This window comes from Gigantopelta aegis, chromosome 15, assembly GCF_016097555.1.
Source record: "Gigantopelta aegis isolate Gae_Host chromosome 15, Gae_host_genome, whole genome shotgun sequence".
NCBI lineage: Eukaryota > Metazoa > Mollusca > Gastropoda > Neomphalida > Peltospiridae > Gigantopelta > Gigantopelta aegis.
The window spans coordinates 31,277,697-31,421,875 of record NC_054713.1 but is presented as its reverse complement, the minus strand read 5'-3'; the positions used below and the strand labels follow the sequence as shown (position 1 = coordinate 31,421,875).

The 144,179-nt window shown below is 37.0% G+C and overlaps 2 protein-coding genes across 3 annotated transcripts in view; both read left to right on the top strand.

The window, feature by feature from the left end:
* Positions 1-46,637, top strand: part of LOC121390152 (anoctamin-7-like) — a 139,274-nt gene extending 92,637 nt beyond the window's left edge. Inside the window, exons 3-22 of the mRNA XM_041521898.1 lie at positions 3,326-3,407; positions 5,175-5,302; positions 9,108-9,215; positions 16,133-16,269; positions 17,251-17,419; positions 19,802-19,967; positions 22,688-22,778; positions 23,263-23,429; positions 26,773-26,855; positions 28,222-28,359; positions 29,500-29,695; positions 31,720-31,831; positions 32,526-32,580; positions 34,218-34,315; positions 37,407-37,531; positions 38,119-38,324; positions 40,141-40,274; positions 41,734-41,824; positions 43,086-43,217; positions 44,108-46,637. Coding sequence (XP_041377832.1) covers positions 3,326-3,407; positions 5,175-5,302; positions 9,108-9,215; positions 16,133-16,269; positions 17,251-17,419; positions 19,802-19,967; positions 22,688-22,778; positions 23,263-23,429; positions 26,773-26,855; positions 28,222-28,359; positions 29,500-29,695; positions 31,720-31,831; positions 32,526-32,580; positions 34,218-34,315; positions 37,407-37,531; positions 38,119-38,324; positions 40,141-40,274; positions 41,734-41,824; positions 43,086-43,217; positions 44,108-44,203 — 2,514 coding nt within the window. The 3' untranslated portion in view covers positions 44,204-46,637. The remainder of the gene's footprint in view (positions 1-3,325; positions 3,408-5,174; positions 5,303-9,107; positions 9,216-16,132; positions 16,270-17,250; positions 17,420-19,801; positions 19,968-22,687; positions 22,779-23,262; positions 23,430-26,772; positions 26,856-28,221; positions 28,360-29,499; positions 29,696-31,719; positions 31,832-32,525; positions 32,581-34,217; positions 34,316-37,406; positions 37,532-38,118; positions 38,325-40,140; positions 40,275-41,733; positions 41,825-43,085; positions 43,218-44,107) is intronic.
* A 31,941-nt stretch (positions 46,638-78,578) lies between these two features.
* Positions 78,579-141,191, top strand: LOC121390510 (protein Wnt-4-like). 2 transcript variants are annotated; one of them, XM_041522341.1, is made up of 4 exons: positions 78,579-79,248; positions 97,049-97,287; positions 104,790-105,067; positions 136,392-141,191. In XM_041522341.1, the coding sequence occupies exons 1-4, from the start codon at positions 79,163-79,165 to the stop codon at positions 136,857-136,859; spliced, it is 1,071 nt and encodes a 356-aa protein (XP_041378275.1). In that variant the 5' UTR covers positions 78,579-79,162; the 3' UTR covers positions 136,860-141,191. The 2 variants fall into 2 exon arrangements, with proteins under 2 accessions (XP_041378275.1, XP_041378276.1); XM_041522342.1 differs by lacking the exon at positions 78,579-79,248 and adding an exon at positions 93,046-93,143.
* The last annotated feature ends 2,988 nt before the right edge of the window (positions 141,192-144,179 follow it).

The window sequence follows — 144,179 nt, the reverse complement described above, 5'->3', positions numbered from 1 at the left end:
ACAAGCAACAACTTATTAGTGGACTGTTGGGCTGTTTAATGATATCATGACTAATTAACGGATGTCAGTGGATACTGCTAGGGCTTGACAGACTTGCCTCCAGCAAACATACCAGCTGTTGCATATTAACGGACCGCCACATGTGAGACAATTAATAGGGAAACCACTGAATTGCATACATGCTGTTTGAAAACTACATTCATCGTGATAATAGTGATAACAGTATTGGTATGAAAGTGTCAGTGGGGTGTGCAGTTATCTGTTATAATTGGTGCTAAACAGCAACTAGGTGTAAAAGAATAATGCAGGATGTTTTGAAAGTAAGGACCAGGATGCTGTATGTCCATGTCTGCAAAGAAGAGTACTGATAATGCATGAAGGAAGGAAATGTTTTATTTAATGACACTCAACACATTTTATTTACGGTTATATAAAGTTTGTTTTATTTAACAACGCCACTAGAGCACATTGATTTTTTTATCTTATCATCGGCTATTGGATGTCAAACATATGGTCATTCTGACACTGTTTTTTAGAGAAAACCCGCTGTCGCCACATAGGCTACTCTTTTACGACAGGCAGCAAGGGATCTTTTATTTGCGCTTCCCACAGGCAGGATAGCACAAACCATGGCCTTTGTTAAACCAGTTATGGATCACTGGTTGGTGCAAGTAGTTTACACCTACCCATTGAGCCTTGTGGAGCACTCACTCAGGGTTTGGAGTCGGTACCTGGATTAAAATACCATGCCTCGACTGGGATCTGAACCCAGTACCTACCAGCCTGTAGACCGATGGCCTAACCATGATGCCACCGAGGCCGGTTTACGGTTATATGGCGTCGGCCATATGGTTAAGTACCACACAGATATTGAGAGAGGAAGCCCGCTGTCGCCACTGCATAGGCTACTCTTTTCGATTAGCAGCAAGGGATCTTTTATATGCACTATCCCACAGATAGGATATTACATACCACGGCCTTTGTTACACCAGTTGTGGAGCACTGGCTGGTGCAGGAAATAGCCCAATGGGTCCACCGACAGGGATCGATCCCACAGCGACTGCGCATCGAGCGAATGCTTTACCAGTGGGCTAAAAGTCCCATGCCTTGACTGGGATCTGAACCCAGTACCTACCAGCCTGTAGACCAATGGCCTAACCACGACACCACCGAAGCCGGTCGCCCCCTGATAATGCGTGATGTCAATCACAGAAAACATTTGAAATATCACATGTCCATGTGGAGCAGTTTTAATTTTTAAATAAAAACAAAACACCCACGGCTTCCTTTCCTTTCTCTACTTTTAATTCCATCTTGTTTCTTCCTCATCTGACAGCTCCTCCTATGTTTTTTATGCCCATCTATAATGGGTCGTATTATGGTATGGCGTTGTCCATCTGTACGTCCGTCACTGTCCACCTCCACATGAAATGATGTTTCACTATTTTAATTGCCTGAAAATTCTACAATTAACCTCTTTACACAAAGCCTCTTTTGAAAATGCAGACAACTCTCAACGTATTTACAGACAGGGCAGCACATACCAATATGTTTAATATACCAATCACCCATTGCACCTACCAAGCACTCTACCACTGAGCTATATGTTACCCCTAGTGGAGGTTGAGAGAGAGATGGAGGGACAGAGATAGAGACAAAGAGAGGGAGACACACACACACACAGAGAGAGAAAGAGCGAGATAGAGAGAGAATGAGATATATAGAGAGAATGAGATGTAGAGAGAGAATGAGAGAGAATAAAAGAATGAGAGAATGAGAAAGAGAAGAGAGAGAATGAGAGAGAGAAAGAGAATGAGAGGGGAGAGAATGGGAAGGAGAGAGAGAGAGAGAGAGAGAGAGAGAGAGAGAGAGAGAGAGAGAGAGAGAGAGAGAGAGAGAGAGAGAGAGAGAGAGAGAGAGAGAGAATGAGATGTAGAGAGAATAAAAGAATGAGAGAATGAGAAAGAAGAGAGAATGAGAGAAAGAGAGAATGGGAAGGAGAGAGAGAGAGAGAGAGAGAGAGAGAGAGAGAGAGAGAGAGAGAGACAGAGAGAGACAGAGACAGACAGAGACAGACAGAGACAGAGAGACAGAGCAGGCACTAGAACATCAGGTGAAACATAACACTTCGATGTCATTGATTGGCACATTACAACCTTACTGGAACGGCAAACAAACGAGATCAGTGATACAAATTAAAATGAATTATGAGTATCATGTTTCATGTCCCTTAAGAGTGAGATCATTTTTAATTTCACTCCCTGAACCTTGTGATAAATGAAAATTATTTCACTCAGTACATAAACATGATATGAAATGGAAGCTTGTTTAATATCCTATAAATGTGCACTTTCCCACAATCTAATATACAGTTTTATTTTCGATGAAAAGGTGAAGTAGAATAATTCAAATGACACAGCATACACCTTTAGCTTTTGTATCCCACTGTAGTGGACAATATCTAGAGAAACGATCTGTCGGATTTCTCGTTTACCTTGAAACATCCACGGAGCGCATCTGAATATATTGATTTTCTAAAACTGATAGGTCTTTTGATGTCTGTTTCATGAGTATAAAATGTCAAAGTACACATAAAGCGTAATTAATTCTGTCTGCTGTGAAAATCAATTCTGTCAGTTATTTCAAAGTGGTCTCGAATGACTTTGTTGTCGTACACATTTTCAAGTTAAGGTTTATTGAATTTTTGAAACAAGATACTATAAAAGATGACAACAAGTGAAATTAGGAAACATTTACAGTTTGTTTTGTTTAACGACACCACTAGAGCACATTGATTTATTAATCAGCCAACAGCTATAGGATGTGAAACGTTTGGTAATTCTAACATAAAGTATAAGCAACCATTTTTCCATTTACAGTTTGTTTTGTTTAACGACACCACTAGAGCACATTGATTTATTAATCAGCCAGCAGCTATAGGATGTGAAACGTTTGGTAATTCTAACATAAAGTATAAGCAACCATTTTTCCATTAGCAGTAAGGGATCTTTTATATGCCGTTTCCCCACAGAGTTACAGGGCAACACATACCACGGCCTTTGATATATCAGTCATAGGGCACTGGTTGGGAACGGGTGAGAAACCCAGGCAGAGAATAGATTTGATGAGGTGTTTAGATTGCATGACTCAGGCAGATGGGGGGGGGGGGAGGTGAGAGAGAGAGAGGGAGAGAGAAGGAGAGAGGGAGGGAGGGAGGGAGGGAGAAAGGAAGGAATTGTAGTTCTCTATTATCTAGATTGTATCAATATTTTCTCAGGAGTTGCTGTTTAATATATTTAATTTTTTTTTTAATTTGTCTTTGCAGGGATTCACAGAGGACGATGGATTGACCATGAAAAATTTGTCCGAAAAGGAGTGCTATTTCAAAGATGGCGTCAGAAAAATAGGTACATGTATAGTGGAAAACCATTGTCAGGGCTTTAGGGTGTATACTACCAAATCAAATCCCATAGACGACAATAGTAACATATGCGGCTAAAACTCCTACCTGCAACGTATCAACCGACATAAACGCCACGGATATAAATACTACCACCCCTTACACTTAAAGTGAATCAGAAAAAAATGGGGGTCAAGCTGCTCGTTTCTGAGATAACGGGTAGCGTCTATGACTACCCTAGTTTTGCACAAAATTTGAGTACTTTTTTTTACAGGTACCCCATACATGTTTCAAGCACAAGGCCACTTGACACATTGGTACTAGATGAAATAAAATTGCACATTTATTTTACCAAGATGAAACTATTATTTTTTACAACCAACACACTCACATTTATAACCAATCACAGGACTTGTGGTATTCACTTCTCTATCAAAAGTTCGGTGCACCTCGAACTTTGACCCAGCCGGAAGTTATTTGGTATAGTACTACCTTTAGATTGCATCACAGTTGAGTTGATAAACACTGTGCCCAAATTACCTTAAATGCATTTCTAAACCCTCCTGCCCTAGAAACAGCCACTGGCGATGTCAGAGACTGGATCTGGGGTTGGCGTGCCTGAACCTTTAAGGATACGGGCATGTTAATAGAATTCCCAATCCCAATCCCATTTCTGAATATTGGCAACTCTCCAGCAGCTGTTAATGACAGTACTGAACTAAAACCGACCTTCCTGCACTCAAAAAACGAAAAGTCCCTGTTGTGCCCAAATTAGTGAGATCTAAACCCCTGATTGTCATTTTTTAAATTTTTTTAAAGATATATAAATTTGTCACTTAAGAATTGTTTGTTATTTATCGGGTACGATTTTTTTTTTTTTTTATGAAAACTCAGTAAGTTTGCCGATGATTTTTTTTTGTTCATACCTAGATGAATGTAAAAGAAATAACAGACAATTTATTTGAAACATATTTATTAATAATAACACTAACATTTCATATTTTAGTTTGAAATATTTTTCAGTTCTTAAACAATAACACTTAGTAAGACAAAGTACCATTATAAAGTAATGTCCCTAAAAAAAATTTATGTTCATCCAGAAATGAACAAATTCACATTGAATGGGATGACGTTAAATTGTAATGAAATTTTATTATTAAGTAATGTTAAAAGTCAAAAGGTTGCTGGTTGAAATGGGAAATAATGCATTATGTTCACAATTTGGGTACTTAAAAAAAACAGAAGATAAAAGTTTGTTTTGTATAACGACACCACTAGAGAACATTGATTTATTAATCATCGGCTATTGGATGTCAAACAGACAGGATAGCACATACCATAGCCTTTGATATATCAGTTGTGTAGCACAAGCTAGAACGAGGACGAGTACTTTGCCACATGAACAGAAATGTCTATGGTAACTCAGTCTGTTGTGATATTTGCACACCTCAGATATTAATGACTTAGGCTGTTAAGCATTTTTGCTCTATGCCCTCTAATCACCCAATTTGTAACCCGCCATCTCTACACCCTGATGCTTCAGTGTTCACAGACACAAAATTCCATATGAAGTCTGGTAGGTATTGGGTTCACACCCCAGTACCGGCTCCCACCCAGATCGAGTTTTAACAGCTCATTGGACAGAGGTAACCATTACTAACCATCAACCCACTACCTTGGACAGAACACCATATAGCTGACACCCCAGCACAAAAATACACATCGGTTATTGGGTGATGAAATAAGACATGATAATTCTGTTTTGAATTTCTAGACTATATTCTGGTGTACGAGGATCTATTGGACAAGAAGGTCGGAGTTAAGCCCCCTGATGAGAAACATGCCCAGCATCGTAAGAAGTTCCTGCAGAGCCTCATTAAAACTGGCCTGGAATTAGAGGAGGTTTGTAAACTCTTTACATTACTACACTCAAACAGTTATCCTCTGTCGCAGATCAGTTTGCTATTTATAAGACATTTTCATTAAAGGGACATTCCTGAGTTTGCTGTACTTTTTAAGATGTTATCGACTAACAAAGACTTTTTAACGATTGTAATTACATATCAAATATATATTTATGCATAAAATATTAGTGGCTGTATATTAGACGTGTTTCTGATTGTTCTAATATTTGTACTAGGTGAAATTTCATTTTATTTAAAAAATATAATTTTTTCGTACGTACGAAATTATTTGAAGACAAAATCCAGTTTGGGCTTCTTACAAATATTAAGACGACCAGAAACACATTGAATATACAGACACTGATATTCTAAACCAGAAAATATATTTAATTTGTAAGTTAAATCGTAGAAATATTTTATTAGTCGGAAACATCTTACAATGCAGCAAACGCAGGAATGTCTCTTTAAAGGTACTTACTCTAGTAATTAGGTAGGGACAGTTGTTCTGGGCCTCGTTTAACGAAGCCATTTTAGTGCTAAGATCACCTTAAGTATTGAGCTACCTTATGCACTTAAGGTGATCTTAGCGCTAAGATCACTGTGATGGCATAACTACCTTATCTTAGCACTAAGCCTTTTACCTGCACTAAGATCACCATTAATCTTAGTATTGAGCATAACTACCTTATGCACTAAGATCACTGATGGCATAACTACCTTATCTTAGCACTAAGATCACTGTGATGGCATAACTACCTTATCTTAGCACTAAGATCACTGTGATGGCATAACTACCTTATCTTAGCACTAAGATCACTGTGATGGCATAACTACCTTATCTTAGCACTAAGATCACTGTGATGGCATAACTACCTTATCTTAGCACTAAGATCACTGTGATGGCATAACTACCTTATCTTAGCACTAAGATGACTGTGAATAACTTTATCTTAGCACTAAGATAAATAACTACCTTATTTTTTGTGATGGCAAATCCTTAATAAGTGGCCCTTCTTTTTTTTTTAACCAGTAAATTACACATTGCTTATAACTTCTTGCTAAAATTAATTTTTTTACAAATCTAATGTGTTTTTGGTCATTCTGTTTGTAGAAGCTCAAAGTGCATTTTATTTGAAAAAAAAGAGAAAAATGTATTATATAACATTAAGTGAAATATCTTAAAATATCGATGAAATAAAAGTTTTATCAGGCAGTCAGTGACGATAACACATTTTAGAGTGAAAATTTCACCATTTCATTCTAAAATGTGTTATCGGCACTGTAGAAAGTGTTATCTTCACTGTAAGAAAGCCGGAACTATTTTGCTGCTGGCATTTTAAAAATAAAGGTAAATTGCCAAAAGTTATATAATAGCACGACTCATGAGATATGATTGCAAACTTCACTCGATGAGATATAAATCATATTTGACAAAAAACATGAAATATCCTCTATGTATTTACCTCGGGAACTAGTAATGGCAGCTTTATATTTTGGGGGACTTATTAAGTGAAGAAAAAGATCTTGAAAATCTCGGTTTTAGGATTTAAAAAAAATAAAAAAATTCACAAGTTTCATCATATATTACTGGTGTTTATTACATAGCTATTCAATCTTACTATAGTGATAAAGACATTTTGAAACCGTGTAATAAATTTATTTTGTATCGCACATGTGCGATCTGGACTGGAACTTTTACATGGGGAATTCCCTTTTTTTCTAACTGCAGTTAGCACCTTTTATTTACTGATGTCATATATGATTTACAAATTATGTCACATAGAATTTGAAACATTACACAAAGCTGCCACAGAGCATGATTCTGAATGTTAAGCACATCCATGAAAGGAGTTTTGCTCATAGATTTAACAAAGTGTTGTTATGACGTCAAATTAAAAAACATTTGTGTCAAACATAAAAGTAGGTATGTAATAAATACAGAACTTCACATATGTTGTTTTCGCTTCCTATTTATTGCACTCATTTATTTTGACCGGCCTTGGTGGCGTCGTGGCAGGCCATCGGTCTACAGGCTGGTAGGTACTGGGTTCGGATCCCAGTCGAGGCATGGGATTTTTAATCCAGATACCGACTCCAAACCCTGAGTGAGTGCTCCGCAAGGCTCAATAGGTAGGTGTAAACCACTTGCACTGACCAGAGATCCATAACTGGTTCAACAAAGGCCATGGTTTGTGCAATCCTGCCTGTGGGAAGCGCAAATAAAAGATCCCTTGCTGTTAATCAGAAGAGTAGCCCATGTAGTGGCAACAGCGGGTTTCCTCTCCAAATCTGTGTGGTCCTTAACCATATGTCTGACGCCATATAACCGTAAATAAAATGTGTTGAGTGCATCGTTAAATAAAACACTTCTTTCATTTATTTTGCGAACGAACATACCACTAGACTGCTACGCGGTCTTGTGGTATATATTCTTGCACAAAATAAACTTGTGCAATAAATAGGAAGCGAACACAACGTATGTGAAGTTTTGTATATTTATTATCCACACGGTTCAACATAACTGAATTAATAAAACCATATGAAACACACATGTACCGGTAATAACAAGTAATCATGTGACCAATCAATGGCATAATTTTGTGAAGCGATGTCATAACATGATGTGGCTTCCCCAGTCTCAGCTCGGTGTATGTGAAATCTTGTAATTACATTGCATAAATAAAAATTAATAATAATATGATGTGGCTTCCCCAGTCTCAGCTCGGTGTATGTGAAATCTTGTAATTACATTGCATAAATAAAAATTAATAATAATATGATGTGGCTTCCCCAGTCTCAGCTCGGTGTATGTGAAATCTTGTAATTACATTGCATAAATAAAAATTAATAATAATATGATGTGGCTTCCCCAGTCTCAGCTCGGTGTATGTGAAATCTTGTAATTACATTGCATAAATAAAAATTAATAATAATATGGATAATAAAGAGATTACACTCATGTGAGAATTGTACTGATTTCATGAAACTGTCAGGATTCATTTGTTTTTCTCGCTCCAGCCAGTGCACCATGACTGGTACATCAAAGACCTTGGTATGTGCTGTCCTGTCTATGGGATGGTGTATATAAAAGATCCCTTGCTGCTAACTGAAAAGAGTAGCCCATGAAGTGGCGACAGCGGGTTTCCTCCCTAAATATCTGTGTGGTCCTTAATCATATGTTTGACGCCATATAACTGTAAATAAAATGTGTTCAGTGTGTCATTAAATAAAACATTTCCTTCCTTCCCTCGCTCTCGCTCAAGCAATACAAGAATACTGTCAATAGTTTCATAAAGTCAGTACGACACACAAGCTCATATAATAATCGCTCTTTATTATCCATATGGTTCAACATAACCGAGTTAATAATAATCATACGAAGCACACGTGTAATAACAAGGGCAATAATGTAATTTTGGGAAGCGATGTCATAATCATGACGTTGCTTCTCCAGTCCTAGTTTGGACTGTGCATTTGAAATATGACGTCATTTCATCGTCTCCTTCTAGTTGTGGCTGAAACATTTTGAGTTGAGTCTTGTTATTTATAAAGAAAACAACACTAATAAATAAATAATAAAGAAATTATTACACTCGCGTTTGAGTCGTACTGATTTTACGAAACTTATGTCAGGATTCATGTATTACCCTTGCTCTTGCTTGAGCAATACAAGAATACTTTCACTCGTTTCGTAAAATCAGTATGACACACAAGCTCGTATAATAATTTCTCTGTATCCAATTTAATTAACTTTTAATACTGCAGGTTTCTTTTTCGTTCTTTCTTCTTATTTCTTCCCATAGGAGTCATTGCAGAGTGAGAAGAAGTTGATAAACTTTGTGAAAATCCACGCCCCATGGGAGGTTTGTTGCCTGTACGCTGAGGAACTGAGTCTACGAGCTCCACTACAGGTATAATTAAAATCAAACTCTTGATTATTATTTTACAGTGTTTGTGTGTGATTTGTGTTCTTAAACAGTCTGCCTGTTAAATACAATTTACTGTTTGAGAAACAGAGATGATAGATAGATAGATAGATAGATAGATAGATAGACAGACAGACAGACAGACAGACAGACAGACAGACAGACAGACAGACAGACAGATAGATAGAATGGCTGTTTAAAGGGACATACCCTAGTTTTTAAACACAAAGGCATATTTTTTACTACATGTATTAGAGCCGTTTTTGATAACTGAAATCATACTTTACTTAGATTCTGTTGTTTAGATTATCCATTTCCGTACATTCGAAGTGTTTTTGATCATCCTGGGGTGTTTAATATCACACAATGCATTTCTCATATTTTAAAAAATGCACATGCGTCTGAGAAGTAACAGTTATGGAGTCGAGTTTTGGTTTATTTTTTTATTTTTAGAGGGTATTTCACCATTTCAAAGTCACAGACTCATGTTTCACTCAATTGTAACTTTATCGAAATGTGTTACAGGTTTGTAGACTAACTAAACTTAGTGATATTTTTCATGGGTTGAAACTGGAGTCTGTCCCTTTAACAACACCCCAGCATGAAAAATACATCGGCTATTGGGTGTCAAACTATGGCAAATGAGAAACAGAGATGAATGCAGGGTTTGGACTTGAGAAAGGGCACTTACAGGTTTGTAGGAATAATATCTGAAGTATAGCCACAATCTCTAATGTAGGGGCATCAGAAGGAATTTGACATTGGGGCAGCAGAAAGGGTGGGTATGGGAGGGGTATCCCCCTCTTGCAGATTGTGCTGCAGAGGTGTTCCCACTTGAAACATTTTCAAAGATATCTGTTTCAGGTAATATTGTCAGAATATTAAACAGAAAGAACATTAAAATATGTACAAATATGTACTGTTCCAAAAACAATAGCTAAAGTATTGGGGTGGTGGCTGCTGCTTCTGGCGCCCCAACTCCGACGCCCCTGTAATGGGGAAGGGGAGCACAAGTTAAAACTTTTTTTTTTTTTAGGATTTGGATTTGAACCTGGTATCATATTTGTAATATGAAATAAAATTAAAGAGTTATCTTTTTAAATATAAATTGTTCAAATGTAGAAATTTATTTTCAACTAATTTGGGTACATTTTATACAAGAATTAGTATGGTAAATAATATCAATTTTGCTGAAGATTTACTGGTAGGCCTTTCTTTTATTGATAAATTCACAAAATAAAACAGTAATACAACACAGACGATAAAACCACCATATATTATTGTTAATGCATTATTAAATAACTCTTGAATGAAATATTTAGTAAACTAAACTAGAATTGTCAGAAAAAATTTCTAATTTTGAATATAATTTATTATCAGCACTTGACTGCATGCATGCTATGTCACATATATTTAGGTTTTTTTGTTATGCAATGTATCTTGAAAACAAACAGCCCATCATCTACAGATATAATATTATGTCTTGAAAACAAACAGTCTATCATCTACAGATATAATATTATGTCTTGAAAACAAACAGCTATTGCCGTAAATACCAACCATCGTGACCTTAATTCTTTTCTACTATCGCCAGCCCACTCCACAATGTGGAATAGCTTACTATTGTGCAGGAGGGTCTAGCCTGTGACAAGTGAATTTTTTAGGTGGGGGGGGGGGGGGGGGGTTGTGTGTGTCAAATCAGGATCCTGTGAAAAATACATTAAAGAACAGAAAATGTTCTTGGAGCATGGATGTTATTGGACTCAACCCCACCCCACCCCACCCCCCACCCCCCACCCCCTGCACACACCTGTAATTGAATATATAAGTATGAACATCAAGTTCAAATGAAATGCATATGTGTCATTAATGATTAATGTTGATAATGGAAGGTTGCAATCTGCTTATTGGAGTTGAAGACATGTTTCCTTGCTAGCAGGGTGCAAAATTAGCATTGATCCTAGCCGCCCCACACACATATATATATATATGTATATAAACCCATTGTAGCATAAAGACAGTAGTAATTTTAGCTTGTTGATGTCTTGTATTTGTGTTGAATGTGCTTTTCACTGGTTTTATTATTATCATCATCATCATCATCATCATCATCATCATCATCATCATCATCATCATTTGCAGTTTGTTTTCATTTTCTTATTAATACATTGATTCAGTTTGCTAGACTTTTTGTTTTAGGCACATTGTAATAATAATGTAAGTAGTTAGTTGCCATGAGAACTGGAGCATCCAATGAATGCTGTATGTATGCCTCATGTTATTTCTTCATTACGAGCATGTGACACATCAGTGAAAAATTATCCATGATCATCACATAAGTCAATTCCATGTTGAAGTAAAATGTCAGACACCATGATGTCGGTGGTCAATAGTGGCCAATTCCATGTTGGAGTAAGATCTCAGATAGCATGATGTTAGTCGTCAATGGTGACCAATTCCATGTTGAAGTAAGATATCAGACATCATTATGGTGGCCAATTCCATGTTGAAGTAAGATATCAGACATCATGATGTTGGTGGTCAATGGTGGCCAATTCCTTGTTAAAGTTAGATCTCAGACATCATGATGTTGGTGGACAATGGTGGACATTTCCTTGTTAAAGTAAGATCTCAGACATCATGATGTCAATGGGTCAGTGGTGGCCAATTCCATGTTGAAGTAAGATCTCAGACATCATGATGTCATTGGGTCAGTGGTGGCCAATTCCATGTTGAATTAAGATCTTTAGTAAGATCTCAGACAGCATGATGTTGGTGGTCAATGGTGGCCAATTCCATGTTGAAGTAAGATCTCAGACATCATGATGTTAATGGGTCAGTGGTGGCCAATTCCATGATGTAGTAAGATCTCAGACATCTTGATGTCAATGGGTCAGTGGTGACCAATTCCATGTTGAAGTAAGATCTCAGACAGCATGATGTTGGTGGTCAATGGTGACCAATTCTATGTTGAAGTAAGATCTCAGACATCATGATGTTGTGAGTCAATGGTGACCAATTCCATGTTGAAGTAAGATCTCAGACATCTTGATGTTGGTGGTCAATGGTGACCAATTCTATGTGAAGTAAGATCTCAGACAGCATGATGTTGGCGGTCAATGGTGACCAATTCTATGTTGAAGTAAGATCTCAGACATCATGATGTTGTGGGTCAATGGTGACCAATTCCATGTTGAAGTAAGATCTCAGACATCTTGATGTTGGTAAACAGTGGTGACCAATTCTATGTTGAAGTAAGATCTCAGACATCTTGATGTTGGTGGTCAATGGTGACCAATTCCTTGTTAAAGTAAGATCTCAGACATATTGATGTTGGTAAACAGTGGTGACCAATTCCTTGTTAAAGTAAGATCTCAGACATATTGATGTTGGTAAACAGTGGTGACCAATTCCTTGTTAAAGTAAGATCTCAGACATATTGATGTTGGTAAACAGTGGTGACCAATTCCTTGTTAAAGTAAGATCTCAGACATATTGATGTTGGTAAACAGTGGTGACCAATTCTATGTTGAAGTAAGATCTCAGACATCTTGATGTTGGTGGTCAATGGTGACCAATTCCTTGTTAAAGTAAGATCTCAGACATATTGATGTTGGTAAACAGTGGTGACCAATTCCTTGTTAAAGTAAGATCTCAGACATATTGATGTTGGTAAACAGTGGTGACCAATTCTATGTTGAAGTAAGATCTCAGATAGCATGATGTTGATGGTCAGTGGTGACCAATTCCACTTTGGAATAAGATCTCAGACACGTGTTAAAGTAAGATCTCAGACACCATGATGTTGGTGGTCAACGGTGGCCAAATCAATGTTGGAGTAAGATCTCGGATAGGATGATGTCAATGGGTCAGTGGTGGCCAATTCCATGTTGAAGTTAAATTGCAGCCAGCATGATACCAATGGGTCAATGGTGGACCATTAGTGACCAGCAGGGAGTTCTAGATTGTGATGACTGAGGATTATAGAAAATAATACATTGAGAAAAAATAACATTTGCTTGAGCAGGGAGGGTCTCGACCAATAAAACCTCCTCCTGTACATGCTTGGAGTGACTTCATCCTTGGCCTCCATCATTTTGGCCGGACAACCCACATTGGCTCCTCCAAATGTGGCAGGATACAGCTCATTTAGTAGAGCATTCATCTGAGGTGTTTGAGTTGTGGGATCAAACCCTCTTGGTGGACTGACTGTCTTTTTGCCCTATCCCAACCAGTACCTCATGCCTGGTAAAGCAAGGACATGGCATGTGTTGTCATTTATGTAGGAAAACCAATGAAAATTGTCATACCGGGTATACTTATGTTGTGTCTGTGAGAAAGTGTTATAAAAGATAATTTGCTGATTATGGAAAAATGTAGTGCGTTTGCTCTAAGACTATATGTCAGAATTACCAAATGTTTGACATTAAATTGCCAATGATGAGTCAAATTGATGTGTGTTAGTGGTATTGTTGTACATTATGAATTTTAAACCATGTGATCAATTTTGGAACAGCTCTTACATATATGCAATGTGTATGAAGGCCAAGGCAAAATTTAAAGATATTTATTAAAGCAGCATGCATTAAAGCATGCTTTTCATAGCTTCAAATTCTGATCATATGTCAAAGTTTGTTTAACAACACCACTAGAGCACATTGATTTATTAATCATTCACTGGATGTCAGACATTTGGTAATTTTGACATTTAGTCTGAGAGAGGAAACCTGCAACATTTTTCACATACTACTATCATTTCTTGTGGATCCTTTGCTGCTAATAGAAAAGGGTGATGACAGCAGGTCTCCTCTCTCATTATCTGTGTGAACCTTAACCTATGTGTCATGCCATATAACCATAATTAAAATGTGTTAAGTGCATTGTCAAATAAAAACATTCCTTTCTTTTAATGCCTGATGTGAATGTATGTAGGAATCATTGAACATGTGCATTATATTGCATGGAGTTTGCTTGAGATGTCAGTTTTTGACTAGATGTGTTTGTGAAACTATGTATCTTTATTAATCAGCTTGGAACTTGAAACATTTTGCTTTTCAGCATGTAAGCAACTATTCCACTTTGTAAAGTATACACTTTCTATTATGCATGGTTAACATTACCTATGGGCTTTTCTCAATAAACTGTTTTGCTTCTAGGTTTTCCCTATACGAAGTACATAATGATGTAATATTATATTTAGATGCTGTCTATGTATATTATATTTAGTTTCCTTCTGTGTATATTATATTTAGATGCTTTCTATATATATTCACCCTACAGGATTGGAAAGGATATTTATTAGTCCCCTACAAGTCCAACTGTAGGGGATTATAGGTTTTGTCTCTATCCTTCTGTCTGTCTGTCTGTCTTTTCCACATATATTATTATTGTTTTCCAGACTTTTTTTTCACAATACCTCAAGATATTGAGCTGAAATTTTGTGTATAGCTTTATCATGTAATGTTAGAGAACAAGTTTGACTTTCTTGGTGATTTACCCATTGTTGACAGAGTTATGGCCCTTGAACTTAGGAGATACAGAAATTCAATTTTTTTATTTTTTTTTTTTTTTTTACAATACCTCAAGATTTGTGCTGAAATTTTGTGTATAGCTTTATCATGTACTGTTACAGATCAAGTTTGACTTCCATAGTGATTTACTTATAGCCCTTGAAATTAAAATGAAAAAAAAGACACGTTAGGGGACATGCATTAATTGATTTAGCAGTACTGTTAGAATGCTTGCTTCTAGTGCAATCAACTGGTAGACAGGTGCTAGAAAAACCATCTAACACGTCCTAAGTGGCAATTCTGAATAGTTTGTTTCTGTTTGGTGATATTACAACAAGAGTATAGTAATAATCTGTTAACACTATTTTAAAACTGTTTTGTATTTAACAGTAACAAAGGTTTACTCTGTAATCTGCTTTTATATAAGATAATTTACTATTTATTAGCTTTACTATAACATTCTTCAGCAGGGTTTTTCTGAAAACAATGTATCCATCAAACAATGTTTCTAGATATCTGTCTTATCTTCTATAGTATTGATCGGATGGTTCTGAAACTTCAGACAGTAATTTTCTGAGACATTCTCCACATACTAATTAATAGACATTTTAAAAAATTACAAAGTTAAAATTGTTATAAGTTTTGAAAGTTTAGACTGTCTGTGCCTAGTGTTTGATTGGATAGTTCTGAAAGTTGATGCTTTGGAACCGTCGACATACAAACTGAGAGAGAGAGATGAGAGAGGAGAGAGAGAGAGAGAGAGAGAGAGAGAGAGACGAACATATGGACAGAGTGAGGGATTTTAGGGAGGGAAGGGAAAAAAGAGAGATATTTAAATTTAATTGAAAATAGTTAATGTAGTGTTCACATATTGTCAGTCATGAAATGTACTTGACCGTGAAATTTTGTGTAGATCACATCATTGATATATAGAGAATAATACATGAGTGGCCGTTAGATACCATTTATCTTACAACGAGTTGTTTTAAAATGTATCTAACAAGCGAAAGCGACTTTGATATGTTTTTAAACAACGAGTTGTAAGATAAAATGATATCTAACAGGCACGAATGGGTCTAATGTTATGTCTATTTCTTACATATCCTCAAAAACAAAGTTTTAAGCAAATTTTTACATCTTTTTTGACTGAAAGTTATTTACAGCCCTTGCACTTGAAGCTACATTTGTAACAATACGTCACAATGTAATTGATTTTGATTGTGCTGTTTTTTCATTGGATGTATGGCATTGGTGATTTGGTCATCACCTAAGAGCAGCCAGTCATTAGTCTTCAAATTGTTAACACGTACTGTGTAAACAAGTATATGTTGGATAAAAATTATACTGCTGTCGGTAAATAATTTGAAATGAAATGATGTTGTCTTTGTTCAGGCTCACCCGAACCCGAGCGACAACTGGTCGGAGAAGCTGTTCCGCACCCTGCACATCCCCAACTTGATGAGTCAGAATGTCCCCAACAAACCACTCGACTACTACACCTGTGACTTCAAAATATCAAAGCTACACAGGTACAGTGTAAAACGTCTTTACAGTGCAAAAGTAATTAGTGTATGCTTCAAGTCCACCTTGATATACATAAGCATATGAGAGAGGGGGGCAACTGCCCCCCTAGACCGGGAACAAAACCTCAAATTTGGGCAAACATGATGCAGATATTCGGGCAAAATGTGTTAACCTGAGATCTTTTTACCATGTATTTCCATCATTCCACCCTCAAAATTAGTTGTATAATCCATGTAAAAATGGGGCGAGACTTAGCCCAGTGGTAAAGTGCTCGCTTGATGTACGGTTGGTTTGGGATTCATCCTCATCAGTGGGTCCATTTGGGCTATTTCTCACTCCAGCCAGTGCACCACGACTTGTACATTCAAGATTTATTAAAAGGATGTAATTCAGAACTTTGTCTAAAACAAGGAGTGCGGGTTATATACCAGGGCGTGTAATAGGTAAAATACGGTATTCAGGGTTGGTCTAATGTTATGTCTTTATCAGGTTTATATACCAGTGCGTGTAATATGTAAAATACGGTATTCAAGGATGGTCTAATGTTATGTGTTTATCAGGTTTATATACCAGTGAGTGTAATAGGTAAAATACGGTATTCAGGGTTGGTCTAATGTTATGTGTTTATCAGGTTTATATACCAGTGCATGTAATAGGTAAAATACGGTATTCAAGGATGAACTAATGTTATGTCTTTATCAGGTTTATATACCAGTGCGTGTAATAGGTAAAATACGGTATTCAAGGATGGTCCAATGTTATGTCTTTATCAGGTTTATATACCAGTGCGTGTAATAGGTAAAATACAGTATTCAGGGTTGGTCTGATGTTATGTGTTTATCAGGTTTATATACCAGTGCGTGTAATAGGTAAAATACGGTATTCAGGGTTGGTCTAATGTTATGTCTTTATCAGGTTTATATACCAGTGCGTGTAATAGGTAAAATACGGTATTCAGGGTTGGTCTAATGTTATGTCTTTATCAGGTTTTTGGGCAGTGACGATCCTGACAATTTCTTCACATGTACGCAGAGAAACCAGATCGTGTTCGAGATTCTCTCTACGGCTGTGTATGGGAAGAAGAAGAAAGCTGAGATAGGAATCGAGAGACTTCTTGAGGAGAAAACGTATACCGCAGCATTCCCCCTCCATGTCGTAAGCACCCCAGATACTGTTCTATTATTCCCCCTCCACGTCGTAAGCACTGGAGAGAATTTTAAACTGTTAAATTATTATTCTGTAATTGCAAGAGAGAATTTTAAACTTTTAAATGTACTGTTCTATCATTTCCCCTGCACATTGTAAGCACTGGAGAGAGAATTTTAAACTTTTAAATTATCATTCTATCATTATTGCCCCTGCACGTTGTAAACACTGGAGAGAATTTTAAACTGTTAAATTATCATTGTATCATTCCCCCTGCACATTGTAAACACTGGAGAGAATTTTAAACTGTTAAATTATCATTCTATCATTCCCCCTGCACGTTGTAAACACTGGAGATAATTTTAAACTGTTAAAGTATTGTTTTATCATTCCCCCTGCATGTCGTAAACACTGTAGAAAATTTTAAAATGTTAAATTATCGTTCTATCATTCCCCCTGCACATCATAAACAATGGAGAGAATTTTAAACTGTTAAATTATCGTTCTATCATTCCCCCTGCACATTGTAAACACTGGAGAGAATTTTAAACTGTTAAATTATTGTTCTATCATGTCGTAAGCAGTGAAGAGAATTTTAAACTGATAAATTATTGTAGGCCTACTGTCATGTCGTAAGCAGTGGAGAGAATTTTACAAGGGATGAGATGTAGATTAATGGTGGACTGCTTGCCTCTGGTGCAAGTGCTTGCAAAAATTAACACCCTCAGTTAATTTGTTTTAATTTTGTTTTAGAGTTTAAAGCTTAATGACCCAAGAAACAAATATGGTAGTGCCATGGTTAGGGCCCTTATATCACTGTATCATTGTACATATGTGAATAATATGGGTAATTATATATTTAATATAATAAACAGCAAAATAAAATAGAGTTGTATGACATATGAGATTAACAGCGATATTGGAAATAAAAAGACAAAAGGTTTTAATGAATCTGTGCTGTATTTTAGACCACTGAGCAACCCTAACCCTAGGGCCAATATCATTAATTGCATGCCAGTATTAAAATTTCCAGGTTTTTTTTTCATAACTCCTTTTTATCACTGTTTCATAGATAAAAAAAAATAATATATATATTTGTTTTATTAGAGTTCTCGTGAGTTACCTAAAAAATGTCAGTAATTCACTGCCAGTATTAAAATTTCCAGATATTTTTTCATAACTCCATTTCATCACTGTTTCATAGAAATAAATATATATTTATAAGAGTTACCTAAATACTCTGTGGCCCCAGAACACCTGAATGCACATGAGATAATGTACAAGTACTGGGCAAGGTGGGGGGGGGGGGGGGGGGTGTGGTACAAATGATTACAATGGACTCTTTCTAAACCGGACTCACTTCGTACTGTCGAAATAGTCCGGTTTACATAGAGGACCGGTTTAGACAGAGTTCACCCAGAGTTATGGTTCTTGAATGATCGACAATGACATATGATCCCATGGATGGTTGAGTTTGCTGCAATTTTTCCACGACATCAGCCAACCCTCTGATGCTCGGCGAACTGAAGAGCCTTTTCTTTTAAAATTGGGCTGGAAATTGGTACAGTTTTAGATCTTGCCTGATTAAACCAATGGTGCAACAATCCATTTAGATTTTCAAACTTTCCATTTGTTATTCGTTTTGACTGTGGATTTGAACCAAATTCTTGTATTAATTAGACTTTAGTTTTTAATGAAAGTTCGATATGTTGCCGTTTTTTGGGTCGTTCCGCCATTATAAATGAAATAAGATAACACAAAATATACAATCTACTCGCACCTATTTATACATGCTTTAGGTTGACAAGTATAACTCGCCGAATTCATAAGAGTGAAATCAGTTAGGTATCAACACACACACTGATATTAATCCTATTGATCTAACGGCCTACCGCAATAAGAGTAAACTTCACACGAGTGTGATTACATTTTGTATTTGATCTTGCGACGGCGTCCTGATTACTTGGCAATTGACGATCATTGTTCAACTAATTAAGCAGCCTGTCGTTCAGTCAAATCCCAATCCGGTGTAGACAGAGGTAATTAATACATGAATGGTTCTTTCGTTCTTGATTTTTGATCCGGAGTCCGGAGTAGACAGAGTACGGATTAGGCAGAGATTTATACCTAAGAGATAAACGGTAGCTGGACGGGACTTTAGAAATGGACCAGTTTACGCAGAGATCCGGATTACACAGAATCCGGTTTAGTCAGAGTCCACTGTATATATATTTGTTTTATTTATTAGGGTTCTCATGAGTTACTTAAGCACTCAGTGGCCCCAGAACACCTGAATACGTATCAGATTCTGTACAGGTACTGGACGTGGTGGAAGGGAGGGAGGTGTGTGGTACAAATTAACATATATATTAATTTTGTTTTATTTATTAGGGTTCTCACGAGTTACCTAAGCACCCAGTGGCTCCGGAACACCTGAATATGCGTCAGATTCTGTACAAGTACTGGGCGCGGTGGGGTGTGTGGTACAAGTACCAGCCCCTCGACCACATCCGAGAATACTTCGGAGAGAAGATCGCCATCTACTTCGCCTGGTTAGGTGAGTTCAGGTTTATAATCCTAGCTAGGTGAGTTCAGGTTTATAATCCTGGCTGGGTGAGTTCAGGTTTATAATCCTAGCTGTGTGAGTTCAGGTTTATAATCCTAGCTGTGTGAGTTCAGGTTTATAATCATAGCTGTGTGAGTTCAGGTTTATAATCCTAGCTAGGTGAGTTCAGGTTTATAATCCTGGCTGGGTGAGTTCAGGTTTATAATCCTAGCTGTGTGAGTTCAGGTTTATAATCCTAGCTAGGTGAGTTCAGGTATATAATCCTGGCTGGGTGAGTTCAGGTTTATAATCCTAGCTGTGTGAGTTCAGGTTTATAATCCTAGCTGGGTGAGTTCAGGTTTATAATCCTAGCTGTGTGAGTTCAGGTTTATAATCCTAGCTGTGAGTTCAGGTTTATAATCCTAGGGTTTCATAATCCTGGCTGGGTGAGTTCAGGTTTATAATCCTAGCTGGGTGAGTTCAGGTTTATAATCCTAGCTGGGTGAGTTCAGGTTTATAATCCTAGCTGTGTGAGTTCAGGTTTATAATCCTAGCTAGGTGAGTTCAGGTATATAATCCTGGCTGGGTGAGTTCAGGTTTATAATCCTAGCTGTGTGAGTTCAGGTTTATAATCCTAGCTGGGTGAGTTCAGGTTTATAATCCTAGCTGTGTGAGTTCAGGTTTATGATCCAGGTTTATAATCCTAGCTGTGTGAGTTCAGGTTTATGATCCTAGCTGGGTGAGTTCAGGTTTATAATCCTAGCTGGGTGAGTTCAGTTTTAACTTTAACTTTAACATTTTACTTATAATAGACTTCAAAAGTTACTGATCCAAGTTATGAAAATTAAATTATACTGAGTTGTACCAGTATATCTTACAGCTTGTATTTTGTAGCTGTTGATTAAACAGTATGTTGAGGTGTTATTAAACAAACATTCCTAGTTTAACCCTTATCCTGTTATGTTCTTTTTGCAAAATTTAAAGAATTTTCACTTATTGTACATTTCCAAAAATATTATCAAAATATGTTGATATTTTAACATGAATTCACACACACATATACCATGACGATCGATCCACCAACGATATGATAACATTTTGTAGTCAGTTATATTATTTACGTTACCATGGCAACAGCTGCAAATTTCAATAGACAATGTTTTCAAGAATAATTAATTAATATCCACTGATTACTTAGTGAATGATGTAGATACTAATTAATGTGGTTGGGCGTTACTGATTAAACCATGTGCTGGGGCGTTACTGATTAAACCATGTGCTGGGGTGTTACTAATTAAATCATGTGCTGAGGTATTACTGATTATACCAAGTGCTGGAATTTTACTGATTACACCATGTGCTGGGGTGTTACTGCTGGGATTACTTATTAAACCATGTGCTGACTGATGTTACTGTGCTGGGATGTTAAACCATGTGTAAACCATGTGCTGGGGTGTTACTGATTACACCATGTGCTGGGGTGTTACTTATTAAACCATGTGCTGAGGTGTTACTGATTAAACCATGTGCTGGGGTGTTACTGATTAAACCATGTGCTGGGACTTACTGAGGTTACTGATTAAACCATGTGCTGGGGTGTTACTTATTAAACCATGTGCTGAGGTGTTACTAATTAAACCATGTGCTGAGGTGTTACTGATTAAACCATGTGCTGGGGTGTTACTGATTAAACCATGTGCTGAGGTGTTACTGATTACACCATGTGCTGGGGTGTTACTGATTAAACCATGTGCTGAGGTGTTACTGATTACACCATGTGCTGGGGTGTTACTTATTAAACCATGTGCTGGGGTGTTACTGATTAAACCATGTGCTGAGGTGTTACTGATTAAACCATGTGCTGGGGTGTTACTGATTAAACCATGTGCTGAGGTGTTACTGATTACACCATGTGCTGGGGTGTTACTGATTAAACCATGTGCTGGGGTGTTACTGATTAAACCATGTGCTGGGGTGTTATTAATTAAACCATGTGCTGAGGTGTTACTGATTAAACCATGTGCTGGGGTGTTACTGATTAAACCATGTGCTGAGGTGTTACTGATTACACCATGTGCTGGGGTGTTACTTATTAAACCATGTGCTGGGGTGTTACTGATTAAACCATGTGCTGGGGTGTTACTGATTAAACCATGTGCTGGGTGTTACTGATTAAACCATGTGCTGGGGTGTTACTGATTAAACCATGTGCTGGGGTGTTACTGATTAAACCATGTGCTGGGGTGTTACTGATTACACCATGTGCTGGGGTGTTACTTATTAAACCATGTGCTGAGGTGTTACTAATTAAACCATGTGCTGAGGTGTTACTGATTAAACCATGTGCTGGGGTGTTACTGATTAAACCATGTGCTGGGGTGTTACTGATTAAACCATGTGCTGAGGTGTTACTGATTACACCATGTGCTGGGGTGTTACTTATTAAACCATGTGCTGGGGTGTTACTGATTAAACCATGTGCTGGGGTGTTACTGATTAAACCATGTGCTGGGGTGTTACTGATTAAACCATGTGCTGAGGTGTTACTGATTAAACCATGTGCTGGGGTGTTACTGATTAAACCATGTGCTGAGGTGTTACTGATTACACCATGTGCTGGGGTGTTACTGATTAAACCATGTGCTGGGGTGTTACTGATTAAACCATGTGCTGGGGTGTTATTAACAAACCTTATTGACCTAGTGATATAAATGGTGTACTTTACATTTCAGGTTTTTACACTGCCTGGCTTCTGCCTGCCTCTGTGATCGGGACCCTGGTGTTTATGTATGGAATCTTTTCCATGAGCTCCAACATTCCAGCGTAAGTAACAATTACGTTTCGGGCCCAGTGGTAAAGCGCTTACTTGATGTATGGTTGGTTTTGGATCGATCTGCATTGATGGACCCATTGATACGGATTATCATAAATAACAAACAATATTATCTCTAATGGCTGTTGACATCCAATAGCCGATGATTAATAAATCAATGTGCTCTACTGGTGTCGTTAAACAAAACAGACTTTAAACTCTAATGGGCGAGTAAGAATATGATGTCTTTCAATCAATAAAGCATGTATGTGTGTTATTGGTATATGTTATCATAAATTAAAAACATGATGTTCTCTCCAATGGATGAGTAAGAACATAATGTTATTTGTTTTCCCCAGTAATGAGGTGTGTCAGAGTAACAAGATGTGTTCACTATGTGATGAGGAAGTCGGGTGTCAGTACTGGTATCTGTCTGATGTCAACAGGACAACACATACCATGACCTTTAATAATACTGTTATTTGTTGTTCACAGCATTGAGGTGTGCCTGAGTAACAAGAGTTACAAGATGTGCCCGCTGTGTGATGAGGAAGTCGGGTGTCAGTACTGGTATCTGTCTGACGTCTGTCTGTTCGTGAAAATCGCGTACCTGTTTGATCACCCGGGAACAGTCTTCTATGCCATCTTTATGTCATTTTGGGGTAGGTACAGTGAGTTTGATGTCTTGGGGTAGGTACGGTGAATTTGATGTCTTCGGCCCAATTTATCATGGATGGTTCATTATCAGGGTCCCGTTCCACGAAACGATCTTAGCCCTAAGATTACGTTAAGCGCATAGCTACCCTATGCACTTAAGTTGATCTTAAGGCTAAGATCGCTTCGTGGAACGGGGCCCAGAGGCTTAAAGTGCTGTGCCAGACCATACACTAAAATTTCAAATTCCACAATTAAATGCTTTCTTAATTCATTGCAATAATATTTTACACCGATATGTAAGTCAATAATTACGAAAATGCCTCATAAAAGTATTAAAACATCACTTCCGTAGAACACTGCCGGAAACGACCGAGTAAAATTCTCGGTAAAAACATTTGCCTGTAAATAGCCGTGACGTCACGAAGGGAACGCGCTTCACAGAAACCTACCACGAGATGACTTTCAGCGTAAGTGAAAGTGGGACCGACAGCGACTGCCAAGCTTGATCATGCGATTCTTCTTTCGATGATGAATAGTGTAGTAATGACGACTGGACTAATATTTGTGCAACACAACAAATAATGCCTTATCAGTTTGAACCTGGAACATCTTCCGATGAACCACCGGCCTGACAGATGACGATGAAAATGGTCGTGGAGACAGCTTACCACTAATTTACAACTTTTATTCTTGTTTTGTTCTTTAGCTTTTCGTGCGAATTATTTTGCTACACTGTGTGTTCTAATACTTGTGATGTAGTAGAAAAGACGATAAATAACTATTGAATTCTACGAGTCAAGTGGAACCGATATCGGTAATTTTAAGAAATAAACAAAAACGACTTTTAGTCCATCCCATCCATGAAGATGTTTTTTTTGTGTGAATAATTTCATTTTAGTTTGATGTAAAAAAACAACAACGTAAAAGTGTTTTGGAAATAACAAAACAATACAATTTTTTTGTGTGCAGTTGTGAAAACAGTCTGCTCTGAAATAAATAACTTATAGCACATTCCATAGTATAAAAAAAGGTTTTCTCTGTGGGAGGTATAGTAAAATTAATTTAATGTATTTATAGTCTGTTTTACAGGGAACGCCTTTTTTCATACTATGGAATTTACAAGTCATTTATTTCTGAGCCGATTGTTTTCTAAGATGCATTCAAAATTAGCTTCTTTTTTTTTCTCTTTTTTTTTAATAAAAAACCCCTACATTTTTGTAGGATGGGACGGACTAGGCTATAGATACTTACTTGTCTGTACTTTATTGTTTTAATATTCTCGAATTATAAAGAAAAATCTCACAAATGAACGAGATGCAAATGACAACAAATCGGATCTCGATGATTGCACGAACCGTGCATGAGAAAACAAACTGACCGGAGTTGAAAGCATAACGCAATTTGGGACATTGACGATATGCACCCTAAGGTCGTTTCGGTGTGGATGGCGTCGGCTTGTTGTCATTTGTTTTGTGTCGCAGAAAAATTGTTGGTACAGCATCTTTTTTAAAAGCCATAACACATGGTATTCGCATATCTCGCTAAAGCCGATAAGCCAGTTTGGACGAATCGAAACTAAAGTGTCTGCTGTTGCAACGGTCTCCAGCATTTTCTTCCTGTCCAGTATTTCCACGTTGTTTTAATCAAATTCACACACAGCTTTCTCACAGCAACATTACTAGGAAATGCGTGAAGACTAAATTTATCGGCTTTTGTATTGCTACAGCCGCCAACAACACGCCGTTTAACCATAATAAACACAAAAGAAGCAATGAACAATGGCGCTGACTATCGAAAGGAGTTCCCTTCGTGATGTCACGGATCAAATCTTACGGAAATTCCCGAAACGAATTCAGCTGGTTCTGTTTTTCAGGGGAATATTTTTAAATGGAAAATATACCGGTATATAAATTTTTTACATTTTTTTTTTTAATTTTCTAATCATATTAAATAATATCTTGATTGATATAGCTCAATACATCATACATCTGGCACAGCACTTTAAACCTAGCTCAGGACGACCTTGCGATTGCACTTTCCTAAAGCCAGATTGTGATTGTGGCATGATCGTGTAGAAAAATATATATCGCCAATCCAGTGTAAAACCTTTACATATCGATTTCCCTGATTTGTGATCTGAGCATAAATTGTAATTTTTATCTTGAAAGTTGGAGTCTGATCAATGTAGTTGACCTGAGCTAGCCTTTAATTTATAAAACTTGAACAACGGTCATATAAATTTGGTTTACAATGTAATAAACCATTAATGATCTTATCTGGAAAAAACATTTTGTGCAAAATTATGCCGTTCATGATTTTGAGGAGAAGTCATAGAGATTATGATACGAGCTTGTGTGTTGTACTGATTTTATGAAACGAGACCCTAATTTCAGTCCTCTTTCTAGTGTAGAATAAAATATAAGATACTGAATTGAAACTGTTACTTCCGGTATTGTTATAAACACTGACAATATCCCATGCAACTGTGTTGCCAAAATCTTGGTTAATTTTTCAGTTGTTTTATTACATCTTACAGGATGCTATTATCATTAGGGGTTAACTGTGTTGTATTTGACCATTTGCAGACGTTCATGCTGGTTATACAGTCGCAAATTGAGTTTTACCGGCGACGCAGAGTGAAGACGGTAAAACGGATATTTGCGACTGTATATCCAGCATGAACATCCGCAAATGGTAAAATACAACATGGTTATCCCCCATTCAAATTCAATAAATGCATTTTCTTTTTAAAAATCGTTTAAATAATAATTTTTCGGAATCAAGGCAGCGTTAACAAAAAGCTGGTCATTACTATCGTGTTTCAAGTCATCTGGCTTGTACAATCATTAGAGCGCAAGCAGACTAAAAATAATATGTTTCTACATGTAATACAACTGCTGCTCCTGATATCGTGTTTATATTTTATTGTTTTATTAACAATGATACCAACCATTATTACCAATTTCACTTATTCTGAATACTCATCACGACAACTGGTGCTTGATAATGAAAATTCATAATTTGGCATAGTTGCCATTACTTATTTCCACATTCCTGTCAGCGTCACGCACATGATGTCACACAAACGTTTATAAACAGCATTTACGTCATAAAGTTTAGAGGAACATGCATTTTGATTCAGAAGAAGATTCAATGTTGGTATTTTAAAAGTACCGGTAAGTACTTCTAACTAAACAGCAAGAAGTATGAAAATAGGCTCTTGGGGAATCCCCCAAATTTCTGACAGGTACTTGCTTGTTATAATGTCACAAATAGATTTGATTAGCCAATCAAATTTTTCCTTATATGTAGAGTGAATTAGATATAAAATGATTTGCTTTGTTTCAGCTGTGACGTTCCTGGAATACTGGAAGAGGAAAAACGCCAGTTTGGCTCATCACTGGGATGTTCTCGGTTTTGAAGAGGAAGGGGTAAACATAATGCATTCAAACTAGACAGATAGTTCACTCTTCTTTATCAGCTGTAAAATATCTGTACATTACTCCGAGGCCAATGACTTTAATGAGACCTTTTGGTAAAGAAGGTTTGATAAACGTAGTTAATGTGAAAACTGGTGCTGCATGATTCCAAAATAGCAGTCTTATTGACCCCACATGAGACAGAATTGCCATTTTGACCATTTTGTTTACCAAATTTGGCCAAAATAAGCTGTATATGAACAGTCTAGTATAATAACTTAAAGGGACGTACCCTAGTTTTTACACACTAAGGCACATTTTTTACTATTAAGAACCGTTTTTGATAACAGAAATCATACTTCACTTAGATTTTATTGTTTAGATTATCAATTTCCATACATTCGAAGTGTTTTTGGTCATCCTGGGGTTTTTAATATCGTTAAATGCATTTCTCTTATTTTAAAAACGCATGTGCGTCTGAGAAGTAACAGTTATGGAGTCAAGTTTTACTCTATTTTTAGAGGCTATTTCACCAATTCAAAGTCACGGACTCATGTTTCTCTCAATTGTAACTTTATCCAAATGTGTTACAGGTTTGTAGATTAACTAAACTTAGTGTTAATTTTCACAGGTTAAAACTAGGGTATGTCTCTTTAAGACAAAATTGCCATTTTGACAACTTTTTGGCCAAATTTGGCCAAAATAAACTGTATATGAACAGTCTAGTATGATACACTTAAGCTCACAGATCAGATTAGATGTGTATGCAGGAATTTTAGTAGGGGAGGTATAGACAATGGCATGCAAAGTTTATAGGGGGAGGGTGTTCAAGTCATATGGAAAATATATTGAAAAAAAGAAGCAAATTTGCTTTAGCAGAGGGTTTCAAACCCCTGCACACTCATCTACAGATAGATCTTTTTCTTATAGGAATAAATATGTATATACATTATGAAATACTCATACTTTAGTATAAATATTTTATTATAATTTAATATAATAACCCCTGAGATTTCACAGAAATTATCACATGGTGATTTGTAAAAAATATATACAGTGAAACCCCTCTAAACCAGACACCCACAGAACCAATTAAATAGTCAGGTTTTATGGGGAAATCTGGTTTAGAGAGGTTTTGTTTTGTACTGATATTTAAAAAAGGACGGTGAAAAAAATCTGGTTTTGAGGGAATTCTGATTTATTGAGGGTCCAGTTTTGAGGGAATTCTGGTTTATTGAGGGTCTGGTTTTGAGGGAATTCTGGTTTACTGAGGGTCCGGTTTTGAGAGGTTTCACTTTAATTATATATACTTTAGAAAAAAAATCTTTGCTCTTTATAAAATATATTTTTAGCTAAATTGTTCCTGTTTCTATTTCAGGAGCGACCAAGGCCAGACTTCTGTGCCAGAGCCCCAGAGTTAAAGGAGAACCCTATAACTGGAATTAAGGAACCCTATTTTTCCCCTAGGGACCGGCTTCCCAGGATTCTGTCTGGCATGGCTGCTATTATTATTATGGTATGACATGGTTGTGTATGGTATTAAAACACTAGGGGCTGTTCCAGAATTGAACACATAGGGCAGGAGGCAATTTGTTTTGTATATCCACAACCCCCTCAATTTTTTTTTATTTAAACTTAAGTAACAGACCCCATCATTGACATTGTCACATTGATCTGGGGCAATAAAAAAAAGAAAAAGTAACAGACCCAGCAAGCATACGGTAATAATTATGATGTTCCCCACTTCCCCAGTTATTATCCCCCTACCGGTCCAGCTGGAGGGGACTATACATTTCATCTCCATCTGTCTGTCCATCCGTCCATCCGTCCATCTATCTCACCTGTAGTTTTCTGGACTTTTTCCCAATGGCAATATAGTTTTATCTTGTACTGATACAGATCAACTTTAACTCTCTTGGTGATTTACCCACTTTTCACAGAGTTATTGCCCTTGAACATAGGAGATACAAATATTTGTTGGGCCTAATAGGGGACATGTATTGCTTCAGCAGTATTCTCAGAACTTTTGTTAATTCTAGAATATTGATTATGGCTGTGATTATGTATCGAGTTCTCATCAGCCATGTTTGTTGTGTAATTGTTGATACATAGTGTTTCTGTTACAGATAGTGGCGGGATTTAGCTCAGTCATTTGAGTGCTTGCTTGAGGTGCTTATGTCGCAGGATCGAACCACCTTGGTGGCGATCCATTCAACTGATTGGGGAGTTTTTTTTACGTTCCAACCAATGCACCACAACTGGTCAAAGGCTGTGGTATGTGCTTTCCTGTCTGTGGGAAAGTGCATATAAAAGATCCCTTTTTGCATTAGGAAAATCCTTTCCTATCCTGGATGGAGGAGCTGGCTGAGGCTGACACCTGTGCCCAGGACAGGCGTGCATTACAACAGCTTGCTCTGAATGTGCACGTTAAACACACTGATCTGACCTGATTAGGAAATATTTAGAGGGTTGCCTCTGATGACTGTGTCAGAATTACCAAATGTTTGACATCCAATAACCCATGATTAATTAATCAATGTGATCTAGTAGTGTCGTTAAACAGAACAAACTTGTTCTGTTACAGGTGTGTGTGGTGATAATATTTATCATGGCTGTGATCATGTACAGAGTTGATACATTGTGTTTCTGTTTACAGGTGTTTGTGGTGATAATATTTATTATGGCTGTGATCATGTATCGGGTTCTCGTGAGTATCCCGTTGTTTGAGAACAAGGCTCTACGGTCGAAGGCGTCCTTGATTGCCAGCATGACGTCCGCCGTCGTAAACTTGATTATCATCATGGCGCTCGGGCGGGTTTACGAAAAACTTGCTTTGAAGTTTACGCAGTGGGGTAAGCTACAGGGCCGACTTTACAAAGCCTGTTTATGTGTTACACACGTGTAACTACATACATTTACAATGCTTAAACACCTGTTTGTCTTACATGCATGTAACTACATACATTTACAATGCTTAAACACCTGTTTATCTCTTACACGCGTGTAACTACATACATTTACAATGCTTAAACACCTGTTTATCTCTTACACGCGTGTAACTACATACATTTACAATGCTTAAACACCTGTTTATCTCTTACACGCGTGTAACTACATACATTTACAATGCTTAAACAACTGTTTATCTCTTACACACGTGTAACTACATACATTTACAATGCTTAAACACCTGTTTATGTCTTATATGTGTGTAACTACATACACTGTCAATGCTTAAACAACTGTTTATCTCTTACACACGTGTAACTACATACATTTACAATGCTTAAACACCTGTTTATCTCTTACACGCGTGTAACTACATACACTTACAGTGCTTAAACAACTGTTTATCTCTTACACGCGTGTAACTACATACACTTACAGTGCTTAAACACCTGTTTATCTCTTACACGCGTGTAACTACATACACTTACAGTGCTTAAACACCTGTTTATCTCTTACACGCGTGTAACTACATACATTTACAGTGCTTAAACACCTGTTTATCTCTTACACGCGTGTAACTACATACATTTACAGTGCTGAAACACCTGTTTATGTCTTACACGCGTGTAACTACATACATTTACAGTGCTGAAACACCTGTTTATCTCTTACACGCGTGTAACTACATACATTTACAATGCTGAAACACCTGTTTATCTCTTACACGCGTGTAACTACATACATTTACAATGCTGAAACACCTGTTTATCTCTTACACGCGTGTAACTACATACACTGACAATGCTTAAACACCTGTTTGTCTTACACGCGTGTAACTACATACATTTACAATGCTTAAACACCTGTTTGTCTTACATGCGTATAACTACATACATTTACAATGCTTAAACACCTGTTTGTCTGACACGTGTGTGACTACATACATTGACAATGCTTAAACACCTGCTTATGTCTTACACGCGTGTGACTACATACATTTACAATGCTTAAACACCTGTTTATGTCTTATACGTGTGTAACTACATACATTTACAATGCTTAAACACCTGTTTGTCTTACACGCGTGTAACTACATACATTGACCTGTTTAAGAAAAACAGGCTTCATAAATTCGGCCCTTAGAGTTTAAGCCAGACATATAAAACATATGGCTGACTATATTTGCTAGATTTTGATTTATAAAATATCGGTGTGGATTCAGGGTGAAGGTGATGGGAGTGTGCACCCCTTGCCCTGAACTTCAAAGAACCAAGAACCATCTAAATTATCTCTATATTATTGTATCTTAGTGTACTTTGAAATGCCGTAGGTGCCCTTTTTGGGTGTTGCACCTCTCCCTAGAAAGGGGCGGGATGTAGCCCAGTGGTAAAAGTGCTCCAGTGGTGTCGGTAAACAAAACAAACATTAACTTTCTCCTTAGAAAAATCACACAACTACTCCTGAAAAGTGTGTGAATTCAGTTTGTTTCAGTAATATCTTCATAGGTTTATAGTAGAATAAGTTAGACAATAATTAAGTATATATTGTGTTGATGTATTATTAATATTTTAATAGCTTTATAATAGAATAAGTTAAGACAGTATTTTTTAAAAACATTTTCTCTCTCTACTTTCGTTTTTCTCCTTTAAATTCCATCTCATTTCTTCCCAATCTGTATCTTTCAACTTCTTTATTTCCTTGAAATTTAAATTCAAAGTTTTTTTAAAAATGGTAAAATTTTATTTCTTATATTATATTTTCATTTCAGAACATTGAAATTGATGCATATCGAGTAATAAAAAAAAAAAATTGGCCTTTAAAAAAATGAGTCTGGTCTTTATCCTCGAGGTGGGCAGGGATGAAAATCAAGTACATCTATTTATTTTATAATAGTCTGATGTGTGTCTTCCTGTTTTATTTATTTCAGAGATGCACCGGACCCAGACAGAGTTTGAGGACCAGCTGACTTTCAAAGTGTTTATATTTCAGTTTGTCAACTTCTATTCTTCTATCTTCTACGTAGCTTTTTTCAAAGGGAGGTAAGTCCAGAAACAAAATTAAGAGTTAAAAATATCATAAAACATTGTTTAACAACATGCAGTTATTAGTGAACAATGAAACACTTAATGAATTGTATCAGAAAACATGGTTTAACTACATGCATTTATTAGTGAACAATGAAACACTTAATGAATTGTATCAGAAAACATTGTTTAACTACATGCATTTATTAGTGAACAATGAAACACTTCAATGTATTTTATCCCCACTTCAACTGGCTGACTTTTAAAAAAAACCCATTTATTCAAGTTCAAACTGAAAAATAAATTGGAGGACATAATGGGTACTCAAATTATTTTTAAAAACTCTCGGATGTTTTAAATTATCTTTTAAATATATTTTAACAATAATTTAAAGATGTTTTAAATATATTTAATGTTTCCATCAGTCCCACTACATTGTGTACTGGTCACAGATTTCCATATAAAAACAGTAGAGAATACTTTTTTTTCTATGAAATCTTCTTTTTTTTCCAATTACAAACCGATTCATATTACTGTATCAACAATTTTCTATTAAAACTGATTTGTATGACCTACAATGCATGATCTCTTTTACTCCTAAATTTGAATATTCAGTAAGTACACAATGTTTTTGTTGTCATACCTATTTACATTTGTCAAATTATGAAATTCACAAAACCAATTTCTAATTTATGTTGTTTTTTTCTAGGTTTGTTGGTTATCCGGGACATTATGTGAGATTTTTTGGTTTGAGAGCAGAAGAGGTAAGAAGTATTTATAAACCATAGAAACTATTCAATATTAATTGATATTTTTCATTGTGGCAAATAGTTTATTCAGTTAAATAAATAACACCCACTCATTTGTTTCATTTGTCTAGGTTGTGTGTATATATATATATATATATATATATATACAAAGTATATATATACATAAATTTAACTTTGATGAATGGTTTTACAAAGAGTGCTCATCTTTTCAGGAGCAGTAATATTAAATAATATTAAATAATTCCAGACTTCAGTAGTTCTTCATCGTTTTATTGCTACAGCTCTGTTTCGTTACTATTGCCTGAAGAGTGTGGTCATTATTTGACAGTATTCGTTACTATTGCCTGAAGAGTGTGGTCATTATTTGACAGTATTCGTTACTATTGCCTGAAGAGTGTGGTCATTATTTGACAGTATTCGTTACTATTGCCTGAAGAGTGTGGTCATTATTACAGTATTCGTTACTATTGCCTGAAGAGTGTGGTCATTATTTGACAGTATTCGTTACTATTGCCTGAAGAGTGTGGTCTTATTTGACAGTATTCGTTACTATTGCCTGAAGAGTGTGGTCATTATTTGACAGTATTCGTTACTATTGCCTGAAGAGTGTGGTCATTATTTGACAGTATTCGTTACTATTGCCTGAAGAGTGTGGTCATTATTTGACAGTATTCGTTACTATTGCCTGAAGAGTGTGGTCATTATTTGACAGTATTCGTTACTATTGCCTGAAGAGTGTGGTCATTATTTGACAGTATTCGTTACTATTGCCTAAAGAGTGTGGTCATTATTTGACAGTATTCGTTACTATTGCCTGAAGAGTGTGGTCATTATTTGACAGTATTCGTTACTATTGCCTGAAGAGTGTGGTCATTATTTGACCATACGAAACAGAGCTGTAGCAATAAAATGATGAAGAACTACTGAAGTCTGGAATTATTTAATATTATTTAATATATATATATATATATATATATATATATATATATGAATATGAATATGAAGAGTTTCATTGCAAAACGTGATAAATGCCATATTAAAGACCATTGTGCGGACACCACTCAGACACTGTTCACACGTAGACAAACACAAGTTCAAATTCAGTTTTCAGCAAAACGTGATACGATTGTCTGAGGATATATTGCAGATTGCAGAGAAACTGGTGTAGTGTTTATTGTGGTTTGGAATAAAACATTTTTAGAACTGGGTGTGTATAGTGGTGTTTATCGCATTTTGTGATTAAACTCTCCATATATATATATATATATATATATATATATATATATATATATATAAGAAACTGGCCTTGGTGGTGTTGTGGGTAAGCCATCAGACATAAGGCTGATAGGTTGGGTTGTGGGTTCACATGCCGGTACCGGCTCCCACCAAGAGCCATTTTAACAATTCATTGGCCACTGCACTGACTTCTCTCTTCTCTCTTCTCTCTTACTAACAACTAACCCACTATCCAGATAGCTGAGGTGTGACCCCAGGATAGCGTTCTTTAACATTATTTGGATAAAAGAAAGAAGTATAAACAAGAATCATAGACTTATAATTATAACAATATATTTATCAGTTCATTGGACTACAAAGCATGGTTTAGCAATCATGTATGTCTCTTCTTTCAGTGCAATAATGGAGGCTGTCTAATAGAGCTTGCTCAACAACTGGGGGTCATCATGATTGGTAAACAGATCATCAGCAATATCCAAGAAATGGTCATTCCGTGAGTAGATAATGCTGTTATAGATTAACAAATACGTGCGACCTCAAAACTGAATAAATATTTTGTCTTGTATTGTCTTATTTTGTCAATGCTTGCTGAAACACAGGACTTGAACTTAACGGCAGCACCGACAGCAATTGCCGTCGTTGAGATATAAATTGCCATAGGTATAGAGCATCACCGGTGGCACTTTTGTGCCGTCGATAAAGCTCCTCAACAATGGCGAAATGTATACACCTGGTGTACATTATCTTCCAATATTTAACATTTGCACATTTAAAAGATGTCTACATATAACAAGATAGCCTTTCAGTGAGGTTTATTTGCTGCCAATGTTACTTTTTAAAATAAATTGCCATAGGCAGGCTCAAAATTGCCGTCGGTGGACTGTTTCACCCATTGCAATTCTTTTAAAAATTGCTGTGGGAGACAAATTCTTAAGTTCGAGCCCAGAAATTGTATCCTACATGGTGAGGTTTTTCTCCGATGCTCTAGACCAAGTGCTACAAATGACCTTGAGCTGAATTTACGAAAAAGTACACACTCCCTGTCCAACTGGTATTGTAGGTTTCGACACTGTTGGCCATCCATCTGTTCCATATATATTTTTCCTAACTTTTTTCTGCAATGCCTCAAGTTATTGAACTGAAATTTTGTGTATAATTAGAGTTTGAAATCAAATATGACTTTCATATGGATTTGCTCTTCTTTTTTTTTTACAGAGTTATAGCCCTTGAACTTAGAAAAATTGAAAATTTGTTGGATCTAGTAGAGGACATTTATTTCTTTGGCAGAACTCTCAGAATACTTGTTTTAGATATTTTGGTCTGTAATGTGGACTAAATATGATGTGTTCTAACCACTGATAAAACAATTAAAAATTCAATAGTCAATCTTTGCTAAACATTATAAATGTTTGTTAAAGCTTGTAAATAATCTAATGATTCACTTACCAGGCATGTATACAGGAATTTATGCAGTGGGGGGATCTAGATTCTGGAGAATGCTGTTCATAGAGGGGGTCGAATCCTGATACCCCAGAAAATTTATTTTAAAAACATTTTTGCTTGATAGGGGTGGGGTAAATTGCATGTTGGTTCTCAATACTTTGCTAATAGAGCAATGAAGTTGATATTATTCCATGAAAAACACGAAATAATGTTTTGTGTGTTGTAGGAAGCTCATAGATATTATTTTGTGTTACAGGAAGTTGAAGACATACTGGCACCAGCTCACATATATTATTTTGTGTTGTAGGAAGTTGAAGATGTACTGGCACCAGCTCACATATATTATTTTGTGTTGTAGGAAGTTGAAGACATACTGGCACCAGCTCACAGATATTATTTTGTGTTGTAGGAAGTTGAAGATGTACTGGCACCAGCTCACAGATATTATTTTGTGTTGTAGGAAGTTGAAGACATACTGGCACCAGCTCACAGATATTATTTTGTGTTGTAGGAAGTTGAAGACATACTGGCACCAGCTCACATATATTATTTTGTGTTGTAGGAAGTTGAAGACATACTGGCACCAGCTCACATATATTATTTTGTGTTGTAGGAAGTTGAAGACATACTGGCACCAGCTCACATATATTATTTTGTGTTGTAGGAAGTTGAAGACATACTGGCACCAGCTCACAGATATTATTTTGTGTTGTAGGAAGTTGAAGACATACTGGCACCAGCTCACATATATTATTTTGTGTTGTAGGAAGTTGAAGATGTACTGGCACCAGCTCACAGATATTATTTTGTGTTGTAGGAAGTTGAAGACATACTGGCACCAGCTCACATATATTATTTTGTGTTGTAGGAAGTTGAAGATGTACTGGCACCAGCTCACAGATATTATTTTGTGTTGTAGGAAGTTGAAGACATACTGGCACCAGCTCATAGATATTATTTTGTGTTGTAGGAAGTTGAAGACATACTGGCACCAACTCACATATATTATTTTGTGTTGTAGGAAGTTGAAGATGTACTGGCACCAGCTCACATATATTATTTTGTGTTGTAGGAAGTTGAAGATGTACTGGCACCAGCTCATAGATATTATTTTGTGTTGTAGGAAGTTGAAGACATACTGGCACCAGCTCATAGATATTATTTTGTGTTGTAGGAAGTTGAAGACATACTGGCACCAACTCACATATATTATTTTGTGTTGTAGGAAGTTGAAGACATACTGGCACCAACTCATAGATATTATTTTGTGTTACAGGAAGTTGAAGACATACTGGCACTTGCTCATAGATATTATTTTGTGTTGTAGGAAGTTGAAGACATACTGGCACCAGCTCACATATATTATATTGTGTTGTAGGAAGTTGAAGACATACTGGCACCAGCTCATAGATATTATTTTATGTTGTAGGAGGTTGAAGACATACTGGCACCAGCTCACATATATTATTTTGTGTTGTAGGAAGTTGAAGATGTACTGGCACCAGCTCACAGATATTATTTTGTGTTGTAGGAAGTTGAAGACATACTGGCACCAGCTCACATATATTATTTTGTGTTGTAGGAAGTTGAAGATGTACTGGCACCAGCTCATAGATATTATTTTGTGTTGTAGGAAGTTGAAGACATACTGGCACCAACTCATAGATATTATTTTGTGTTGTAGGAAGTTGAAGACATACTGACACCAGCTCAGATATTATTTTGTGTTGTAGGAAGTTGAAGACATACTGGCACCAGTTCATAGATATTATTTTATGTTGTAGGAGGTTGAAGACATACTGGCACCAGCTCATAGATATTATTTTATGTTGTAGGAGGTTGAAGACATACTGGCACTTGCTCATAGATATTATTTTGTGTTGTAGGAAAATGAAGACATACTGGCACTTGCTCATAGATATTATTTTGTGTTGTAGGAAGTTGAAGACGTACTGGCACCAGCTCATAGATATTATTTTGTATTGTATGAAGTTGAAGACATACTGGCACCAGTTCATAGATATTATTTTGTGTTGTAGGAAGTTGAAGACGTACTGGCACCAGCTCATAGATATTATTTTGTATTGTATGAAGTTGAAGACGTACTGGCACCAGTTCATAGATATTATTTTATGTTGTAGGAAGTTGAAGACATACTGGCACCAGTTCAATGTGAAGGTGAAAAAGAACTTGGTGCTGACGAGGTGGGAGGATGACTATCAGCTCATAGAGAATGAAGGATTGTTCCAGGAGTACCTCGAAATGAGTAAGAACAAATCACTGATACAGTGGTTTAAATAATGATTTGTATCAGGATTTACTCATTTTCTCTCACCTGTGTCATATGTTGAAAATCTGATCTTAGGTCCCCATAAAGAACCAAAACAAACAAAACAAAGAAACAAAAACAAAAAATTAAATAAAACAAAACTACACCCCTCAAAAAATATTCTCACCATTTGTTCAAGAGATAACCATTTGAAATTTGAGATTTGCTGGTGTTAATCTCTATTTGATGCCTGCAGATGTCTTTTTTTTTTAACCAAAGGTGTTAGCCTGAGGCATCAAATAGACGTATCTCATACCTCAACTGTTTTGTACAGTTTAAATAATACATTATGTTTTATATTTCAGTTCTTCAATTTCATGTGTACATTACAGTGAAACCCCTCTAAACCGGACACCCTTGGGTCCAAGACAAATGTCCAGTTTTATGAGGGATCCAGTTTAGAGAGGTTATGTTCTGTCCTGGTTTTTAAAAAGGGACTGGGTAAAATGTCCGGTTTTGAGGGAATTCCGGTTTACAGAGGGTCCGGTCTTGAGAGGTTTCACTGTATATGTTTTGTATTTCAGTTCTTCAGTTTGGATTCATCACTATCTTCGTGGCTGCGTTTCCGCTCGCCCCTCTGTTTGCTCTGTTGAACAACTGGGTGGAGATTCGCCTCGACGCCAACAAGTTTGTCAGTGAGACGCGCAGACCCGTGGCCGAGAGAGCGGAGGATATCGGAGTCTGGTTCCAGATCCTCGACTGTCTCGCCCAGTTGGCCGTCATCAGCAATGTGAGTTATGGTCCAGAGACCGGACCTGGTATAAACATGTCTGAATCTTTCGTGGAATATGGGCATGTTAATAGAGTTCTGTCTGTCTGTCTCTCTCTCTGTCTCTCTGTCTCTTTCTTTCTTTCTTTCTCTCTCTCTCTCTCTCTCTCTCTCTCTCTCTCTCTCTCTCTCTCTCTCTCTCTCTCTCTCTCTCTCTCTCGCGCTGTCTCACTCCTTCACTTTCTCTCTCTCTCTCTCTCTCTGTGTCCTCTCTCTCTCTCTCTCTCTCTCTCTCCTTCTTTCTCTCTCTCTCTCTCTCTCTCTCTCTCTGTCTCTCTCTCTGTCAATCTCTCTCTCTCTCTCTCTCTCTCTCTCTCTCTCTCTCTCTCTCTCTCTCTCTCTCTCTCTCTCTCTCTCTCTCTCTCTCTCTCTCTCTCTGTCTCCTTCATATCCAATTACGGTTTAAGCACATTGTCCTGGGCTACCACCAGTCTGGCACTTAAGATCCCTGGGTTGTAAGATTAAATTGCCTCGGTCGACCCATTCTCTGATTAGGTTTCTTTCTTTCTGTACCAATCAGTGGCCCACCACTGGTATATTAAAAGCCCTGGTATGTTTTGTCCTGTCTGTTGAAAGTACATATAAAAGATCCCTTGCTGCTAATGGAAAAAAATGAAATGGGTTTCCTTTGAAGACTGTGCGTCAGAATTATTAAATGTTTGATATCCAATAGCCAGTAAATGATAAATCAATCTTTCCTAGTGGTGTCATTAAACAAAACAAACTTTACATACTGTTTGTATATAGCAGACTTCCTCTGAAGACTTTGTCAGAAATACCAAATGTCTGACATCCAGAGGCCAATGATTAATAAATCAATGTGCTCCAGTGGAGTCATCAAACAAATCCATCTCTAATGTTATAATTTGGTACCACCATCCAGTCCTGAACTTTACAGGACTCGAACCTTAAGCTACGTCTGAAGGGTGTATACTACCAAATCAAATCCCATAGACAACAATAGTAACATGTGGCTAAAACTCCTACCTGCGGTGTATCAATCGACATAACACCACAGATATAAATACTACCACCCTCACCCTTAAAGTGATTCAGAAAAAATTAGGGGTGAAGCTGCTCATTTCAGAGATAACGGGTAACGTCTGTGACTACCCTAGATCCGCACAAAATTGGAGTACTTTTTTTTTTACAGGTACACCATACATGTTTCAAGCACAAGGCTACTTAACACAGTGGTACTAGATGAAATAAAATTGCATACATGTTTTGCCTCGATGAAACTGTCATTACTTGTAGCTGCTTAATATAGTCCGGTTTAGGAAATAGTTCTTTATAAAAAAATACCACAAAATTCTGATATGCTTTTTGAAATCTTTCTTTGATGATTACACATTTGTTGACCTGTAGTATTTAAATAACCCATTGGTTTGACGTTACTTGTTATATATATATATATATATATATATATATATATATATATATATATATATATATATATATATATAGTACTAACTGATAACAACTGTGCAAGTGGTATGTTCACACTTGTATAACAGCAACACAAGGTGATGCTCAGGCATGATGGCTGTTAATTAACTGAAATTTTTTATTGCATGCGCGACCTATGTTGATTTTTTACACGGTACTTGTCAGTTGAGAGCACTCCCTAAAATTAGTAGTCACATGACCCTCTCCATAGCATTGTATGTTTCACAGAATATATTCTGACATAGAAATTGTATTAAAATGTGTATTGTGTATAAACTTTAAAATTTTATAATGGTATGTTAATTTTAGCAATCTTATTTAATTGCAGGCTTTCCTGATAGCTTTTACATCTGAATTCCTTCCAAAAATCCTGTATCGATACGAGTACAACTGGAGTTTACATGGCTACACCAACTTCACACTGTCCTGGTCGCCCAATGGGACTCTCACACAGCAGTGCAGGTATAAGACTAGACTTAAAGGGACAGACCCTAGTTTTTAAACACTACAGCATATTTGTCACTATTAGAGCTATTTATGATCACTGAAATCAAGCATTACTTATATTTTATTGTTTAGATTATCCATTTCTGTAGAACCGAAGTGTTTCTGGTCATCCTGTTGTTTCTAATATCAAAAAAATGCACATATTTTTAAAAATGCACGTGCGTCTGAAAAGTAGCGGTTATTGAGTTCTAGTCTAATTTTTAAGAATATTTACCGGTTTTAATGTCACAGACTCTGGTTTTACTCTATTATAACTTTATCCAAGTGTGTTACAGGTTTATAGATTAACTAAACTTAGTGTCCATTTTGGATGTGAAACATTTGGTAATTTTGACATATAGTCTCAGAGAGGAAACACGCTACATTTTTTCCATTAGTAGCAAGGGATCTTTTATATGCACCATCCCACAGATAGGATAGCACATACCACAGCCTTTGATATACCAGTCATGGTTCACTGGCTGGAACGACCATTAAAAAGGACACTCCTCTGGATCTGACGATGTTCCAAATACATTGAAGCCAATTTGTGTATAAAGGAAATGTTTTATTTAACGACACACTCAGTACATTTTATTTACGGTTAGATGGCGTCAGACATATGGTTAAGGACTACACAGATATTCCGCTGTCGCCACTTCATGGGCTACTCTTTTCGATTAGCAGCAAGGGATCTTTTATATGCACCATCCCATAGACAGGATAGCACATACAATGGCCTTTGATGTACCAGTCGTGGTGCACTGGCTGGAGCGAGAAATAGCGCAATGAGCCCACTGACGGGGATCGATCCCAAACCTACCGCACATCAAGCGAGTGCTTTACCACTGGGCTACATTGTGTATAATGATTCCATCCACAACAGTAATTAATATTGCTATAGTATAAACTGATTTATTTCTGTTAAAATGAGACATAATAGTGATTTTAATTTATATCTGTGTAAATGAGATATAATTATCATGATAATTTAATTTATCATCCATTAACGGCTTTTGTAGGAGATATCGCTGGCACTATAATTTGCGATATCTCCTGCTTGGTCAAATTTTAATCACAAGACAATGTTTTGTTACGTCACTGTGTTTGTTTCAGTGCTAAACCTACCATTAGTGACGTCACGCCACTGCCGTTTTGCTACTTAACGAGTCTACCGCTGACATTCAACCCACATTACTGACATTGTTTACAACTGTCGCAAATGAAAAGAATGATAATGGATGTAAAAAAGAATACCCCCATCCTGTCTTGTGATATCATAATTTATCAGCACTCGTTGATAAAAGTATAAAATCCTCGTCAAGCCTCGGATTTCATACTTTTGTCAACTCATGCTGATAAATTATGATATCACAAGACACTTGGGGAGTATCCTCTATTTATATCTATATATAATCGTGATTTTTATTTCTAGGTATAGAGATTTCCGAGATGAGCAGGGTCATTATACGTTGTTTTACTGGCGACTTTTAGCGCTGCGTCTAGGATTCGTCATTTTATTTGAGGTAAGTTGAGCGGTGAATATCCGTATGTAGCTTTGGATTACATCATGGAATAAAATAATAATAGTAATTTTTCTCCTGAAGATGTCAACATTAAGTTGACGAAACGTTGAGATTTTAAACTTGTGGTTTTAAACAGAGACATTATTTTTATTAATAAAATAATAACGCAATTCTCATATATAGGGAATAACTGTTTACTGTCTTGAGAAATCGGCTTTATCCTGTGAAGGTTAGAATGGCGAATGCAGCAAGGCTCTGCCGAGCTGCATTCGCTGTTCGGCCTGAGAAGGATAAAGCCGATATTTTAAGACTAACCAGTTATTTCTTTTGTCCTGCAATCCTACTGAATAGTTGGAAAACCATTATTTATTTCATTTTTGTGTAAGCAAATTGAGTATCATCAACCTAGCAAGGCTTTTGCCGTATGATGTCATACAAGATACATGATGTCATTTTTTCTTAGAATGCTAGCTACATTCTGTCACATTCAAAAAGCATTTCTAAACTCTAATTCATAATAAATATACAAGTTTTGTATTGTTATCGCAAAACTAAAAGTTATTTGTATTTACTCTACTTAAACAAATGATTTAAAGAGTAAGTTTATTGAAAATCTAGTCTGAAACACTCGGTCAAGTTGGGCTTATGTCACGTGACCTATATTTTTGGTCAGTGACTGAAAATATAGAGATTTATCTAGTCATCATAACTTGACAATGTATACAGTGATTGTGGGATAAATAGAGAATAACTGGTTACTGTCTTGAGGTATCAGCTTTATCCTGTGAAGGTTAGAATGGAGAATGTTGTGATGCTTTGCTTTTGCTTTGTTTTTAATTGGAAGCTTATTTTATTTTTGAAATTTTTTAAATGCATCCCGATTTTTTATTATTAGAAATAAAGAGTCAAGACTCCTTTTTTGAAAATAACATATTGTGTTAAGAATCTGCCATAAGACTTTTGTGTGTGTGTTTTTTTTTTCAATTTGAACACTGTTTGATTGATTGAAACATATTTTATTGCTTTTTAGAAAGAACAAATGGATTAGGCACAAGATACACAACTTACTAGGCCTTCTCCATAATTAAAGAAAATAAAAAGTTCATCATCTTGTTGTTTAATTTGTAAATGTGTATACTATTTTCCATACAGCATGTTGTGTTTGGAATCTGTCGTCTAGGCCTTCTCCATAATTAAAGAAAATAAAAAGTTCATCATCTTGTTGTTTAATTTGTAAATGTGTATACTATTTTCCATACAGCATGTTGTGTTTGGAATCTGTCGTCTGATTGACATACTGGTGCCGGATGTACCCGAGGCAGTGCAGCTCAAGATCAAGCGAGAACATTACCTCGCCAAACAGGCACTGGCTGATACAGACCAGATATTACAGGTGATACTTTCTATACAGTAGGTCTCACTAGCACTCACGAAACAGGCACTGGCTGACACAGACCAGATATTACAGGTGATACTTTTAATACAGTACATCTCACTAGGCAGCAACTTTCGGACATTAAAATGCATATTAAATGATATGACTTAAATAACTAGGACAGTTTTTACAAAGCCTGTTTATGTCTTACATGCGTGTAACTACATAATATTTGCAGTGCATAAACACCTGTTTATGTCTTGCATGCGTGTAACTACATAATATTTGTAGTGCTTAAACACCTGTTTATGTCTTACATGCGTGTAACTACATAATATTTGTAGTGCTTAAACACCTGTTTATGTCTTACATGCGTGTAACTACATAATATTTGTAGTGCTTAAACACCTGTTTATGTCTTACATGCGTGTAACTACATAATATTTGCAGTGCTTAAACACCTGCATTTAAGAAAAACAGGCTTCTTATATTTGGTCCTATATAGTGTTCAAGTTGACAATATAATGATCACTCAATAAATGAATGAATGATTGAATGAATAAATAAATGAATCATCAGCAAATCACAAAACTTGTAATACTCACCTTATTAAGAATTCCCACTGTATTATTGAAAAACTAGAGGAATTTGATTACACTTGAGAAATTTATGGTAATATGCAAGGCTAGCTCTGAGTGAGCAAAACATTTCACCAAAATTATCTTTAAAAATGCAAAACCACAGTTATTTTCCAACAAAATAACAATTATTGCTTGCAATTTGTTTGCCAAATCAAAATAAAATTCACCATTTGTTCTGAAAATTCGCAACTGGCGAAATTTGGCAAGTGTCAGAGCTAGCCCTGATATGGTAGTTTTATTCAGTTTCTACCTTCCTTTCTTCTGCAGATGACTGTACGTGACGATGATGACGCTGATGCTGAAGCCATCACGTTGAAGGTTCCACTGGAGGCCGATGAGCAGCCGTCTCAGTCCAAAGTCTAGTGGTGTTGTAGTTCATTGAATCCGTCGAGTATTGATCGATTAAACCATATTAATAGAGTACAAGTTTCATGATAGAGGACAGCCAAGAACAATGCAGAATTACTGACCAATTAAATGAATAAAATTACTACATGTTTCATGATAAAATAAAACCACATACAATACATTTACTGACCAATTAATTGAATACAAGTGTCATGATAGTCAGGTGTGGGAATTCTCCTCGGATCAGCTGTTTTCTTCTCATGGAACATTGCATTTCCTCGAATTTTAATTGTCCTTTCCTCCAAAATGTGTCAGATGGCACAGATTTTAACCTAGGATATCAAGAATTTTCGGGACCTCTCTAGATTTCCTCTTTTTTTTACAGTTCACCAATTCCCAATAGAGTACAACCACATACAATACAGAGTTACTGACCAAGTAATTGAATACAAGTTTTATGATAAAATAAAACCACATCCAATACAGAGTTACTGACCAATTAATTGAATACAGGTTTCATGATAGTGTACAACCACATACAATACAGAGTTACTGACCAATTAATTCAATACAAGTTTCATGATAGTGTACAACCACATACAATACAGAGTTACTGACCAATTAATTCAATACAAGTTTCATGATAAAATAAAACCATATACAATACAGAGTTACTGACCAATTAATTGAATACAAGTTTCATGATATAGTACAGCCACATACAATACAGAGTTATTGATCAATTAATTGAATACAAGTTTCATGATAAAATAAAACCACATCCAATATAGAGTTACTGACCAATTAATTCAATACAAGTTTCATGATCTAGTACAGCCACATACAATACAGAGTTATTGATCAATTAATTGAATACAAATTTCATGACAGAGTACAACCACATACAATACAGAGTTACTGACCAATTAATTGAATACAAGTTTCATGACAGAGTACAACCACATACAATACAGAGTTACTGACCAACTAATTGAATACAAGTGTCATGATAAAGTACAGCCACATACAATACAGAGTTACTGACCAATTAATTGAAGAAAGGAAATGTTTTATTTAATGACGCACTCAACACATTTTATTTACAGTTATATGACATCAGAAACCAATTAACTGAATACAAGTTCGATGATAGAGTACAGCCAAGAACAATACAGAGTTACTTCCCTTATAATTCTGTGGTTCTTGGTTTTCTAAAGATACACCAAGAAGTTGAATACTGTTGGAAATGTATAAACATTTGAATTGTTTTCCAACAAAAGACATTTAAATATTTTAATATAGATTTTAAGAAATCACCACCAGCCTGTTTGGCATTAAGTAGCACATTTAATATCCCCAAAAGCACAATGAATATTTTAATTGATTATTAATCAATTATTGACTAATTTAACCAACCTTTTTATTTCATGATGCACACAACACATTTTAATTACGGTTGTATGGCTTCAGCAAACTGATGATAAGTTACAAATGTTGATCCAATTCTCAACACTGAGATTCATGTGCAGTACACTGATGAATTTCATCACTCTACAGAATTTTGCTAAATTCATTATTGGACAAATTCTTGCATAAACTGTGTCAAATTGTTGTTAGTAAGTGAATAGATTCCAAGGTTTATTGTCTGAAGATATTTATAAATAAGATTTGTGAATCATCATCTGTTGCCTTGTAGTTAGACCACAGTTGTGTTTGTTATGTCACCAATACCTTTGCTAATACAGTAACAGTAACGATGTGTTTGTTATGTCGCCAATGCTCTTGCTAATACAGTAACAGTAACGATGTGTTTGTTATGTCACCAATGCCCTTGCTAATAGAGTAACAGTAATGATGTGTTTGTTATGTCACCAATGCCCTTGCTAATACAGTAACAGTAACGATGTGTTTGTTATGTCACCAATGCCCTTGCTAATACAGTAACAGTAACGATGTGTTTGTTATGTCACCAATGCTCTTGCTAATACAGTAACAGTAATGATGTGTTTGTTATGTCACCAATGCCCTTGCTAATACAGTAACAGTAACGATGTGTTTGTTATGTCACCAATGCTCTTGCTAATACAGTAACAGTAAAGTGTTTGCTTACAGTTTGATCCTGTGCAATATTTACCTGTTTTTTTTCCATTTGTATCTTAATCTTCAAACTACCTGATTAATTTTGACAAAATATGGTTTTTAATGATACGACTGTTAAATAATGATATAAAATTAATCGTAAATTGAAAATTGTTAGTTCAATCATACCTCTCAAAACCAGACCCTTAGTAAAGCATAAATCCCCCAAATCCATATCTTTTTCATGATCCCTTTTTAAATATCACTATAGAACAGAACCTGTCTAAACCAGACCCTTAGTAAAGCATAAATCCCCCAAATCCATATCTTTTTCATGATCCCTTTTTAAATATCACTATAGAACAGAACCTGTCTAAACCAGACCCTTAGTAAAGCATAAATCCCCCAAATCCATATCTTTTTCATGATCCCTTTTTAAATATCACTATAGAACAGAACCTGTCTAAACCAGACCCTTAGTAAAGCATAAATCCCCCAAATCCATATCTTTTTCATGATCCCTTTTTAAATATCACTATAGAACAGAACCTGTCTAAACCAGACCCTTAGTAAAGCATAAATCCCCCAAATCCATATCTTTTTCATGATCCCTTTTTAAATATCACTATAGAACAGAACCTGTCAAAACCAGACCCTTAGTAAACCATATCCCCCAAATCCATATCTTTTTCATGATCCCTTTTTAAATATCACTATAGAACAGAACCTGTCTAAACCAGACCCTTAGTAAAGCATAAATCCCCCCAAATCCATATCTTTTCTCATGATCCATTTTTTTCAAATATCACTATAGAACAGAACCTGTCTAAACCAGACCCTTAGTAAAGCATAAATCCCCCAAATCCATATCTTTTTCATGATCCCTTTTTAAATATCACTATAGAACAGAACCTGTCTAAACCAGACCCTTAGTAAAGCATAAATCCCCCAAATCCATATCTTTTTCATGATCCCTTTTTAAATATCACTATAGAACAGAACCTGTCTAAACCAGACCCTTAGTAAACCATAAATCCCCCAAATCCATATCTTTTTCATGATCCCTTTTTAAATATCACTATAGAACAGAACCTGTCTAAACCAGACCCTTAGTAAACCATAAATCCCCCAAATCCATATCTTTTTCATGATCCCTTTTTAAATATCACTATAGAACAGAACCTGTCTAAACCAGACCCTTAGTAAACCATAAATCCCCCAAATCCATATCTTTTTCATGATCCCTTTTTAAATATCACTATAGAACAGAACCTGTCTAAACCAGACCCTTAGTAAAGCATAAATCCCCCAAATCCATATCTTTTTCATGATCCCTTTTTAAATATCACTATAGAACAGAACCTGTCTAAACCAGACCCTTAGTAAAGCATAAATCCCCCAAATCCATATCTTTTTCATGATCCCTTTTTAAATATCACTATAGAACAGAACCTGTCTAAACCAGACCCTTAGTAAAGCATAAATCCCCCAAATCCATATCTTTTTCATGATCCCTTTTTAAATATCACTATAGAACAGAACCTGTCTAAACCAGACCCTTAGTAAAGCATAAATCCCCCAAATCCATATCTTTTTCATGATCCCTTTTTAAATATCACTATAGAACAGAACCTCTAAACCAGACCCTTAGTAAAGCATAAATCCCCCAAATCCATATCTTTTTCATGATCCCTTTTTAAATATCACTATAGAACAGAACCTGTCTAAACCAGACCCTTAGTAAAGCATAAATCCCCCAAATCCATATCTTTTTCATGATCCCTTTTTAAATATCACTATAGAACAGAACCTGTCTAAACCAGACCCTTAGTAAAGCATAAATCCCCCAAATCCATATCTTTTTCATGATCCCTTTTTAAATATCACTATAGAACAGAACCTGTCTAAACCAGACCCTTAGTAAAGCATAAATCCCCCAAATCCATATCTTTTTCATGATCCCTTTTTAAATATCACTATAGAACAGAACCTGTCTAAACCAGACCCTTAGTAAACCATAAATCCCCCAAATCCATATCTTTTTCATGATCCCTTTTTAAATATCACTATAGAACAGAACCTGTCTAAACCAGATACTGCTTAAAACCTGACATTTTACTTGGTCCAATGGGTTTTCATTTTAGAGGGGTTTTACTGTATTAATGTTTGTGATTGGAGGGATCAGATTCTGTATAATTGTATCTTTCTTTCATGTGTAGCTGATGCATGGTATTGTGGTATATTAGAGTGCGTCGTGCGGCCCAATACCTCTGGTCAGCACTTGAGGTTTCTGTTAGGGTTACCTCACCCTTATTCCACATCAATCTAGCCTCTACCCGTTGACCTGTCCAGCTTGGGTGTCCCTAACAGAAGCTCTCTGGGACACTGATACATACAAGCCCCCTCACCACGTCAAGGAATGGACTATGTAGGGGAAAACCACTAGATTAATTTTGATGTTTGAGTTGAGTTGATTTGACTATTAAACATTTAAATAAAACTAATCATAAACTTGAAATTGTAGTGCTCTAGGTAACATGCGTTTGCATGGGGTTACAGATCAGCTAATTCTTTCTCAGTACTGTCTATCATGTCCTCAAAAATGACACATTATGCTATATTCTGTTATTAATGCAGTACACAAAAATAATACAGAAAACAAATCTTGGATTTATGTATATATAATAAATTAACCAAATGATGTATATAATTATGTACATTTAATATGATTAAAATGGTTCCTTTTGAAGAGAGTAATATGCTGAAATTGTTTTAAATTTAATTTAGTTGTTTTGTTGTCTCACTTTTTAACCTACCAAAGATGGTAGCAAACACTTTGCTGCATTGTATAAAATGTGTATCCACAGAATGTACTATTATCTTATCTCTCAAACCTACATATTTTGGTGCAATAATTTGTCTACTACAGTATTTCGAAATTTTACTATTTTTGCTTTTTTTTTATCTACAATTTACATTCAGTAGTAATCTTATCAATCTTGCTTGTTAGTATTTGTTTAGAGTCTTGAATGATTGTACAAACAATAATCATTTAGCTAAATGTATATGTGGAAAAAGGTAATGAACAAGTTTATTTTTCATTTCAACTTATATCCAATTAAAGTTCAAGCATGCTGTCCTGGGCACACACCTCAGCTATCTGGGCTGTCTGTCCAGGAGGAGTGGGTTAATTGGTTAGTGAGAGAGAAGACGGTGTAGTGACCTTACACCTACCCATTGAGCCCTTTAGAACTTACTCTGGGTTGGAGCCGGTACCGGGCTGCGAACCCTGTATCTACCAGCCTGTAGTCCGATGGGTTAAACACTGTGTCACCGAGGCCGGTGAACAAGTTTAATAGTTGTTACTGCAAGTGTGTAGTCGGGGGAGATAGCCCGTATATTACTTACAGCCTACATTAATTATCTCCAAGAGCTCCGTTTTACGAAGCAGTCTTAGCATTAAGGTCACCTATGGTGATCTTAGTGCTAAGATTGCTTCGTAAACTGAGACCCTGTAGTATTAATGCATTGGATTGGATTGGATAACATATTAACATGCCTATATCATATTAAGGTTCAAGCACGTCTCTCCTGAGCACAGTCTCTGACTTAGCCAGTGACTGGGTCTGGGACAGAAGGGGGGGAGGGGGTGGGGTGAATTGGAAATTGACCGAATTTTGGAACAGCAATTAGGAAAAAAAGATATATATATATATTAATACATTAAGTGTCACCAAGGATGCACAGTAATGTTGTGGTTATGTCCCCTGACTACTTTTTATAAACTTGTCATTAGGAGATAACAACTGCATATTACGTTTGGTATTTTTTTTTTTATGGTTTAGTGCAATAGCTTATTCTTCTCTAGGAACAAGACCTGTTGCTTCTGTCTGTTTTCTTATATCACCCTACTCGGCTATTAATTTAGATTTTTCAAATGCTGGCTTCTGATAATTGAAATTGGCATAAGCTATTTATGGGTTATGCTAAAACAAACTGAGGCAACCCTTTATGCTTTGTTGTAACCATCATAACTATTTAAATGATGTCTTAAATTTTATATGTTAACGAAAAATGGGTTTTACAAAACTAAGACTTGCATGAGCAATTGGCAAGTGAAACTATCATTTCGTAACTTTCAGAGACCTGCAAATATTTTGTCCTCTGCACCTCATGGCACCTTATACAATCCTTGTACAATCCTTGTACAATCCTTATACAATCATTGTACAATCATTGTACAATCATTGTACAATCCTTATAAATCTTGGTACAATCTGTATACAATCATTATACAATCATTGTACAATCCGTATACAATCATTGTACAATCATTGTACAATCATTGTACAATCCTTATAAATCGTTGTACAATCTGTATACAATCATTGTATAATCCTTATACAATCATTGTATAATCCTTATATAATATTTATACAATCCTTATACAATATTTGTACAATCGTTATACAATCCTTGTACAATCCCATTATGCTTGGTCCTGTTATGAACTAACATACCCATAATAACAAATTAAAAAAATATAATTTTAAAACACACAAGACAGTTAATCTTCAATTACAACGTGTTTAATGGAAATACTCACTATCAGTATATAATTTTAAAACACACAAGGCAGTTAATCTTCAATTACAACATGTTTAATGGGAAATACTCACTGTCAATATATAAGTTTAAAACACACAAGACAGTTAATCTTCAATTACAACATGTTTAATGGGAAATACTGTCAATATATAATTTTAAAACACACAAGGCAGTTAATCTTCAATTACAACATGTTTACGGAAATACTCGCTGTCAAGATGGGTATTCTCAGATTTTCCATCAGTATTTGGAACAATTTGGATCCATGAACCAGTGAGAATTTGACTTAAATGTAATTAACCACTTAGAATTTAGCTTATATAAAGTCAGAAACCAGTTTAAAACATTACAAAAAAAACAACAACATAAAAACAACTTGTTGGTGTCACTAAAAATTATTTCATTTTTTAAAACAATCCGATGAATTTGGAATTACTGAAGTTTGCCGAATAATATTCTGTCACATCTGGAATATTATGTTTTACATATTTTACTTTTGGTTTTCTTTTCTTTTGTTATTTTAATTATTTTGATTACAATTTTATTTTTACTTTCCTTTGTGTAGATATTATTATTAGTTCTATGTGTTGCTATAATATGTAACAAATTGACAATCATTGTTTCTCATGTCTGTGTTATTTTTTCCAATTTAGTTCCATTTCTCAAATCATAAGTGGTAATTGAATTGAGTGATTTTAATTTTAACATGTTTGGTATACCTCCCTTGGCAGGTTAAAGGGACACACCCTAGTTTTTAAACACTAAGGCATATTTTTCACTATTATAGTCGTTTATGATCACTGAGATCAAACATTACTTATATTTTATTGTTAGATTATCCATTTATGTACAACTGAAGTGTTTCTGGTCATCCTGGTGTTTGTAATACCACAAAATGTATTTTCATATTTTTTAAAAACGCATGTGCATCTAAGAAGTAATGATTATGGAATTGCGTTTTAGTCTATTTTTAAGGGTATTTCAACGTCACAGACTTTTGTTTTACTCTGCTGTATCCAAATTCGTTACAAATTTGTAAATTATCCAAACTTAGTGTCCATTTTTTACGCATTGAAACTAGGGTCTAGGTAAAAAATATAACTTAGTGTTTAAAAACTAGAGTCTCCAAACTTAGTGTCCATTTTTTACGCATTGAAACTAGGGTCTAGGTAAAAAATATAACTTAGTGTTTAAAAACTAGAGTCTCCAAATTTAGTGTCCATTTTTTACGCATTGAAACTAGGGTCTAGGTAAAAAATATAACTTAGTGTTTAAAAACTAGAGTCTCCAAATTTAGTGTCCATTTTTTACGCATTGAAACTAGGGTCTAGGTAAAAAATATAACTTAATGTTTAAAAACTAGAGTCTCCAAATTTAGTGTCAATTTTTTACGCATTGAAACTAGGGTCTAGGTAAAAAATATAACTTAGTGTTTAAAAACTAGAGTCTGTCCCTTTAAGAGATTTGTTTTTCATCCTTTTTTAGTTTTTGAAAACCTAAGGTCTGAAATACATTGTCTCTTTGTTGCCATACCTTTTCCAAAACACGAAGTACTTAAACCATTTTGTAGATACTGTGACAGTCATAGTTTTCTTCATCAAGACTTTCAGTGTTTTTATCATTTAGAATGTCATTGATATTCATATATTTACAGCTGTTGACAAAATGAATGAAGAGTTCATTTTCAAAATGTGTCATATCGATTTATGTGATTTTGATAAAAAAACCCCAAAAAAAACCCCACAAGCTTTTGGTGCAACATGACATAGCATATAAACAGGGTTCTTACATGTCCTGGAAATAATGGAATGTCCTTGAATTTTGTGATTTTAAAATCCAGGCCTGGAAAAGATATTACATTTTATTGTGTCCTGGAAATTTAGACCAAACATTTGGTGGTTTATTTTTTTTCTCAACTTTACTTTTTATTGTCCTCATAACCTGTCTAAATTCAGACAACAATTTGTTATAAAAACATTAATTGATTGAACATTTTACGTCCTGGAAAAATAAAAAAATATCCTGGAAAAGTCGTGGAAATGTCATTGAAGTTGCTGTTTTTTTCAAGTGTAAGAACCCATTTAACACATACAGCACATCTTTAACATCCTGTTTCATGGATGACATTTTAACGTAAACTTTGGATCATATTTTAATGTAAACTTCATTGTTGTATTGTTGAATTATACTAAACACAGAATACCTTCATGGATAACTCCAAATTTGGAAATTGGTTTATATCATGTTTTGGAAATGAAGTCTTCATATGTACATCATTCTCTGTCAGTAATATCAGTATTAAAAATGTACCACCATTAAGACATTAAAAAAAATTGTCAGTTGAGGGTATTTGAATCTCCTGCATTGATTTGCATAACATTTTAGTCCATGACATTAACCATGTGTTCAATTAACTTTATAAACGTGTCATTTAAAATTAATTTTCTACATTTATAAACAAAGATTTGGCTTTAATTGTCATTAATGTCTTGCTTTGTGGTTTCAAGTGGTGTTCTGTAGACTGAAAGTGGTATTTTAGCAATTATATATATGTCGTCTTTCACCATTAAGAATAACCTTGATACTTTAATATAAAACCATGTTAAATGTGGGTCTGGTATATAAAACTTATCTTTACCTGATTAAAAATGATATTTTCCTTACATGGCAAAGATATATGCAGGCATGCCCCCCCCCCCCCCCCCCCACCCCCTGTTATTTTGGTGAAGTGATTAATTTTGTGTTTTACATTACATTAATGTTTTGCCCCTCCCCCCCCCCCCCCCCCCCCTGAAAGATTCTAGATCTGCACTGGATATAGTAAGGCAAGCAGTCCATATAAAATATGAAATATATATAAGTAGTTGTGAATTCTGATCTCTTAAATAATAGTTTTTACATGTTAAAATATTTTGAGTAAATGGTTGTGATTTTCCTTGTTGAAATTTTCCCCCTAATGTTGTATATGATCTTAAAGGTCTTAATTTGCGCTCAAAAATTTGTTTCAATATTGTCGGTATCTGTGATAACTGGGTTTTATTCAGTGTTGATATTGAAGTTTATACAAATGTTAAAGTATATATATATACTGAAGAGGAAATTACGTTGTGTATGTTAATAGAAATGTATGACGTTCTTTCACAGCATTGTTATACACATGTATTGTTATTTGATATTTAATATCGATGAATACAATGTTAACGACTGTGTAAAGACTAAATAGACTGTGTGTTTCAGGGAACTTGCTAGAATCTTTTTAAGGTAGGGTCACTTGAGTTTCCTCTGAGGGTACTTTTTTTTTTTTGTCCCCTACCGGTCCATGTACTGTTAATGATCAAGTCTGACTTTGATGGGGATTTATCCATTTTTAACGGAGATATATATGGCCAGATCAAGTTTGACTCTCATGAGAATTTATTCAAGGGCTACAAGTCTGTCAAAATTTAAATTTATGCATGTTCGACTGAGTTATAGCCCTTGAATTTAGGGTCAGGTGGAGAACATGTACTTCAGCAGTACTGTTAGAATGCTTGTTTGTTCAGGTTTTTTGTTGTTAAACTACATTTACCCCTACAGGTGCAAATAAAATCCTTTTACCTACATGTTATTAAAAATATATATATATATATAATTTACAAAATTTGGATTGGCCTTTTTTTCTAAGTAGAATCAGGTTCCCGGAAGCACACACTATATTGTTTTTCGTTTAGGCCTGAAGTACGTTACTTATGTAAACATGTTTATTTTATATATATATATATATATATATATATATATATATATATATATATATATATGAAATGTGTATATAACAAGTATATATATATATATATATATATATATATATATGAAATGTGTATATAACAAGTATATTAAACATCTTTAGAGTGAAAGAACAAAATAAATATGTACTGGTAGATAGGTTAGTGAAAACAAAGTTAAACTAGATTTCTTAAAAAGATTTTGTTTCAAGTGTTCTGAGGCTTTTTTTTAGTAAATTTCATATAGCATGGATGCTATGTAATAAACTCCATATACATCAAAACCTTTCTGAAATGACTAGATAAAGTAAAATACTTAACTTAGTAAATTAAATGTTTTTTTGAAGAGTTTAATGACTAGATAAAGTAAAATACTTAACTTAGTAAATTAAATGTTTTGTTTGAAGAGTTTAATGAGTTGTTATTGTCTTCTGGTTTTGATCATCAAAGACTTCACTATAAACATATTTATTACCCATATTGTTAAAAATATCTTAGTTCATATCAGTAAACGCCAAGTGAGATGTAACACTTCAGCGTCATATGATGACATCATCAATTGGTGCTCTATGACCTTACTAGAACATCAACCAATTGAGATCAGTGATATAAATTAAAATGGATATTGGGTAATAAATAGGATATTAAATTCGCTACCATTTCGCATTAAACATTTTTAATCGATTATGGGTAATAAATAGGATATAAAACTCATGTTTATGTCCCTCCTGAAATCATTTTTATTGTCACTCGCTAAAGCTCATGACAATTGAAAATTATTTCACTTAGAACAAACTTGATATGAAATGGAAGCTTATTTAATATCGTATAATTATGTACATAAGTATGCAACCTTGTATCGTCTTTCTTGGTGCTTCAATTTCCTGTTTTGCCACTGAACATATTACCACACATCAGCATATGTGCTTCAATTTCCTGTTTTGCCACTGAACATATTACCACACATCAGCATATGTGCTTCAATTTCCTGTCTTGCCACTGAACATGTTACCACACATCAGCATATGTGCTTCAATTTCCTGTCTTGCCACTGAACATGTTACCACACATCAGCATATGTGCTTCAATTTCCTGTCTTGCCACTGAACATGTTACCACACATCAGCATATGTGCTTCAATTTCCTGTCTTGCCACTGAACATGTTACCACACATTAGCATATGTGCTTTAAGATATGTCTTAGTTGTAGAAAATCATGTTCATATATTTTGACTTGTATCATATTATATACTGATACATATGTATTTAGTTAATCGGCATGGCGATAACAGATGAATATTGATGACTATATTCTTCTTCGTGTCACTTTCTATCTCAAATGACTTGGTGCTGTGCATGTTTACTGTTTTAGTTTTTTTTTTGTCCTCAATCATATTTTTTATTTAATTATAGTACAATGTAACTTCTTGTTTCATAAATACCTGTATATCTACTGTGCGGGATTCTGCTATATACCTCTCTGAAAAGCACAATTTTTTTATTTATATTTTTGATTTACAAAGCAAAGTGAAGTCTACTTTGGCAGGGAAGAGAAAATGAATATACAGTAAAACCTGTCTAAACCGGACTCTGAACAAACCGGAATCTTGTCAAAACCGACCAAATTCCATAGTCCCGAATTTTTAAAATTCTAAATCACAACCCTCTAAACAGCAGAACCTGTCTAAGTCAGATAAATATTAAGTTCCCGACATGATCCGGTTTAGACCGGTTTCACTGTGTTATTATCTTTAATGACACCTCAGCCCATTTTAAACTAAGCCTGTGTGGTATCCAACATATTCTTATTTCAACACTTCGGTCTAGATGGTGAGAAAAAAATATGGGCTGAATATACGATGGCTGCTTTTGACTTACATGCTTACAACTACACATATTTGCAATGCTTAAACAGCTACATGTATTTGCAGTGCTTAAACAGCTACACATATTTGCAGTGCTTAAACAGCTACACGTATTTGCAGTGCTTAAACAGCTACACGTATTTGCAGTGCTTAAACAGCTACACGTATTTGCAGTGCTTAAACAGCTACACGTATTTGCAGTGCTTAAACAGCTACACGTATTTGCAGTGCTTAAACAGCTACACGTATTTGCAATGCTTAAACAGCTACACGTATTTGCAATGCTTAAACAGCTACGTCTAAGGAAAACAGGCTTTGTACATTCTGCACTATTTGTTTAACATCACCTCGGTGTTAATTAAACTATTACTATTTGGAATGAATGAATGTGCTCTAGTGGTGTCGTTAAACAAAAAACTAAATTTGTGTGTGTGTATACATGGACCTGGTATGTGCAATACAAAACATTAAAACTCGCTTATTATCAGTTGCCAGTAGTTTCTAAATTTCATTCTTCATACAAATCTATTTATATCCTGTCAAATGCTTCACTGTAATTTATATGGCTTTATTGGGCACATTTACATATTTTCTGTCTTCACTAATAAATTTTAATATAGTTTATCTCTATTTTTGCATTTTCTATTACTATATAAACAGACTTTTGTCTTTTTGATCCATACATGTTCTTTGTTTCTACATACTTGTTGCATTTTCTTTATAAACATACATGTATATTGTAATGTTATATAATTACATGGTACAAATGTTAATCTCATGACATGTTACGTATACTTATTTTATTTGTTTTATTTAATGTACTATACAATGTAGTAGTGGTATGTTGATTGTTGAATCTGTAGTTTGTTTTTATGTCTTGTTGTTTTCTTGTTTGCACACTTCAGATCTTTGGTGCTGGTTATATTTAATTATTGAGCACATTAAACTTAAATTTATTCTTGATGGTGTTTCTCGTTTTTAAATTATAAAATATTTAATATAAAAATAAAATAGTAAAAAAAAAAAAAAACTGTATGGGGCCCTGTACTGGTATGTACTATCTTTTCTGTTAGTGCATATAAAATATCCCTTGCTGCATATAAATATCCCTTGCTGCATAAAATATCCCTTGCTGCATATAAATATTCCTTGCTGCATATAAACATCCCTTGCTGCTATTTAAAAAGAGTAGTACATGGAGTGGTGGGAGTGTATGTGTTTCATCTAATTATGTGTGTGGTCCTTAAACATAATGCCCGATACCATATAATCATAAATGAAAATGTGCTACGTGTATTGTTAAATAAAACACTTCCTTCCTTTCTTCCCAATCTGCATGAGAACTTGTACCAGGTTGTGAACTCTATACCTACTAGCCTTAAGGATCGAGATGTACCTCAGTGGTAAAGTGTTCGCGTGATATGCAGTCAGTCTGAGATCAATCCCCGTCGATGGGCCTTTTGGGCTATTTCTCATTCCAGCCAGTGCACAAGGACTGGTATCTCAAAAGTGATGGTATGTGCTATCCTGTCTGTGGGATGGTGCATATAAAACATCCCTTGCTACTAATGGAAAATGGTTTCCTCTCTAATACTATATGTCACAAATTACCAAATGTTTGACATCCAATAGCCAATGATTAAGAAATCAATGCAGGCCCATAGGAACCGGGGGGTGGGGTGGGGGTGGGTGGGTGGGGACGTGCATCCCACTTGTGAGCCTTTTTTCTTTTTTTACATATTAATGTTGCCATTGTAACCAAACTCTGATATGGAGTTTGTACTCGATCCAACAGTGCCCCCCTCTCCCCTCCCCCCACTCCCAAAGTCGTTCCTACTGGCTTGCAATGTGCTGTAGTGCTGTCATGAAACATAACCAACTTTTACTAGCCTTAAGACCAGTAGCATAACCAACACATAACGAAGGCCGGTAGTGGGATTGTGGGGCCAGAATTATTAATGGGGGACAATTATATCATTTAGTTTTTATTTAGTAAATTAGTCTGGGAGTGGCAGTCCTCTGAGCAGTGCAGGAAGAATGCATTGTCTAGTACAGCATCTCCTGGTGAGTGGCTGTCCTATAAACGAGGCACTAGACAGAGCTTAATGGAATGAACCATTATTTTGCTATATGCACATTCGACTCTGCATTGTGCAGAGATACGGTTTTGTCATCCAGATTTACAAAGTATCACGTGAGACTGAGTCGCCATGCCAAAATCATTTCAGACTGAGTCGCCATGCCAAAATCATTTCAGACTGAGTTGCCATTAATTTCATTTCAAACTGAGTCGCCATGCCAAAATCATTTCAGACTGAGTCGCCATGAAAATCATTTCAAGCTGAGTCGCCATGAATATCAAACATTCGCCATACAATTATCATATTAATTATTATGGCGAAGAAGAAAGGTTTTTTAACGACACCACTAGAGCACAGTGATTTAATAATCATTGTCTATTGGATGTCAAACATTTGTTAATTTTGACCTATAATCTTAGAGAGGAAATCCGCTACAACAGTAGCAAGAGATCTTTTATATGCACCATCCCATAGACAGGACAGCACATACCACGGCCTTTGATATACCAGCTGTGGCGTACTGGCGGGAACGAGAAATAGCCCAATGGGTATTATGGCGAATGCAACAAGGATATAGACTCTTGCAACTTTGCGATCTCACAATAATGATAAAAAAAGCTCCTATTTTAAAAAAATACTAAAATAAAATGTTTCCTGCTGTCCATTACAAGTCTTTCTTACACACCCGTTGCTAAGAACATCATGTGTTATTAATGATTACACATACTCGTTAACACATATACGTTAACTGGCTGGACCCATATTCACAAAAAGGTGTAAATTTACGTCTACGACTAGCACTTACGTCTGCCGTAGATTTAAGTTTACGTGCAAGAAGCACCTTATTCTCAAAGACGGTCGTAAATGTAAACGTAACTTAGTTGGACGGAAATCTACGATTTAACACTCACCGGAGAAACAAAATAAAAAAACACATTAAAAACGATGGCTACCGGGTAAATAACAAATGCGCAAAACTCAATTTCGTTTGTCGTCTACTAACAATAACATCGCGAACGGCGAACCATGACATTTTGGTATTGGTGAGGATCCGCGTTTTGGTACGAACTTGAGGATATTTCTTAAAAAGGAAAAGATAACTCAGGAGAAATTGGCCGAGTCGAAAACATCCGTTCGATCACCAACAAAAATATGTTCAATCCGTGGGCGTTCGCCATAGCAAACTGCTTCATTTACTGGAAATGCTGCTAGTTTCCGTAAATAATAGTAAATAACGGCGATCGTTTTTGATTTATTATATGTACACAACTTACGTGCAGCGTTAGTTGCAACCTGGGGCACTCTTATATTTACGTCCAACTTTACACGTAACTTACGTTTTCGTTGTTTCGTGAATGGCTCTTCAGTCGTAGATTTACGTTTACGTGTAAAACTAGGCTTACGATATTTTGTGAATATGGGTCCTGGTCTCTTAGGCTCTGCTAGACAACAAAACATCCTCTTTGCACGTCTTTTAGCATTGCACTGCGAGATCGCAAAGTTGGGACAACTTAGTGAATTAGGCCCCAGGTCACTAATGCCATGCGTTCAATAAAAAACCAGCGCGATGGAAATCGATTAGACTGTGACGTATAGTTAGCCTGGCAATCATGTGTCTGTAATGTGTAAGTTAGCTACTAGTGCAACGGCTGTAAATAACTGTTAGTCGAAAAAGATGTTAAAATTTGCTTAAAACCTGGCTTTTGAGGATATGTAAGAAATAGAATAATACATTTGTGTCCGTTAGATACCACTTACTTCACAACTCGTTGTTTAAAAACGTATCAAACTGGCTTTCGCTCGTTAGATACATTTTAAAGGGACATTCCCAAGTTTGCTGCATTGTAAGATGTTTCCGACTAATAAAATAGTTCTTCGATTAAACTTACATATTAAATATATTTTCTTGTTTAGTATATCAGTGTATTTATATTTAATGTGTTTCTGGTCGTCTTAATATTTGTAAGAAGCCCAAACTGGATTTCGTCTTCAAATAATTTCGTACGTACGAAAAAAATATATTTTCGGAAATAAAACGAAATTTATCCCAGTACAAATATTAGAACGATCAGAAACATGTTTAATACACAGCCATTAATATTTTATGCAGAAAAATACATTTAATATTTAATTACAATCGTTAAAAAGTCTCGGTTAGTCGATAACATCTTAAACATTACAGCAAACTCAGGAATATCCCTTTAAAACAACTCGTAAGATAAACGGCCACTCATGTATTATTCTCTATGTAACCAGCTTGGATCAAGAGGTTGATCACAATGTTTACTTTTGTATTATAACTTAGGCAAATTCAGGTCACTATAAGTTTATTTTAACATTTCAAAGCCTTTTACGCTGCATCTCGTCCCAACCAATGCGAGCATTCATTCATTTCAACTTATTTTCGTGCTTATATCCAATTAAGGTTCAAGCACGCTGTCCTGGACACACACCTCAGCTATCTGGGCTGTGGGTCCAGGACAGTGGGTTAGCTGTTAGTTGTCAGTGGTTAATGAGAGATAAGAGGGTGTAGTGGTCTTACACCTACCCATTGAGTCGTTAAAACTCGCTCTGGGTAGGAGCCGGTACCGGGCTACGAACCCTGTACCTACAAGCCTTATGTCCGATGACTTAGCAACAACATCACCGAGGCCGGTAATGCAAGCAGTTAATCTGTTTTATTTATATGTAGGAGCTGGACACTGCTCCATGGTTAAGCGCTTGCTGGATCAAAACAACTCGACCGATGGGGTGAGTCGACCCATTGACTATGGGCCTGCACTACGAAGGAGGCGTATAATATTGACCAGCGTACACCTACTAAGCTATTATTTAAAAAAACAAACAAAAAAAACAGTTGGTCCGCCGAGGGTGTTCGATCCTACTACCCTTGCAGGTAAGCGCTGACATTTTACATACTCCATGCACAGGCTTTTATAGTGTAGTAGAGTTATGATATAATACAGTTTGTTTTGTTTAATGACACCACTAGAGCACATTGGTTTATTAATCATCGACTATTGGATGCCAAACATTTAGTAATTTTGACATATAGTCTTTATATATATATATATATATATATATATATATATATATATATATATATATATATATATATATATATATATACGTCCCGCGGTAAAGAGCTTGCTAACGGAAAAATGTAGCGGGTTTCCTCTCTAAGACTCTGTGTAAAAATTACCAAATGTCTGACATCCAACAGCCGATGACTAATAACTCGACCGATGGGGTGAGTCGACCCATTGACTATGGGCCTGCAATACGAAGGAGGCGTATAATATTGACCAGCGTACACCTACTAAGCTATTATTAAAAAAACAAAAAAACAAACAACAACAACAACAACAAAAACAGTGGGTCCGCCGAGGGTGTTCGATCCTACTACCCTTGCAGGTAAGCGCTGACATTTTACATACTCCATGCATAGGCTTTTATAGTGTAACAGATCCTACTACCCTTGCAGAATAAAAGGTGATGTTTTAAAGTTGCATGTAATGGCGACTTTCCGCCAAAACTGTTCATTAACTTTTTTTTTTTAAATGTAAACCTTCAACTATATGACCAATTAAAAATTAAAACCAAATAATTAAATTTTAGTAGTAGAATTTAAAAACAATTATTGAAAATATTTAGTGGAAAAAAAGTGTTTTTGTTTTATTTAACAATACCACTAGATCACATTGAATTATTAATCATTGACTATTGGATGTCAAACATTTGGTAATTTTGGCATATACAGAGGAAACCCGCTACAAAGGGATTTTGTACATGTACCATCCCACAGACAGAATAGCACGTACCACGTCCTTTGATATATCAGTCGTGGTGATAGTGAAGGACCAATGGAATTGGGCACATTCCCGTAGCCCAGTGGTAAAGCGTTCGCTTGATGAGCGGTCATTCTGGGATCAATCCCCGTTGGTGGGCCCATTGGGCTATTTCTCGCTCCAACCAGTGCACCACGACTAGTATATCAAATGCCGTGGTATGTGTTATCCTGCCTGGGATGGTGCATATAAAAGATCCCTTGCTGCTAATCGAAAAGAGTAGCCCAAGAAGTGGCGACAGCGGGTTTCCTTTCTCAATATCTGTGTGGTCCTTAATCATATGTCCGACAGAATAACACATACCATGGCCTTTGATATACCAGTTGTGGTGCATTGGCTGGAGTGAGAAATAGCCCAATAGGCCCACCGACAGGGAACGATCCCAGACCGACCGCGCATCAAGCGAACGCTTTATTACTGGGCTACGTCCCGCCCCTTACGTGTCAAAATTTCCAAATGTTTGACATCCAATTTAGCCTATGATTAATAAATAAATAAATGTGTTCTACTGGTGTCGTTAAACAAAACAAAGTTTAACTTTTCATACAACACATCTGTTTATGAGGCTTGATATAGCTGCCAACAGTCAATTTGTGGAATTGTCGCGGTTATTTACACGGTATGCAAGCACATAACAATTTTAACATTCTCGAGTTATCTGACACCCAATCAGGGCCGTAGCTAGGATTTTTAATTTTTTAAATTTTTATTATTATTTTTCTTCTTTTTTTTTGGGGGGGGGGGGGGCAACTGAGTAGTTAATAGTCTAAAAGTCCTTAAAAGGTTAAGAAGAGAATTTTCTTTAAGTTTCTATAATTTTTCCGGATTTGCCCCCCCCCCCCCCCCACACACACACACACTTCCCCGCTAGCTACGACCCTGCCAATAGCCGATGCATATTTCGTGATGCGGTGTCGTTAAACATCTATTCTATTCTATTATGTTCTATTCTCGAGTTATAGACTTATAGGTCTATACAAAAATTATGTTGGTAATCGAATCGATTAATAATGTAATTATTTATAAGAAATAAATATAAAATAGAAACTGAGTATTGTACTTGTTACCATGATAGCACATTTAAGATTTCATGGAGAAAATACGTTTTCTTGTTTTCGCATTTTCAAGAATTTATACTCTGGCTCTCGTTTAGGGGTAAAAGGTACAACGTGCCGCTCCTGTTGTGTAGAGGTGTGCCTGAACCTTAATTGGATATAGGCACGTTTATATGGTATCCTATCCTATCCCGTGTAACGGTTCTGGTGTGGTGGCTATAATGAAAACTGATTTCTGTTAAGCTACAGTGCATAATATTATATAGTATGTCACACACGTTTCAACATGTGCGTAACATAACAGGATCTGACGCACATGATTTAAAACTCAGATAAACACCATAAATTTGATGGATTATTTCAACAGTAGGCTACATGGGATACATTAAAGACCAGAGGATGGTTACATTTATTGGCCAACAAACATGTTTGTGTTCACTGCAAACAGAAAACATATGTTTTCGTTGGGTAGCCACGTCGTGTTGCAACATACCGATTAACACATTTCCGATATAAAATTTTATGAAGTGGAACCACGTGACCAATAAGTGCCGTAAAAAAAAAAAAAAAAAAAAAAAAGCCGCGGAAATGACTTTCACACATACTCGCGAGCGTATGCTGCAAATTGACATGTGCGTCAAACGCTATCAATTGACAACAGATGGCGTCTGTTTTGACACCGGCAGCCGATTTGTAACATCAAAGGAATTCACAATTACGTCGTAACAACAATATTGTGCCTCTTCGCCGTCTGCGGGGGATCACACAAAGCGCCATTTTGAACTACACTGTACGACGCGACAAACCGCCGATACAATTTTTAGCAATAACTTTACTACTGGATGTAATAATAAAAACACTTCAACGATTTTAATTCAAAATGGATTAAAAGGTTGAATTTGCATATATTTATATGCGAAACATTATTATGATGATGATGATGATGATTATTATTACACACACACACACACACACACACACACACACACACACACACACACACACTCAACAACGAAAGTTTAGCAAACATCTTTTATGACGTCTAAATTTGCCATGGTTGAATAAACTTAAAAGCAAACCAGGTGTGTATATATAAAACCAGGTATTGTAATAAAGTGACTGATCTGTGGCATGCTGTTGTAAACTGGATTTTAAACAAAAAAGGAATTCGAATAAAATGAAATAAAACAATTCTTTTATTTGGACAAATAGGCGATATAAAAGACAACTGGCTGTTAATAAACATTAAATATTATATATACAAGACAAAAATGGAAAAAAATGAAATAAATATAATAGCTGCTCAAAACTTTTTACAAAATAAATACGAAATAGAAAAATATATTCTTTTTAAAAACTGTAAATATGAAGAGTATAATACAATCTGGGCACCATGGAAACGACTCTTCAGGCAAGAAAGTAATTTGATGGAAGATAATAGAAACAATTATCAAGCGAGCGCTTGACGTAAATTTTGACTTTATTACTTATCACTATAATTACCTACTATAACTTCTCTTTTTAACATTCTTTCTTTCTAAACTTATATATTTATTTTATGTCCCCATTACATCAACCAGCCTATTTAAATATATTTCTATTAACTAGTCATTTATAATACTACTATCTACATGAATTAATATTAAATATATCACCATGTACATTATTTGTATAAGTATTACTATTACTATAATCAGCATACTACCACAAAGTGTATGTACTTCCAGTATTTAGCGTGTATAATCTAATTCATATTCTGTGAGACGATGAATCAGGGCACCCCAACCCTGGCATCGTCAAAATGGCCTCCGGAAGTTTCACCGCGCAAGTAGTCTGCTGTTTGACTGTGATTATTTCATGGCAGACAGCTATGAAGTGGCAACTGTTTGACTGAAGTGACAGGGGATAGCATGTAGTTTGTAAACATGTGTAACTTGCTGACATTGAAGACTTGTTTGTGGTAATTCCGGCCCATGCAAAAGTAGTGCTTTTTGTGTAAAATGGGTGTACTCCGGCCTGGTTTAGAGGGTGTGTCTGTTTAAACCAATATGCTGGGAGAAAGAGCTGGACAACAGGGGTTGTCCTTTTCAGGGTATGTGTCCCCCATGCAGGCAAAGGTACATACAAAACTTCACGGGCCTGCTGATATTAATAAAAATGTTATAGCCACTAAGGCTATATAGAAACATATAGGGAAATTAATTGTGGTCTGAGGCCAAATGAGCTGGGGACAATAAAAAAAAAAAAAAAAAAAAAAAAAAAAAAGTCTGTGTATATATATATATATATATAACAACAAATATCCCGTTTAATTTCCAATACGCTAGAACAATTATTACTATAACCGTTTGTCGTGTCGTAAAGTAAAAATTAAAAGTTTTTTTTTTTTAACGACACCAATAGAGCACATTGATTAATTAACCATCGGTTATTGGATGTCAAACATTTGGTAATTATGACATGTAGTCATCAGAGGAAACCCACTACATTTTTCCTAATGCAGCAAGGGATCTTTTATATGTACTTTCCCACACACAGGAAAGCACATACCACGGCCTTTAACCAGTTGTGGTGCACTGTTTGGAACGCTAATGGGTCTACCGAGGCGGTTTGTCGTAAAATAGTAGATCTTATTCGTTCTTAGCATTTGAAACCAATTTTATTACCTGCCTCCTAAACGATTATACTTTAATCATATATATAAGGAAGGAAGGAAATGTTTTATTTAACGACGCACTCAACACATTTTATTTACGGTTATATGGCGCCGGACATATGGTTAAGGACCACACAGATATTGAGGGAGGAAACCCGCTGTCGCCACTTCATGGGCTACTATTTTCGATTAGCAGCAAGGGATTTTTTATATGCACCATCCCACAGACAGGATAGCACATATCACGGCATTTGATGTACCAGTCGTGGTGCACTAGCAGGAGCGAGAAATAGCCTATTGGACCCACTGACGGGGATCGATCCCAAAACGACCGGCCATCATCCGAGAGCTTTACCACTGGGCTACTTCTCGCCCCCTAATCATATAAAGTAGCCTAGAAAACATTTTAATTTAAAACAAATTTATATTAATGTATGGATAAATAAATAAAATGAAGAAAATGTATAAAAGCCAGTGTATTATTATTATTATTATTATTATTATTATTATAATTATTATTATCATTATTTGTTATCTATTTTGTATTTGTTTTGTTTTGTTTTTGTTCAAAAGTATTATTCGGTTGAAAGCTATAATTAAATACTCATGTGCCGATCCTCCTGTAGCGTACTGTAGAAGTCTCCACAGATTTAGTCATCACATGGCAACAACAAGGATTGGCCTTACCTACAGACATATTGGTGTTAACAAGTGACCATTTAATTTTGTAAGCGAAAAACGATGACAGCAAGTTAAAAATCGTCTTTTAACTATACATAATGCCTATCATACATTATGGGTGTAAAAGATAAAAAGACTGTTCGGGAGTGGTGGAGAATTTAGTCTTTGTCATTTCTTTCTCGTTTATTATCCACGCCATCGCCCATCGAGTCACGTGACTCTAGAACAAAAAGATCAAAGAGAAGGACGATCACTGTCATGACACAAATGGCCGCCATTCCCCGTAACGTCCGTAACGCGGGTGATCGGGTGAATTCCAAAACGTGCCTCATTCACAAAGAAAACGTGATAGTCGAGTGGTTAGGTCACTTGTGTGCAAATACCATGACACGTATAGTACACATGTAATATCGGGATTGGCTCTTTAAAACAACGCGTTAGTCTACGGGGCGGATGCACGGTGTTTCTCGCGGAAGGGTACATTGAATACTTCAGTGGTTACAAGTATATATTATATACTCTTCAAAAAAAGTAGGCGAACTAATAAGAATTTACAATTGCCAAAATTGTAAGGTATATTAGCTGTGGGGAATGGTTATATGACAATACTGAATTAACTGGGCAAACATTACAACCGGTAGTTCAGTATTACAGTAGGTTTATGACCACTAAAGATCTTGAAGGACGATTGGGGTCAGAAGTGAAATTTGAAAGTTGACGTTTTTTTATCAGTAAATCGCAAATTCAAACAATAAAAATGACTAAAAACAAAACAATAACAACTGTATGATCAACAGAAATAATGTTCCACAGTGATTAATGGACCTTCCTGGAAATTGTCAAAATCGAGAATAACACCCCATGCACGTGTACGGGGCAACTGCGTGAGGAAACATTTCCGCCCGGTCCCCCCTCCCGTAACCCTAACCCCTAGCCCTACCCTAACCCTCACCCTAACCCTAACTAAAAATAATAAGGGGGGGGGGGGACCGGGCGGATATTATATTGGATGTCTGTGGTCAAAACGTATGTTCGGTCTAATAGTTGATATTAACATTAATATTTCAGGTTCTCCTACCTTTTTTGAAGAGTATATATACAATATGTACATACCTGTCTAGGGCACATCCGCCTGGAAATTCGGAGAATGTGCCCAATACAGACGTGCTTGAACATTCAGTTGAAAGAAGCACGTGTCAAATGGTTGTTTGATTGACTGATTCAATATGTACGTGTATATCGAAAGAGGTCAACAACTTTAAAAGAAAAAAACCCTGGGACCTACGGTACTCAGAAGTACCGGTATATTTAATGTATTACATACAATGGACAAATGTAGTGGATTTCCTCTGAAGACAATGAGTAAAATTACCAAATGTTTGACATCCAATACCAGATGATTAATTAATCACATATGGGGGGAGTTGACCCCTTGCCACCCCCCACCCCCACCCCCGTTTTGTACGCTTACTTACGAGTAATCAATGTGTTGTCTTGTGGTGTTGGTAAACACATTAAACATTAATTTTTAATATGCATATTTGGCACATCATTCATGACAGCACCGTCTCCGCAAACTAAAGTTCCATTTATTCCGTATAGCATACTGCATTACGAGATGCAGTATGCTATACGGAATGGTACCTTGACTTGCGAAGATCAATGGCCATGCCCCCTCAATGAAACTTTAAAAATAATAAATTTTATAAAATCACACACACACACACACACACACACACACACACACACACACACACACACACACACACACACACACACACATACAGACAGACACAGTGTGGGTTGCCCCTTCTCCAATATGGGTTGCCCCCAATATAAAATCATGGCTACACCAGTGGCGAATATGAGACATCGCATACCATGGGTTATGATACTCCAGATAAGGAACACTAGCCGAAACACGAAACACTCAAAGGGTTCACGTCGTGGTTGTCGAACCTCCGACGCATCACACCTAAGGCGAAATCTTTACCATGTAACAGAAAACTATCTTCCAAAATCAGTTTTTAAACGAGTTAATTGCCTTAGCAGGTGACCAATCGGAACCGTTTAAACAAGAGTCCCAATAGACACCACTTGAACTATACACACGTGTACGTATTAACACCGATGTCATAAACTATATCCCCCGCCACCCCTTTCCCCCACCAGCCAACACGTCAACTGGTTCTAAAGTTGCCAACACTATTTTTCTTCCAGCTGCTACGCCTTTTCTTCAGGTGCCAACCTGCCTGTGGGCAGAGCTCGTAAAAGAATTTCAGCGCGTTGAACAAATACGGGAGCTCAATTACACAAATTAACCGGAGTAATCTATCCCCGGACAATAATTGAATAGATCCAAAATGGCAATGAAAAATGTTATTGCCCGCGTAATCCTGTCTCGAATTGTTTGTCGGCCTCTTTGATGTATGCTCACCTGTAATCGAAGTACCTGTGTAGCTTGGTGCGTTCAACAGTCAAGTGGGTTTTCTCTCTATTAGGACATATGTTACAAATTGCCGTTTAAACGCGAATACACCTGTAACTGTTTGGAAAAAAGGTGAACCGACAAGGCCCTGTGGCGATAAAAAGACAGGAGTTAAAGATGTCGACCATGATATACCTGTGGCCAGTCGGTTGTAACGTGTGTATATACGTGTAACAGGTAGCATGATATATAGAGTGGTGAGTGGTAAAGGAAACCGCCAAAAGCCATTGGAGTTAAAGGAAGGAAGGAAATGGTTTATTTAACGACGCACTCAACACATTTTATTTACGGTTATATGGCGTCGAACATATGGTTAAGGACCACACAGATATTGAGGGAGGAAACCCACTGTCGCCACTTCATGGGTTACTCTTTTCGATTAGCAGCAAGGAATCTTTTATATGCACCATCCCACAGACAGGATAGCACATACCACGGCCTTTGATGTACCAGTCGTGGTGCACTGAAGGATGCAGCAAAAGCAAAGGAAATGAACAAGAAAATAAGCCACCAATGAAAAAAAAAAAGAAACACAAAAGAACGCAACCCCGCACACAAAGAACTAAAAAAAATCAACAAAAAGACCCCTCAAGACCCCCCCCCCCCCCAAAAAAAAAAAAAAAAAAAAAAATTAAATAAAAAAACTAAAAAAACTAAAACAAAAGCAAAAAACAACAAAAACAAACAAACAAGCAAACCCAACCACAACAAACACGTATTAAAAGGACTGAAGAGTAGGAAAAAGATCCCACATAAAGAAATAATAACAAAAATCAACAATAACAATCCTATTAAAATAACAAAACAATAACACCATTTTAATACTTTTAATTAAAAACAAAGTTATGTATCATTAGTAAAATTTAATTTGAAAATAACCTAAATATTAGAATTTAAAAATCGAATCTTACTATCCAGGGCCCCGTTCCACGAAACGATCTTAGCACTAAGATCACCTTAGTGCATAAGGTAGCTATGCATCTAAAGTGATCTTAGGGCTAAGGTGGCTTTGTGGAACAGGGGCAGAGCATAATAAATGTTTTATTATTATTTTTTTTTTAATGAAATATTCAAACACATTTTGGGTTAAATATTCAAATTCAGCTTGGTTAAATATTTGGATTTAAAGCTATTATATTTTCTTGTACATGAACCAAAAAATAATTCAAAATAAAATATGAACTATTAATATGTTTAAAATTTAATTATAAGTATTGTCTGTTATTTCTATTCCTATATTTCACATAAAAATGTACGATTGTTTTCAGGAAAATGAAGAACACACCGACCCGCATGCGGACACGGTCTCCACGCGTTAACGGTCTCCACGAGTTAATAAAAAAAAGTAATATTTTTTTCAAACAGTCAATACTCAAGCACTGCGACAATGCGACAATGTGTCATTTCACCACTATTGCGTCATTTCTCAACCACTGCGTCATTTCACCACTACTGCGTCATTTCTCAACCACTGCGTCATTTCACCACTACTGCGTCATTTCTCAACCACTGCGTCATCGCTCAACTGCTGCGTCAATGCGGCTGGTACGTCTATCATTTTTGGGGCGGGACGTAGCCCAGTGGTAAAGCGCTCGCTCGATGCGCGGTCGGTCTAGGATCGATCCCCGTCGTTGAGCTCATTGGGCTATTTCTCATTCCAGCCAGTGCACCACGACTGGTAAATCAAAGGTCGTGGTATGTAACTACCCTGTCTGTGGGATGATGTATATAAAAGATCCCATGAAGTGGCGACAGCGGGTTTTTTCTCTCAATATCTGTGTGGTCCTTAACCGTATGTCTGACGCCATATAACTGTAAATAAAATGTGTTGGGTGCGTCGTTAACTAAAACATTTCCTTCCTCCCTTCCATATAACCGTAAATAAAATGTGTTGGTCGCGTCGTTAACTAAAACATTTCCTTCCTTCCTTCCTTCCATATAACCGTAAATAAAATGTGTTGGTCGCGTCGTTAACTAAAACATTTCCTTCCTTCCTTCCTTCCATATAACCGTAAATAAAATGTGTTGGTCGCGTCGTTAACTAAAACATTTCCTTCCTTCCTTCCTTCCATATAACCGTAAATAAAATGTGTTGGTCGCGTCGTTAACTAAAACATTTCCTTCCTTGCCCATCATTTAATCACTAGGAATTACATCTTTACCTTTTTTGTCAGCTATTTAAAAAAACAAAAAACAACAACAACCCAACAACAACTGAATATATATCCCACTACGTTGAAGAACTAAACTGTTATATTGTCCGCTCCTTGGTATAAACAGAGCATGAAATACAAGTCTGACCTGTGTATATTGTCAATTAACCCTCTTGCTGACGAAGATGTATCCACTGTAATTCCATTACAGCGCCAAGTCCATATAAGGAAGCGTGAATGAAGAGTCGTCGAAAAAGTAAACGAGACTTTGTTTTGTTTAACGACACCACTAGAGCACATTGATTTATTAATCATCGGCTATATGATGTCAAACATATGGTCATTTTGACACAATCATAGAGAAAACCCGCTACATTTTTCCATTAGTAGCAAGGGATCATTTATATGCACCATCCCACAGACAGGATATCACATACCACGGCACTGGCAGGAACGAGAAATAGCTCAATGGGCCCACCGACGGGGATCGATCCTAGACCGACCGCGCATCAGGCGTGTACTTTACCACTGGGCTTCGTCCCGCCTCTTCGACAAAGAAAGTTTGTGTAAGCACCCCAGCACATTGTTTAATCACCAGCTGGGGGTGAGGTCACTGTCACGTTAAATTTGCCTAAAGAACAAGAAAAAGGACCATTGTCACCATATAGATCCTATTCACTACCACTAGCGACGGCAGGACATATCTCAATGTTAGAGCGCTAACCTGAGGTGTCATGTATAACAGGATTGGCAGTGCATATAAAAATAGAAGAAGCTATCAGAACGATCAAAAACTTTTTTTTTTTAAAGGCCTTGCATATTAGATATATTATAGATAACCATAGCATTAACCCTTAGTTTTTATTTGTAGGTACCCACGTTTATGCTTAGTTTCCCACGCATTAGCTCGAGTACTCTGACGGTAAGAGAGCTAGACGGACATTTGGACTGTTATCAACGGTAAGATAGCGTTGACAACTGTCCAAATGTCCGTCTAGCTCTCTTACCGTCAGAGTGCTCGGGCTACCCACACATACATGAGCACCATAACAATACGTCGAGCTCGGTTCGTTCCGTGTTTTATGTGGACCATAACATAATAACACTGGGACAAGAAGGGCACGGCTATACACGGCGGCGTCACAGTCGTTGATGGGTGGCGATGTCACAGTCGTCTTTGTCGTCGCTTATCCTCGGCAGGGGAAGGTCAACATGGCTAATCCACTCGCTGAACCGCCGATCGTCGGCGGCTTAGCGCCAGAATAGCCGGGATTAGCCAGACGCCATTGATCACCGGCAAGCCAAACATTTTGATTCTAGTCTCCGAGTTTTCTCAATAGCACCCATCTTAGCCAGGTTTCTATATTATCTCCTGTCTCGCTTTCTCTTCTTGTGTAGATAGGATGTATATTGTTCACCTTTTTTTTAGTACTTTACTTTTTTTATATATATAATTTGGAGGTTAAAAATAGAGGACGGAAAGTACTTAGCTTTTTGTAGATTTTGGAGGTGCTGTCAAAAATGCAGGGCGAAAATAAGAAGCACTGTGGGTTCTTCCATCAGAGAACTGTTCAAGCACGCCTGTCGTGGTCACAACCTCTAACTTCGCCATAGATTTCTGTCCATAACAGGGACAAGGAACATTAAGTTTTGTTCAGTATATATCAGTGTTGTATACAAATCAAGACTGACAATTCCTGTCAGGGATTATGTATTCAAACCAGTGTGTGTGTGTGTGTGTGTGTGTGTGTGTGTGTACCTTCATGTACACGTGCGTATAGTACGTATATAATACATGTGTTTATTATGCAAACAAATTAAATATTGATAATATAACAACAAATTAAAAGCCTATAGGTGTTAAAACTGAAGACATACAGGATAAAAACAGGAAAGGAAACAATAAAAATCTCTTTCTTCTTCTTGTTTTCTTTCTTTTTCTCTCCTCCTCTCTCTCTCTCTCTCTCTCTCTCTGTCTTTCTCTCTCTCTCTCTCTCTCTCTGTCTTTCTCTGTCTCTGTCTGTCTGTCTGTCTGTCTGTCTCTCTCTCTCTCTCTCTCTCTCTCTCTCTCTCTCTCTCTCTCTCTCTCTCTCTCTCTCTCTCTCTCTCTCTCTCTCTCTCTCTCAATACTTACATTCTTTAAAATATATGGTGCCAAATCGTTACAAAGCCAATCCAAAACATAAGTGAATGTAAAATATATTGTTAATAAACCCATCAGCTGAACAATTAAACTTTTTTTCTTTATTTTTGTTTTTACCTTTAATTTTTTCTTCTTTCTATTCTTTTCTGGAAACTTATTTTTGTATTTTCCATGCATATGTAGCCTACTGTTCTTATAATCGTATTAATTGTGAATTTTGTTTGACATTGTCTGGGTTTAAATGATTTTATTGTTTATTATATATTCTTGGAAAAATAAAATGTATTAAATACATGATTCCACATTTCGTTTTGAGTAATTAAGGCAAGTTAAGGCTAAATTTAATAATTAAATAATAATGTATTATCGTTACATGGGATATATTTATATGAGACGAGTAACTATGATTAACCTAAAAGAATTTGCATGCTGATACTGGATTATGAAATATGTACATTATAATGGTATTTTTGAATGAACCCTAACCTAACCCTAATATTCATGATATAAATGTTAAAATAAAATATATATTTAAAAAATATATTACTTGTGGGAGAATGAGAGGAAATCTTTCCTTGAAAATAATCGAGCCCATTGAGTGATTGATATGATTTATACTCGTTTTAGTGTTTATATATCCCAATAAGGTTCAAGCACGATGTTCTGGACACACACCTCAACTATCTGTTCAGGACTGGTTTGTTTGTTCGTGGTTAGAAAAAAATCAGTATAGTGTCCATACACCTACCAGCTGAGTCGTTAAACTCGCTCTGAATAGGAGCCGGTACAGAGTCCGATGGCTTAACCACTACGCCACAGAGGCCTGTTAATCGCGCCCAGAAAGGAGGTTTTTTTTTTTTAATTGAATTTCGAGTGTTAAAACAATTCATTTCAACTTATTTCCGTGCTTATATTCAATTAAGGTTCAAGTACGCTGGCCTGAGCACACACCTCAACTATCTGGGATGTCTGTCCAGGACAGTGAGTTAGTTGTTAGTGGTTAGTGAGAGAGAAGAGGGTGTAGTGGTCTTACACCTACCCATTGAGTCGTTAAAACCCGCATAGGGCGGGAGCCGGTATCTGGATGCGAACCCAGTAGTTATCAGTTTAAGTACGATGGCTTAACCACTACGCCACGGAGGCCTGTTAATCGCGCCCAGAAAGGAGTTTTCTTTATTGAATTTCGAGTGAAAGGACAAAACCCTCTGACGTTTGTTTGTTTTGTTTTCCACCATAATTAAGCAAGCGATGACCACTCTACGTAGATTAACGGTGCAATCATTGAAAGTGTCAAAGCCAGGTTTTTTCTTTGTTTTCGTGTCACGCGATGAAGATAGTACTTGAGTAGCAACACGAAAAGTGACATTAATAAGTCATTCCTGCATGCCCAGAGAGAGTTTTTCCCCTTCTAAGCTAAAGATTAGGTGTTGTTTTATAGTCTTGTTTACTTAATCTCTATGTTTATTTTTAAGTAGACGTTTTTTCCCCATTTTTTTTTTTTTAGTTTTTGAAGATACTTTTGACAGCCACAGCTTACGTTGTACAACAATTATGATTTTTGTTTGTATGTTTAATAATAAGTATATGTATAATATTATTTTACTTTAAAATTAGGTTTGCAGGTTAATTTTATGCCATGGAGAATTAAAGAAAAGAAGAAAAACATCCAATGTTTTAAGACACACACACACACACACACACACACACACACACACACACACACACACACACACACACACAATTCTTCTTTTTATAATTCAAATCACTTTTTACACTTTGTATAAAATATCTAATACATTAATCTTGTTTATATTTGCCAATTAAATTATAAAAAATATCGAGCTTGCCTCCATTGAAATATGTCTTCAACTAACACAGCTTTTTAACGACTAAACTATCATATTAAATAGTAAATGCAAGATCTTGTTTCGAATATTAGTGTCTGTATGTATTTATAATATTTGCTGTAGCCAAAATTCGATCTAGTTAAAGTTAAAAGTTTATTTTAATTAAGTAATCATCGGCTAGTGGATGTCAAACATTTGGTAATTTTGACACGTAGTCTAAAGAAAACCCGTTACAAACGATGAAAGTATCTTGCAAGTAATTTAGAATAAGCTTGGGTTAAAGTTTGTTTTGTTTAACAACACCACTAGTGCACATTGATTTATTAATCATCAGCTATTGGATGTCAAACCCGCTACGATTTTCCCATTAGTAACAAGGGATCTTTTATATGCACCATCTTATCATGCATCTTTGATATATTTTTAAAAACGCACGTGCGTCTGAGATGTAACAGTTTTGGAGTGGAGTTTTAGTCTATGTTTAAGGATATTTCACCGTTTCCACGTCACAGACTTTATTCAAGTTTGTATATTAAATAATCTTTGTGTCTATTTCCGCGGGTTGAAACTAGGGTCTGTGCCTTTAATATTTGAAATGACAGGATGACAATACGAGTTTTTCGTGAAAATATATACAGTGTGTAGTTAGTCAGTCTTATTTAACGGCGCACTCGACACATTTTATCTACGGTTACAGGCCGTCAGACATATGGTTAAGGACCACACAGATATTGAGACAGGAAACCCGCTGCCGCCACTTCAGGGGCTACTCTTTTTTAATTAGCAGCAAGGGGTCTTTTATATATGCACCATCCCACAGACAGGGTAGTACATACCACGGCCTTTGTTACACTAGTTGTGGAGCACTCCATGGACTACTCTTTTCGACTAACAGCAATGTATCTTTTATATATAGATGAGGGTAGTACATACCACGGCCTTTGTCACGCTGGGACTGGAACGGTAGAAGGAAGGGACAATTTCAGTTACATGGCCTCGGATCACAAAGCTAATCAGAGAGGAAACACGTTTCGGCCAGTCCATGGACTGATCTTTTTGATTGGCAGCAAGATTTCTTTTACATGCAACATCTCACAGACAGGCTAGTACATACCACGGCCTTTGTTACACCAATTGTGGAGCACTGGCTGGAACGAGAAATAGCCTATTGAGGCCACCGACGGGGATTGATCCTAAACCGACCGCGCATCAAGCGAGCGCTTTACCACTGGGCTACGTCCCTCCCCCACTTTTAAAAGGAGACATAGTGTCAATATACGACAAAACATACTCAGAAGATTTTTTATGAATTGCTATAATAAAATGCTGTATATCCAATACAAACCGTTTTACGACTTTTATCAGCAAGAGAAAAATAATAAATCGGATCAATTTTGACTGTCAAGATAAGCTCGTAGATTTAGAACGCAAGAGGCGGGCGGCAAATCCTTACTTACAGAAATGTGTTTGTTGCTATTCCTTCGGTAAATTCCTCTTATTTGCCGGCAACCCGACCTCCACGTATTGGCCATAAAACCGAAAGTATTGCCAGACACAGAAAACGCGTTGTCACATATCTGTTGATGAATGGAAATTAAAACATTCCCCTGACTTAATGCGATGCAGACTGGTGTCAAAGATCGGGTTCTGAAAGGGCAATTCTCCGTGACAATGCATTGAGTGTAGAAGCGTGTTAGTCAGCGCGCCAGAAACATAACATTTAGCAGCGACATGATCTGTGAAAACAATTGCCAGTGTTATACGTTGAAATGAACGGCATCGGTAGTGTCGTGGTTAAGCCATCGGACGGACACAAGGCTGGTAGGTACAGGGTTCGCAGCCCGATACCGGCTCCCACCCAGAGCGAGTAAGACCAGTACACCCTTTTCTCTCTCACTAACCACTAACAACTAAAAACTAACCCTCCGTCTTAGACAGACAGCCCAGATAGCTGTTTGTGTGCCCAGGACAGCGTGCTTAACCTTAACTGGATATAAGCACAAAAATAAGTTGAAATGCTAAAACAAATTACATATAATTCCCCCCTCCCCATTATTTTTAAAAGTTAACTAAAACTAATATATTATTAAACCACCAATAACGTTGACTACAAAACTAATGTCTGCCCAATAGCCTCCTGGTAAGTTTTAACATAATTTTATTCTTTAATGTTAAAATAATTTTTTCCTTTCGGAGTTTTCTTTTTTCATTATTATATTATTTTTTAAAACGAATAGGGAATGTTTGAAGGCAGACGAGCAGATTCTTATCTTTTTCTGTATAACAGTTTATTTAAAAAAATTATATTCTTGGGATGGTGGGGCTTAAAAAAAACCCTTCACAGATCTACCCACCCCTCCCCGTGACAATTTCTGGAACCGCCCAAATCTATATGGACTGTTGACGGTCACAATTTGTTAGAAATAATCTTGCTTGGTTCGACAGCACGCCATAGTACAGTTTCTCTTGTTGACACAAAATGTCGGCTGCTTTCCAAAAGTTCGATTGTGAAATGTGACAGACATTTCTACTGTTGCGATAACTGATGGGTCACAGAATGAAAAATTAACCTTTGATTGAAGCTGTTAAAACGCTGAGTGGTCGGGAATGACAAAAACGTAAACAGAAAAAAAAAAAAAAAAAAAAAAAATATATATATATATATAACTTTAAAAAAAGGTTATAAAAGGTGAACAAAAAGACCCAGAAAAAACCCCCCAACACCCCACACAAAAACAATTACAACAAAAACAAACAAAACAAAACAACAAAAAACATTTTTAAAAAGCAAAAAACAAAAAATAATAATAAAAAAATAAATAAAAATAAAATAATAATAATTAAAATAAATAAATAAATAACAAAACAACAACAACGCTGTGTCTTATTGGGTTTTTTTCTCTCATAACATGAGTAAACCCCGGTTTAACAACTTAGCAAGTTGTTTAAAACATTTTGTCTAGTCAACTTTACTTGAAACAAGCTGACAGTTTTAAAAAAACCGAATCGTGACGTTTTCGTCATCGCTCGACTTTTGTCATGAATGTCTCAAAACCACCACACAATTTTGAGCAAAGGAAGGACATTTTACGAGTTGCCGGACGATCGACGTGGAGTGAAAATTAGAGGCCTGAATTGCCGTGACGTCTGCTAGCCACGCGCTGTCTGCCCACGTGAAGATGCGCGAGCTTGATTGCACGCGGAGGGGCGGGGCTAAGCTAAACGTCGCGATACGATTGATGGAGATCCTTCATCAATGCTCGACTTCGCAAGAGGCGGGACCAGTAGTAAACATTGCTGGAGGCATTTGCCATGGGTGCTAGACTGGTTTTTCTTGTCCGTTCCCCAGGGAGAGAGTCATTGCTGTAGTGTCATTCCTCTGGGAACCCCAGAGTCGCTTTTCATTGGGATACTATAACAGAAAATTAAAAAAAATTATATATAAAAAAAGTTGTGAACGAAAAGGATAACCGATTCCTACATGCTACGTTTGCCGCGACGTAGTGGCGCACGTAAGAGGTTTAATAATGGTGATCGTTCGACATTTGCGATTCTTTCGTATCTATGGGCTCGTTCAGACAGAAAAGGCACAAAATCAGGATATTATTTGTCGAGTTTGGAAGTTCACCAAGGATACTTTCAACAGTTTTTCCTTCTGACGGGGTCTACAGCGACGCGACCTGTGGACCACTGAGCGAGTGTCTGAGACATGCAAAGGGAGGACGCGATCTTCTGTTTTCTTGGATTGGCGGCGCTATACCTCGCTTTAAGACCAGCCGAATGCGTACAGTGGTTGTGAGTATAACATATCTTTATTTGTAAATGATTATGTAATATAAATGTAAGATCTATGGAGAGGATTCGAACTAGAGATTATCTGCGTGATAGTAACCTCTCCAGAGAGGATTCGAATCGGAGACTATATGCTTGAGTGTAACCTCCTCTCAGAGGATTCGAACTAGAGACTTTTTGCGTGAGTGTAACCTCTACTGAGAGGATTCGAACCAGAGACTCTCAGCGTGAATATAACCTCCATTGAGAGGATTCGAACTTGAAACTTTCTGAGTAAGAGTACAACACTTTACCAACAGAGATAATAGGCAAATGTCCACTAGCTACTGCAAGTTCGGTACGTGTATTCGGAAAGTAAAAAGTAAAGTTTGTTTTATTTAACGACACCACTAGAGCACATTGATTTTTTATCTTATCATCGGCTATTGGACGTCAAACATATGGTCATTCTGACACTGTTTTTAGAGGAAACCCGCTGTCGCCACATAGGCTACTCTTTTTACGACAGGCAGCCAGGGATCTTTTATTTGCGCTTCCCACAGGCAGGATAGCACAAACCATGGCCTTTGTTGAACCAGTTATGGATCACTGGTCGGTGCAAGTGGTTTACACCTACCCATTGAGCCTTGCGGAGCACTCACTCAGGGTTTGGAGTCGGTATCTCGATTAAAAATCCCATGCCTCGACTGGGATCCGAACCCAGTACCTACCAGCCTGTAGACCGATGGCTTGCCACGACGCCACCGAGGCCGGTGTATTCGGAAAGAGTTCGACCCATACCTCTCTATATCAAGGCTTTAAAGACTAACTCTAACCCTAAAACTAAAACTAACCTTAACCATTGAAAGAGGGGTACGGGTCGAACTCGTGCCGTGTATTCCATATGTATACATTTGACTAAAACAAGATACTAATAATATGACGTTTTGAAAAAGAAAGAAAGAAGGGGTAGGAGGATACTGAATTAATAAAGAAAACTGGTCCAGAAATTAATATTTAAATACATACTAATAAATAATAATTATTGATACATGTCATAAGATATGTTTGTTAAGGCTAAAATATTTTATCATGTTTTTTTTCTCCCAGTAAGGCACATGTAAACATTTCCATAATCTGCAGCAGTTACTAGTATGGAAGTTATTTGATTGTTTATTTATTTACCCGTCAACCTCGAATACCTGCTTAACAGGTAAAACAAGCGACCCACACATTAATACACAGGTACATGTACAAGTATATATGCAGTTTCATTTTGTTAACACAGACATTTGAGAAGAATATCACATGCAACTCTTTGTCTGTCTCTTTGTCTGTCCTTCCCACCCACCCTCTCAATCTTATGAAATATCAGGCGTATCAGTAGCGTAGGAAGGTGCCAAAAAAGTGTGTGTGTGTGGGGGGGGGGGGGGGGGGGCACACTTTTATATTTAATATCTGAAAAATGGGGGCCACATGCTCCCCTTGCCCGCCCCCCCCCCACTCGCTTCCTACGCCAGTGCGTATCGCCTTCTAGGTTTGTTCACCCCCTCCAAGTTCGCCCAACAAAAATGTCAGTTCGCCCCCATGCATTATTACTATTATCTTATCGGCATTCCCGTCTCGTGTTCAATAATTCTGATACCCTGCGCGCACCGACAATGAAATCACAATAATAAATATTGTTATATTGCGGAATAGGTTATTTTTTGTTTTCTCTATAAACCTTATCACTGTGATAATGGTACTTTCTAATGTTGGCATCGTAAATCAGTTAACACGTTGGAAGTTCACTTGAATCCATAAATATGCTGGCACTGTATCTTCTGACAATGATGAGAAAACCACATGACCGTGTACTGGTGTCAAACGAAACACAAAATAAGTGCTGAACGTCATAGGTGTACGGGCTTCCATTTTTGTAGGGGGGTAGGGGTAGGGGTGTCAGGCTGGCTTTTGGCCGAATTGAAACGAAAATGCCCGAATCTGAATAACAACATTTATTCATATTAGCATTACTACCAAAAACAGCTATATATGGTTGCAAATGAATCACTAATTTTGAGGGTAGGAATGATGGAAATGCATGGTAAAAAAGTCTCAGGTTAACACATTTCCCCCGAATATTTGTATCAATTTTGCCCAAATTTGAGTTGCCCCTTCCTAGTCCCTGTCTCATACGGTTAAGCTTAAAGGTAAAGTTGGGCATACGAACATTATACTCATCATTTGTTTAAATTAGACTTAGTTTTTAAAGACAGAGTAATGTCTAGAGAAATATAGAGTTGTTTTGTATTCAATTAAAATGGACCGTCATGTATAATGCTGTGTTAAAGGCCGGGGTATGTGCTTTCCTGTCTGTGGGAAGGTGCATATAAAAGATCCCTTGCTGCATTAGGAAAAAATGTAGCGGGTTTCCTCTGGTGACTACGTGTCATAATTACCAAATATTGGGACATCCAATAACCGATGATTAAATAATCAATGTGCTCCAGTGGTGTCGTTAAACAAAACACACTCTTATACTTACAACCACTGCAATACCGTGTGAAAAAATATAATATGTTGGGTTTTTGGGGTATTTTTTTTGTAAACTAAATGCAATATTATAAAGAACGTGAACGTGAACTAAATTTCACTACCCTTTTAAAGGGCTCAATTACTCGGAAACATGTTAAAATGACAGCAAAGTCAGAACAATCAATTCAATTCAGTTATTTTATTATCTTTAACAGTGGCGGATCCAGAAAATCCATTAGGGGGGGGGGAGGGGGGAGTGACAAGAGGTGGAATACCAAGGGAACTTTGGGGGAGGTTTGGAGGGGGATCGTAAAAACAAATGAAAATTAATATATAATAAAATTATAACTATCGCAAAATTTAGGGGTGAGGGCGGGCCCCTGTCCCCCCTAGATTCGCCTCTGTTTAATAAGTTATATTCTTTTACGTTTCCATTCAGTTCAACAATGCAATAAAGTTAATAAAAAAGACCCCAAACAAACTATAGACGATTAATTCATTTTAGTTATATTATAACTAACTTTTAACTTATAACGGATTCTTTCTAACGCAGTTATATATACATACACATATATACATATTATACACATATATACATACATATATATATATACTAAAAACAGTTGTGACCTGAGCTGTATATTTAAAAACCAAAATCTAACAAACAAAGTGTGCGTGACTTTTGTTACAGCTGATTATTTGGCAGGTTTTGTCCGTGGAATTAATGGCGTTGGAACGTGTTTTGTACTGGCGTCTGCTCATTAATCGTGGAATCCTGCTTGTCGTTTTAAAAATAACACAATAACCTTACACTACCCGGAAATTGTTTAAATACGCTGGATGTCTTTATATAAACTCCTATAGTGTTTTCGATTTTTTCGTTAATATAAAATTAAAAGTTAAAGTTTGTTTAGCTTAACCACACCACTAGATCACATACATGTAGATTACTTAATCATTACTTAACAGAAAGTTAAAAGTTATTTTGTTTTTGTTTTTGTTAAACGACACCACTAGAGTACATTGCTTAATTAATTATTACTTAACAGAAAGTTAAACGTTAGTTTGTTTTTGTTCGACGACGTCGTGGTTAGCCATCGGTCTACAGGCTGGTAGGTACTGGGTTCGGATCCCAGTCGAGGCATGGGGGTTTTAATCCAGATACCGATTCCAAACCCTGAGTGAGTGCTCCGCAAGGCTCAATGGGTAGGTGTAAACCACTTGCAAACTGGTTCAACAAAGGCCATGGTTTGTGCTATCCTGCCTGTGGAAGCGCAAATAAAAGATCCCTTGCTGCCTGTCGTAAAAGAGTAGCCTATGTGGCGACAGCGAGTTTCCTCTCAAAATCTGTGTGATCCTTAACCATATGTCTGACGCCATATAACCGTAAATAAAATGTGTTGAGTGCGTCGTTAAATAAAACATTTTTTTCTTTCTTTCTTGTTTAACGAAACCACTAAAGCACATTGATTAATTAATAATCGGCTATTGGATGTCAAACATTTGGTAATTCTGATTCGTAGTGATCAGAGAAAAAACACCTACATTTTTCTGTTAAAAGCAAGGGATTTTTTATATGCACTTTCCCACAGACAGGACAACACATACCATCAATTATGATTAAAGGCAAATTGACCCTAGTTATTAGGCAGTGTCAAATAGTTTCAGCTATTGCAAGTTTTTTTGTTGTTGTTTTGTTTGTTTTGTAAAATGAATATACAAATACAAGTTGTTGCTTAATTTATCAATTCCAGTAAAATGCAGTGTTTCTGGTCGTTCTGGTATTTTCAATAGGTCAAAAGCATTTTATGTTAAACAGAAAAACCCCCAACATAACTAGTGAACTAGGGTCAGTAAATAAATTAACTCGTTTAGTTATATAGTTTTTCTTTAGTCAATAAAATAATCATACACAACGATTTCCATCCAATATGAATTTAAATTTATTAATATTAATAATGTTACACCCCCTTAATTATAGTTCGTTTAATAACGAAGACTTAAATAGTGAAAAAGATCATATATATATATATATATATATATATATATATATATATATATATATATATATATATATATATATATGTGTGTGTGTGTGTGTGTGTGTGTATGTGTGTATGTATGTATGTATGTATGTATATATATATATATATATATATATATATATATATATATATATATATACTTACAGAGGGACTTTACTGAAATATGATCTGTATGTGTTACTGTTAGAAAGATGCATACCGTGTTCATAAATACATACCGACAATTTAAGAAACAGAAAACAGATGTAATTTTTTTTTTATCACTTAATTTTACATGCACTTTTATCATTACTGTTACTGTTAGATCTGTAATGTTATGTAGGTATTGTAAATATATTTATATGTGGAACCCGCTGCAAAACAGATACTAGTAAATATTCACATTATTTATATCTCATAAACATATAAAAAAAACCCCCATAAAATTACAAAAGCCATTCGTATGACAGACGAGTAGATGAAATAATACAGGTATGGACAAGAAAAAGAATTGTATCACATAATGAAGTCTTTTCGACGTTGTAAATTGTGAATACAGGTTTTGGATGTTTAAAACCGTGCTTTTATTATGTTTACATAGCTACACTCGTGGCTGTTTTCAATATGAATTTTATATTCAAAAGCGTATTCAGCGAAATATAGTTATAACAAAACAGAGTTTAAAAACTCTCCTAAAATAGCCCTACTCCTTTTATCAGATACTGTACGTCCCATCTTTCCTATATAATATTTTAAATATTTAAAATAAACAACCTACTGATCGATACATTGCTAAAAACTCTCTTTTTTGTGTGTTGTTAAACCATTGCCTGAATGCACTATTTTTAATACATAACATTGTGTAATTTTTAGAATTATTATGTTTCACCGAAACGATATAATACTTTAGATAAAAAAGTACCGTTACGGACGGAAGTAAAGGGGGCTGTTGTACACCAAATATCACAACGTTTTTCTTTCTGCTTTATGTATTGTATATATATGTTTGTAAACACCTCAATGTAACACCGTTTGGTGTTCTGAGTGAATAAAGTTCTGTTCTTCTGCTTTCTTCACTTTTCACGAATACATCTGGACAGTCGTTTTCCTGTTTAGCGAACATGTATTAGAAATAGCATTTAGTTAAATGTAAATACTTCTCTCTTTTTTTCTTTCGGTTCGTTCGTTGTTTTTATTCTTTCATTTTCTTTTATTCTTTCTATTTTTTATTCTTCCTTTGGTTGTTTTTTTGCTTTATTCTTCTTTTTTTTTTACTTATTGATTTTTACTCTTTTGTTTCGTTTTTTTTTTATTCTTCCTTTTGGTTGGTTTTTTGCTTTATTATTCTTTTTTTTTAACTTATTTATTTTTACTTTTTTTCGTATTTTTATTCTATCGTTTGGTTGTTTTTTCCTTTATTACTCTTTTTTTTCCTTATTTATTTATACTTTTCTTCATATTTTCTTTTTTTTGGAATGCGTCTGATTTTTTTTACTACCAACTTCATTCGTTCATTGATTCATCCATTCATTCATTCATTCATTTCTATAATTTTCTTTAATTATTCAAGTATTGTTATATACGTCTTTATTTGTTTATATTTATTTATTTTTATTTATTTATTTATTACAGAGTAGAAAAGTGCATCGTTAGTGTGAATTGAACATTAAAATCTATAGAGATATAGAAATATTTAAACACAGTAAAGCCTGTAATAGTTGGCATTTTATAGTGATAGTAGCAAATATTGTAATGTTCAGTTATCAATACTACATTTATGTTATCATTGTGTGTTTAATTGTTTTTGATCTTACGGTAATTGCTAAATTAGAGGCTTTATTTTAAGATTTCTTTAAGATTATATAGAACACTCTAAAATGTGTTATCGTCACTGTAGAAAGTGTTATCTTCATTGTAGGAAAGCCAGAACTATTTTTCTGCTGGCATTTTAAAAATAAAGGTAAATTGCCAAAAGTTATATAATAAATAGAAAATTTCATGTTTTTTGTCAAATCATATTTGACCAAAAAACCCATGAAATATCCTCTATGTATCAATTCATAAATTTGACTTCAGATAACACAGCCCTTGTGTTTACCAAAGTCAAATGTGAAAGCGCCGCTGTAAAGTTGTTCTACAGCAGTCAAAATATTCACTGCAAACTTTGATTGGTTTAACACCTTGGACGAAGAACAATTCTTCTTTTCTTTTAGGAAAGCTCATCATAAACAGCGTAAGATGTGCGACTTAAAACCAGTCTGCGAAACGCGGAATACCTCGACAGATCGAACTGTCACTATTTATTTACCTGGTATCCGTTGTAAACAACTATTACAGGGTTTACTGTGTTTAAATATTTCTATATCTCTATAGATTTTAATGTTCAATTCACACTAACCATGCACCTTTCTACTCTGTAATAAATAAATAAATAAATAAATAAATAAATATATAAATAAATAAATAAATAAATTAAAAAATATATATATAGACAGACAGACAGACGGACAGACAAATATATAAGATAGATAGATTGACAGACAGATAGATAGATAGATAGATAGACAGACAGACAGATAGATAGATAGATAGATAGATAGATAGATAGATAGATAGATAGATAGATGAACATATCGCTAGATAAATGAATGGATGGATGGATGGATGGATGGATGAATACTTGAATAGATGGATGGATAGGTTTTCGGTGGTGGTTAGGTAGGTGGGCGGATAGATGGATGAATAAATGAATGGATGTGCTTGCGTCTTGGGATCGAAATTCTCTGATTTAGTTTTTTCCAGTCCCAACCAGTGCATGTAACGACTGGTATATCAAAGACAGTTGTATGTGCTGTCATGTGTGTTCAAATGTCGTGGTATGTGCTATCCTGTCTGTGGAATGGTGCATATAAAAGATCCCTTGCTACTAATGGAAAATTGTAGCGGGTTTCCCCTGAAGACTATGTCGCAATTATCAAATGTCTGAAATCCAATAGCTGATGATTAACTAATTAATGTGTCTAGTGGTGTCGTTAAATAAAACACACTTTAAACTTTCTATCTATCCCAGTATCTGCCTCTATGTATCGATGTGTGTATGTATGTCTATGTATGTATGTGTGTTTGTGTGTGTGTGTGTGTGTGTGTGTGTGTGTGTGTGCGCGCGCTCGTTTGTGTGTGTGTGTATGTATGAATATCTTTATAATATATGTCGATGTTTACTATATATATATATATATATATATATATATAGATATATATATAGATATATATAGATATATATCAGTCTGTGTGTTTGCCTGTCTGTTCGTTGTCTGTCTGTCTGTGACGTATCTATCTCTCTTCACCTATGTTTGCCTGTCTGTTCGTTGTCTGTCTGTCTGTGACGTATCTATCTCTCTTCACCTATGTTTGCCTGTCTGTTCGTTGTCTGTCTGTCTGTGACGTATCTATCTCTCTTCACCTATGTTTGCCTGTCTTTCTACATAAGGGGGCGGTACGTAGCCCAGTGGTAAAGCGGTCGGTTTGGGATCAATCCCCGTCAATGGGCTCATTGGGCTATTTCTCGCTCCAAGCAAAGGCCGTGGTATGTGCTATCCTGTCTATGAGATGGTGCATATAAAAGATCACTTGCTGCTAATGAAAAAGAGTAACCCATGAAATAGCGACAGTGAGTTTCCTCCCTCAATATCTGTGTGGTCCTTAATCATATGTCCGACACCATAATTATAGCCGTAAATAAAATGTGTTGAGTGCGTCGTTAAATAAAACATTTCCTTCCTTCTGGTGTTTCTAAATAAAATTATCATTATATTAAATTGGTTCTGAAATCATTTCGCTCAGTCTTCTAGTTCTATACGACAAAAACACTGTAGAATCACTGGGTTTTATTTTTAGCATATTCCTTACCACACATACTATAGTCCGTCCCATCATTCTATGAAAATGTTTTTTTTTTTTTTTTTTTTTTAATAATTTCAGTTTGGTTTGAAGTAAAACGAAAAGTAAACGTGTTTTTGAAATAACATACAAATACTATTTCTGTGTGCAATTTACAAATCAATTGGTTCATAAATAAATACGTTATAGTAAATTCCATAGCATGAAAAAAGGCGTTCTCTGTGGGACGGACTGTAGTGTATTCCACGTGGAAAGTTACGCTCACCGTTTGTTATAGGCTCGAATCGGCCAGGTGGTTTGTGGGGGCTCGCGGTCTTAATACGTTTACTGGCACCGCGAATTAAACTTTCAAAAACAGGTGGTTAGTGGTCGGTGAGTTTTAAACACGACTCACCTGCCGGCAACCCGGTACCAGGTTTATAGACTACACTGTAGTAATAATCAAGGTTATACCACACCATGTTTTTGCTTATTACCATGGCTTCTAGATTATGGTAGCCCTACTCCCATGGTTAGTGATATTCAATGTTGGGCTAGTAAATAAATACAACTGCCATGCCCGACAGGACTTCTAGATTATGGTAGCCCTACTCCCGTGGCTAGTGATATTCAATGTTGGGCTAGTAAATAAATACTATTGCCATGCCCGACGGCTAGTGAAAAAGAAAAAGAAAAGTCAAATGTGGCAGTTAAGTCCATTTTGTAAATATGAATATTCTGCCCACACCACAACCCCCAATGTTTTTAAACTCTATCTCCCCCTTTAGGTGACATATGTCTGATTATTACTATTGTTTAGTAAAATTGTATTAACTTAAATTGACTAGCCGCAATTAAAAATTCACTAGCCCTACTTTGGGCTAGTGGATTTTTAATCGCGGCTAGTCAATTTTAAAAATCACTGATCCCATGGCTAGTGGATTTTATAAAAATTCTAGAAGCCCTGTTATTACACACAATTTATTAAAACCTCTGAAATGAAAACTTTAAAACTGTAATTAGCATTAAGGGACATTCCTGAGTTTGCTGCACTTTTTAAGATGTTACTGACTGACAGAGACATTTTAACGATTGTAATTACACATCAAATATATTTTTCTGCATAAAATATTAGTGGCTGTATATTAAACGTGTTTCTGATCGTTCTACTATTTGTACTAGGTTAAATTTCATTTTATTTCATAAATATTTTTTTTTCGTGCGTACGAAATTATTTAAAGACAAGACGACCAGAAACACATTGAATATACAGACACTGATATTCTAAACCAGAAAATATATTTAATATGTAAGTTTAATCGTAGAAATATTTTATTTTTCGGAAACATCTTACAATGCAGCAAACTCAGGAATGATATGGTGATATGTTACTGTATATAAATAATAGGTATAATAAGCGTTAAAAAGTAGTTTTTTATAGGTGAAAATTACAAAGCGCATCAAAGCACTTGCAAGTATGAAACATACTATATGTGAAATTGATTGGTATTGTCTTCATTATTACACCTGTAATGTTATGTGCATTACAGTTTGTTTTAAAGTATCCGGGTTAATTGTTTGTATATGGATATTACATTGTCATTTGATAATTTTTTACCTGTTCTTTACCTGTTTCAACTTTTTTTGTAATGTTAATTATGCCAATTATTAGTATATATAGTAATAAGTCATCATTATGCCAATACAGTTTTTAGTTTTTGATTCCACAGATTTTTATAAATCATATGTAATAAGTAAACACATAGAGGGGTATAATTTTTATTAGTTCTTTCCCCCAGAATAATATTGGACGTGTGTGTGTGTGTGTGTGTGTGTGTCTGTCTGTCTGTCTGTGTGTGTGTGTGTGTGTGTGTGTGTGTCTGTCTGTGTGTGTGTGTGTATTTATGTGTGTGTATGCGTGTGTGCGCGCGTGCGTGTGTGTGTTTGAGGGGCGGGGGAGGAGGTCTAGACACAGTAAGTCTTTCAGTTCTCTCTTCTTGAACACTAACATTAAAAAAAATTCTGATGTACGGTGAAATATCTGAAAAGTCAATGATTTAAAAAAAAATATATATATACCTTCAATATAACACACGAAAACATAAGCTATGTAGTGACCTTTAAAGGGACTGTCCCGAGTGTGTAGCCATTAAAATAAATACCGTTCACTAATTTACTGACATGTATTACATCTGGGTAATAAACCCTATAAACAGTTTGAAATGAAAAACGTTATATTCGACAAATATCTTCCAGATTTCATTTCAGCCAGTTATTTCACATTTTATTTAGCGGTTGGAAGAACAAAAATTAGTTGTTAAATACGAAATAAATATAGGCAAACATACATGTTAAGCTAATACATACTATTAAGATGACCAGAATTGCATTGACTTTACAAGTATTAATTTTTCTAAGAAAAAATTAAATTCTAATAATGAATAAAAGAAAAAAAGAAAGAAAGAAAGAAAGAATGAAAGAAAAGAAAAAAGAAAGAAAGAAAGAAAGTTAGAAAAGAAAAACCTGATCATAATGGTTTAAAACAGTAGCTACAAATAATGCCTTTAACCCCATTTATATATTTGTAATGCAACGTAATTTAAATGAATGCCAGAACACACTAACATTCTTTTCTTGAAGACAATTCAGAATAGATTGTTTTCCTCTGATTTGTTAATCCTGAAAAGCCAATGCAGAATTAAAAATGAAAGTTTAATGAAAACCATCTGTCATTTTTACCCTGGTTACAACCATCTGTTGCCGACGATGATACGAAACTAACACCTCAATCAACAGAAGACGATAAAACAACAATTATCTACCGACTGGGCGGATTATTGTAATTACGACACTACGGTTGACGCGTAGACAGACGTACAATTTGATGGTTTGTTTTGACAAATCAGATAAAGGGATACATACGTTTTAACCCCATCGGCCAATCAGTCAACACGTCACAGTCTGCCGTCTGATACTATTTTGTTAACGACTACCCACGCTTAATTGCAATTAACCTTAAAATCGCTTTGAAATGACAACGATAATTATTCATGTTGTTTCGCCTTTAAGGTGAATTGTAGGATTGTGGAACATATGTTTCAGTGCCCTGGTGTCAAAAGGAGAAACTGGCATCTTTACAGGTATAATATGGGTTATCGAAAGTGAAACATCTTTTTATTACTGTATGACATCAGGATTCAACATGAACGTGTGGCTGACTTCCCTACGGTTTGTTAATCTCATGTAAGTTAGGCATGTTTCATTTAACGACGCACTCAACACATTTTATTTACGGTTATATGGCGTTAGACATATGGTTAAGACCACATAGATATTGAGAGAGGAAACCCGCTGTCGCCACTTCATGTGCTACTCTTTCCGATTAGCAGCAAGGGATCTTTTATATGCACCATCCAATAGACAAGATAGCACATACCACGGCCTTTGATGTACCAGTCGTGGTGCACTGGCTGGAGCAAGAAATAGCCCGATGGGCCCACTGACGGGGATCGATCCAAAACCGACCGCGCATCAAGCGAGCGCTTTACCACTGGGCTGCGTCTCGCCCCTCTCTCGTGTATGTTAGATACAGTTGTACGGTGTCCAGGCGCGGATCCAAGATTTTTTAAAAGAGGGGGCCCAAAATCCGGTGTTGTGTTTGAAAATATAATTTAACGGTCCTTGACAGGTGGACGGGATAAGTTTGTATATTTTTGTGTATTCTGCAATATATATTGTTTGACCAAAAATAGGTGTGTGTGTGTGTGTGTGTGTGTGTGTGTGTGTGTGTGTGTGTGTGTGTGTTTGTATGTGTGTGTGTGAGAGAGAGAGAGAGAGGGGGAGAGAGAGAACGATAGAGAGAAAGAGGAACTTTGGCATGCTTTCATCAGAGAACTCTTCAAGCACGCCTGTCGTGGGCACAACCTCTGACTTTGCCAGAGAGTTCTGTCCAAGACAGGGAGGGAGAAACAAACTGTAAGTCTCAAGTAGAAGCACTATTTTATGTTTTAAAGGACCATGTCTTGTATTTGAACTGTTTATGTCTCCGTATCCGTCTATCTAGCTACCGACAGTTAACTTGTCACATGTTGCGGATTCTCAGATTTCACAAGATTTTATCATAAAGGAACTTTTTATTATTATTTTTTTTTTTATTTTTTATTTTTATTACTGTCCCAGATCACAAACATAGCAGTGTCAGGGATGGGAGCCCCAAATCACTGCTGGAACTTAATTGTACTGGAAGTGACTCAGTTTATACGGTTTGCAAACGGATTGAAAATATATCGACATTCTCGAGCTATTTATGCAAAAATTATTAGTGAGGTCGCTTTATTTTGTACATGTATAGTTATTTATCAGCATTCAGAAATAAGTGGAAATTGTTTTAGCGAATTATTACACTTTTACTCCGATCCAAACACTATTAACGTGCCCATATTCAATCAAGGTTCAAGAGAGTCCACCCTGGATACTTTCTTCGCCACTGACCGAGTTCAAGACACTTTCAACTTTTCATTCATTCATTTATAGTTATTTTCGTGCTTATATCCAATTAGGTTCAAGCACGCTGTCCCGGGCACACACCTCAGCTGTTTGGACTGTCGGTCCCGTGCAGACGGTTAGCGGTTAGTTCTTAGTGAGAGAGAAAGTCGGCGTAGTGGCCTTACTAGTGACCCATTGTCATGAGTCGTTATAATTTACTCTGTGTTGGAGCCGGTTCCGGGGTGCGAACCCAGTACCTATTAGTCCGATGGCTTAACCACTACGCCACTGAGGCCGGTCACTTTCAACTTTGAGATAGCACCTTTAAGGAACATTTCAGCATATATATATATATATTATATACTATATACTATGTATATATATATATATATATATTATGTATGTATGTATGTATGTATGTATGTATGTATGTATGTATATATATATATATATATATATATATATATATATATATATATATATGTGTATGTGTATGTGTATGTGTATGTGTATGTATATGTATGTATGTATGTATGTATATATATATATATATATATATATATATATCCAACCGTTCTAACAATATATATTGTTTTCATGATAAAATTCACAATACATGTACTAGTATATTATTATGTAATATACTCGTATCTACAAGCATGAGAAATCGCCAAATACTGTACACGTTGTAAGAACCCAGTACACGCACTATCAAACTTACGTTCCAGTGTATGACCATGATAACAGTCGACAAACACCCCTACAATAAGACGGTATGTTTCCGTTATCGCCGTCTCCGAATCGGGCGTCAGGCAGTTTGCGGCAAAGTCAGGTACAAAGGGTGACCGGGCCGTTTTCGTTTTCTCTGTTGACATCCCGCCGGCCACTTTCAGCGCGCCATTAAACGTGTAGTCTCCTTCGGCATGTGTGAAGCTTATGCGAGAATTTGGGGGAGGAGGAATCGTGCGTGCATAGTGGTACGTCATTTACCTGGTGTTTCTGGTAAACAAGGTGAAATTCTGTCATGGCTTTTAGGCTTTGTTTGTAAATATACTATTTTTAACAGGACAAATGAAGGCGGATGTGCGGGGTGGTGGGTGGTGTAGAAGTTGAATCCCCCGCTGAAGCGAAATTTTCTTTAAAAAAATGTTTTCTCTGGTACAGCATATCTCGACCCCTCTTAGAAACTTCGTTCGTCCCCAGTCTAGACCACTCCACCTGCATAAATTCCTGCACTGAAATGTCAGTACCTGTATAAAAAAAAAAGGTTTATTTTGTTTTACAATTACATTTGAGCAGACTGATCATCAGCTATTTTATGTAAAACGTTTAATTTTGTTGACTCTGAAATGCGTAACATCAACCAGTGTTCAACAACTGGTATAAAGACTCCTTGCCGCTGATGGAAAGATGTTGTGGGTTCTCTATAAGAATACATGTATATGTCAGAATTATCAAATGTTTGATACCCAATAGCCAGTGGTTAATGTGTTCGTGTTGTGTCGTTACATAAAAACTTTAAATGCAATTTGTAAGGGTCGAAATGACAATATGTTAGACACAGCCATAGTTTATAATATACTGAGATGTTCTCAAAGAAGAATTCCTTTCATATTTTTTTTTTAAATAGCAAATAAACCAGATAACAGAAAGGGAAGTGTTCGCCTTCCGACCAATACTTGAGGGACGGTACGTAGCCCAGTGGTAAAGCGTTCGCTTGATGCGCGGTCGGTCTAGGATCGATACCCCATCGGTGAACCCATTGGGTTATTTCTCGTGCTCCTGTCTGTGGTATGGTGCATATAAAAGATCCCTTGCTGCTAATCAAAAACAGAAGCCTATGAAGTGGCGACAGCGGGTTTCCTCTCTTAATACCCGTGTGATCCGTAACCATATGTCTGACGCCATATAACGGTAAATAAAATGTGTTGAGTACGTCGTTAAATAAAACATTTCCTTCCTTCCTAAATGTTGCGCACTTGCATTCGCCAAAATTTTTATTTCGAGGTACATAATTGTATTTAAAAAATAATTACGTATGCAGATGGCAGTGATTCATTTTATTTAAATTTATTAAAAAAAAAACGTGTTACTCTAAATAGCACAGCTATAATGTATTAGACGGTTTCACGGGTGTACAGTGCTACCATTCGACATAAATAGTGGATTTCTAAACAAATATTGGATGACATAGAACATTTTTAAAAAGAAGAAAAAAAAAACCCGACAAAAACAAACCTATGTATGTGTCAAAATCTTGTATACGACAGGACAGACAGACAGACAGACAAACAGATAGACACATTATTTATTAAAGGCTCACCTCAGTTTTAAAATATAAAATATCACTAAATACCCATTAGCGTATGGGACAGGGGCGCAGGAGCAAAGCCTCAAATTCGGGCAAAAGTGATACAGATATTCGGAGAAAATGTGTTAGCCTGAGACCTTATCATGCTTTTTTCATCATTCTACCCTCAAAATTAGTTGTAATCTATGTAAACATGCGTATTGATTCCTTTGCTGTTTGGTAGTAATGCTAATATGAATAAATGTAGTTATCCAGATTCTGGCATTTTTCTTTTATTCGGGTAAAAGCCAGCCTGCTACCCTCCCCTATGATAATGGAAGTCTGTACTCCTATGTAAATATCATAAACTCTAAAATAGCATTGGACTACTTCATAAGGAGTTATGAGAGACTATATAAAATAATTGAAAGATAAAATATATAAATTCCCATATTACATTAAAATACACTACCGGTACTAACTCCCTTTCAGTTATAAACAATGTAGATATTCCCACATTACATTAAAATACACTACCGATACTAACTCCCTTTCAGTTATAAACGATGTAGATATTCCCACATTACATTAAAATACACTACCGGTACTAACTCCCTTTCAGTTATAAACGATGTAGATATTCCCACATTACATTGAAATACACTACCGGTACTAACTCCCTTTCAGTTATAAACGATGTAGATATTCCCACATTACATTAAAATACACTACCGATACTAACTCCCTTTCAGTTATAAACGATGTAGATATTCCCACATTACATTAAAATACACTACCGGTACTAACTCCCTTTCAGTTATAAACAATGTACATATTCCCACATTACATTGAAATACACTACCGGTACTAACTCCCTTTCAGTTATAAACGATGTAGATATTCCCACATTACATTGAAATACACTGTATCGTATATATATTAGATATTAATATTATAATATACAATTATATATATATATATATATTATATTTGAATTTTTACAAAACTACAATAAACTTTTCAAACAATATATATATTATACAAGATACACAATTACTTTATTTCAAACTGATACGATATATGGTTTCAATAATAACATAAAATTATTTAAATTCAATTCATCTGCTCGTTGCCATATTAGATAACAACATATTTAAATAACAACAAAAAACCCCACCCCAACATTTGAACATGAACATTAAATCTCTCCTCTCTCTCTTCTCTCTCTCTCTCTCTCTCTCTCTGCATACCTTATCTGTCTCTGTCTCTGTATTGTCTTTCTGACTGTCTCTCTCTCTTTCGTCTCTGTGCGTCTTATCTGTCTCTTTCTAGGTCTCTCGCCTCTGTCTATCTGTCTCTCTCATTCTCTCTCACTCCCCCTCACTCCCTCTCCCCCTCCCTCATTCTCTCTCTCTCATTCTCCCTATCACTCTCTCTCATATTCTCTCCCCCCCTCTCTCTCTCTCCCTCTTTCTCTCTCTCTCTCTCTCTCTCTCTCTCTCTCTCTCTCTCTCTCTCTCTCTCTCTCTCTCTCTCTCTCTCTCTCTCCTGTAGATTATGAATACGTACCGAGTGATTGATGTGTAAATGATGTACAACGTGCGTTGGCAGAAAATCTCATGTTGAACAAGATGTACATATTTTATTTCCGAGGCGTGAAGAGAACATTTGATATATTTCGCTAACTGACGCATAAAACGTGCTGCGCGTCTTTCAGCCGTCTGTTGATGGATATATGTATAGATATAATTGCGGAGGGCTTTACTACTACCATTACCACGGCTTCAATCTTTTGTTAGTCGGTTCTGCTTCTCAAACGGGTGTTAACAGAAGGCAGATCTACGTTTTTAGATACTGGAAGTTCAGTTCAATTCAAGTTGAGTTTCCGTGCTGGTATTCAGTTAATGTTCAAGCATGCTGATCTGGGCATACACACACAGCTTATCTATGTGTGTAGGACAGTTGGTTAGTTGTTAGTGGCTAGTAAGAGAAGTCAGTGTAGCACACACACACACACACACACAGAGAGAGAGAGAGAGAGAGAGAGAGAGAGAGAGAGAGAGAGAGAGAGAGAGAGAGAGAGAGAGAGAGAGAGAGAGAGAGAGAGGAGGAGAGAGAGAGAGAGAGAGAGAGAGAGAGAGAGAGAGAGAGAAAATAACATCCATAAGTACATGTACACATATATACATAAGGGGCAGAGGTAAAACGCTCGATTGGTGCGCGGTCGGTCTGGGATCGATTCCCGTCGGTGGGCCCATTGGGCTATTTCTCATTCCAGCCAGTGTACCACGACTGGTATATCAAAGGCCGTGGTATGTGCTGTTTAATTACCAATGTTTGACATCCAATAGCCGATGATTAACAAATCAGTGTGCTCACTTGTGTTGTTAAACAAAACAAACATCTTCACTGGATCCCCTCTAAACCGGACACCCTTGGGACCAAGTAAAATATCCGGTATTAAGAGGTGTCCGGTTTAGAGAGGTTAAGTTCTGTATCCATTTTTAAAAAAGGACCGTGAAAAATTTCCGGTTTTTAGGGGAATTCCGGTTTACAGAGGGTCTGGTTTTGAGAGGTTTCACTGTACATAATAATACAAATGATTAAATATTCATTTTTGTTTCAGGGCTTTGGCCAAAATGTCATCGCAAGCCAGCATCCAGAGTGCGGATACGTGTGAGGCCCTGACAGGGTTGGTGAAGCGTCAGCGGCGGCTGTGTAAGAAGAACGTGGAGCTGATGGACAGCGTCAAGGTGGGGGCGTTGCGGGCGATAGAGGAGTGCCAGAACCAGTTCGCCAATCGCAGGTGGAACTGCTCCACCTCGGATACCAAAAGACTCTTTGGAAATGTCATATTAAAACAAGGTAAGGGACCCCTTAAAAAATTATTATATATTTTCAATCTGATTAAAATTATCTCTACTAAGTCTACCAGTAGATCTAACAGCATTGCGTGGACTTCCACGTCCAGGTGACATTTCATCTATAAATAACAATTTAAATATCGACCAATTACACTTCGCCTTTCATAGCGTTATTCGGGAGCATAAAAGTTCTAAAAATATCAGACGAGACTATTTATGCAATAGGCGAAGTTGTTTGTCTATTTCAACATTGAAAAAAAAAAAAAACAGGGGGAAAAGTGCAGTAATAAACTCTGCATTGTATACTAGTATAAACAAATTTTATGGCTATACCTACACGGTTTTTTTTCGTCTTGAAACGAATTTTAGATAAAATTTTATATTGCAATTAGTTTCCGGCATACTTCGTAATTCACCCGAATCATTTCGTATACCCTCGGCATAATCCCGAATGTTTTGAAATTCTTTTCAAATCACTGGCATGATTTTGCAAGTAAGGTTTTGATTAGTCGAATAAAAAGTAAACTGGACATGAGCTCCAACGGACTACTGTTAGATCTACATATAATAGTGGAGCTAATTTTAATTAGATTGATATATATTTTTAAAGCTACCTATGCATTTTGAAGGAGGTAAATTAGGTCATGTGACTGCCCCTTTTTCGTCTTTCCTCCATCTTTGATCTAACGTGAGTAGAATTATATTAGAAAAAAGTAAGTCATTAAAAAAAAAAAAAAAATGCCTTTAAATTTTTGAAAGACATCAATATAATAATTAAGAAAATGTATTTAATATGATATGTTCTTCATCAAAAAGACTGTTAGTGTTAGAATGGAAGCAAAGTCGGAACAGTCCCTTTAACATTGACAGGTCACAAAATAAAGGGCATTTGCGAATGACGGCATATATTAGTAATTAAAGTCACTGATCCTTATTTTAAGTTCCCGTGGTATGTACCTTTTTGTATCTCATTCATTACATTAATTCTGAGGCTACTGAAATCAAAGCGATGGCCAGTTACAAACAGGACTTACTAACATCGACACATGTTTAAATTGTAACGATAAAAAGCTGCAATGGTCATAAATATACTGAATAACAAAATTCAAGCGAATTTTAATTTAGTTTTACACGATGCGAGTGTCTCGTACGAGAGAGCCGACTGCATAGTAACCAATGAAATCGTAAGCGACTATTCTCGTAATATTAATTTTTCATTTATTCCGTGTATTTTACACTTTCCCAAAAAACTAGCGTTAATGTCTTTAAAGAGATCCGAGTCTCCATTCAGTAAATTAAATTACGTTACTTCACTACACGTGATTTATTTTGGGTGATCTCTCTTGAAACTGTGGCGCGTAACCGATGACTTCCCTTGGCACAGTGACGTCATCTCCTTTGATGCGAGATTCCACGAGAAAAGTCGTCTTCTCGTTCACACGGAATCGTCGGCGCGGGAGTTCCGTCTTGTTTGTTGATTAATTAGCGTGTCAACAAGTCGAACGGGCGACAAGGCCGGGGATTCCGCGGTTTTTCACACTCTCGTGTTTAGCCTGTGTTTCTGAGACTCCTGTCAACTCGTGTTATATCCGATCTGTTGAAAAACAGATTTCGTTGGTAGAAAGCGCTTAATTTTGCGTTCGTTTGCGCAAGGTCAAAGGTCACGCAATGTCAGACGGGTAAAGAGCTGTCCCTGCAAAAGCACCGCGTGACCTCTTGTCATGTTATCGCTTGCTGATATTTGTTGCTTACCTGGATGAAATAAAATGTATGAACGGAGAAGAATATTTGATGACACTTCAGTATATTTTAAACTATGGCTATTATGGTGTCCAGAATATATATATGGACATTTTGGCACATGGTCGGGATAGAGAGAGGGAGAGAGAGAGAGAGAGAGAGCGAGAGAGAGAGAGAGAGAGAGAGAGAGAGAGAGAGAGAGAGAGAGAGAGAGAGAGACAGAGAGAGACAGAGAGAGAGACAGAGAGAGAGAGAGGGAAGACAGGCTGATAGGTGTAGTAATAACTATAAAGCAACTAAGAAATCAATAGTTCAGTAGACACTGACTATTACATATCCCTTCTGAAGAGGCGGGATAGAGAGTAATATATCTATATATAGATATATATAGATAGACAGAGATGAATGAATGAATGAATACGCGTGTAGGATCCGGGTTGGGGATATGGGCGTATCTCCTTTTTTATTTCACAAGCTCAAGATTTCTAAATTTGCTGAAGAGACAAAATAGGGATATAAATCAGCGTCATACGGCTTAAATATACTTCCGTGTTTAGAATATGAACGGCAAAACCGTATTCCATTATCAAAATAGTATCTCTGCACAAGGCAGAGTTGAAAGGATGTTAGGCAAAGTCGTGGTTGCTTCCATGATCAACTATCAGGTGCCCGTCATTAAGAGGACTGCCACTCCCCTAGGAGATCCGTTACAAGATGTATCATCCAGCCTGTAGAAGGACTGCCACTCCCCTAGGAGATCCGTTACAAGATGTATCATCCAGCCTGTAGAAGGACTGCCACTCCCCTAGGAGATCCGTTACAAGATGCATCATCCAGCCTGTAGAAGGACTGCCACTCCCCCGGGAGATCCGTTACAAGATGTATCATCCAGCCTGTAGAAGGACTGCCACTCCCTCGGGAGATCCGTTACAAGATGTATCATCCAGCCTGTAGAAGGACTGCCACTCCCCCGGGAGATCCGTTACAAGATGTATCATCCAGCCTGTAGAAGGACTGCCACTCCCCTAGGAGATCCGTTACAAGATGTATCATCCAGCCTGTAGAAGGACTGCCACTCCCCCGGGAGATCCGTTACAAGATGTATCATCCAGCCTGTAGAAGGACTGCCACTCTCCCAGGAGATCCGTTACAAGATGTATCATCCAGCCTGCAGAAGGACTGCCACTCCAAGACTTGCTCAGAAACCTCAAACTTGCTCAGAAATCTCAAACTTGCTCAGGATAGTGATCAATAGAGTACATACAGCTTTGATGGCATGCACGCATGAATCACATTAAAAACAGTGATGATATCAGGTGTTCGCGAAAGTTGAGTATATCCTGCCCTACCGGTGGCATCCGTCATGAGTACAAGTTGCTTTCATGTTTTTAGTAGCACAAACTAGACTTTACCTTCCAATAATTTAGTACATATTAATAGATATGCATTAGAAAGTAAACTGAAATTTGAGCCTTAGGCAGATCCAGAGTGGAGGTCACAGCGGTCCTGTGACCCACCCACGCCCGTTTGAATTGTCCTTTTTTTTTTTAAATTAACCATCTACACTGTGCATTTAACTTCCCTGAAAATGCATCTCTGAATATCTTTATATCAAAATAGTTAACAGAGTATGCCCCCTAACCCCCATACGGATCTATTTCCTAGAGTTGGGAGCTCGGTTCATTTGCCTTCGACAAACTAAAACTTCCCCCTTTGGGAATTTTGTGACCTCCCCCCCCCCCCCCCCCCCCCCACACACACACACGTTACAAAATCCTTGATCTGTGCCTGCTTTGATCTACTACAATCATTAAGTTCAGCAGAAACATATTCGATGTTCAGACTGTAAGCAAAAAGAAAAAAAGAAAAAAAAAGTAACTTTAAGTTATAAACGCTGTATATTTATAAAATACTTGTTTAGTCAGAATAGTCCCTTTAATATAAATTTCATACCTTGTCCACCTACCGACTTGCCGACACGCCAGCCTACCCATCAGCAAATTCGTCCGCCATTAATATAAGTTTTATACCTTGTCCACCTGACTTGCAGACACGCCAGCCTACTCATTAGCAAATTCATCTGCCATTAATATGTTTTATAATAATATCTTGTCCACCTACTGACTTGCCGACACGCCAGCCTACCCATCAGCAAATTCGTCGGCCATTATTATGTTTTATTATCTCGCCCACCTGTCAACATGCCAAGCTTCTGGTACTAACCTGTGTTAACTGCGCAGTAATACATTAACTTACTTGGAGTAAAAGACCACAACCCTGTAGGTGCTATTTGAGTCATCATCGGTATCGGTGGAATTAAAGCCATCTCATCCTTAACGCTGGTAGAGACTGTGTTCGCTTTCCCAATACTGGCTCCAAACATAAACGATAAAGTTTGTTTTGTTTAACGACACCACTAGAGCATATTGATTTATTAATCACAAGCTCCTGGACGTCAGATTTATTAATTCTAATACGTCGTTTTCGGATAAAAATTGCTGCATTTTTCATTAGCAGCAAGGAAGCTTTTACAGTACATACCACGGTATTTTATATACCAGTCGTGGGACATTGGTTGGAATGGGAAAAAACGCAATCAGAGAATAGGTCCACCGGGGGTATTCGATTCTCCGACCAAAACACCTCAGATGAGCGCCATACCGACTGAATCAGAGCCCGTACATTGGAGACATGTAAAGGCGACGCCACACGAAACGAGTGTCTCGCACTAGAATTGCCGATTGCATATAGCAACCGATGAAACCGTACTGTTGTTTTGTCACAATAGCCTATTCTCGTGGCTGTTATTGTACGAGACACTCGTTTAGTGTGTCGTCGCCTTAACCACTAACAGTTAATCATTAACCCACTGTTCTTGACAGACAGCCCAGATAGCTGAAATGTGTGCCATGGAAGACGTACTTGGATATTTATTACGCAAACATGTCAGGACCGTTTTCCCTGTGTGCGGTTTTTGGCGAGGTGCAATGCTTACATATGAGCGGCGAATTGCCTGTTAACTGTTTATATACCACAATATCGAAAACTTCTGTCTAAAGCATTTGTTTTTCAAAAGCAATAAAATATATTTTAACCAATAAAAAAACAGATAAGCAAGTATGTCTGAATGGAACTAAATATAGTATTAAACGAAACAACATCCGAGGTGCACGACCCAGTCCTGCCATTGGTGATATAAATGTGACACTGTTTGTTGTGGTCAACAAAATTACTTCTATCTGGGCAATAAATAGATGCAATTTTATTTCATCTTGTACCACTGTGTCAAGTAGCCTTGTACTTGAAACATGTATGGAGTACCTGTAAACTAAGAACCACATTTCATTTCACGTTATTTCCGTGCTTATATCCAATTAAGGTTCAAGCACGCTGTCCTTAGCACACACCTCAGCTATCTGGGCTGTCTGTCCAAGACAGTGTGTTAGTTGTTAGTTGGTTAGTGGTTAGTTAGAGAGAAGAGGATATAGTGGCCTTACACCTACACATTGAGCCTTTAAGAACTCGCTCCGAGTTGGAGCCGGTACCGGGCTGTGAACCCTGTACCTACCAGCTTGTAGTCCGATGGCTTAACCACTGCGCTACCGAGGCCGGTCCTAAGAACCACAAATGTGTGAGAAACTAGAGGTGTTGTAAAAACATCCGGTTATATCGAACATGAGCCGTGAAAGGTTCGAATTTCTTCAGCCAATACTTTTGGGTAAGGGTTGTAGTATTCATATTTATGGGTCATTTTGCATGTAGTGTACAACCTATGTTTACACTCTGGCCATAATTCAATGTCATATAGATATATATAAATGGATGGCAAGATGACATAGTAATAACATAAGATATTCATATATGTTACTGGTTGAATAAAATACTTTCGGAATAAATTAGATGTATATTTTTAGGCATCACTGGGTAAAATCAACTGCGGTTTGACGCAGCCTGTTATAAAAAAAATTCTCTAGAGATTTCCACCAAACTGACAAGAAGACAAAATAACATGACGTGTAGAAGAGTGTGTGATAACCACAAACAAACAATTTATCGACTAGTCGAGACTTCTTTTGACCTCGTAATCTCGGCCTTACGAGATGTCTTAAACGAGATTTTACGAGACGTCTAAATGTCTCGATCAAACAGAATTAACGACGAGTAGCGCGCATATCTTTTGTAGTGGGGGTCAACAAGCAGAAGTGAAACCAGCTATTGCCGCCGTTAATGTCCCCATATTTATCACGACTTGCTTCCGAGTTTCGCAAATTAATTTCAGATGATACGCTTGTTTTATTATAGACTAGATCATGCCAACAATAACCATAGATATTTGACAGCCATGTCTGTTTTTATTGCGGATTGCCATTGGCAGCCGCTACACATGTGTCTACACGTGACCGAAACGCGACGATAAAACGGTAATAAGCCAGAATGTAATTAGTAATTATTTAAATTAATAAATTGTTCAGTATCAAGCCACAAGTAATCAGAGTGCTCTTGTAATACACAGAAAATCATGACAATGTTTAGGACATTAATCATATTATATATTCATTAGCGGATCCGCCCTTTTCAAGTGCCCTTTTAAAAATCCACAGTATACAATATTACATTACATACGGCTGCAGGTCCGTGCGTACCCCAAATGAAAATTGTATATAATATAGAGGGGCTAAAATAATTAACTAATCCTGGTGGAACCCCTGATGTACTGAGGTGGGATACAGTATGTGGGTTGGACATCAACAATTTGAAATCCCCTTGAGAGTTGATGTCCATTGGTATCATCCGGGTGTGCATCCTTAGATTAGTAACTGGTTTAACGTGTCCATATACCACTAGGGTTTCGAATACGCCTATCCCGAGTCCGGCCTCCGATAGTATCGGAGGGTTTGACTCGGGATAGGCATGCAACCAACCATTTGGTTCTGGCGGACCAGGGGTTGGTATAAAATACTTGATGTCATAACTGTTTTTAAAAATGCTGTCTCGGGTATTTTTTATTATCTTATTATTGAAAATAGATCATGTACATGGATTTACTTCCCCTCGAACTTCATTCTTCAAAATCCTTTGGCTATACTTGCTAATCTAGGTCATAAAATGTAATGTATTTATTATTCTCCATTTTAACACCCAGAAGTGGGGTGCTAAATCACTGTTTTGTATTGAATCCATTGTTTTAAACCTATACGTTACAGGTAATAAAACGAAGGTGGTTATAACATTTGATAGCCAAAACAAGTTTATTAAAACTGAAGTTATGTTTTGTTTTGTTTGGTTGGTTTTATGTGGGTTTTGTTTTGTTTTTTTGTTTGTTTGGGTGGGGTTTTCTTTATATATTATAATATACTCTTTACTATAAACTTCCTGTGAATGTATTGCACAAAGCATATATGTAACGGTATTGAAAAAACATTTTTTTTCAATACATTATGATATGATTTTCACAATTATGGCGTGTCGATACGAGTTAAAAATTTCAACCATTTACAAAATTTACAGTTGATTTGAGACCATTTTACATTTTATTTGGTCAACAGGAACTAATTTACGCGAGTATAGAGGATGATGTTTTAATATGGTGAGGTAAGATTATAACTTAAAAGTACAGAGATAAGAAGAACACTTATATAGCGATACAAAAATACAATAAAAGATACCGATTATAAACTGTTACTAACGAATTAAGTAAATTGACTAAATTATTTCATTTTGTCAAATTTCTTTCTTTTCTTTTTCCCTCCATCTTTTCTTCAGGGACGCGGGAAGCAGCTTTCGTGCACGCGATTTCCTCCGCCGGTGTGGCGCACGCAGTTACGCGCGCGTGCAGTAGTGGACAGTTACAAAAGTGTGGGTGTGATCGGACAGTGCGCGGACGAAGTCCAGAAGGATTTGAGTGGTCAGGGTGTTCGGACAATATCGCATATGGAACAGCGTTTTCTAAAGCGTTTGTGGACGCAAGGGAGAAGGGGAAGAAGAGGAGAAACACGGCGCGTTCGTTGATGAACCTACACAACAATGAAGCGGGCAGACGGGTAAGTCAGAAGTCGATTTAATAAAATATTTTTAGTGCAAAGTAATTCCGACCCTCCATTGAAGTTCCATTCCATGTGCCTGGCAGGACGTTTCTTGTTTGACACTAGTCCGTTCATCCAGTGCCTCGGTAAGGTCGTGGTTAAGCCATCGGACGTAAGTAAGGCTGATAGGTACTGAGTTCACAGCCCAGTACTGGCTTTCACCCAGAGCGAGTTTCGACGACTTTTAACGACTCAGTGGGTAGGTGTAAGACCACTACACCCTATTACCTCTCACTACCCACTGACAGCCAGCCCAGATAGCTGAGGTGTGTGTGTGTGTGTTTTTGTGTGTGTGTGTGTGTGTGCCCAGGACAGCGTGCTTGAACCTTAATTGGATATTTAAGCACGAAAATCAGTTTAAATCAATGTTGTACCTCTTGTTGTCAGTGTGAGGCGTCACCATGTTAGTGATGGGTCGATCATTTAAAGTATTGACCTCTGGTTTAGAACAACTGTTTTAAAATATCTCATTAGAAAATAACTTAAGCTGTGTGCCCCCCCCAAAAAAAAACAACAACAAAAAAACAAACCCAACAATCATCCTTAAAGTTTTAAAACACATCCAAAAGCATGAAGTTACATCATCATTTACACCAAAAATCCCCCCAAACCAGACAGGCAAAACATGTCAATAACTTGATTATATTATTTACTGAAGTGCTATTCATAACGACAAAGGGATATGTAATCTGATTATAAGCGCCATCAAAGAAATCGTCCCTGTACTTTCGACATATCATTTGCTATAACTCTACGTTTGATGGTTGATGCCTTGGCGCCGACAGACAACGCGCAACGCTACGGCTTTGGGGTGGGAATGCCCGAATGGCGACAGTTACTTCTTCCGCTGGGTGCTAATGATATTGTCAACAAGACTTGAACAAAAGGTCGCCGAGGTAGTAAAGAATGACCTAAACATGCATCAGAGAGAGAACAACGGTCTAGCGTGCGGGGCCATGCTTGTTTGTTTGTCCTTCACAGAAGCGGCGACCGGCAACCAGTCGAGTCTTAATCTGGCGATTGTTGCGCCGTAATTCTTCGATAAACTCCGGGCGAAACCGAGTCCCATGACACCCATACGCGAACATGTTTAGAGCCCGGCTGTAAAGAGGACCTCACGAGTTAAAATGGCGGCCCAAATCAGCAGACGTAACTCGACGGCACGATGTATGTGAAGCAGGGTCGCAACACTAGTTTGACACTAACCCGGGCCGCCATTTTAATGTCACGGTAACAGACGTGACGTGACGTGACGTACGAACAGCGCTACCGACTCGGTCGTGTAGACAGAACTGAAGGGGGCTGTTCGACATTTACCAACCATCGCTTGTCCTACGATCATTGTTGACTGAAATCATTACTTTTAAGCCATCCAGATATTGTTAAAACCACTGCTAAAAGATCCCAACATATTATATTACGTCGCCAAAGATTTTCATATTTGAAATGCGTGACGGATCTATCTATTGCCTTTGTGTCGTTTACTTTGTAGTTGGTTACCGTCGATTGAACGCAGGTAGATATTTATTCCGGTAAAAATTGTACTTTGTAGTTTTATTAGATCATGTTAAAACTACAACCCTTGATGCCAATTAAAGATAATAAGTGTAGTATTGCGGCAGAGGGTTTCTGCTTTCATTATACACCTTGAATCGCAGTTAGACGTCTAACATGGCAGTGTTTGTAACTACCAGCCATTCCACATTATTCCTTTCTTTAATGTTGTCACCAGTGGTATAATTTAGGTGCATATCTGAAATTATTTCAGAAATAAGCTGATAGTACCCACTAACAACTTGACTATTTCTAACTTAGCGAAACACAAACAAAACAAAAAAACAACAACCCCCCCCCCAACCCCCCAACCCCCCCCCCCCCCCCAACCAACAACCCCTCAACATAACAAAACAAAAAGGAAAAAGAAAGAAGCTACCAAACATTTCGCAACGCCATGGAGCGCTTGCTCAGGTTGAACACGGCACCACTAAAGATTTGACTGGTTCGCGTCCTATCGCATCCATTTAACATTAAGCGCCAAAACCAGTAAACAACAGTTTCGTAACACCACAGAGAACTCGCGTTACCGTCGATTGAACGCAGGTAGATATTTATTCCGGTAAAGCTTTTTTTTTTTTTTTAAATCTGAAAAAAAAAACGAGAGCAACAAAACAAAAAAGAGGAAGAAAACTAATTTGTCGAAGAGTTCCAGTCGACTTGGCGCACAGGCTATAAACGTGATGAGTATCAGACCGGGATTGTTCGAAACGTGTGCTTTTTATTTCGTGTAAATTGTTTTACGACATTACCCGTGACACGTCATGCCGTAAAGAGCGATGAAACGCAGACACGTCACATACTAGTAGGTGCATGATGATGAAGGTTTCCTGGGGAACGGCGGATGAAATTAACAGGAAGCTAGCTACCAAGCGTAGGCGTACGAAGCGATCTACAAAACGCGTGCTCTGTGAATGAATTTTGTGTGTGTGTGTGTGTGCAGTGGTGGCAAAGATACAAAATATATGAAATATAAGCAGGGATGACGTTAGAGATAATTAGTATTACAAACATTAGGACAGTCATAAACACACTGGATATAGAGACAGAGATATTTTAAACAAGAAAATGTATTTAATCAGTAATTTAGTGATTAGAACGTCTCTATAAAGGCCTGTCTACACGATTATACATTTGTCCAAAAACGTTGGTCGACAAGCCGGGACAAATGTCCCCACTTGTTGCACAACAAATGTATGATCGTGTAGACGGGGCTTTAGAAACATCAAACTCAGGTCTGTTTCTTTAAACTTACCGTATGCCTATTGCTGGGCTCAGACTACCAACTGTCACGATAAAGTTGGCCAAATCGCCGATCTCTCGACTTCTACGACTGTCCAGTTGCTGGTCTGAGCGGTCTTACAACTCGATTATTGTCGTATACAACTCCTACGACCGATTAGTTGTGAGTCTGAACGCACCCGTCGTAAGTCAGGAATGGGAGAAATTACAACGCAAGTGTCGAGTTGGGCAACTCAGTCGTGTCAGTTGATAGTCTTAGCCTAGCATAACCCTAACCCTAGCCCTTACCCTAACCGTATAACTAAAAATAAAATAAAAACAAAGACTAGTAATGAATATCTGAATTGAAAACTGTTTAAAAGTCGTATTTCTGAACCCATCACATTTATCACACCCTTTTTCTTTTTAACTGACCAACTTCTGTGACTGACCCAAAAGTCCCGTCTCTCATGGGCCTATTATGCTAGATTGTAACGCCATTTTGTCACGAAACACGGGGAATCTTTATAACTTTCATTATGTTCATTATTCTTTTGTTGAGGATTTTTGTTTATAGGGCTCTTGGTCTGATTTCCGGGTCTGATTTCAATAAAGATACAGCTCTCACCAATACATCATAATTCCACCATCTTTATTTGTCAGCGTTTAAATCTGGCACCTTTGTCTCGAGGTGACGTATGGTTCAATCCGACAGCGACCGAGCAGTGTCCGTGAATTCCGAATACCCACGAATGACCGCCCGAGCAGATGGTGGCCATTATTCGGACAGATTGTATTCCGCCCACAGCAGACGGCGGAGTGGCGTTTGCAAACTAATTTGTCCCAATTTGTCACAGATAAACAAAGAGGTGTAAACCGGGGATGAAAACGATGGCACGTTCTTGCCAGTTCGCGAACGGACGATCATGAACGGTAAAGGATTACTCGTAACTGGGAATCGTAAAGTAATCGAAACGAAGATCGTAAATAACCGCTTTGGCGACAGTCGTCTGCTAGTAACAAATGACCCAACGCTCTCGGGGTATTTTCCAGCAACAAAAGGCAGTTACTGTAGTTGGCCCACCGCATTTCTAGCCGCTTCTTCCAACAACACAGAAAATGTGTTCTTAAAAATTAAATTACGTAGACCAGTCATGAATCAATTTACGATGTAAATCCGTGGTATATTTCGCAGCAACTTGCCAAGTAGATCTATTTCAAAAGACTCTGGTTCTTTTCTTCTATAAACTGTTTTTATTACTTACCCGCGAACAAGTGTATCTTTGTTGTTCTTCGCGGTACTTCGTCAAACAGTTAACTTGTGTAATTCGAAAGCAAACAGCGTGACGTGTGAGTCAACCGATAAAAGAAAACACTTTAATGAAAGTCAAACTTGGACGCATTTACATCATTGGCTTTGCCTATGAAGCACGCTGTACTTCGGCACCCATATTGAATTATTTATTCATTTTGACTCCATTGTGGTACGTATATACCCAATTAAAATCGAGCACGCTATTTCGGGCACACGCCTCAGCTATTTGGGCGGGGCTAGAGTTAATAGACCCACAATTATTTATGCGATATGTTTCTATATACGTACGTACATGTAGCATTTAGTGACTAAGCACTTTTATTAATAGCATTAGACCCGAGGATTGTTAAAGGGACATGCCCTAAGGCATATTTTTTTACTATTAGAGCCGTTTTTGATAATTGAAATAATATTTTACTTAGATTTTATTGGGTAAATTATCCATTTCCGTACATTCGAAGTGTTTTTGGTCATCCTGGTGTTTTTAATATCACAAAATGCATTTCTCATATTTTTAAAAACGCACGTGCGTCTGAGAAGTAACAGTTATGGAGTCGAGTTTTAGTCTATTTTTAGAGAGTATTTCACCATTTCAAAGTCACAGACTCATGTTTCACTCAATTGTAACTTTTTCCAAATGTGTTGCAGGTTTGTAGATTAACTAAACTTAGTGTGCATTTTCATTGGCTGAAACTTGGGTCTGTCCCTTTAATGCACCTTTTACCTGCCTGGGGAAACATATCCTGAAAAGGATAGCCCATGTTATCCAGCTCCTTCTCCTAGGATATCGGTTTAAACAGATACACCTATATTACTAAACGTGTTCGGAGTACACCCATTTTACACTAAAAGTACTAAATTTTCACGAGGTAGAAATACCACAAAGAAGCAGCCACTGTTAACAAGTCACACATCTTTGCAAACTACATGCTCTCCGCAATTAACTTTAGTCTAGAAATGGCCATTACAAAGTTAATCTGCCAAAAAATAATCGTAGTCAAACAGCAGATTACTTGTGTGAATATATTTCCAGATCTGTGATCTGTAGCCATACAAAATCCTGTACTTACCGGTCTTTAAGCAGACCACAAGCGTCTGCCATAGGTTCCGCAGGTCGTTCAATTGATCTTCTTCTTACGTTATTTCCCATTCTAACCAGTGCCCTACGTCTCGCATGTCAAAGGCTGTGATATACGAAGAAATGTTAGTTCTAATTGACAGAACAAGCCTATACCTTGTTCCGTATTTTTAAAAATGTCAATAATTTCAATTTGGCTTGTAGAAAGAAAAAGAAAAATGTTTTGGAAATGACTGGTCAAGATATATATATATATTAGTATTTAAAAAAAAAAAAACTCCGGTAAAACTGATCCACAGTGAAGGACTTAAAAATAAACGTTCTAAATTTTATTATGCATTTACATACATTCGAAACGGATAGTAGAGACAAATTAACAAATTGTTTCGGTTTTTAAATGAAATATAAAGGTCTCTGTCTTTGTCTCTCTATGTCTTTGTCTCTCTGTGTCTGTCTCTCTCTCTTTGTCTGTCTGTCTCTCTGTCTCTGTCTCTCTCCCTCTCTCTCTCTCTCTCTCTCTCTCTCTCTCTCTCTCTCTCTCTCTCTCTCTCTCTCTCTCTCTTCGTTACATAAAAAAGCAGCATTTTGTCTATAAATTTATAAATTAATATCAGTATTATTTTTCATGACAAATGCTATTTAAGATCATATGATATACGATTATACACTCGCCAGTCATTATCAAAATAGTTCGATGGCCGTCATTCCTTCCAAACTTGGTGATGTCATGATTAAGCCATCGGACATAAGGCTGGTAGGTACTGGGTTCGCAATCCGGTACTGGCTCCCACCTAGGGCGAGTTTTAACGACCCAATCGGTTGGTATAAGAGCACTACACACTCTTCTCTCTCTTACTAACCACTAATCCACTCTTCAGCCCAGATAGCGGAGGTGTGTGCCCAGAACAGCGTGTTTGAACCTTAATTGGATATAAGCACGAAAATAAATTGAAATGAATTAATGAATGAATCATTCCTTCGATGTAATAAACAACGCTTTACAAACACGTACATACAGAAAAACGCAGTAAAGTATTCGAAGTTACTAATATGGGGTTTTCAGGATGCTAAAACGGTGTCTCTTAAGTGCATATATTTTCGTTCAGACTGCCTGAGGAGGAATCTGCCTGAAATATTGTATTTTGTATATTCACACACCTAAAAACATCACCCTTCCCAAGCGCATAAACATATATGTTTCAGTGTCTCGAGGCATTGTTTCCTGTACGTGTGTTTTCCTCCATTCTGTTGATGCATCGCTGTAAGATACCTGCATGCGTTATTCTCGCGTTGCAGAAAGGAACGACTGGTACTGTTCATTCCGTATCAGTTTCTTAAATGAACTAGAGCCATTAACCTAAAAGTGTATTTTTGTTTTTAAAGAAAATATTTTTTTAATGTTTAAAGCTGAAATCTTTTCTCCACATCTTGTAAATATCTTTTCCAAATGCAGAACTATTGTTTTAAAGCTACAATATCTCTGTCTGTCTGTCTGTCTCTCTGTCTGTCTCTCTCCCCCTCTCCCCCTCCTCCCCTCCCTCCCTCCCTCCGTCCGTCCGCCCGTCTCTCTCTCTCTCTCTCTCTCTCTCTCTCTCTCTCTCTCTCTCTCTCTCTCTCTCTCTCTCTCTCTCTCTCTCTCTCTCTCTCTCATGATTTAATAATCTAGATTAACTGTGGAACGCATTCTTCAATATCCCTTTGCTATGCTCCTAGTTTTGGTTGGATTATTCTGACAAATGGTGCAATGATCTTCTAGGACAGTCTCCACAAACTAATAGAGGTATATTTAGAAAGTTTCGAAATTTGATTATTATTATTTGTTTTTTTTTTAAATAGAAATATAACATGAAACATTTGGAAGTCTATCTTCTCCTAGATTTTGTATTGAATTGTTCTGAAACTTGGTACAGTGATATTCTGGGACATTCTCTACATATTAATACAGATATATTTAGGAACTTTAGAATTTAGGAATTTAACAATTTTGTTATAGGTTTAAATAGAGATTTAATAGAACATTTAAAAGTCTATATTTTTTTCTAGATTTTGTATTGGATTGTTCTGAAACTTGGTACAGTGATTCTCTGGGACAGTCTCTACAAGCTAATACAGATACATTTTGGAATTTTTAATTTTGGAATTTTACTTTTACTTTTAATTGTAATTTTAAATAGATATTTAACATAGAACATTTAAAAGTCTATCTTCTCCTAGATTTTGTACTGGGTAGTTCTGAAACTTGGTACAGTGATCATCTGGGGCAGTCTCCATAAATTTATAGACAGATATTTTGGAAATGTATAATTTAAAAAAAAGAAAAGAAAAGAAAAAAAGGAAGAAAGAAATTTAACATTAAATGTGAATATCTATTTTATCCTAGAGTTTTGATTGGATAGTTCTGAAACTCTGTACAATGATTTTCAGAGGCAATCTCTACAATTTAATAGAGAGTTTATTGGACATTTTGAATTGCTCGATTTTTATTAAATTAAAACATTTTATATCGAAATTTAACACTGTCGTCTACTTTTCGTCGGACAGTTCTGAAACTTCGTACTATGATTCTCTGGCACAGTCTCCATAAAGCAAGACATATTTTGCAACGTTTGGAACCTTTGACTTTTTATTAAATTAAAAAATAAATTAAATAGACATTTAACACTGAACATTTTAAAAGTCTCTATGAATTATAATCTTCTGACAAAACCGAAAATGAAATAGTCAAACTCTCTAGGCTGATAGGATTCTTGTTTTACTAGAAAACAAATCATTGGCAGACTATGTTCTCAAGCCAAGGTAAGAAAAAAAGAAATGTTTTACTTAACGACGCACTCAACACATTTTATTGACGGTTAAATGGCATCGGACATATGGTCAAAGACCACACATATATTGAGAGAGGGAATCCGCTGTCGCCACTTCATGGGCTACTCTTTTCGATTAGTAGCAAGGGATCTTTTATATGCACCATCCCACAGACAGGGTGGTACATACCACTGCCTTTGATATACCAGTCGTGATACACTGGCTGGAACAAGAAATAGCCCAATTGGTCCACCGACGGGGATCGATCCCACACCGACAGCGCATCGAGCGAGTTCAAGCCAAGGTACCATTCTATATAGTATACTGCATTTCGTAATGCAATATACCATACGGAGTGGTATATTGGCTTGCGAAGATTTTGACAGACACACTCAGTCGATTTTTAGGGCTGATAAAACTTTAAAATATTAATTTCTGAAACTGGCTAAAGTATAATCCCTTCCAGGTGTAATTTGAGAATACCTGTACGAAGCCGATTTTATATTCAACAAAGTTAACTAAGGATCAGTAGACTTTCTTCGTCATTTTGTTTGCTAGTATTTTAATATTTTAGCATGTTTTGATCACAGATAATTTCTAAATGTTTTAGTAACTTTTGAACAGAAATACAGTCTTTCTATGCTTTGTAAAACCAAAGCCAAATGCATTTTGTACCTTTAAAAAAAAGCCCCCAAAATCAGGGCTGTACCCTCCGGGGGGTGGGTTGGGGAGAGGAACCACTAGCCCCCCTCCCGCCCCCCCCCCCCCCCCCCCTCAACCTGTATAATCTCATTTTTACTCCAGAAAATAGCATACACACCTCAGGGTTTAATTTGTATAGTGTTTCATTTGTTTATAAAAAGTAGTGCTCCCCCCACTTGGCTTTTGATCAGGGTACGGCCCTGAAAATATCTACTGGCCCTTATCTACTTTTGTTGAGTATATTAGTTCTGAGTCTAAGACGAACGCTAGAACGCGTGCGTCATGTTTACTTTTATCAATTACATGCAGCGCTGTTTATTTATCTTGAGCGGGATCCCGGTTATCCTGTGTGTTCGAGAAGTGTTCTAGTAATATATCTGCATCTGTAGCTGTTGTAATAAGCTGTTACACTGATAGTATCCATCTGGTTTTGGCGGCCACCTACGTAAAAAGGACAAACGCGAAAATTGAAAGAAAGTAGTTAAGAGTCATGTTTGTGTAAAGGACGTAATGTCAAAGAATAATTTACTTTCAGTGATGATGATAAATATTTATGTATACATTTAATTAAATGATTATGATAATATGATAATACTACAAACAATTATAAATACAATAACAATCTGAAACCACAACTACGTCCATTGGATCTTTGTTGTTGTTGGGGGTTTTTGGTGGGTTTTTTTTTTTTTGGGGGGGGGGGGTTGTGTGTGTGTGGTGGGGGGTAGGGGTTTGAGGGGGGGATTGGGTAAGTGTTTTGTTTTGTTTTTATTTTTATTTTTTGAGCGGGATTGTGGATTTCTTCAATACAATTTGTTTGTTTGCTTTGGGCTTTTTTTAAACATAAAAAGCAGTCAAATATAAATACAATTTTTTTTAATGTTTTTATTTATCGACGCACTCGACACATTTTATTTACGGTTATATGACGTCAGACATAGTTATGAACCACACAGATATTGAGATGAGAAACCCGCTGTCGTCACTTCATGGGCTACTCTTTTCGATTAACAGCAAGGGATCTTTTATATGCACCATCCTACAGACAGGATAGTACATACCACGGCCTTTATTACACCAGTTGTGAAGCACTGGCTGGAATACGAAACGTAAATAAATTAGACCTTTAATCATTATTTAACATAAAAATCACGCCATTATTTCACTGTTACTTCGGATGTATTTCCATGTGCTTCCATCAACAATAATATAATGAAGCGAAACCCCACACGGCGCCAGTCTACGAAAAAAAAGTGCTCAGCGGGTGGAGTGTTCTAAAAGATCGACTTTTCAGCACCATTTGTCAATTGACTGATGGTTTAAAGGCTAAAGAGCTGTTTTCTTCGTTTGTCAGTGTTTGATTTATCCACACAAAAAAACTCAACTCCACACTAAGCTGAGCATTCATTCCTTCTTGGTTTTGTTCTCTAAGGTTGGTTAGTTGGCAAATCGACTTAGTCCCGTGTATGCCACGATAAAAGCGACGCTTCTTCTTGATACATTGTACCCAAGTCAAAGATCCATATTTTGTATTTTTATGCTTATTTGTGGTAAATAACTAAAAACTGATAAATATTTTCAGTAATATTGCCATAATTAATCAGTGATATATATATATAGTTTTTCCAGAATCTTTGGTTTAAAATGGAGAACACAATAACAATAACAAAAAGGAGAGCGGTTAGGGGACGTAACTCTGCCTAATTTCCCCGCCAATTTCTAATGGAGCCTGCGTCAAGTTTTCAGACTCAATCTGTTTTCAATCAACCTGAGGTAATTTGGCCTCCTGTTTTACTTATTTTAATTGACGGCAAAGAATTATAATTCATTTGTTTAGACAACAAAAGACAACTATTTATATAATATGAATATGGTACAGTATACACGCCAGCTGTACGGCCTAAGACAATCGTGTGTTACTGGGAACCCGACCCTACCTAGAAAAAAGGGCCAACCCTAATATTTTTGCGATGCATTTTTTTGACGAGTTTTTAAAGGCGCAGACCCTGGTTTTAACTCATTTGGATAAAGTTACAATGGAGTGAAAGAAGTGTTTATGACGTTAAAATGGGAAATATCCTTAAAAATAGACTAGAACTCGAATCAATAAACTGCTACTTCTCAGTCGCACGTGCGTTTTTAAAAATATGGAAAATGCATTTTTTGGTATTAGAAACACGACCAGACACACTTCGGTTCTACGGAAATGGATAAGCTAAAGAATAAAATATAAGTAATGTTTGATTTCAGTGATAATAAACGGTTCTAATAGTGAAAAATATGCTGTAGTGTTTAAAAACTAGGGTCTGTCACTTTAATAATATGTAAGTGAAAAGAGTACATAGGCTACACAACATTTTATTTTGACCTGTGAGCGGTGAATGTAGGGGGGAAAAAGAAGAAAAATAAATAATAATAATAAAAAACAATACTCTAGGTAATATTTTATAGGCGCGTATGCAGGGGAAGGGTTTCGGGGGTCGAACCCCCACCTCTGCTCTTGCAAATTTTCGTTTTTCAGTATATTTTCCGGTGGGGCATAATTTGCCCCCCTCCCCCCCCCCCCCCCCCCCCATATAAACTTCGCTCGCCTCAGTCTAGACTCCTCCATGCATAAATTCCTGCACACTCGTCTGCATTTCCTGAAACACATGTTTAAAACGCCTAATTTGGACAACGTGTATTAACAATACACATATTCTTGAGTTACTTTAACATGACCTATCTGCTTTTGCAAGTATGTATTTAATTTAACCTACTAATAAAAAAAAAAATCGAATTCATTAAACGTCCAATAAGCTTCCGTTGTAGTTTCCGCCAATTAAAATGTCTGCATATCCTTTTACATTGTGTCGCCGGTGTGGATTTGTTGACACTGAATGAAGGCATAAATCTGTTCTCAGATCATTTGAAAGCGTCCAAGATACGCTGCCTCCCAACCATTTGTTCTTGGTATCTGTGACGGTAGTTGGAGCAGAATCGTGAATCAGGTGCGATATGTCACAGCGCAGAACATAAATTGGATTGGATAATATGGCTAATATTTGATATGTTTAGCACGACGCAAATTAGGTCACATGAGTGTTCTTTTATATATCGAGAGAGAGAGAGAGAGAGAGAAAGAGAGATACCGAGAGAGAGAGAGGAGAGAGAGGGGGGGGGGGGGGGGGGGGGGGGGGGGGGGGCGCTGGGAGAGACTTAATAGGCCTGTAGTAATCGGGACGAAATTGTACGGGTTTTTTCTGTCCTGCTCTGTATAAACAAAAATAAACAAAATCTATCTTATGCCCACCCCCACCCTCCACTTATGAAATATCCCACAAAAAAACAGGCCCACATCCTCCCAATATAATAAATAAATAAATAAATAAGAAGCAAAAACAAAATTTTCAAACCGGCATAGAGAAACAAAAAATCGTTCAGTATTCCCCAGCTCGTATGTTAAAAAAACCCCCTAAACTTCAATAATAAACTGTATGTTTCACTATAAATTGAGGGGAAAACCCACCAACCTAGTAAAATATAACCGTCCCTTACGTGTTCTATGTTAGTACGATCGTTTTCATCGTGTACATATTTTCCCAACCTGACTTTCATATTAACTTAATAAACGAGAAGTGTTTCGGCAAATCTTCAAAGGATGATGAGTCGCTCTCTAGAGCTGAAGTGACAGAACAAATTAGTTAATACAGCTCTCTCCCCTTACACGCCTTTTCACGCACAAGAGTTCAGATGGGGAGATCATTTGTCAAGACTTTGATCTTTTTCCGGCACACGTATAACAGTAACTGGAGTTTAGGTATGCGTTTAACAAAGGACAAATTATACGCAGTTTTGTCATTTAGTTTTAATAATAATAATAATACAAATACAAAGGTTATACTGATGATTAAGAAATCAATGTGCTCTTTCTCTCGCTAGTGATGTCATTAAACAAACAAAAAAAGTATTTTGGCCGCTGGTAATTACTACCAATAGCTGTGGTATGTGCTGTCCTGTCCTTAGGAAAGTGTATATCAAAGATCACACGCTCCTACTTAAAAAAAGTAGCGGGTTTCCGCAAAGATTATATATCAGAATTACCATGTTATTAAAAAATCAATGTACTCTCTCTCTGTCTCTGTCTCTGTCTCTCTCCTCTGTCTCTATTTCTCTCTCTAACTCTGTGTCAGAATCATCAAATCATGTTTGACATCCAGTAGCCAGTGATTAATAAAACAATGTATGCTCCTTCTCTCTCTCTCTCTCCCTTCCTCTTTCTCTCTATCTGTCTCTCCCGTTTCTTTCTCCCTCAATCTCTCCCCCCTCCCTCCGTCTGTATATATCTCTGTATCTGTCTGTCTCGTTTTTTCTCCCTCATTCTCTCCCCCCTCTCCCTCCCCCTCCCTCTGTGTATATCTGTGTATATCTATATATATCTGTCTCTCTCTGTCTCTCTCTCTCTCTCTCTCTCTCTCTCTCTCTCTCTCTCTCTCTCTCTCTCTCTCTCTCTCTCTCTCTCTCTCTCGTGATGTCGTTAAACAAAACAAACTTTTTTTCGTCGCTGGTGATTACTACAAAGATTCATCCCCGTTCTCACTGCCTTATTTACATGTAGCGGGTATCACTGTTCACACCGCCGCTCGCTGATTGACTAATTGACGCTATTATCAAACAATGTCAGGCTGGAAAAACATTTCTCACTGTCAGGCGAACTTCCGGCGAAACCCATTTATCATATCCATACGCCTGTCAGTTGTTAGGCCCCCGCCCGCAGCACGTGGCTTATTTTCACAAAAACAAACATCGGGTCTAATTTTTCGAGATCGTGTTATAATTATATTGTTGAAGCGTATTGGATATCTACTTCAGTTTTGTGTGTTAGTTATACAGGGATATAAACGTTAAAGTTTGTTGTGTTTAACGACATCACTAGAGCACATTGATTTATTAATTATCGATTATTGAATGCCAAAAGAGATCAATTATATGCAATTTCCTGGTCACCCCTCCACACACACACAAACACACACACACACACACACACACACACACACACACACACACACACACACACACACACACACACACCACTACCGCCGCCGCCGCCCCTCGAACGAATGTTCTTTAACTTTTCCCAGGGAAATATGACTCGACCCCTCCCCCCACCACCACCACCCGAAACTTTGACCGCCACATTCTAAAACCCTGCATAAATTCCTGCACATGCGCCTGCCTTCCCACAAACAGCGATGCACATACCACGACTTTTGATATACCAGTCGTGGTGAACTACGATATGAATATAACGCTGTCTTAAGTGGCATCCTCATGTTACAGGGTTTTTTTTTGTAGAACAGACTGGTAGTAGATTTGAATTGTAAAGTGTGAACCCCGAATCGTAACGATAGGTACTACAAGTCATGACAACGACGTAGCGGTTAGAACATGTTCTGTTCCATACCACAAATCGCAAGTTCCTGGCTAGTTAATTAAAACACATTTAAGTATATGACATATATCTAGGTGATACCAAGGTTGTATATGGGGCCCAAGGTTTTGTAGATACTGAAATCACATCTCAGTGCGAGTTTTAATGGCTCTTCACCGGCCTCGGTGGCGCAGTGGTTAAGCCATCGGACTACGCTGGCAGGTACAAGGTTCGCAGCTCGGTACCAGCTCCAACCCAGAGCGAGTTCTTAAGGGCTCAGTGGGTAGGTGTAAGGCCACTACACTTCTCTCTCACTAACAACTAACCCACTGTCCTGGACAGACAGCCCAGATAGCTGAGGTGTGTACCCAGGACAGCGTGCTTGGACCTTAATTGGATATAAACACGAAAAATAAGTTGAAAAAAGGCTCTTCTTCTTCTTCTTTTTCTTCTTCTTCTTCTTCTTCTTCTCCTCCTCCTTCGCTTCCTCCTTTTTTCTTCTTCGTTCAGTTTTTTTTTTATCTTCCTTAAAATTCACATCGGGAGGTTTACTGCTTCCGTGAACTTCATAGTCAGCAGTAGGTCGTCTCTTTCGTCCTGAAGTTTTCCTCCCATTGTTCTGGGTTGTGGTATTGTACTGTCGTATGTTGAAAATCTTTGCTGTGTATGACCTGGCTCAGTGAGGAGTGATGAGGACATTGCACCATGTTTCTTACTAAATACTAATAATTAACAATTAATCCTGCCGTGGATAACAGTCCACGTGTGTGCCCAGGACAGCGTCCTTGAATTTTAATTTGATACAAGTAAAGAATGAAAATCTAGTTGAATATAGACTCTAAGTTTGGTTAATCTACAAACTTGAAACACGTTTGGATAGCGTTACAATACAGCAAAACAAGAGTGATTGACCCTTACAAGGTCGACTAGCATTTTGAAAATTATAAAAATCCATTTCTTTGTATTAGAAACAAAAGGATGACCATAAACACTTCAGATGTATGGAACTGGATAATCTATACAATAAAATGTAAGTAATGTCTGATTTGAATCATGAAAAACGTCTCTAATAGTAAAAAAAATACGCCTTGATGTTTGAAAAATAGAATATGTCATTTTAAGAAACGTTTTATGGCAAAATGTCATGTACACCCTGAAGTCTTACTCCTCCTCCCCACCCCCCTCCCCCCAAGGATTAAACATTACCATCACGAGGAAAGGAGGGAGGGGGTCGTTCACTGCAGACTCCAATCTCATTCACCTCGTACATCAAACTTGAGATTCACATTCCAGTACTTGTCAGCATTCATTCAGACGTTTTTCCACGTGTTTATTTATTCCAAGAAAGAAAAGTTTTCCACCGAAACCCTCGGCGCTGGCTGTATATCGCGCGGTTCAGGTGCGTCTGCGTGGCTCTGGAATAGTCATCACCATCTAGAAGACATTAAAAGTCTCAAATGCTCGCCTGGCTGCTACGGCACGGGATGGGAAAATAATCTGCATGTTTTATAGTCTCACTTGTAAGGGCTGTCTGACAAGGAACGTGGCACTTTTTTCTGTGTCAGTCAATATGTCAAAAGTTGTTAATTGATCTCATGGCATGGTGTGGTATGGTGTGGTGTGGTATGGTGTGGTGTGTAGTGGTGTGGTATGGTTTGTGAACGTGTTCTTAGAAAACTCGTCATTCATAGAAATTGAATTTGTGAGAGATTATTATTCGTTCAAAACTCGTATGCGCACACACACGCACGCACATACACATACATACGCACATGCACGACATACGCACGCACGCACACGCAATCATACACACAGGGAAGTGAGATAGCCATAGATATAGGAGGCTAGAGGGAGCGCGAGAGAGACATAGACAAAGTCTGATGAATAAAATAGAGTTGTTCTGAAAGTTGATTTTGTAAAACAGTCGCCAATCAAATTGATCGGGGGGGGGGGGGGGGGGAGAGAGAGAGAGAGAGAGAGAGAGAGAGACAGAGAGAGACAGAGAGAGAGAGAGAGAGGGAAGACAGGCTGATATGTGTAGTAGTAACTATAAAGTAACTAAGAATAATACTTCTCAAGAATACAGCTCAATCAATAGTTCAATAGACACTGACTATTACATATCCCTTCTGAATTACTCTTAAATATTTACCACGCTTTGAAGGGTTTTTAATGCTTTCTGTGCAGTCTGTAATGACGTTTCCTCCTTTTATTTTTACGATAGCACCAGACACACTCGCAGAACACGCCACAAAACCAGAGAATTGTTGCAAATGAAAAAATGTTTTGTGTAAACCAAGCTAATTTGAGCAAGTGGGTGACCTACAATATTTACTTTAGTTACTGCAAGAACTCCCTCCACTCGAGAGGAACTACTTCCACGTGTCTTGTGATTGTCGTCTGCGTGAGTAGGTGGAATGGAAAGGAATGTTTGTTTAGAGACATCATACTACAGTGAAACACCTCTAATACGGACATCCTCGGGACCAAGTAAAAAGTCCAGTTTTAAGAGGTATCCAGTTTAGAGAGGTTCTCTTCTGCACATATATTTAAAAAGTGACTATGAAAAACGTCCGGTTTTGAGGAGATTCCGGTTTACAGAGGGTCTGGTTTTGAGAGGTTTCACTATAGTTGAAAGGAAGGAAGGATTTTTGCATTACTAACAAACTGCTATACAGGTATAGGAGAAGGAGCGGTTAATCCTTGACCCTCTGTCTCGTATACTTATTGTTACAACTATGTACATTACTGGCGAGTACATTAGTGCTTAGTATCATCTTTTTCCACCTTTCTAGCATACATTAACTAATTAGGCCTAAAGGGGAAGTTAAAGTTTGTTTTGTTTAACGACATCACTAGAGAAGGTTGATTTTTTAATCATCGGCTATTGGTTGTCAAACGTGGTAATTTTGAAATATAGTCTTACAGAAGAAACTTGATACAGATTTCCATTCGTAGCTAGGGATTTTTTTGTATGCACTTTTCAACAGACAGGACAACACATACCACGTTCTTTGATATACCAATAAGGTGCACTGGTTGGGACTGGAAGACCAAATTAGAGAATGGATCCACTGAGGTGATTCGACCCTTCCACCCAAGCATCTCAGGCGAGCGCTCTGCCCACTGGGCCAGACCCGCCCTACTTAAAGGGGAAGGAAGAAAGAAATGTTTTATTTAACGACGCACTCAACACATTTTATTTACGGCTATATACCGTCAGACATATGATTAAGGACAACACAGATATAGAGAGAGGAAACCCGCTGTCGCCACTTCATGGGCTACTCTTTTCGATTAGCAACAAGGGATTCTTTATATGCACCATCCCACAGACAGGGTAGTACATACCGCTGTCTTTGTTACACCAGTTGTGGAGCACTGGCTGGGACGAGAAATAGCCCAATGGACCCACCGACGAGGATCGATCCAAAAACGACCGCGCATCAAGCGAGCGCTTTACCACTGGGCTGCGTCCCGCCCCTACTAGTTGAAAGAGTTAGTATGCAAGGAGCAAGGGGTGGGTGGTGGTACCAAGGGTCAACTTGTCAGAGTGGTCAGGAGAAAAAGGCAGAAAACCCCCAACCCACCGACAGTGCTGCCCTGTCTGTGGGAAATGCAAATAAAAGATATCTTGCTGCTAATTGGAATGGGTAGCATATGTGCAGGTGTTGGGGTGGGTGGGTCATGGTGCATGGAAACATTGCCACTAAAAGACAAAAAAAGTGTCCTTTTTTAGTTTAGACGTGCTCAGTTTGTCTAGATGGAGAACAGTCTATATATTACTCTACCCTGATTATGTCTAACACACCTTCCTCCATTGTTCATAAAATGAGAGTAAAATCAGATTGATTTAAACATAGTTTATTGCTTTCGAAACACAAATTGTTTAGGTACCAGTTTTCCAATTTACTAGATCTGTTTCCCCCATAATACAGTGCAGGGGTCTCGCTACATGTCATAAGTAATAAATCTCTTAAGACTAATTTCCAATACGCCTGCCATCCATTGGCAGCGATAGTAATATCCGCCATCCGTTTATTTAGGCCGCCATCCAAAATCATAAGTCATGCCATCGTCTTGAACTACCAGAGTAATCAGGTTCATCGTCGTTTACAAGACATTTTCGAAGTTCTTGTACCCTGCAAATCTTAGGTACCATCCCTTCCTATAAGTGGAACCAGCTCTACCGATTCCCTCTATCCCTTTCCTGAATACTGGAGAGACCACTGTGTATAATACAATGCCATTTATAACCAACGACAAAAGTATAACAGAAATTTTAAAACCAAATGAAAGAAAGAAAGAGAAAAGAAAGAAAAAGTTCTGTATGTGTTTGATAATCTGAGTTCACTGCTGGTCCGCCCTGGAGATGATAGGTAAAACAAAAATGTGTTTCAAAGATATATATATTATGATATAAAAGATTAAATAATTGAATAGTAATGAATTTTCACTAATCCAAATGCCTTGAAGATGATGGCCTTCGTTCAGTTTGAAAAGACAGGATGGTCTGATTTCAAGTAACTTGTCATAAAATACGTTTTAAAACATCAGCAACAAAACAAAAACAAATAAACCAAACCAAACCAAACCAAACCAAACTAAAACCAAATTAAAACATGGTACATATTGGAAGGAAGGAAGGAAATGTTTTATTTAACGACGCACTCAACACATTTTATTTACGGTTATATGGCGTCGGACATATGGTTAAGGACCACACAGATATTGAGAGAGGAAACTCGCTGTCGCCACTTCATGGGCTACTCTCTTCAATTAGCAGCAAGGGATCTTTTATATGCACCATTCCACAGACAGGGTAGTACATACCACGGCCTTTTATATGCCAGTCGTGGTGCACTGGCTGGAAAGAAATTAGTACATATCGGAGACTTGCGGCCGATTTCAGTGTGTGCCATTTTTGGTGCTGTACGGGCGAGGATCGCTGGAAACGAACACATTAAAGGCATATTGTCACAGAACACTGACCTATCACATGGCCTAACAAAGCATTACTTAAAAACATATATATTTGATTTGTCCCTAAATGTACTTTATTCAACCATCTACGCAACCACCATACTCGACTTATTAATGATATTTTGTCAAAATAATTGAATTATGGCAATGGTCCATAATTCAAAAACCAACATTGCTGAGAGGGTTGACATGGATTTCTCTCCATTATGGTGTAGTTAAAGTGATGCAATAGCTAGATTTGGTCTGTAAACATTAATGTAATTTTGATTGATTATTAATTTTTAGAGAAATAAGGTCCTTAAATCTGTGACAGCATGCCTTTAAATATCGATTCTGTGGTTATCAACAGCAGTGCTTCTATACGGACGTCCAAAAGAAACTATACCAAGACTCTGAGAGACTACTGAAGAAAAACCAAAACATGTTGCAAGTTCTAAAGTTATATATTAGTAATCATGTGTGGTGTTTTGGCATAATGTGAACAAAATGTTATTTCGAAAAAGCAGAAACACATTTAACTATCATTTCCATTATCAAAACTATAAAGAGTTTTAAACCATTTGCTATTGGTATAGTTTCTTTTGGACGTCAGTATATATGAGCGGTCCGGTTTTTAGTAATCGTGCCCGCGCCTCGTCCACAAAAAACGAGTTCATTGAAACCGACCCATACAAAGCCTTTGTTTCCTCCGGTGTTTGCTGGGTCACCACCTATGGAGTACGATCATTATTCCGATGATGACAAATAAAGAGAAACAAAGCCAGTTTTTATCCATCTGGGTTAAAACCGATTTTATTACGTTGTTTTACACACCAATAACGTTATAATACCAGTGTTATTGCTGGTTTGTTTTCTATTCACCACAAAAACACACGTAAACAACGTTTATTCATCTAGAGCATTCAGTTTAAGCTAAAAATCTAGACCGGCTACTTAGGTAAGCAACCGGCCTCGGTGGTGTCGTGGTTAAGCCATCGGACATAAGGCTGGTAGGTACAGGGTTCGCAGCCTGGTACCGGCTCCCAGCTAGAGCGAGTTTTAACGACTCCGTGGGTAGGTGTAAGACCCTCTTCATTCTCGCTGACCATTAACAACTACTGCACTGTCCTGGACAGACAGTCCAAATAATTGAGGTGTGTGCCCAGGACAGCGTGCTTGAACCTTAATTGAATATAAGCACGAAAATAAGTTGAATTGAATGAATAGGTAAGCGCGCTAGAATCTGAATTAAATGTGTTAACTTATTCTCTCTCTCACCGCCCCCCCTCCACCGCCGCCCCCCCTCCACCCCCGCCCCCGCCCCCTTCCTAAAACAGATTCCATCCCAACGGCTATCATATACTGACAGGAAACACTTTCAAAGACACTGCGCGGGTTCTGCGGTCAAACGAAAGAAAGAAAGAAATGTTTTATTTAACGACGCACTCAACACATTTTATTTACGGTTATATGGCGTCAGACATATGGTTAAGGCGCGGTCAAACGAAGTAACGTAACTACCACGGCGTTCCTTATTTCTACATTCCTCCATCGCTGGACAAGACCCCCATTTCTCTCTCTCTCTCTCTCTCTCTCTCTCTCTCTCTCTCTCTCTCTCTCTCTCTCTCTCTCTCTCTCTCTCTCTCTCTCTCTCTCTCTCTCTCTCTCTCTCTCTCTCGCGCCGTTCAACATTCACGCGCAAATAGCCATGTCTGATGGCTGTTTCTAGTATTTACCTACGACATTTCATACGTGAAGAGTACAAACGATATTTATCTCGTATCATACCGACAAGCCAGAAAGACTTAAACATTACTGTTTGTGTTGACATACATAACCCCGCATACCGTTAGCATCGTATTAAGTCGCCAGCCACGCCGCAGTACGTTGTATATCTGACCCGATTGGTGTCAGTAGGAAATGCCGTAACCCTAAGTATATAAACCGCCCGCAATACATTGTATATATATAGCTATATTTTATTTATGTATTGATTTACCTTTGTTTTAGCTAACTAATAAATGAATTTAACTACAATTTATTGAACCGTGGTGGCAATATATTGTATCTGTAACCCGATTGGTGACGGTCGAAAATACCGTAACCCTAAGTATATAAACCGGCCGCAATATATTGTATATCTGACCCGATTGGTGACAGTCGAAAATACCGTAACCATGAGTATATAAACCGGTCACAATATATTAAACCAATGTGCTCTAGAGGTGTCGTTAAAGAAAACAGACTTTAACAGTCCTGCGACCTATCTCGGATCTGGCGGAAGTTAACTATCAAGCTACCCATATTATATAGTGCCTCTTGACAAAATCTCCTTTGGACTTTTTGAAACTGTTATTGGTTTTGTTTATTTTGTTTCTGTTATTTAATTTAACAGAACTCGTGATATGCAGGCATCATCCTACTATTGCAGCCAATCAGCGAATAATATTTTCATTGAAAAGGATGCCTTTTTCCTTATTTTATTAAAGTTTTGTTGGAATCAGAACTGGTTTAACTGTTAAAGGGACATTCCTGCTGCAATTTTTAATGTGCTATTGACTAACAGAGACTTTTTGACGACTGTAATTACATAATAATCAAATATATTTGTCTGCATAAAATATTAGTGGCTGTATATTAAACGTGTTTCTGGTCATTCTAATATTTGTACTAGGTTAAATTTCATTTTATTTCCAATAATGTTTTTCTCGTACGTGCGAAATTATTTGAAGACACAATCCAGTTTGGGCTTCTTACAAATATTAAGACGACCAGAAATACATTGAATATACAGACACTGATATTCTAAACAAGAAAATATATTTAATATGTAAGTTTAATCGTAGAAAAAAATTATTAGTCGCAAAGATCTTACAATGCAGAAAACTCGGGAATGTCCCTTTAAGTTGGGTCAACTCCCATAAGAACGGTGTAAAACAGGGTTGGTTCGTATGTCTAGAACCGAATACCATATCATGTAGTGTATTGCCTGTATATAATACTAAGGTTTAAAGGGACATGCCCTAGTTTTCAAACACTAAGGTATATTTTTGACTATTATAGCCGTTTTTGATACCTGAAAACATACTTTACTTAGATTTTATGGTTTAGATTATCAGTTTCCATACATTCGAAGTGTTTTTGGTCATTCTGGTGTTTTAAATATCACAAAATGCATTTCTCTTATTTTTAAAAACGCATGTGCGTCTGAGAAGTAACAGTTATGGAGTCGTGTTTTAGTCTATTTTTAGAGTGTATTTCACCATTTCAAAGTCACAGACTCATGTTTCACTCAATTGTAACTTTATCCAAATGTGTTACAGGTCTGTAGATTAAATAAACTTAGTTTAATTTTCACGGGTTAAAACTAGGGTCTGTCCCTTTAATAAACATCGCTTCACTCGAAGTAAACAGTGGTAATATTTCAAATTCCAGGTAGAGAACTTGTTATTTATTTTGTAGAATGATATCACAGGGGCTTTTTTTCTAAATTAGAAAATTAAACATTGTTTTTCGATTTTAATTGCTACATCATACATGGACTAATATTGATTAAGTTGGTCACCGTGTTAAAGGGACATTCCCGAGTTTTCTGCACTTTTTAAGATGTTATCGACTAACAGAGACGTTTTAACGATTGTAATTACATATCAAATATATTTTTCTGCATAAAAATTAGTGGCTGTATATTAAACGTGTTTCTGGTCGTTCTAATATTTGTACTAGGTTAAATTTCATCTTATTTCCTAAAATATATTTTTTTTTCGTATGTACAAAATTATTTGAATAAAAAATCCAGTTTGGGCTTGTTAAAAATATTAAGATGACCAGAAACATATTGAATATACAGACACTGATATTCTAAACAAGAAAATATATTTAATATGCAAGTTTAATGGTACAGATATTTTATTATTCGGAAGCATCTTACAATGCAGCAAACTCAGGAATGTCCCTTTAATATATAGACTGATGTTTGTATGTTCGGGCTATGTAAAAACAATAGAAGTGAAATACATATACAGACTGGTCGCATTTTGACTTGTGTCATCACCCGGCACACTATAGGTGCAGCTGAACTATGTAAGCATTTTGCAGTAAACATTAATTGGCACTTTAACGACGACTAAGGGATTAACCGATAGTTTGACACCTCACCCCCAGCTGGAGATCTTTTACGACAAGAGGTAAGGAGAAAAAAAACCCTGTCCGTTTTAGACTGTTACCTGTTCTCTTTCAAGTGGACGTTCGTGTAAAATTCTGTTAAGCGGTACACGCGGTAGGAACCCAGTCTACAGCGATTCGTTATGGTAGCACTAAACCAGTTAATTTCCGCCTGGGTCGAAGTGCACCGTAGAGAAGTTAACACCACAAGTCCTGTGATTGGTTATAATGTGAGTGTGTTGGTTGTAAAAAAAATTAGTTTCATCTGGGCTAAAAATGTATGCAATTTTATTTGATGTAATACCACCGTGTCAAGTAGCCTTGTGCTTGGAACATGTATGGGGTACCTGTAAAAAAAAGTACTCAAATTTTGTGCGAAACTAGGGGTGTTGTAAAAACATCTGGTTATACCGAACATGAGCCATGAAAGGTACCATTTTCTGCAGTTAATACTTTGAGGTAGGGGTTGTAGTACTGATATTTATAGGTCATAGTTTGGTTGATATATTGCATTATAGTGTTTTTAAACACAAACGTTAACATGGTCGCCTATGGGATTTTAATTGGTATAGTCCAACCTCTACAGCGATTCGTTATGGCGGAAGGGAGAAGAGGCCGCCTCGTGAACTATCCGACAACCTTTGATAACATCGAAATCATCAGCGTCTTCCCTTTATTGTTTTAATCTCCGCTTGACAGGTTTACGGGCCCATAGCGTATTTTATGGAGCTTCGTACGTCTGTGGAATGGGTTTTTTGGGTTGCACCCGTCGTGTTCCGTGCCAGAAAGTAATGAAAAGTATTCTATTTATTTTGACATACGTTACAGTGTATCTGTTGTAATTCACAATTAAAGCAGTGCGAACTATTAAAGCGTGCGCACACATGAAAATAGGTTACTATGAAAACGTGGCATCGTGTTCCAGTGTTTATCTGTTCCAGTTTATAATAAAAACTGGACAAACTGTAAACTCGTGTATCGTAGTGATTGCAAGAAAGAAATATATTTTCTACTATATAACTGAAGATACTTTTTCCTCTTACAGCAATATTCACGGGCGTAGGAATGTGCCAAAGGTAGGCGGGGGGGGGGGGGGGGGGGGGGACACACACACACACATACTTGTTACTCGTGAGATATGATTGCAAACTTCACTCAGTGAGGTATAAATCATATTTGACAAAAAACATGAAATATCCTTCCCTCCCCCCTCTCTTCTCTCTCTCTCTCTCTCTCTCTCTCTCTCTCTCTCTCTCTCTCTCTCTCTCTCTCTCTCTCTCTCTGTACTAAGTATATGGCTATTTATAATTTGGTTATGAAACTATAGAAATATGTTATGAACTTGCAGCTTGCTATGACATGTTTTGAAAGAACAAAAATGTTTTATAAAAAGGAAGAATGTACCTTTTAGTTGCTACAATAACCTGATTTAGCGAGATGTGGATAAATCCAGGGCCGTAGCTAGGATTTTTTGTTGGGTGGGGGGGGGGGCAAGTGAGTAGTTAATAGTCTAAACCACCTTAAACGGTTAAGAAGAGAATTTTCTTTAAGTTTCTATAATTCTTTTCGGATCCCCTCCCCCCTCCCCCCCCCCAATAGAATCTGTCTATGCTTTTCATATATTTTTATTTTACATTGAAAGAAAAAATGGACATTGTTTTCTAATCTGTATCCACAGTTACACGAATGGTCCGTGTTAAGTCGACATCTGTACAAATCGCTGTTTAAAGGACTACATCCAAGTCGTAATCTTGTATAAACATGTATTTATATTTTCTATTCTTTTGCCACTACTATTATTGTTACTGTAACTAGACCGCCTCGGTGGCGTCGTGGTTAGGACATCTGTCTACAGTCTGGTAGGTACTGGGTTCGGATCCCAGTCGAGGCATGGTATTTTTAATCCAGATACCGACTCCAAACCCTGAGTGAATGTTCCGCAAGGCTCAATGAGTAGGTGTAAACCACTTGCATCGACCAGTGATCCATAACTGGTTCAACAAAGGCCATGGTTTGTGCTATCCTGCTTGTGGGAAGCGCAAAAAAAAGATCCCTTGCTGCTAATCGGAAAGAGTAGCCCATGTAGTTGCGACAGCGGGTTTCCTCTCAAACTCTGTGTGATCCGTAACCATATGTCTGACGCCATAAAACCGTAAATAAAATGTGTTGAGTGCGTCGTTAAATAAAACATTTCTTTCTTTCTTTCTTTACTGTAACTATACATAAAGTACAAAAAAGCAGATATAACCCAGTTATAAAAAGAAATGAAACTATCTGTAGAAAGTGTAATACTAGTCAAGCTGAAGATGAATATCATTTTCTTTTAGTGTGTCCATAATATAATTTAAGCAGGAAATATTTCATATCAGAATAGTTTATAGTATATGTAAATCCTTCAAGAGAAACATTCAAGTTATTGATTTCGAATTGAAATATGAAGTGTATTAAAGGAATAAATCTACCAGGTCGGGTCGGGTAAAGTGTTTAACGTGCAAATATGCCACTAGAGCTTCACACACGCCTGTCACGGGCTTAATCTCTGACTTTCGCCAGTGACTAAGTCCGGGCCAGGAAGGGGGGGGTGGGGGTATGTTTGAGGTGGGCGGAATTTGGAATAAGAATGTAGTGGTTAGGTCAGAGACCTAAGGCCAAACGAACCTACCAGTTTAAATTGAGTATATATTGTAAAACATGGTACATATTGGAAGGAAGGAAAATGTTTTATTTAACGACGCACTCAACACATTTTATTTACGGATATATGGCATCAGACATATGGTTAAGGACCACACAAATATTGAAAGAGGAAACCCGCTGTCGCCACTCCATGGGCTACTCTTTTCGATTAACAGCAAGGGATCGTTTATATGCACCATCCCACAGACAGGATAGCACATACCACGGCCTTTGATATACCAGTCGTGGTGCACTGGCTGGAACGAGAAATAGCCCAATGGGCCCACCGACGGGGATCGATCCCACACCGACCACGCATCGAGCGAGCGCTGTACCACTGGGCTACGTCTCGCCCCTTGTTTTAAAAGAATTATCTTGGTCATGTGGACTCAATAACTGTCTTGTCTTGTCTTGTCTTGTCTTGTGTAACTAGACATCGTCTTGTCTTGTGTAACAATATATCTGTCCAAATTTAACTATTTGTATCTGGGTGGGACGTAGCCCAGTGGTAAAGAGCTCGCCTGATGCGCGGTCGGTCTGGGATCAATCCTCGTCGGTTGACCCATTGGACTAGTTCTCGTTCCAAAGGCCGTGGTATGTGCTATCCTGTCTGTGGGATGGTGCATATAAAAGATCCCTTGCTATTAATGGAAAAATGTAGCGGGTTTCCTCCAAGACTACGAGTAAAAAATACCAAAATGTCTGACATCCAATAGCCGATGATTAATATATCACAGTGCTCTAGTGGTGTGATTAAACAAAACAAACTTTTACACACTTTTATATGATGTATTAAGACCAAATTTACCAAACACACCAGGCATTAAAACCAAAATTCCTACAATCTCACAACTATGTGATCAGTCCTAACATAGACCCTAACCTCTCTCTTTTTTTCTTTTTTTCACTACATGTATTTTTATCCGCGTTTTACCCCATTCCACTATTTACTTATTACATTACGCGTTGATGACGTTTTAATCAGAAAGCTAGACGTTTTGCGGCGTGGGCTCATCAGTTTTATTCGCTCTCGCTGGGGTTCTTGCGTTGTGTACAACTCGTTCGTTAATGAATGCTACCGACAACGCCATGTCTATATGTAAAACATATTTGTTATAATAAATGAGGTATGCTTTGAAAATATACTGTGAACAGACGTATGCTCTGCCCTTGAAGCAATATTTGCATGAACAGAAAAGAGAAATAGACGACAAGAATTCAGCGGAATCAAATGTCTCGCCTTACATAAATGCATTGATATACATGTAGTTTGTGAGATAAGGAGCTAAACGCAAAACTTTAGCGTTGAATTAAACGTAAAAGTTGACCCAAACTATCAAGTCTGTAACGGAAAATGCTGTTTTTAAATACATAGTATAATAGCATAGGCTATTTTTATAGGGGGCCAGGCTGATTTTTTGCTCGAATTAAATGAAAACGCCTGAATCTGGACAGCAACATTTATTTCTATTAGCTGTATTGCCAGACCGTTATGCATTTTTACTTGCAACTAATATTGTGGTTAGAATGATGGAAATACATGAGAATTTTCTCCAGCCCCAGAGGAGCAGTTGCCCCCACCCCCTCCCCATGTTTCGTACGCTTATGTATAATAAGTCTGTTGTAAAAATTATTTCACAATTAAGAATGAGAAACCTAAGTTTAAATATTGAAAGTGTCAAGATTTTATCTATAAATGATGCATTAATTATTGTTTTACATGAACGTGTGTCTACATCGCATGTGTTTGTGTTCTACGATATAAAAACAAGTTGACAAGCCGAAAATTGACACTGGTGTTAATTAAAACGCGGCGCAAAAATGACTTATTCAGTGCATGCCGTCGTACCCATTTGAATTTTTACATTTCGACCTCCAGATATCAAAGAGTTCCTGTCTGTCCAAGCAGAACAAGGGAGCAGTCATTGACAGGTCTGTGATGGTCGTAAAAGATCAATGTGTGGGGTCCAATTATTGTGGGAAATTAAAAAAGCATAACAAATCTCCAACGCCTTGGAGTTGCGTGCCCCGAACGTGATTGTCCAGGGACGATTGATAAAACGAAGCCAGAGTTTAGTAACTCCCGGCTAGAAAACAGGCGCTGGTAATGGCGCTTTTATGCCGTGTCCCAAAGTGCAGTAATCAAAAACGCCGGACATAAAAACCGGGTGGCCAGGGATAGTTCGGCTTTTCGCGATTTGTGTTTGTTTTCGCGTCATCGCACGCGCTGTGAAGCGTACAGCTCAGATTGCCTCCACCGGGGTGTAGTTAAGGGCCGGGATATAAGGGAGGATAAACTGATTAATATTCAAACAAATTCCGAGTGGTCTTAGTTCTTGTGGAAAATTTTTATGTGCTCGTACTGGAAGCGCTCTTTGATGACTCCCCAACACCGTGCAATTAGCGTCCGTCGCAATCTGTAATGTCGCAAAATGAACGACCGCTTTATGTCCTGTTGTATGAATGGTTATTTCCCCCGAAATGCCAATCTTGTAAATTACTATTTTAATCCACCTATGAGATTCTTCGTTCGATAAGTTAACTGCTAAGATGACAGAAAGAAATATATAATCAAAGCCAGCTAAAGTTGGACTGAAGATACCTCTTATGACACTTGAAATAATATTATGGTTGTAATAAAATAAATTATGAATTTTTATCCTCGTCTGCCACAAGTGTTTTTTTTTTTTTTTTTAAGATTAGGAAACTTTATTAACGTGCCTATATCCAAATAAGGTTCAGTCCAATGATCTAAAATATAAAATAAAAACAATATTTCAATCTCCAGCTCCCATTGTAAAAACTATTTGAATTTTTAAAAAATCTAGCATTTATTTTTTATTTTTTATTTTTTTATTGTCCCAGAAGAATACGTAGTGTTAGGGAAATCTAGCATTTATTATATTATACTTCATTTTTGCATTTACTATAGTTTGACACCCAATAGCTGATGTATTTTTCGTGCTGGAGAGTCGTTAAACATACAATTAATTAACTAATTAATGCATTCATTCATTCATTCATTCATTCATTCATTCATTCATTATAATCTGTAATCAAAGCCCGCTTGTGCTAAATTTGTAGGGGATACTCTTGCACACACGCAAACTATGAAAGTAATATATCTGAGACATAGTAAATTAGATTGCCAATACTATTAGAAATATTGTGAAATTCATTACAACATTATGCTAAAATATTTAGTTCATTTTCTGTTTGTCATTTCGTTGTCCCCCTTGGCCACCCCACCCACCCCACGCCCGCTAATTAAAACTTGGCTATATATAATATTTTCTAGACACGTACGCCAGATTGTTAGCATAATGATTGCCACGAACAATATATTGTTATAATGCGTTATGTCTATCTGAACAAAATAAGCTAAAGTACATCGCCAATTATTCCAAGTTTACAAATACTATTGCCAGGCATAAGCGTACGAGACATGGGGGCAACCCCCCTCCCACCCCCCACCCCCCACGCCCCCAGTGCTGGAGCAAATCCTCAAATTCGGGCAAAAACGATAGAGATATTCGGAGAAATAAAAATCAGTTGGACTCAAACAATTTCACCATGTGTTTGCATCAGTCTACCCACAATATTAGTGGTGATACAGGTATAACAAAAAATGCGTAGTGATTCGTTTGTAACCCTACATAGTTGTTTTGCAGTCATGCCAATATGAATAAATTTTTGTTATTCAGATTCGTGCATTTTCGTTTTATTCGTGTAAAAATCAGCCTGCCCTCTACAAAAATGGGAGCCGGTACGCCAATGTTGGCATGGATGTAGAAAGAACTAATTAATTCACTTGCCAAAATGCAAGTGAAAATTCTAACGGACGAAATTAAAAAGATCATGCAGGATATGGTTAAATTATAAAAAAAACCTGTTTGAGAACCCATGTCTCATTGCTTGCGATTATGTCACTGCTTTTTGAGATGTGTGTTTTCCCCTACGTTCTTCTATTTCAACTAACGCACTATTTCTTGTAACTCGTGTGTATTCCTCACATTGTGTCAGTTCCACCTAGGGAACGGGGGACACGTGTTTCTCATACGCCGGGCTATAAAGTTAATGGCTGCTTGCTCGCTTGGGGAAATGTTGTTACTAAACACCGTATTTTATTTTTATGCCGACTTCAAAGGGCCTGTGATGAACCAGTCGAACTAGGATGGCTGTCGGCGAACGGAGAAAACGACGCGCACGTTTTACGTGCGTTGAGCGACACGCTGGGAAGATTGCGGCACTTTCCTGCATGTCGTGTGCACATTTTCACTTGGCGTGCTCACTCGAGCGTGTAATTATAACAGCTAATGATTTGAAACCGGATTCTTTGACTGAATGGTCAAACCTGTAATATACTAGAACTATGGATAACAAACTACATACTATATATATATATATATATATATATATATATATATATATATATATATATATATAGTGTGTGTGTGTAATATATAAATATATATTTATATATTTATACTTTTTTAGATACTTTAATTTTACAGAAATATTATCCTGCTGTAATTTTAAACTATATTTTAGTATTGAATTGGACATATTGCAGTGAACTTATACTGCTTTTGTGCAGTAAGCTTAAATAATTGTAAACTTTAAAACAAAATGTATGGGAACAGGGTGTTGAAAAATAAAAATCGCATTTGGATTAGTGAAAACTGATTAATATTCAATTATTTAATCTTTTATATCATAATATATATCTTTTAAACGCATTTTTGTTTTACCCATCATTGATGAAGTGCTTTTTTTGCTATATTTCCAGCGATAAAAGTCTTGCAAAACGCGTTATTAGCGAGAAATTACAACTTCTAAGGCCACGAAATAACAACTCTCACGAAAAGTGGGCATTTTACCTTATCATTCCGTTTGAGTCCATTCCGTTCCGGGTTTTACCAACATCTTCTGGGGAAAATCTGCAGCAATTTTTTGTTTAATTTGTTTAATTTACTATTATTTTATTTCGCCTGAGGTCCTTGCGTCGCAGGATCAAACCACCTCACCCCGTGGATCCATTTAATTAATTGGGGGTTTTTTCTCGTTCCAACCAGTACACCACAACTGGTCAAAGGCCGTGGTATGTGCTTTCCTGTCTGTGGGAAAGTGCATATAAAAGATCCCTTGCTGCATTATGAAACGTGTAGCGGGCTTCCTCTGATGAGAATTACCAAATGTTTGACATCCAATAGCCGATGATTAATTAATCAATGTGCTCCAGTGGTGTCGTTAAACAAAACAAACTTTTTATTTTATTTTATTTTTTCTTTATTTATATTTTTTTTGTAGGAAAATTATAAGATTTTCTTTTTATTGTACATTGAAATATATTTCAAAAATATTAAAAATCGTCTAAACGTTTTCTTCTTTTCAGGCAATTGAGGATCACATGAAAGTGGACTGCAAGTGTCATGGCGTCTCGGGCTCGTGCGAAATGCGGACCTGCTGGCGAGCGATGCCTTCGTTCCGGACCGTGGGCAAGAACCTGAAGGAGAAATTCGACGGCGCCACGGAGGTCCAGCGAAAGACAGTGGGCACTCGCAACGACCTCGTCCCCCTGAACGCACAGTTCAAACCTCACACGGAGTCCGACCTCGTTTACATGGCGGCCTCCCCAGACTTCTGTGAGCCCGACAAAAAGACGGGTTCTTTGGGCACCCATGGGCGTGTGTGTAACAAGACCTCCAAGGCAATAGACGGGTGTGAGCTCATGTGCTGCGGCCGCGGCTATCGAACACGTCCTATTGTGATCGTGGAACGCTGTATGTGCAAGTTTCATTGGTGTTGCTATGTGAGGTGTAAGAAGTGCGAGCGACATTTGGACGAGCACACCTGTCTGTGAGATGCCCAGGTGACTTATCTCGGCACTGACAGCAAACAAGGTTCAGCCTTCGTGGTCCTGTAGTAGGAGCTGGCTGGTGGCTACCGACAAAACTATCAACAAAGGAATGACTTGGCGAAGCGAAGCAGGGTTGCAATAGTAAAAAATTCGTCGTTAGACTACTTCAGTGTAAACTATCAAAAGATTACCCGGCGAATAACCAAAACAAGGTGACCTCCGGTTGCAATAGTGGTTAGCTTGGTCATTTGTAAAATCGCTACGCCAAATGCAATAGTAGGAAGACCACTAGCTTGGCCACTTGCAAAATTACAAACAATCACCAGACGAATAACACTAACACTAAGCCAATTGCAATAGTAGGAAGATCCTGGTTAGCGTGGCTATTTGTAAAATAAAAAAAATATGACCTGACAAATAACAAAAAAGGTGACCTCACTATGCCAATTGCAATATTAGGAAGACCGTTAGTTTTTACAATTTGTAAAATAACAAAAAGATGACCTGGCGAATAACCAAAATTGTGACTTCACTAAGCCAATTGCAATATTAGGAAGACCATTTTCTTGGCCATTTGCAAAATAACAAAAATATTACCTAGCGAATAACCGAAAAAGGTGACCTCACTATCCCAATTGCAATATTAGGAAGACCGTTAGTTTGGCCATTTGTAAAATAACAAAAATATGACCTGGCGAATAACCAAAAAGGTGACCTCACTATGCCAATTGCAATAGTAGGTCCATTAGCTTGGCCATTTGTAAACTCACAAAAAGATTACCTGGCTAATGATACTAACACTAAGCCAAGTGCAATAGTAGGACGATCATGGTTATCTTGACCATTTGTAAAATCACCAAAAAAAAGAGATGACTTGAAGAAGCAAATCAAATTGCACTAATACGAAGATTATCATTAGCTTGGCCACTTCTGAAATGCAAACCAGTTTACCTAGCCAGGCAAAGCAAGCTGCCTTAGTAGAACGACCATAATTAGCCTGTTATAAAATATCCAAAAGATGACACTGCCAAACAAACTACAGTAGTTAAAAAGATCGTTGTTAAATATTTAAAACATGACCTTGCAAAGAAAAATTGCAATAACAGAGGCCATCGTCAGCCAAGCATAGTCACTTCCGTAATGGGTCTAAATGTGCTATTAGGTGGTTCTTGCTTACAACCATTGGAACCTTTCACAGAAATCCGTTTCTTCAAAGTCCCCCATATGCCTTACGACAGGAGTGGTATGTATAAACCAGTACCAACCAGCTTTCATGGTGTTCATATCATCGTAAGACAAACACTGACTATTTATTGACGTTAGAGAGAGAGAGAGAGAGAACAAATATCGAAACATACCCAACGGAAATCGGGCTACAGCAAAAGCAAATACACAACAAAAGGAAGTACAGTAGAGTGTAGATGAAAATACTCCAAAAAACTAAATTTATTTTAAAGCTTATAAAGAAAAGGAAGTTGACACTGATGCTGTTGAGTTTTACTTAGATATTAAGGAATACCGTTTTTGTGAATGTATTCATAGACTTCTAGATATATTACTAAGTGTCAGTTTCGGTAATGCCTGTAACGACGTGATGATAACTGAACTGAGGAGTGATCTGTTTAAAACAATGCAAACTATTAGTCCCTTTCTATAGGAATTCAATATTCGGTGCTAGAATGTCCACACATCCATTTCATTATTTAAAAAAAAGCAATAACTGTTTGTGAATTGATAGCAGATATATTGTTAGAATGTGTAATGATATTATTTTAAATAGTGCGCCATTTTGTTGTGTAAAAGAGGTGATAGTTACCGCAAATACTGTTTCAAGAGAAAGTGAACTGGAATATATTATTCAACGGAAGCGGAAGAGACAAACCGGATATGCGCACGTAACAGTATTGTTTATTCTGAGCACTCACTGTTATGTTTGGAATGAAAGTGACGTTTCTTTTGCAGACGACTGCACAATGTCGTCCAAGTTTGTACAAATTTGTAAATGTGTATTATGGTCATATTTATTTACATTTTGTACATATGTACATTTTGTGCCTTGTAGATAAGATGTAAAATTCACATTCGGACATCTTCGGATATGTTCGTAAATTGACATCGATTTTTAACGCAAAAACAAAATAGTCCCAGTTCACCAAACTAATGTGGAATATTTAAAATGTACTCTTCAACAGTGATGCTGAACATAATTTGATGACGACAAACTAATCGGCGGCTGGACGCCAGGTTAAATGTGTTTTTACGAACATATCCAAAAATCTTCGAACTGACAGGTTGTTTATGTTGTTACATTCTATATATGTGTTGTTAGAACTAGACTTTCAGACGGTGTTTCACACGATACACTTGAATAGGCCTACTTACAGAAATCCAGATTCATGCGCGTGTGCAAGAATGTGTGTGTGTGTGTGTGTGTGTGTGTGTGAACTATGGCAAGAAACGTTTTGGGGAGGGTCGGGCCATACTCCCCCAATAAAATAGATTAAAAAAGAAAAATATTTTGGAGCGGGATTAGGGGATGTTTGCACACGCGCCTAATATTTTGAATGAATTTTAACCGTCAAAATCTGTTTCTATAAATTGTGTATATTCCTAAGTGGTCTTTATATGAGGGGAGAAGGTTTACGCAAATGGCCCGATTTTGTATTATATAATTGTTGAAATTATTTTGATTGACATTAAATAATATTTTATATTAATTTAATAACTCGTAAACAGAATTAATAACACCGTCTGAAAGACTTTAGAAGAAAAAAAAACGGTGTACGATAGTTTTGTTACCCATTATAGAAGAAAACGGTGTATGTGATTTTTCGTCTCCGTTATAGAAGAACTATGCGCGTACGTTAATTTTGCTACTGGTATAGCACAAAAACGTACGGTTTTCTCGCCAATACGATAGTGTTATTAGGCTAGAAGAGAAATGGTTTGTGATAGATTTATCATTGTCAACCTTTACCTCAGTTCACTGTTGAGTGACAATCGACAAGCTCCCACAATCGGTCTCAACGGGCCAAATGAGATTATAGAGAAAATTCACTATCTGTTCAACGAATCCGTCTGTTCATGTCAGTTAATTCAATAATTATATTTAAAAAGAAACTAGAAATTTAATTTAACATTATCTTATACATACATACATACATACATACATACATACGTATGTACACACACACACAACACACACACACACACACACACACACTTTTTACATATATCTATATGACTATATAAAACTACATGGCTAAAACAAAAATATTTTTTATATATATGTTTTTTCAAGTGTAAGCAATTGCCTCTTTGTTACTATGGTAGTTGCACACACGTGAAAGACAATCTGTATGCATTTAGGGGAGAGGGAGTGATATATCTATTTTAAAGTTTTTCATGCTCTTAAGACATTGACCCTAGTTTCGGAGGCACATATCTTTTCTGTAACTGTTTCACATAAAATGTATTTGTACTATAAACAGTATTGTAGAACGATTAGAAACACGCTAGATTAACAAACATTTATAATTTAAGCAAGAAGTTACAATTAATGTGCATTTTAAGTTTTAAAAATCTGTAACAGCCAAAACGATTTCACACTACTTGATAAACTAGGGTCAGCGCCTTTAAAGGCGGCGTCACACCATACGAGTGCCTGGCACGAGAATAGCTGATTGTATCGCAACTAATTCAATTCAGTTTTCAAATTATTGCACATTATTAAACAGTCCGCAAACAAAGATAAGAATTATATAACATCAACAACAAAAACAACAAAAACAACAACAACACAACAACAACAACAAAACAACAACGACAGCAATAATAATAACAATATGAATGTATAGACTAGACGGAAATACAAAATTGGTATTCTTATTTATAAAATCGTATATTTGTTTTCTCACAATAATCTCGTACTTGATACTCGTTTCGTGTGGCGCCGCCTTAAGGGTCGTTTTCCATTTGTGTGGTTTTTGGCGAAGTACAGGCGCGGAAAGCTGAAAACTGACACATCATACTAAAAAAAGAGAACATTTTATGTTTTTGGTAACCGCGCCTGCACCACGCCAAAACCCCCACAAAAAACCCCGCGTCCATTGAAAACTTCCCGAACAGTTTCTCATTTCTGGTGCTAAGGGTTTATTATGCATTTGCTAATTTAAACTTATCAATGGACAATTTTTAAATTAAACTGCAGTTTAACTACTTATGAAATCGAATGAACGGAAATGAATGCAGGGTATAGTAACCACTACTAACTACGGATTCATACAAACCACAAAAAACGTGTATTATACTTATGAAATAAAACTACAACAAGTACTTTTAGTTTTGTATTTTGTTTTGTTTGGTTACACTGTTGTATTAATGGGAAAGAATTTCTGCCTGTGATCAAAAACTCCGACGTAAAGACTATAGGGAAATATCCAGGCTTTTAACGACATACAATTGGAACGAGCGAGACTTCATTAAAGCTTTGGGTGGGGTGGGTGGGTGGGGGGTGGGGGGGGGGGGGGGGGTTAGCGGGACGTAGCCCAGTGGTATTTAAATCGCTCGCCTGATGAGAGGTTGGTCTAGACTCGACCCCCGTCGGTGAAATCATTGGACTATTTCTCGTTCCAACCTGTGCACCTCGACTGATATATCAAAAGCCGCGGTATGTGCCATCCTGTCTTTAGGATAGTGCACAGAAAAGACCCTTTGCTGCTAGTGGAAAAATGTAGCGGGTTGCCACTCTAAGAAAAAAATGCCAAATGTTTGACATCCAATAGCGGATGATTAGTAAATCATTGTGCTCTAGTGGTGTCGTTAAACAAAAACAAACTTCTTCTTGTATGGTAATTATATACTGATTCCCTAAAATTAAATAAGTCTAGAAGAGAAAGGAGCCATTCAATAATTATTGGTTTTCTATTGTGTCATTGATAATATATATATATATATATATATATATCTGTAATACCTGTAGAACAAACAGGCCATAACTACCTGTATATATGAAAGTTAAACTTTGTTTTGTTTAACAACACAGAGGGAACAAACTACATTTTTCCATTAGCAGCAAGATATCTTTTATATGCATTTTCCCACAGACAAGACAGCACATTCCGTGACCCCTGACTTTCCATCGCCTTCCCAAGAGCCTTACATAATTGTTACATAAATCAATGTTCTCTGGTGGTTAAACAAAACAAACTTTAATTTTCATTGAAGCTTTGAATGTAGATTTTGAGTTAAAATTCTTATTACTAGTATTATAGTGATGGAACATATTTTATGTAATAAACGAAATTTGATTCACTGTCAGAGTTGATACGTTTGTATAAAATACAGAGATGTAATATTGGACTCAATGTCAGATAAACTTCGAACAAAATATAATTTAATTTACAGTTGTTACCAATACATTTAAACGCTGCTCCTAGGTGATGACCAGGTCACCAATGCTATACCATCCAATGAAAAAAAAACCCAACAAATACGGCTGAATCGATCACTATGTGACGTACAAGTTAACCTGAAATTGACTTGTCTGTGACGCATAAGTTAACTATAAGCGCTAGGGCCGTACATAGGTTTTAGTTGGAAAAGACGTTTCAATTTATTTTAAAACTCTTTTCTGAAAATATGTAACAAATAGAATACTACATTCTTGTCCATTAGATACCATTTATCTTACAACTCGTTATTTAAAAACGTATTCAACGAGCGAAAGCAAGTTGGATACGTTTTTAAACAACTCGTTGTAAGATAAACGGTCTCTAATGGCCGCTCATGTAGTATTCTCTATATAAAACTAAGAGTTATCATCCGACATTCATGAACGCCGTACACATAATGGAATCAAAGGTAAATGTGCTTGTATGTTATTTCTGATAAGATTGGGTTAGGGAGCTGGGATCTATGAATGTTTATGCACCCTTCATAGGGAAATTTATAAAGAATTAATGTATATAAACCAAATTCCCTAAAAAAAAAAAAATAATAATAAATAAAAAAATCAAAAAAAAATCCTCCATTTAATATCTGCAAAGAATAATTATGCTCGACTGGTTTTAGTCTAGCATCATTGTCGTATCCGCATATAAAAGACCGGTCGTTGTCGCGAGAGATAGAGGTTTGTTCAAAGCTTGCGACAGCGATTTAATTTTAACATGAGGTATATTTTATCTTTGGAAACATCGGGCTCACTTGATAAATCACCCACATGTCGGGTCCCGGCTCCTGACACGGGATTACACGAAATGGCATTCCATTGTAATGCATTTATTCCAGACTAAACTTCACCAGCTACTATTTATCTCGGCTCATTATATTTGTTTGAACTTTATGATAAAGATCTGTCGTCTGACCCCGGGGAGAAGCAGGAATTCGTGTGTGAATATGCTACACACTTTTATTGCAGATGTATATTTTATATTTATACACACGTACATGTGACGAAACACAGAAGAAAGGAAGGAAGGAATGCTTCAATGAACGTCTAGGAGAGGCTTCAGAATTAATTTTTTTCGGGAAGGATTCAAATTCCAAAAAGTCCACAGGGCCTACGGTATTTTTAAACGCACTAACATGCATTGCATACAGGATTTGCTTTTAGTACTTTGAACTTCGAGGGAAGTGGCACACCCTCCCCCTTAGATGCACTCCATACATTTTCATTTACCGTTACGGTTATATGGCGTCGGACATTATGGTTTTGGGCCACACAAAATGCAAATGCAATGCCGCTATTCCATGGACTACAATTTTCGATGAGCAGCAAGGGATCCTTTATATACACCATCCCACAGACAGGATAGGACACACCAGGACCCCTGTTACACTAGCTGTGTAGCACTGGCTGGAACGAGAAGTAGCCCAATCGGCCCACCGACAGGGAACGATTCTTGTTTAGTCGCGCATGAGTGTTCCATTCCGTTTATCCAGTGTTCTACCCCGTTTATAAACACCTTAGATCCAGTGTTCTACCCCGTTTATATAAACCTTAGATCCAGTGTTCTACCCCGTTTATACACCTTAGATCCAGTGTTTTACCCCGTTTATATACACCTTAGATCCAGCGTTCTACCCGTTTATATACACCTTGGATCCAGTGTTCTACCCGTTTATATACACCTTAAATCCAATGTTATACCCCGTTTATATACATCTTAGATCAGTGTTCTACCCCGTTTATATACACCTTGGATCCAGTGTTCTAACCCGTTTATATACACCTTAGATCCAGTGTCCTACCCCGTTTACACACCTTACATCCAGTGTTATACCCCGTTTATATACACCTTAGATTCAGTGTTCTACCCCGTT

What these genes read in the sequence shown, in the direction of transcription:
- LOC121390510 (XM_041522341.1), top strand. Translation starts at nt 79,163, where the DNA reads ATGCAAAGGGAGGACGCGATCTTCTGTTTTCTTGGATTGGCGGCGCTA. An exon ending in AAATGTCATATTAAAACAAG is followed by an intron (nt 97,288 to 104,789) that starts GTAAGGGACCCC and finishes TCTTTTCTTCAG; the next exon opens with GGACGCGGGAAGCAGCTTTC. An exon ending in ACAATGAAGCGGGCAGACGG is followed by an intron (nt 105,068 to 136,391) that starts GTAAGTCAGAAG and finishes TCTTCTTTTCAG; the next exon opens with GCAATTGAGGATCACATGAA.